Source organism: Lepidochelys kempii, chromosome 5 (assembly GCF_965140265.1).
Source record: "Lepidochelys kempii isolate rLepKem1 chromosome 5, rLepKem1.hap2, whole genome shotgun sequence".
Classification (NCBI taxonomy): Eukaryota; Metazoa; Chordata; order Testudines; family Cheloniidae; genus Lepidochelys; species Lepidochelys kempii.
The window spans coordinates 61,797,037-61,917,737 of record NC_133260.1 but is presented as its reverse complement, the minus strand read 5'-3'; the positions used below and the strand labels follow the sequence as shown (position 1 = coordinate 61,917,737).

At 41.1% G+C, this 120,701-nt stretch overlaps 4 protein-coding genes across 10 annotated transcripts; 2 read left to right on the top strand and 2 right to left on the bottom strand.

Moving 5' to 3' along the window:
- Nucleotides 1–516: 516 nt before the first annotated feature.
- RHOBTB3 (Rho related BTB domain containing 3) lies at nucleotides 517–74,377 on the bottom strand. 7 transcript variants are annotated; one of them, XR_012158973.1, is made up of 14 exons: nucleotides 74,296–74,377; nucleotides 73,421–73,573; nucleotides 66,700–66,925; nucleotides 58,379–58,571; nucleotides 52,067–52,218; nucleotides 31,897–32,008; nucleotides 29,979–30,344; nucleotides 22,821–22,933; nucleotides 19,981–20,101; nucleotides 12,316–12,489; nucleotides 10,635–10,801; nucleotides 9,703–9,799; nucleotides 2,176–8,388; nucleotides 517–1,471 (listed from the first exon to the last, which is right to left on the bottom strand). XR_012158973.1 is itself a non-coding variant. In XM_073344538.1 (14 exons), the coding sequence occupies exons 2-14, from the start codon at nucleotides 73,447–73,449 to the stop codon at nucleotides 1,411–1,413; spliced, it is 1,923 nt and encodes a 640-aa protein (XP_073200639.1). In that variant the 5' UTR covers nucleotides 73,450–73,573; nucleotides 74,296–74,377; the 3' UTR covers nucleotides 517–1,410. The 7 variants fall into 7 exon arrangements, 4 of the variants coding, with proteins under 4 accessions (XP_073200639.1, XP_073200640.1, XP_073200642.1 ...); XR_012158971.1 differs by having other exon boundaries at nucleotides 517–6,428; nucleotides 7,031–8,388; XR_012158972.1 differs by having other exon boundaries at nucleotides 517–6,428; nucleotides 7,187–8,388.
- Nucleotides 74,378–74,617: 240 nt separating this feature from the next.
- Nucleotides 74,618–86,872, top strand: LOC140911457 (carnitine O-palmitoyltransferase 2, mitochondrial-like). Its single transcript, XM_073344544.1, has 5 exons — nucleotides 74,618–74,822; nucleotides 79,529–79,609; nucleotides 81,246–81,352; nucleotides 83,055–84,356; nucleotides 86,544–86,872. The coding sequence occupies exons 1-5, from the start codon at nucleotides 74,638–74,640 to the stop codon at nucleotides 86,870–86,872; spliced, it is 2,004 nt and encodes a 667-aa protein (XP_073200645.1). The 5' UTR covers nucleotides 74,618–74,637.
- Nucleotides 86,873–97,875: 11,003 nt separating this feature from the next.
- On the top strand, nucleotides 97,876–109,813 carry SPATA9 (spermatogenesis associated 9). The gene is made up of 5 exons (XM_073346100.1): nucleotides 97,876–97,936; nucleotides 98,070–98,158; nucleotides 106,287–106,514; nucleotides 107,202–107,297; nucleotides 109,565–109,813. The coding sequence occupies exons 1-5, from the start codon at nucleotides 97,876–97,878 to the stop codon at nucleotides 109,811–109,813; spliced, it is 723 nt and encodes a 240-aa protein (XP_073202201.1).
- Nucleotides 109,814–111,722: 1,909 nt separating this feature from the next.
- RFESD (Rieske Fe-S domain containing) lies at nucleotides 111,723–119,645 on the bottom strand. Its single transcript, XM_073344543.1, has 4 exons — nucleotides 117,247–119,645; nucleotides 116,461–116,641; nucleotides 116,327–116,361; nucleotides 111,723–115,542 (listed from the first exon to the last, which is right to left on the bottom strand). Exons 2-4 carry the CDS (start codon nucleotides 116,636–116,638, stop codon nucleotides 115,273–115,275), a joined length of 483 nt encoding a protein of 160 aa, XP_073200644.1. The 5' UTR covers nucleotides 116,639–116,641; nucleotides 117,247–119,645; the 3' UTR covers nucleotides 111,723–115,272.
- Between the last annotated feature and the right edge of the window lie 1,056 nt (nucleotides 119,646–120,701).

The window sequence follows — 120,701 nt, the reverse complement described above, 5'->3', positions numbered from 1 at the left end:
TTGATAGAAGTGCTCTGATGGAGCTGGATACACTCCGATGCATCACTAAGAAAAAAACTGAACAGAAACACTTCATACGTCATTCTTTTTCCTCACCTCCCCATCTCCCAGGCTAGTTCAAACTCAGTAAAAAAAATTCTGAGAGTATTCGAGAAGGGATGAAAATAAAGATGGAAGTGTGGCTATGAAGAGACTATTGCATCTCTATGACTGAATTTTGGAAGCTTCATTAAAATGTATCCTCAGTATTTATATACAAACTATGTGAAGAATGTAATGCTATTCAACACAAATCCTATTACAAAATGTCTTCCTACGTACAACATGTAGTCCAGTGGGGTCCTAATTCTAATTTGGGCTCTGGAACACTACAAATGCAGAATAATGAAAGCAACATTGTTTACTCTCACTTTATCTACCAGTATATGAATTACACAGTTTTGCTGTTTAATTCTTTCCAGCACACTGTTCAAACTTTCTAAATAAAAATAGGTAAATAATCACATGAAATTGAGATGCAGTAAAAATATTTATTGTTTTGTTACAAAGTGTTACATACTAAATCTAGAAATTGTAAATTTTAGTCAAAGAGAAAATACCATTCCATAACTTATGAAAATATCAAAAGCTGAATTTCAGCACATGCCTTAGTAAAATAAGTTATTTTCTCCTAAACCTTTTTCTTACCTAGTTCACCAAGATCTAAAGACGAGAGCAGAGACTCTCTGTCCTGGGGAAATTAATGTTTCTTAGGACAGAAGACTTCCTATGTTAGCCTCAATATAAGTCTCATACTGGATTGACATAAGTGTACATGTGTCATAAACAAACATGGAAAAAAGGTGTGTAACAATATTGTTAACAAGATTCGCTAATAAGGTAGAGGTCTAGTCTCTCCTCAATATGTATTCAAAGCAGTTATAAAAGAATAGATCCTTGAATACTACTATACTATATATTAAACTGATAAGAGGTGATAATCCTACCTCAGGAGAAACGTGCAAGTTATTAGCAGAATAGCTTTCTTAAAATAGACTTGATTGTCTATACAAAGCCCAAAGAGAGTTACTTTCCTAAACTAAATTTACTGGTTTTCCTTTTCTAAGCTATTTTAATATTTCCACATCTTTTAGTTGTTTGAATCAAGTTTTCAGGAACTTCCTAATTTTTAATTTAAACCAATGCAAAAATATTATACATGTAAAGTTGTCACATATATCAAACTCAGTGGTGCTTTGACTAACTTCTAAATATCATCTGTGGATTTCTGAATTGTACCTAAGTAACAAGATATTGTTAGCGAAACCTATATCTAAGGCATAGATTTTAAATTTAAAAAGCACATTTCTAAAGAAAAACATCCATTTGTTATTCTGTTTGTGTGGAGAAATCACTCATTTTCTCAAATTATCACATCATTCTGGGCTTGACCCAGTGTCTCGACCTGATATAGGTAGCATAATAGGGGCACCTGCAAAGAATGGAAAGATATTTTGTGTTTGAGTAATTAGCAAGTTATAAATCTGTGTCTCTTCACATTGCTTGGCCTCACTATATAAAGTGTTTGTGGATGATTAACACAAAAGACTAAAATAAATATACAATACCTTAAAATATTCTCTGATCTACAGAAATGGTCCATATTTCCATTTTACCTTGTTTTTTTAAAAAAGCTATTAACGGGAAAAAGGATTTATGAAATCTCCTTCATGAAAATAAATACCACTACACTGAGTTATTGGCAAAAAATACTAATGTAGCAGATCAGATTTTCAAAATATTAAAAATCTAGGGCCACATGCAATATGGGCAAACATTCACACACAGAATTTGTATATGTAGTTACCATGACTGCACATGTGAATTTAATATTTGTGCATACAAACACCAGTTAAATGATTAAACTGGCCACCTGTATGTGCAGATACTGTGACAGAGCATGTTAAGTACTGGTAATTGTTCATGCAAATTAGACTTACAATTCTGTAGCCATTTTTGCTGATGGCCTTAAGCTTTCAAAACTTCAAAATTTGTCATTCATCCAGTTGATCTACATCTAGAATTTTTAATTTCTACAGTAACAGATATAAAAATTAGGAAATAAGGCGGTACTTAAATCTTTTTTACATTTTTTAAAAATTATAGGTATATATTGTTTCTACTTTCATGTCTGACCATTTTTATTCCATCTTTAACATCTCTTTTTCTCCATTGTAGCAGACTCATCTGTTTTATTCCTTGTAGGAGACAATGTGCTATTCCTAGTTCCATCACTGACTAGCAATGTGATCTTGAACAAATCTCAACCCCTCTCTGCTTCAGTCTTCCTCATCTGGGAAACAAAGATAATAATGCTGCTCACATTTATAAAGCTCTCTTAGATCCTCAGACACAAAGCCATATATAAATACTATTAATTAACATTCCTATACTGAGCTAACCTTCAATATTTGGAGCCAGAAGAGTACCATTATTTTTGTCCCAAAATAGGAAATGCTATCTGGGCCTCTAAAACTGCACCAGAAGAAAATCCCCTGTGATTCTAGTGTGTAATTCCCAAAAGAATAACTGTGTAGAGATTCAAAAAAACTCCTCTTTTTTAACAGATAAGCACTATAGGTACTAGTTAATATGGTGGGTCTCACCTTCACCTGGCTGCAATTTTTTCTGCAGGTGCCTTTAAAATGGCTTATCCTGCCTTGTTTTCAGGACTAAAACTTTTTCATTAATCTTCCTTTTTTACACTGTCCCTCTAGGACCAAACACTGACATACCACAAATACCACTCCCTACAATACAAGAATAGCTGGCTAAAGTTGAACCTAAATAAGATTGTGGTTTTGCTGGTAGGCAGAGGGAACCACTTAGAAGAACTTGCTTCCTGTATAAAACTCCTGTTATTGTAGAAATCTATCCTTCAATTGTTAAGATGGTCTGAGCCTGGGGCTCCTTTTGGACTCAGTGTTACTGAATGTCTATTCACCAATAGTTGAAAAAAGCCACTCACTGTGATCTATGCCTCACCAGAATATCCCACAAAATTATGGTGATCCTATTTAAGATCTCCAGGCTTGATTATTTTGGCTCATATCAAAAAATGAATCCACACTACCTGAACCAATCCAATTAGTACAACATGGAGCATACCAACTGCTTAGAAACACAGGTCACCATGAACACATTGGGCTAATGCACCACTCTGCAAAGGCTTCCCATTGAAGAAAGTTGAGTTCTAGGTTTGTCCTGTTAGTCAAAGCTCTCCATGGAACTGGCCATGCCTACCTCCTTCTTTATGAATATTATCCCCTTGGCAGCTGGGTTCAGCTGAAATGATTTAAACTGTCAACCAACGGGGGAAAGTTTGACTGTGGGAGACAGAACTTTCCCAGGAAAGTTGCCTACTCTATGGAATTTTCTCCTGCAACAGATAAGGATGACTGTTGACTTCATAGCTTTCACAAGAATACAAAATTTCTTCTTTGCCTTCACTTTCCCTGAATTTCGTCACACACAGATATATAATATTACCACACAATAACAGAAAATGCCCTAAAATTAAACCAGCTTTTTCTCCTACAGGTTGGGAAGAAAGATTGTTATTATTTCTATTTTTAAATGCAAAGGAGGCGCTCACACAGTACAATGATGGGGCCATATAAACACCTAGCTAGAGAGAAAATACCAGTTCATATGATTGTAAGGGCAACTTATACAGGGAATAGTTATAAACTTAACCCAATGTTTTGACAATACGCTTTACCGAGCAAGCCCATAAATATGTTACAAGGATTGTGTGATAATCCTAGGCTAAAATAAGCAGGTAGGGTGGGATATTCAAAAGCGCCTCAGAAAGCTGGGTACCCAACTTCATTGAAAATCTCACCCATAGGTTAAACAAAAGATTTACAAAAGTTAAAATGTTTTCAACATCTCATCTAGGAGTTGAAACCACCACTATTGCAGCAAAGAATCCTTAGGGAAAACAGGTTGAAGCTAAACAACAGAGACCATGTCTACACTGCAAACTTTGGTTGACGCAAGTTACATCAGCATAAAGCTACCACTGTTAGTACATCACTCGTGCATGCATACATGCCTCCTTGCACAAGTATTGCGCATCCTCATGAGTGCTTGTGTCAATACATGGTAGGTATCTCAGTGCAACCCACTACTGCCCAGTGCACTGTCTTTTGGGATGTTTTGGCAATGTATAGTGGGGCAGCAAGACGTCAAGCGCGGTGACTGGGGGTAAGGGGCCAACTTCCCAGTTTGCAATTGTTTTCATCCCATCCATGCCATGTCATCTCTATCCCATAATTTTCATGCCTTTTCCCCCATGAACCTACGCAGCCCTCCTCAATGTCCGTTTCTGACAGAAGCATGACGCTTGCAGTTCTGCACTATTGCTGTAAGAATTGTGAGCACAGGACACATGATCTTCGCAGAGCCGTAACACGAACCAAATAAGCAGGGAACACAACAATATCTTGGAGCACAGACTGCTCTGGGACATAGCAAGAACCAATTCAAAGTTGTCTGTTGCTGGTGTTCAAACTGCAGGTGGTAGAGCACCACTTCTGGAACCAAGAAATGAGCACTGACTGGTGGGATCACATCATAATGCAGGCTTGGGATGACGAGCAGTGGCTTCAGAACTTTTGAATGCACAAGGCCACATTCCTGAATCTGTGTGCCGAGCTTGCCTCAGCCCTCCAGTACAGGGACATCAAAATTAGAGCTGCACTGATGGCGGAGAAGAGAGTAGTGATTGCACTGTGGAAACTTGCAGTGTCAGATTGCTACTGGTAAGTGCAAAATCATTTTGGAGTTGGAAAATCCACTATCATGCAAGTGTGCAAGGCCACTAATCATCTCTTGCTATGCAGGACTGTGACTCTCAGCAATGCGCAGGACATACTGGATTGATTTGCAGTAATGGCATTCCTGAATTGAGGTGAAGCAAAGATAGTATACATATCCCTATTTTGGCACAAGCCCATCTTGCCACAGAGTACATCAACAGAAAGGGCTACTTTTCTACAGTTATGCAAGCACTGGAGGACCACTAGGATCTCCTCACTGACATTAACTTTGGCTGGTCAAGGGAAGTGTCTGATGCTTGCATCTTTAAAAATACAGGACTGTTCAGAAAGCTACAAGCAGGGACTTTCTTTTGTTGATGATGTTGAAATACCAATAGCAATCCCGGGGAACCCAGCCTACCCCTTCCTCTCCTGACTCATGAAGCACTCCAATAGCACCAAAAAAAGATTTTGCTATTCGCTTAGCAGGTGAAGAAAGACAGTTGAATGTGCTTTTGGAAGACTGAAGGGATGCTGGTGTTGTTTACTCACAAGACTGGATCTCAGTGAAAAAAAGACATCCCAATGGTTACAGCTGCCTGCTGTGTTCTGCATAATCTCAGGGAAGCAAAGGGGGAAAAGTTTCTGCCAGAGTGGACTGGCAGTCTGCTGAGTTAGAACAGCCAAACACAAGGGCTATCAGAAGAGCTCAACACTGAACCACACATCTCAGAGAGGCTTTGAAGAGCATTTTAACAGTGAGCCAGAGTCATGTGTGGTGTACTCTGCTCTACCTGGCCCTGCTGTTTTGGGGCCTGTTAGGAATTGTGTGGTGTACATCTATGAATATAGCACTGTCTATGCATCTCTTAATTTTGTGGTGTTTGTTGTACATTTATGATTATTACGCTGTTTGTCACTGATCCTATGAGTTGTGCCACACTGTAGAGTAACAATTAAGTAGGTGCTTTCAGAATTGCTGGGCACTCTGAAGCATGTATTGTGAACTAAAAGATTATTTTCCAAATAATATAATTTTATTCAGTAGCAAAACCAGTGCAAAGAAAAATCTGTGCAATTTAAAAGTAAATACATTAAAACTTAATAAATTAATGAAACAGAACAACCAGTGGAAAGAACATTCCTGTCCATTAATCTACATATACAACAACCATGGCTTTCACAGATCAGTTTATGGGATTGTGGTTGTTCTTAATGTCTGCTGGGATAGAGTGGTAGGGATAGGGATAAAGCCCCTGATACCACATGGAATGTAGGGTGGGAGGGCATAGGGAGGTGCTGTTATGGAGTTTCCCATGGACTGCAAAGGAGGGCAAAACTGGGATTGTTGTAACTAAATCCACAAGTCTGCAGTATCTCTGTTTGTTGTTGGAGAAGGTCCATTATGTCTTGGTGCATTTCCCTCTCCTTCTCGTCTCTGCTTTTTCCTTCCCCAGGCTGTCTGTAATGTTCACCCTCCAGACCCTTTCCTCAGTCTCACGCAGCACTGGCTTGCAGGATCTCATTGAACACATCATCCCAAGTCCTCTTCTTTCTCCTCCTTCTCTAGCTCAGGTGTTCCTCAAGTGCGGAGGCGAGAACCTCTCTGCGCCACAATAGCAGCAGCTGCAGATAAAACACACAGAGGTACCACTGTCAATATAGTTACAACAGGAAGTGAAAGTTAAAAATCAGAACCCCCTTCTCTTGCATCCCTAAAATTTAAAACAAGACGTGCGTATTGACACTTTTGCTTCAGAGTGCTTGTGCACGGTGCCACTCATGAGTCAGCCATGGTGAGTATGGCCCACCAAGGGTGAAGAAATGAGGGAATTTTGCTCAGTTGCATGAAACTGAGTATAGGACAATGGTATTAAATACTGGCACCACTGTCCACAGGAAGTGGTGATTTTAGCGGATCTCTCACTCCTGATATAACAAAGGCGCAGAAAGCACAGCTGCTGTTTACTATCTGCTGCTAGCCTGTGTACTACAAGGGTGCCTGCTGAAGTTATCCCTGGGTGGCATGGGAAAGTGTCATACCACAAAGGAAGCAGTAAGGCTGCCATCCCTAGAAACCTTCAGGAGAGGATTGCAGAGTACCTCCATGAAAGTTTCATCAAGATCTCTCATGAGAATTCAAGGGACATCCCTGTGTACATAAACTGCTCCACATGCCCCCACTGGCCTAATTCTACAAGAGAATGAAAAGCAGATAACAACAATACCTGTCTTTGTTGTACTCCTACTTCTTTTAGTACAAGTAAATTAATGAAAAGTCAGTAATTGTGCCATGTTAAATTGCGGGCACCAGCAGTACGTCATTGTAATGGGAAACTCATTTACACACTTTCCCGAAGTTTCTTCCCCTGCATCAAGCTCACCCATGCTCGACTGCTGGGACTGACTGGACTGTGGTGGAGTCTCAAAACAGGTCCTGGCGCCCCGCATAGGTGGAGCTCCCTGGGCGCACATCCCCCATCCTCCTCCTAGTTGTTCATGCCAGGGACCTGTGGCTCCACAAAGGTATCCATGGTTATGTGTGGGATATCAGTAGGGTCTCTGACAATTATGGCATGCAGCTCTTTGTAAAAGTGGCAGGTCTGCGGGTTAGCACCAGAATGACTGCTGGCCTCTCGATATGGCTGACCCATTCCTTCTCTTTCACACAGCACTGCAGCTGGCCTGTCGTACTCCTTCTCCTGCATACCCTGTGCAATCTGTTCATAGATAAACATGGCTGGTCCATAGCTGTGCTTACACAGCCTCTTCTCTCCACAGGCCCAGGAGATCCAATATCTCCTGTCTATTCCAAGCTGGAGTGTGTCTGGATCACGTGGCCGCCATGGTCAGCTGCATAGTTGCGTACAACAATGGGAGAGCTGGTAGGTATGCTCTCCAGCTGGACAAACAGGAAAAGGCATTTCAAAATTTGCAGGGTTTTAAAAGAGAGGGAGGGTCTTTCAGTCTCCATGACCCCTGGACAATGGCATTCACAATTGTGACCAAAGAGGTCAATGTCAGACACTGTTGAACAGCTGCTGGAGGGCTGTTAGAATCCATGTAAGTAACGCAGTGTTTACACTTGCGCTGCGTCGACCTCAGTACATCAACCATGGCTTAATGCTGCTCAGGGAGGGAGTGCTACTGCATTGCTGTAACGGGGCACTTACATCAGTAAGAGACAAATTTAGGTATAGACACATGCACATGCGGCTTACGTTGACCTAACTTTGTAGTGTAGACCAGGCCTGATTGACTCCTTATGCTGTCCTATGGTATATTTCTTAATCCCTTTAAAACATAACAGTAATTCATTATTAATGAAAAGAGTATTAGCAAGTGCATTAGAGAGTATAGTAGGACTCAAATGTTTATTTTCATCCCTGCTACAGTTTTAATAGCCTGCATGTAATTCCCGCCTGTGATTCTCCAGTCTATGAACACTTTGTGAATAATCAATCTTCTGGTTACATTACTATGCAGTGGCATTTCTGGGAGTTGATATAATTCCTGTAATCTGCAAGCTGTTTCAGGTACATACTGGAAGGCCATCTGTGCATCTCAACAAAATTGCGTTCTTCCGCTAAAAGTAAATAAATAGTATTAATGTTAAACGTGTATATACACACACACACATACACTACAAACTGAAAAACTTCTAAAAATTGCTTTAAACAACATTAAGGGCACACAAACCCATAACAGAAGGGAGCAATAAAGTTAAGGCTGAAACTCTGTCCATTGCGCCAATGGTTTTTTTGCAGCACAAACTGTAAAAATCAACTGCCTGAATACCCTTGTTGTTGTGCTAGGCATAAATAAGTTAATTAATTTTAAATGAACATAGTATTCAGAAAAGATATCAAAATGACAGTCCTGGAGACAAATCCTCTATCCACAAAAGAGAAACAACATAGGTAGCAACAATGCGGAACACTTTCTTATGCAATCACAACACACAAGGAATAGTTCGTTCTCCACTCCTGACTTCCTATACTGAGAGTGACAACAAAGGGGATATGGATACATCTCTAATAAGAATTGAATTTAAAACTACTACTCAATTTTACACAGATCACCAAAAGCCTTCTAATAGTGACAAAAGGGTAAAATAAGACCTATTGCTGAATTTCCTTTTTGTTGCGGGTTTAGCTTAATTTTTTTCTTTTTTGTTTTTGTTTTTTGATTTTGTTAGTGATCTTCCTAAAAAATAACTTTTTTTGAAACACAATTTTAGGTCATCATAATTAGGCAAGATACATCCTTCCTACTAACTCAGTGTCCCAGCATTTCCTGAATCAGATTGCATCAGAAGATGTCCACAGCCAATTTTCTTGGGTTAGGGACAGGCAGAATACAGATGTCAGCAGTGTACAATAGGGCCATATTGTGAGAGGTGCTAAGCTAATACAACTCCCATTAATCAGGCAGGTGGGTTTCTACATTTCTCTTAAAGCAAACTGGGTGGGTACACCTCACAAGGTTTGGCTTAAAAAAAAAATTATATATAATTTACCTCTTCCACTTCTATTTCCTAAACCAATTTGACTGACTACTTTGTCACTTGGATTTACTTACATGAATGAAGTGCCATTTAATCATTTGGTTTCATAATACGCTATATCACCTACTGAACAGCGCTATAGAGATCCTAAATTTTTTCTTTAAAAATTTTTTATGCTTCTTATGTGGTGTTTAAATACCATGTCCTTTGAATCAAGATTACAAGTTGTTTCCATGTATAAAATAAACACACTTAAGTACATCTCTCCGAAGTCTTATTTATCTCCTCATATGCTCAGAAGCAGCATTACTTAGCATTAATTCTTCAGTCCAAATACAGTGGAAAAGGTTGGGTATTTTTTTAGTTTTTAAAAGACTAGAACTGGTTAACTACCTGAAAGATCTTGAAATTCAGGCTTTTGACTGAAGATGAGGTAGTTAGTGGCAATAAAATGAAGGAGCCAAGTTGAAAGGCAGTCAGAGTTGTGAAACTGCAAGGAAAAAAGGGAAGTGAAACAGAATACAAATAGTGTTCATGACTAAAACAGATAAAAGATAGCAGAAGGAAAAAAGCAGAAGTCATAATTTAAGATTTCCAGTGTCAAAGTAGCAGCATAGCAAATGAAGAATGGTATCCATGGCAAAAATAAATGAGGGAAAATATAGCACAACAATCTGGCAACAACATACAAATTCTCAGAACGTCAGGTGGAAGTAAATGTACTACCATAGGGATAGGCAAACTGTTTCACGTTAACAACAGGGCATGGTGCCAATTGTTAAAAACTGCTGTTAAAGGCAACCTTCCTTAGCTGAGGTAAGTGTTGAAGCAGCTGCTTAGACCCCTCCCTCCAGTGATAAATCTCTGATGAAGAATTACAAACAAGCACAGGTGCTACTACTGCAGCTGATCTACTATTAAATTAAGGGAAAAATGAGTAAGAGATGTCATAGGAAGAAGCTGACTTTAATAGTTTTTTGAATCCCAAATCTGTGTGGGAATGATGAGGGGATACTCTCTCTGAACAGTTACTGAAAAACAGATGTAATACAGGAGAATTTTAAAAGAAAATTACAGTGTATTAAAAATTATATTCTAATTATTACTTCTATTTACAAAAAGAGTAAACTAAAACACAAAGTGTTTGAAATAGCAGCAAACAGGCAGCAAACAGGTAGCTGCCAGCCACCATGACAGTCTCACAAAGCAGACTAGGACTGAGAAAATTCAGGTCCACTTAAAAATCAAAGTTGATATCAACAAAAAAAATTTTAAAGAAATTCCATCACTCATACATTACATGTCCATGTATGAGCAATACATACCTTGGCTTTTCTGAGCAAGCTAACAACACTGAGACTTGTAGACGCTAATTCCCTACTAGGCATACTCTGCAGCTGTGTGATGATATAAAGCTCACAGATATGCTGGAGTCTGGATACCTGGTACATCTCAGCACAAATCAAGAGAGACATGGCTTGCAAAATACTGGCTGGTGAAAAAAACAAACACGACTTATGGTTAGCACAATCTCACTGGCAGGCTGATCAAAACCAGTTTTACAGTAACCACTTAAATTTGCTTGGAATAGACACAAAATCGAAGTGCTGCTGATGATCTTATGTTTCTGTATTGTAGTTCACAATTTTTGACAGGTGAACTCTATTTTAGCAGAAAAGTATTTAATTTTAAAAAGAGTGACCACTATTTCATCCTCCAAAAGAATGAGCTAATGCAATATGTTGTTATTAAACTTTCCTATGTTGTCAACTGTGCGTCAAATATTGCTGGCCTCACACAAGTGAGCAGTCTTCAGTGAATTTAGGATTTGACCTTTCAATTTATATCATTTTGCTGTGTGTAGAAAAAATTGTTTTTGTAAAATTATGCAAAGTTTCATGAAAAAAACCAGACATAATATAGCAAGGTCTTTCTCTTTTTTTCAAACAGTAAAGTACAAGGGTAACATTTAAGCAGGTAGTGTTGGACAGAGAGATGAAAAATAAAAAATAAATAAAGAGCATTATTTTTTAAAAAATAATTTTCATTCATGTCCTCTAGGTGGAGTCACTTGAAATATTTAAGTACTACAACGTAAAACTTTCAAAAATTCCTTATGACAGTTTATAAAACCAAGATTACTTTAACCAAAATCTGTTTTGGGGATTTATTCCAGCTCAGTGTAGTCATCCGGTTTTGTTATAACTACACTATGAGATTAGACAGATTTAAGCTTTAAAAAAAATGAAACTTGACAAAGAGAAACAACTTTGTACTAACCTGGAGCTCTGACTAGAAAGAAATACAGTTTAAATATTGTTTTGATCTAAAAAATGGCCTCCAGGCATTGGAATGGCCTTGAAATGACTTAAAATTTAATTTTCAGTGTGTTACTTAAGTAGAAGATGAATAAAACAATTTGTAAATTCTTTCTTTACTTCACCCTGATTCCATTATAAATACATTTCATTGTAATGATACACTAATGCATCATATTTTGATAACTTACAAAAAAAATAAAAAGTTTTCCTTTTTAAAGGGGAGAGAACTTCATTTTCATGTTGTACCTCAGAAAGTTACACCTAAGACAAAAAAAGTTTCTAAGAAATATCTTTAGCCGATAGAAATCCTTAACCAGAAAATACACTTTTACTAGTGAATTTAAAGTACCCGGTAATGCAAAACTCTTCCCAGTGTACTTTGTTTACAACGCTGTCGTTTTGACACAAAACGTGAAAGGATGAAGCTGTTAAGAATACGACTAGCAACTTTTCACTTAATTTTTCTATTTTGGCATTACACCTGAATACTAATTTACAGAGAAGTGTAAAACTTCAATCCTTCATTCAGTATGTTGCAGAGGCAGGGAAATGAAAAGTCACTGGTGTATCTCCTCCCCCTTACTTCCCCCCTTTACCCCTCTATGCCCAAAAAATCTGGGGGCAAAAATATGCCTGAAGTATGCAAGGAGTTAAAGGATATAAGGATATTTTTACATTTGCCTACCTGGACAACAGGAGTCAGTGTACAGATACTCTAGAAAGGAGAGGAAAGTATCTTTGGAAACCCCATAAACTGGAACCAGAAAACTATTTGCTTCTATATAACTTCCATTAAACATAGCTGCCATTACTTCACAGCGAGCCACTAGGACTGCTCTGTGGGCTGGTACAGTAGCACCTGTCAGATTTAAAACAAAAAATTATGACATTTATTACTGCAGCCTGCGTTCAACACCAGTTTTGCAAGTTAGAGAAGTACTTATCACTTCAGGCCAGATCCTCAGCTGGTATAAACTGACATCACTCCGCTGAAGTCAATGGAGATATGACAATTTACACCAGCTGGGGATTTGGGCCATTGTGTCTTCTGTATGCAAGTAAAAGGCATGTGTAAGGATTTGCACTATACCCAAGTAGTTCCCAAGTTGACTTCAGGAGCATCACAGCTTTGCGAGATCTAAAGCTTTGTGAGATCACATTCAAACACACTAAGGCAAATCATCCAAGGTGGAATGCCAAGAAGTCAATGGAGTTTCAGCAAATACGAATTTAGCCCAAATTAAATGAAATAGTTCACATTTCAGTAAATCTGTGATGTTTTATAATAATATCTACATATTATCTCATTATCTCATATGCGGCTTTATTATTTAATATTTATATTACCTACATGGCCTCATTAGGGCAGGACCCCATTGTACTAGGTGCTGTATAGTCCTTTCTTTGAAAAGCTTATAATCAAGGCCCTGATCCTGCAATTTTTTTGAGTCTAGGTGAATTGCTGCACCTGTGCAGCACTGTACTAAAGGGAATAGGCTCCACAGAAGTGCAGCAATTCACCCATATGCAAGAAGTTATAGGATCAGGGCCTAACAAGACAGATAATGTCTGAAGGGTGGGGAGGAGTTATATAGTCAATATATAGAATTTTCACAGAAGTACATATATTAGCATTTAACTAATCTGTTTAACAATCTTCATTTCCCTCTGAACCTAACCATCACTAATTGACTGATTTCTTATAGCCATCAGTAAATGGTGTTTGCTTTCTGTTCTGTTACGATTAATCTTTGCTTATATTTTCAGATTATCTAATTAGCACACATTAAATTCATTGGTACACCTATAGCATATATTTTATATCTATACATACACATATGTAAGAGGTGCACATTAAATAAAAGATATACTACATAAAATTATATAAAAATATTTGCATACATACACACATTCAGTATTTAGGAGATTAAATAACCTTCTGTATTTTTTCAGCTGGGAGCCACTGTATTTGTATAATGTTTCAACAACACTTACTGAAGTACCAATACTTTTGTGGTCTAGGTGCCCAAATCCTGCAAACTCAATGGAACTGCTCACATACTTAATGTTAAGCACATACGTTTGCAGGATCATGAGCAAAGCCCTGTCACAATATATAAAAATTTCTTAATTGCACAGTTTAACTTTTCTAACTGTCCTACTTAAAAAATCAAATCAATTACTACAACGGTGACTGGAAAATTAGAGTAAAACTTACTCTTTGTGAAAATAGTAAGTAGCCATTTTGGTAATGGATGGCATGCTCCTTTGTAAATGTCAATTTATACATCAGTGATATTTTCTTGGAAATATGTAGTGGGTGCTATTGTTTCATCAGCTTCCCACAAGGAATATCCTAAGAGCAGAACTTAGAACTAAACTGTTGTGTTGCCACGTTTTGCATTAGTGTTTTGTTTTCATTATCAAAGGTCCTTTTGTTTTTATTGCATACTGAAAACAACATCAGAAAAAAATCCCCTTTCTCTGTGCACCCATTTTTGAGGGATTAAATCTTCATATTTGACCCTGGGTGTTTCAAGTTGAAAACAAAATAATTCAACAATTGTCTAGTCTTTGGAGCGAGGTTTTTTTGCATATGGGGTAGGAGTGGACAAGTCAGGAAAATTGTTAGTGTTCAGATAAGTATTTTGTTTGATACTGATTTGCAAAGCACGCCCCAGATGTATCATTATTTTTTCCATGCAACTGTTCCTTTACTGGATAAGTGCATTTAGTTCTTGTGAAAGTTATCTAGAGTATGCCATTACTTTTGTGGTGCACACACATTCTTCAGAGGCAGTGAGAAAACAGATCCAGTGATTTGGTCCCTTTTTGGGCTTCTGCCAAGGAATACTTACAAATCTTCATAAACAATCAATCCTCCTCAGTTAACAGTTAATAGCCTTTCAAATTATCCATTCAATTTTCTTAAAAAGGTCTCCTGTATTGTATTAAATCATAGATGGGCAAACTCTCTGGGCAGCTCCAGTAGCATGAAGGGACTAAAAAAACTGGCTGCATTCCCCCAAGCCAGGTTTCTCTCAGCAGGCATAGAGGCTGCACAAAGCAGAAAGCTGGTGATAGAGGAGCTAGCCTGTACTCTTCACAGTCACTTCAATAACAATCAAGATATTCAACATTAAATATTTTAATTAAGTCTTCACTATTAAGAGTGCTAGAAAAATTATGCAAATTCTTTTAACAGGTTATTTTTAGCAATTTAAATCTGTTCATCTTCAAGATCTGTATGACATCCCAAAGGAAAAAAAGTGCGTAAAAAACAAGTTACACCTACAATAGATACAGCAACATAATACAAACAGCACACTCCTCACTATAAAGCAAAACCTTAATCCCAACATCACCATACATAACTGTTAGACACCAATCAAAGAAAGAAGTGTATGATGTATTATTTTCCATTAAAAAGTATGAGGGGTGTTATTTTCCAGGATAAGTTCAAGTTTTGTGTCCTAGTGCTTTTGTGGGGAATGTGGTGTATGTATAGTATTACTGTACCTCTTGGTGGCGTATGGGATTTTCATAGCGGGGCAAAGTCTATGAAAAGTACGAATGTAACGTGTCTGGAGTGGTGTACGTTAAAATGGATACCTGAACTGGGCATTACCTTATTTTAAAGTATTTGGATGGGCTGTTTTTTTTATAAGCTAATAACTGGCTTTTAGAAAAGTTTCTTTTTTCTGTGGAAATTTATTGGAAAGTTATACGGTGATCATGGATCCTATGCACACCTACCACAACACATGGTGTACCTTGTCTGTGCACTAATGCCCCAAAAGCAACTATGTGGGTGAAACCAGACAATCACTGTACTCTCAAACTAACTCACACAGAAAAATTATAAAAGACAAACACTGTTTCGCACCATATCACGTCTCACAAAAGCATCACTCCATATATGACCTCTCAGTCCTCGTCCTTAAAGGAAACCTGCACAACACCTTCAAAAGACAAGCTTTGGAGCTTAAATTCATAACTTGGCTACACTCTAAAAACCATGGCCTTAATAAAGACACTGGATGTATGGTTTATTATAACAATCTGTAATATGCTACTTCCTCTTTTTTGTTCTATGACTATATGGTTGTTAATGGGCCATTTCCCCTTGAATGGTCCCTGTGACAGGGTGCTGACCAGGAATTGCTGAGCCAGCCCTCTGTCACTCCAGCTCCAATTAAGGGAGGTGAATTGGAGCGGATTAGAGGAACCTGAGCCTGACTGGCAGAGGTGGAACAGCTGCCAGGCTGATTAGCCTGAGGCTATATACAAGCTCAGAGGGAGGAAGGGAGGGGAGTGGGAAGCCAGAGAGGTAGCTATTCCCTCCTGGCTGCAAGAAAGAAAAGCCCTTCAGGCTGGAACCCCCAGCGATATTTGGTGAGAGGCGGTGGGTTTACATTGTGTAAATAAACTGCACCAGTGACTGCTGAGTCAGAAAGTCTCCGAGTGATTTTTGGAGCAAAGCAGAGACAGGACCAAGGGGGACCCTGCTATAGTCCCTTATATTATGTGCTAACTGTTTATGCTAACCAATCTTTTCCACCTGTGATGTAGCACTGTTGCTCCCAGGATATTAGAGAGACAAGGTGGGTGAGATAATATATTTTACTGGACCAACTTCTGTTGGTGAGAGAGACAAGCTTTCAAGCTTACACAGAGCTCTTCAGGTCTGGGAAACTTACTCAGTGTCAGAGCTAAATACTAGATGAGATTGCTGTGCCACTGTAGCGTTTTAAATGTAGGCAAGCCCTGAGTACCTTTCCCAGAGCTGAAGAAGAGCTTGAAAGCTTGTCTATTTCACCAACAGGAGCTGGCTCAATAAAAGATAATTACCTCACCCACCTTTGTCTCACTAATATCCTGGAACCAACATGGCTATACCATCACCACAAACTAAAATCAAGAAGGAATTTTCCTTTCATAATCTCTTTCTGGAAAGAGCTTCAGAAGATATTACTCGGCCTCTAAAATATTTAAGGTTCATTAAGATAGCAGGGAATTTCTTAATTGGTTGTGGGGCTATCCGCGCAGGTGAGAGTCATTAACATGAGCTTTCCTTGTCAAGAGTATGTCGGTACAAGTGTTCTGAAATATGAAACAACAAAAGATACTAAAGAAATCAATATTTAGTATTTAATACAAACCCTTCTAATCAGCCACAGAGAAATCAATTGTGGGGGAAAGGAAATTCTCCACTTGAGGGGTTTTTCCCTCCTGTGAGAACCACCAGGGAGTTAGGGAGCAATATCCATTTTCAGTATTCTTCTGGACATGACATTCTTCAGTCTGCCAGGGTTAGAGCAGGTCAACACTACAGCTTTGGACCTCTGGCTTTGCCATTGAATATCTGGGTGACCTTAGCCAATCCAACTAACCTCTGCAAGGCTGTTGTGAAGCTTAACATATATTTGTACAGTATTTTAAGATCCCTGGAGGCAGGCAACTCTATAAGTCTGTAATGTTTTTAAGTAAACTGAATACCTTAGTGTTATTAAGAGCAAAACCCAGCATCTGCTCCTGAAGTGCCAGACAAATACACTTGGCTGATTAAATAAGGACTCCCCAGGCAAAGAAATCTGAAATGGGAGCCGCAGCAGTGACTCACTAGAGGGATAGGAAGGGGTTTCAACAGTATGTCTATACTGCACACAAGACTCTGGGATGACGTTTGAGCCCAACCCCTCCTTCTGTCCACTCACAAATCAGTCTCACTCAGATCAACAAGCACTCAGGACTTGAGTCCTAGGACCTTGCTAGGGTTGTCCTAGCTAAACCTGCCGTACCACTGAAGGAAGATTTATCCCTTCAAGGACGAGGGCAGGAATAAGCTCTGCTTTCTCTAGTTCACTGTCCTCTCTGGGGTATGAGTGAGGGGAGCAGGATAAATAACATAGGATCAAAATAATTTTAACTATAATCCCCCTTAAAAGGTCTTAAAAACTTCAAAAATGAAGGAAATTCATTGGAAATATCAAAATCCCCTGAGGAAAAATCACAGTGGATAGTTTCCTGAAGATTAATTTTATGTCAGGATAGATGTCCCACTCTGATCGCATCCAAGTTGCAGTATTTATAACCAGTCTTGATGAGTGAATGGGGCACTGGCTTTGAACACAGGAGACCTAGAGTCAATCCCTGTCTCTGCCGCTGGTTTTCTGGATGACCTTAGGCAAGTCACTTCTTCAACCCCCCAAACCTCAGTTTCCCCATCTGTAAAATGGGATGACGATATTGGCCTCCATTTTAAAGTGCTTCGAGATCTATGGATAAAAAGTGCTAGATAAAAGCTAAGTACTTTTACTGGTGGTGTTATGATACAAATGGAGGGAGGGAGCACAGGCAATATGCTCCTACTCAACCCATACACCACCCCCGGCCAAACACACACATTTGTTTGGCTGGCTATTAGCCTGCCTGGAGCCCTGAACTGAACAAACTGCATTTTTTGAATGAGAAAAACAATCTACAAAAATGAGGTTTTGAAAGGTGACTGCCCATTTCTCAGAAGACTTATCTAAATAGGAGATAAGAGGGGAGACCTATGTCTGTTGTCAGGGAAGCAGTTGGTGTCTGAATGGAAGCATCTGCCTGTGTCGTAAATGTAAAGGGAAGGGTAACCACCTATCTGTATACAGTGCTATAAAATCCCTCCTGGCCAGAGGCAAAATCCTTTCACCTGTAAAGGGTTAAGAAACTACAGTGACCTCGCTGGCACCTGATCCAAAATGGCCAATGAGGGGACAAGATTCTTTCAAATCTGGAGGGGGGGACAAAGGATTTTGTCTGTCTGTGTGATACCTTTGCTGGGAACAGATCAAGGATGCAAGCCTTCCAGCTCTTCTAAAGTTAGTAAGTAATGCATTAGATTTTCTTTTGTTTTTTGGATTGTGAAATTCGCTGTGCTGGAGGGAATGTGTATTCCTGTTTTTGTGTCTTTTTGTAACTTCAGGTTTTGCTTACAGGGATTCTCTATGTTTTGAATCTGGTTACCCTGTAAAATATTTACCATCCTGATTTTACAGAGGTGATTTTTACCTTTTCTTTAACTAAAACTCTTCTTTTAAGAACTGGATTGATTTTTCATTGTTCTTAAGATCCAAGGGTTTGGGTCTGTGTTCACCTGTACAAATTGGTGAGGATTTTTATCAAGCCTTCTCCAGGAAAGGGGGTGTAGGGCTTGGGGGGATATTTTTGGGGAAGATGTCTCCAAGCGGTCTCTTTCCCTGTTCTTTGTTTAAATCACTTTGTGGTGGCAGTGTACCAGGTTTTTAACCTAAGCTGGTTCCCAAGGCAAGAAAGAAATCTGTGCCTTGGGGAATTTTTAACCTAAGCTGGTAAGAATAAGCTTAGGGGGTCTTTCATGCAGGTCCCCACATCTGTACCCTAGAGTTCAGAGTGGGGAAGGAACCTTGACAACCTGCCACAAGCATCTTCCCCCCATCCCAGGGAGTTGAGGGGGAAGAAGATCACCAGAGTTTCTTTTCTTCTTTCCTTTTCCACGTGATGGCTGCGAGCACTGATGCATTCCTCGCTGAGTGCAGGTGCTGTCAGCAGCATCCCAGAAGCGGCACTTTGCCAAAATGGGAATCAGATCTCAAAGCCTTCCAGCTCTGTTCTAAATTTAGAGCTACGATGCTTGTGCACATTCTAAATTTAGCAAAAGGTGTTCTTTCATCTCCAGCTATCTTGGCTGCTTCTACTGCAACTGCTCGTGCTGTTTTCTCTAAGTAGCTTCGTCACAAACTTTTCAGCTCATGAGGCAGCAAGTTACACTTTTTCCAGCTTCCTACTTTATGTCTTCCCATTTACTGTATAGCTTTGCCTGCAGTAAAAAGAGCTAACGCTTGGGAGCCCATATGGGCTGGGAAGCATGATCTGATTAAGCATATTTCTGGGCAGACATATAAGCTGTTGGTAGCTCATAATATTTTTATTACAAAGCTTTTATTCTGAGTTACCCAGGAAAGAATTTTCTGTAGTATCTGGCTGGTGAATCTTGCCCATATGCTCAGGGTTTAGCTGATCACCATATTTGGGGTCGGGAAGGAATTTTCCTCCAGGGCAGATTGGAAGGGGCCCTGGAGGTTTTTTGCCCTCCTCTGTAGCATGGGGTACAGGTCACTTGCTGGAGGATTCTCTGCTCCTTGAAGTCTTTAAACCACAATTTGAGGACTTCAATAGCTCAGACATAGGTGAGGTTTTTCAGGAGTGGATGGGTGAGATTCTGTGGCCTGCATTGTGCAGGGGGTCAGACTAGATGATCATAATGGTCCCTTCTGACCTTAGTATCTATGAATCTATGAAAAAACAAGGAAAAACTGAGACACTGTACCTTGTATTTGGAAGATGACATCAGCTAAGACATGTGTATTAAAAAAAAGCTTGAGAGAAGTATCAGATAACTGCAAGGGTCTTGCTGTCTGATGAGATCTGCAATTCTTGGCACTATTCACCTGCAAGACAAAGATACTGACATGTATAATTGCCTCCTAGTTGTACATGGGTGTTGCATATTGTTTCTACCATGAAATGCAATGATTCTCATCTTTCCTCCTAATTCCTTTTTCCATCACTGTTGACAACTCCACTATCCTCCCCATCTCTCAAATTTATAATCTTGAAGATCCCTAGCACCTTTTTTGTTCTCCGCCCACATGCAAAAATCTTGACAAAACCTACTGCTTCTGCTGTAACATTTCTAAAATCTGCCTCTCTCTCTCTCTACAACCCCCATTATCACAACCTGTTTCATACCACTGTTCTTTCTCTCATTTAGACCATTGTAAACTCTTCCACTCCAGTCATTTCATCTCTCACCTTTTCAACATAAAAAGCTATAAAAATCTTTTTGCCATTTCAGTCATGTCTTTACCCTTCTCAAGACCCTTCACTGGTTCCTTGTCTCTTCCTTTGAAAAGCTGTAATTGCTCATCCTCATTGTTAAAGCTCCCATTTCTACATCTCATGTCAGCTTGTGGTTAGACCATTCCTCATGTCATTATTCCCGTTGTCTCCTGCTCCCACTTATACCTTTGTGTTTTTTTCCCAGTACACTACAGTCTACATCTGCAACGATACCCCTCTCCTGCAAACCAAAGGCTTTTCTACACTTACAGCATTGCAGTGGCACAACTGCAGCAGCGCTGCTGTAACATTTAGTGAAGACACTACCTACGCTGACAGGAGAGCGTCTCCCATCGGCATAGGTACTTCACCTCCCTGAGAGGCAGCAGCTATGTCGATGGGAGAAACTCTCCCATCAATATAGCACTGTCTACACTGGGAGTTAGGTCAGATAACTGTATCGCTCAGGGGTGTGGATTTTCCACACCTGAGTGACATAGTTATACTGACCTAAGTTGGTAGTGTAAAAGTTTTATATAAGTAATTAAGAAGGGAAACCAAATTAAAAATAATAGTAATTAAAATCGTACTGCTAATTTTCCTGAATGAAGTTTAAACAGGGCTCAACTGATATTTAAAATCTGATCTAATTTATGTATTTATGTTTATTTTTACAAGAAAACCTGACTATATATCCAGAGCAGCTAGAGGGGCCAGAGGGAGTACCAATTTAAAAGATTCTCTTTTCAATCGGAGTCTTCTCTCTCTTTCCATGCCCCTTCCATCTGCCAGTCAGGGAATCAAGAGAAATAAAAGGTCCATTTAAGACAGGGGTAGGCAAAATGCGGCCAGCCAGCCATTTTACTCCAGCCCTCAAGCTCCCGCTGGGGCGCGGGATCTGGAGCTTGCCCCGCTCCAGCCGGGGAGCAGGGTCGGGGGCCACTCCACGCGGCTCCCAGAAGCAGCGGCATAGCCTCGCTCCAGCTCCTACGCATAAGGGCAGCCAGGGGGCTCCAATCTTCATGCTGTCCCTGCAGCTCCCATTGGCCAGGAACTGTGGCCAACGGCACCTGTGGACGGGTCAGCATGCAGAGATGCCTAGGCATGGAGCTTTACAAAGAAGGACTCCCTTTCAAGCACCCTCCACCTGTCAGTTGCACTGTTGTCAACTCTTGCAATTTTATTGTGAGTCTCAGTATATTTAGTGCTTTTCTTAAAGCCCCATATATGAAATCAAGAGCTTGTGAGAGCTTCAACTTTCATTTTTAAAAAAGTATGTGTCTAGCTCTCATGACTGGGAAGTAAAGCTTGACAGTGCTAAGCAAGTGCACACTTAAGGTTCAAAAACCAAAAGGCAAATAAAAATCATGAGATTTTTTTTTGTCCCCGTCAAAAAATACATACTGGATTATTTTTAAACCAATTTCATGAATATTTGGGTTTGGCTCATAACCTTTGAATGCTTGGGGTTGGCAATTTTGCCATTCAGAGAGCAGCAACTTCTATTCACAAAAGTTAACTGACTTGTTGATTCACATTTTGTCTTGGGGCGGGGGGAGGTTTAACACACACAATTTAGGGTACAACCCACTTCCCATTTAAGTCAATAAAAAAAACCTTTGTATAAGGTTTGCAGTAGCAGGGAGGAGGTAAATTTATTTAAGAGCTGTTTAAAATTAGACCACTATGTATTTTTGACTAATACACTTATTTTCATGTGAACTACATTTCCCTGAGAAGTAACTCTGGTTCAAATATAAATTATTAGTAGACAGATATTTACTTCACAACACCCACTTAAAGAAACCACCTCCTGATTTCTGTTAGAGAGGCAGAACTTCTGGCAGATACACATAATGGCAGAGCTTTCCTGGGGCAGCCTCTATTACATCTGAATTACTGTTAATACTGGTGGGCAGACTGTGATGGAGAAAGTATTATTTATCATTTTAAGCAACCTACTGTTATGTAGACTTCACTGATCAAACTTACAGTAATACTGTACTTTGGAAGTGCACCTATGTTGTTATACAATGGGGGGAGAGGTAACATCTTTTTATTGGACCAACTTCTGAGCGTCTCTCTCACCAACAGAAGTTGGTCCAACAAAAGATGTTACCTCACCCACCTCGTTTCTCTAATATCCTGGGATCAACATGGCTACAAAATACATTTAAGTTGTTATATTTATTTTTTAAAAACAGCTGACAGACAAGATTCTGCAAACCACAATACTTGTACAACAAAGATCATTACGAAAAGTTATTTTTCATGAGTCCAGCTATTCTACGCTAAAAGTGATTACAAAAGAAAATAGTGGCAATTGACCTTTCCTGGAGTTTTCAGGATACATTTAACTTTCTCAAGTATGAGCTCAACTTCTCCTGGGTCTTTCAACTTCTTTTTTATATCTTCTTCCAACAATTCCCATTGGAAAGCACCTATGACAAAACCAAGTTACTTCCTTAAGGCATGGAATAGCTTTTTGGTCCATATTATTACGTATAAATTAATGTGCATGGGACTTCATGGACAGATAAAAGAATGCCTATGCCCAACAATTCAGTTTTATAGAAAAAAGTATTTCACAGCACTTTTGTTACTTACATTTTTCAGCAAGTTTGTGCCCTAGAAAGCACAAATTATAACTCTGCAATGGTCAACCCTATGCACTGATGTAATGTTGACTTTATCAGGATTTTGCAAGATAAGGCCAGCATATCTTGATTTAGAGTCTCAAAGAAGTCTAGGCAATTTAGATATGTGCATATCATAGAAAAAAGTCTAAATCCCCTCGACTGCTTCAAAAATATCAAGACGAACTTAACTCAAGGTCCTGTATAAACTTTGTATGGACAATTTCAGAAAAGATTCTGTTTAAGCACAGAATCAGGCATTTAACTATGTTAATTTCTCCTAATATAACAGTTATTTGCCATTTTGAATGATGCCTACATTGCTGAAGCTTAAAGGATCAGCTACTTAAAGCAATTTACACACGAGGCAGAACAGGGAAGGGGGAGGACATTTCTACCAAAATCAGTTTATTTAGATTTTCGTTTTCTGTGTTTTCCCTGTTATGTTTTCTAGTCCCAAGGTTCTCAAACTACTGTCCTTGGGCCATTAGCGGCCTGCAAAGAGCTGGCTGATAACATAGTGTTGGCTCCTTCCTATTACATTAAAAGGACTAGAAACTACATTATTTTTCTAATATTACTTTTCCATGTAAGCAATTGCTGTAGTTTCCACAGAAATGCTGCTAAATTTGAGAGGAGGTAAGCTTCACAAATGTGAATGGGACACAACTTTTCTATTAAAAACTGTTCTAAAATTTTGAAAACTCTATATAGGGTTTTATACTATGCTCACCTCCCTAGTATTTATGCTCTCAACAGTATAAAATAAGTTTGTTCTTTGGCATATGGCGCTCTCTTCCTTAAAATCCTAGGATACTGTGAAGAAATTAGCTTTTATTTTTATAACACTTTCTAAAATAAAAGCTATCTATTGTGGAAGATACTTGTGTTTCAAGATCTTCCTTTACAAACCAACTTCTTCTCCTTCGGATTCTGGATTGAATTTATATTTGATATCTCTAATTGCCAAGGAAACTACAGCAACATCTAATGTTAAAATCAAAAGTTTCCTGCAAGATCAAGTAGAAAAAGCTAGACTGAGAGGAAGAAAGCCATTACTGAAACACACATAAGTATCAAAAAATTCAAATTAAAAAAACAAGTGAAATCTTCCCTAGTGAAAGCCTAGTATCTACAGATCAAGAACTGTACGCTAAAGTATCCATAAATATCCTACCCGATCAAAATTTGGAAACTATTCTGAAAGAGAAAAGATCACATATCCACAAATTTCTCGGGTCTTGATAATTCTTACATAGGTTCCAGTTGTTCAGTAGCTGCTCTCCTAGAAATTTATAGTACTTGCTTATATGAGAGGAAAATCCCACCTCTCCAAAAACTGCCAAAATGCAAGATTAAGCATTCCACAGATCAGTGGTCCCCAACCTTTCTGTGGGAATAGCATATTCGTATTTCCAACAGACTGTGGCGGGCAGCGGAAAGAAGCCTCGCCAGTGGCATTTCGGTGGGGGGTTCTCAGGTGGCCGCGCTCGGCGGCAGCATTTTGGCGGCATGGTGTCCTGCGGGCGCACACAACTGCCCCGGCGGGTGCCACTGCGCCCGCAGGCACAGCATTGGGGACCCCTGCCGTAGATATTCTGTTTTCAGAAGAGAACTCTATGACTCCATCCAGCCCAATCACCATAAAGGGCAACTGGTCCCTCAGAAAGGATACTGAAAAACTTGCTGAATATGAGAGTCCACTAGCATCCGACTGTGAGAGCTGTTGCTTTATAACATACATGCTCCCAGCTGTCATCTGAAGAAAAAAAGTTTAACATGTAGTTAGAGTCCAAAAAGTGACTATGTAAAAATGGCACCTTCTAACATCTTCAAAAAAATCTGCTTCCTGTGGGTATTGTGGGTCAAAGTGATATGTTAGGCTCTCCACAGATAGCAGTTCTACTCTGGAGAAAGAAAGTAAAAGATCATGGACTTCAAAGATATGGAGCTAGAAAGAACATTATTACTTTGTCTGTTCTGCTTCTTTCATGGGTCTGGAAGAAATAAGCCTATTTATGAATAAAATGAAGAATGAAAAATGCATAAATGAATATACAGGAGAAAATAAACTTAAAACTAATTGAAACCTTTACTGCTACTAAGAAAAGTAGGTGTAAACAGAAAACACTAACTTCCAAAAAGATAGGTGTTCCCAGTGTTGCTCATCCCTGCTACAGGAAAGAAACTTTCAAGATTCTAAAGGAGCAAAGAAAACCTTTCTGGGTTATCTGCTTTATGATTGACAATTTTAGCTGTCTCCAAAGAGATAAACCATCCTATAGTGGAATACTGGCTGACAGGATACCAAAAAGGGATTGCTGTTGCTAAGGGCCTTAGATGCTGTGGTTTTCTGGTGTATAGGCATTACTGCCACAAGCAAAGAAACCAGACTTATTTTACTAAAAATCTGAACCCAAATACACACAAAGGTACACTAAACAAAAAGTATTTACTAAGCAATTGTACTTAAGGTATTTGGTAAACAGATGAACAGAACAGCATTACCTGACAATTTGATGTTTGGTTTCTATACTGATTATAAAGAGCCACAAGCATCTCTGACTATGAAGAATTTTAAAGTGGCAAATTCTGTGAATATTCATGCGTTCTTCACTGTTTGTACATTTTATCATTAAGAGAGGAAGGATGGCTCAATGGTTGAAGTGCTGGCCTGGGACATGGGAGATCTGAGTTCAATTCCATCTCCACTATGTAATTCCTGTGTGACCTTGGGCAAGTCACTTGGTCTCTGTGCCTCAGTTTCCCATTTGTCAAGTGATCGAGGAGATGGTGCTGCCAGGATAAAAAGTGCCTATGGAAACATGATACCCCTATGACCAAGTCAGTCAGAGGATGGACACACACACACAATTATACACCTTTGAAAATTTCAGAAGCTCATTTTTAAGTCACTGTATCCCCAGAAAGTGCATCTGAATTACATGTACGTGATTTTTAAAGACAATTATCCAACTGAGGGATTATCTATATTTTCAAAAGACTAAACTGCAATTGCTAAAATTTTTGGTAGTAAATGTGAAAAACAAACATTTTTAAAGTAATCTGTAGAACTTCCATCTGAACATTACCAAATGATTATAAGGTTAGCAAAGAGACAGTCTCTTTCAGCAATAGGTAGCATAGTCCATCATTTAAAAAACTCTCTCCTCTTTCGGAGACCCTTATTCTATTCACAACTGCCCTTAATGGGGGTAGGATCCAGCCCAAACTGCACAGTAAATATCTTTATTTAGCAATAATGTATACTTAACTGGTATCATATGGTATCATTTGAAGAAACAAGGTAAAAAACATGGTTTAATATTTTGTCTGAATAAACTTCAAACATCAGTGCTTTGTTTCAATGACCATTCGGGTTGGGGGACTCAACTATAGATGAGAGGCACATAGTCTGAAGGGGTAAGGGAGATGAAAAGGTGGCATACAGCTCATATTCATGTCCTTTTGTGATGCTAGGCCCCACATTGTGCAGGCCAGTCACCATGCATAAGTTAGAGCAAACCTCAGTGTGCTCTCGCATTCACCCACTGTAGTCAAACCCAAGGGGCTGAAACAGCAGCTAGGCATTGATGCAGTATGGAATACCCTGATCTCACCCCCATCTGCTAGTCGTACCACTATACCAGCAGTGGCGGGAGAGAGGGAAAATCTATTTCAACCTTATGAATAGAATCCATTGATAGTGGGGCACAAAACATCTACACTGTATCTCAAAAACTAGACTTCTATTCTTCCTGACTCCATATTTTCCTTAAAAATCCTCTAAATGGGAAGACCCAAGTCTGATAGGCACCATATTCTGCACTGACTTACACCATTTGTGATCTCAATGAGATCGCAAGCTATAACTTAGGGAAGAATTTGATCTATGCAAATATAAATTGCTTGTGTGTTTTGGCTAATATACATGAAGTTAAAATTAAGACAGAGCACCAGCATAGGCCAACAAACTGTATTTACAAGCCAAAGCACAAAGGATTACTGCACTAGTCTTTCTTCTCTGAAGATCTAAATTTAAACCCTGATTTATAACAGAAATTAAATTAATCGGTCACTATTGGTGCACATCAGAAAAACTCCACAGTATGAAAGGATTGGCAGACTGATCAAGAAAAGCCTAGGGCTAGAATAAAAGGGATATTATTATTAGTCACAAATGAGGTATTGTTGACAGAGGCTCTCACAGTGCATGCCCATATGGTATTTAAACCAACATTATAAATTCTTCACTTTGGTAAGTACTAAAGGGGAGTTAGCTGTTCAATTCCTTTGTGTCTTTGAAAATCCCCCCGCATCGCCAAGTCAGTCACCATTTAAAGAGGCTGAATTTACAGCATTATCAAGGGCTCGAGTAACAAACTGTGAGGAATCTTCTTCTCCAAGATAGTGTTTTGTCCTCTGCATCTAATGCAGAACAACATTACGGAATGAGGAAGCAATAGCACACAACAAGGTGTGCATTCAGCCAATATGCACACATCTTCAGTGTTTGTATACTGGGTAAAGCACACACCCTTGAGCATATTACTAAGCTTATAAAATGGTTTATAAGAAGTTTAACAATTTAAATATAATACTTATACTATTAAATTTTATTTGTTTTAATAAGTATTATATTTAAAGTAAGGAAAATTATTTATTCTATGTAGACTGATTTAAAAAAAAAACAAAAAACAAAAAAAAACAACAGAAAAAGGTTCCAAAACAGTGTATTAAAAACATTTGGCATAGATTTCAAATACATTTCTTTTTGCGATTTTGTAAACTACCTACCTATACTCACTTTTCTCCTTACCCTCCTTCTCTTTTCCTTTCCTTCTTCTTGCCCTATTTCTCCCTACCTTTACAACCACCCCCCTTCCTTCATCTTTATTTCCTCAATCCTCTGCCTACTTCAAAAAAAATAACCCCCTCATCAGTCCAGAGATGCTGAAGAGATGAGCATTTTCAGCGAAGCTGCCACCACTAGTTGAACAGAAAGGAAGGAGCAAAGATCCACAGAGAAGCAGTTCACTCAAGTGCTGCTTCTCCTAGTAAGGACTGCTCCAGCCACTCAGCTAAAATACATGGGACCAGCAGAGGTTTTCCTTCTGAAGCCCTACTTAAGCTGCTACCATTACTCAGTGGATTAATGCCAGTATCATCCTCCTCTGAAGTTCTGAAGCAGTAGAAGCGGAAAGGAAATGAAGTGAAACAAAAGAAAAAGATAAGGAGAAAGAAATGAGAATTAAGAATTTCAGAAAATCATTAAAAGGATATTTTAAACATTTCCTATATGAATATTATTTGATAAGTCTGCATGTAGCATAGTGATCTAGTTGGTGAAGTTGCTTTATAGACCTCATGTGTGTTCAGTGGGAGATAATTAGTACAGAAAATCACATAGGATGCTCATCTCCTAATTTCCACTTTAAATTTTGTTTCAAATTATTGACCAGCATATAAATAGTGGGAATATACACATGTATATAAGGCAGTACTGAACTGCCAAGTAGCAGCACTAAGTCCTGCCAGGGAAATCTATGATTCTAAATCCAACCCCACTGCAGCGATAGATAAGACATGAGAATCAGGAAGCATGCAGAGCTCCTCAGAGGTTAAATGCCATTACTGGGGAGCTCAGCTCTCTACTTCCTCCAATGCAAGCCTCATATAAGATCACTCCTCCGAAGGCTGGCATGAGACTTTGGCCAAAAAACAAAAAATCAGCTTACACCCAATATGGTACACAAACTGAAGGCTCTTTCAGCCAACCAGATAATTTACATCCAGATTATTTTTACAAAAAAGTTTGCTAATGCTCCATGCTGTTTTACTGAAGGCATAAGATTGGAATCAGTCTTGGAGGAATTATAGTAAAATATTCCTGGCCCTTTCCAAAGGCTATGGACTGCCATTCTAAGGGAACAGTCCTTTAAATGCTTTCAACAACCATCATTCTGGAGATAAACTCAGCTTCCTTACATATAACATCTTTAACAATATATAGGTACACATTTCTAATTACTGTGAATGTAATGATGCATTATTTAGAGAACAACTACTTCCTCCCAAAAATATCTTATAGTTTTCATTAGTGGGGATGTCATATGTAATGCAACTAGAAGTCGTATCAGTACAAAGTAATAGGCTATTCAAACAAAAAAGAGTTGCTAGATGATTCAGTGTTCTTTAATACTTTACACTTTTTGTGTCTTTCAACTGAATCTCACAAAGTGCTTTATAGAGCAGAAAAATATAATTAGCACCATTTTAACAGATAGGGAAATGGAGGTTAAGTGACTTGCCCAAGGTTACAAAATGAAAATGGCAGAAATGAAAACAGAACACTGATCACATCACTCCCAGTCCTCTGCTTCAACAAACCAGATAATGTTGCTCCCCATTCTCTTTAACATACTAGTGTACACAATGTTTTTAACCATTTTTAACAGTTTTATTTTGTTCTGAAATTAATCTCACTGAAAAGCTGTTTTTAGCAGGGTGATGTTTGGCATTACATTCATTTTTACCTGTTACTTATGGAAAATTTATCATCATTTTTAGAATTTTGGAGGAAATTTTTTTCCACTTTAGAAGCTTCTGGTTTACTAGATTCAGTGACTTTGGAACTGAATGTATAGTGCTAAAAGCAATAATTTTAAGGTAAAGCTCCATTTCCATGTAGAAGTTCTTCAAAATAATGGGTTATAGAGATGGACTTTTTAATCAAATTGATTTAATCCTAATAGAGGAATATATTTTGGTAGGGTAATATACACACTTCATAGCAATATGTTTGCTCTCTAAAAAGATAGTAAACACTGGAACCATTCTGACAGGATACCTGAATAAATGAAGTGCAGAATGTCTGACAAACAAAAACAGAAGAAAGAGTCTTTAACAATGACTCTAACCGGTGGGCCGCATGGTGAACCTTGGTTAGAAACTGGAAACACAGCCTCACTGTTCACTGCAAACAGAGTCTGTGCAGTCCTTATGATAGAGGAATCCTGAATATCAGCTGGACTCTTCACATTGAAAAGTAACATGAAGACATGGCTTACAGAGCACAAAACAATCTTGTGTGCTTCTACTACTTCCTTTAAATCTTCTGAGTAAAATATCACGTCCACACACTGGCAGCAGATCAGCAAGTTATGTAAATCGGAATTATAATGCGAGGCTTCACCTTTTAAGATTGGCATTTTTTCTATAAAAGTGAGATATTAAAAATAATAATGAATGAACTGTTTTGTAACTCTAAACTCCTATTAGTTGCTATGCAAACAAAAGCATCTTTATTCTCAGAAACTGGATCAAATGAGGAGATAAAAGGGTATTTTCTTAATTACCCTCAATAAAAATTTGCTCTTTAAAAACTACACATCACCTTCACCATTAGAACAAATCCAGTCTTTCATTCACCTTGAGTGAGGTTAGTAGAATAATTAACATTAGAACTGTTTAGTAAAAATGTTTCCACCATTTTATAAATCTTCCAAAAATTTTTAAAAAAATTTATAATTATAGACATGTCTAATCTTTCATGTCATCTCACATGGTTTTTACATAAAAAGGGACTTAATAAAAAACTATAAATAAGTGTATACTTTACCAATATTATGGTTTAGTAAAACAATCTTTCTGAACTCAGAACTTCAACAACTCAATTTTTTGCATACCCACAAGATAAATGCAGTCTCAACACCTTACACTCTGCAGAAATCAGAGAGGTTAGAGACAGAGCCTGAAAGACTCACAGCAAGAGTTAACTGTCCGTAAAAAATGTTTCAGTGCAAAATTATTTATAGAACAACTCCATTAAACGTACTAGGCCAAATCCTTCCTTCCCTTACACCCACGCAACCCCTCTGACTTCATAGACGGAGCTCAGATCGATTACAAGTACTACTCTGATTTCAATCTCAGAACTGAGTGTAAAATGATTTAGGAGATTGTATAATTATGAGAAGTTTTATAAGAGTATATATTTTGCAAAGGTAATTTCTAATATGTTTATTATCTTAACTTAAGGTAACTTCATTTTTGAAAGGTAAGAGGTGTGGTCTGGTCCTCTTCTCATTTAAATCCATGGGAATGTTGCCATTGACTTGAACTAGGGAGAGGACTGGGCTCCAGATCCTAGGCTAAGGTCCAATATTTGGCATTTTTTAGAAAAAGTTATATTATACAATGTTAACACGAAACACCTTCAAGTTGTTATACCATTGGTCTGACCCAGGGTGGCCATTCTTACGCACTGAAATTTGATCAAAAGAACTATAAAAACTAATATGATGTTAAACTGCTGAAACATAAAATAAAAAAGACAAACTACCTTTTAGCCTTTCACACCTTCTTCCTAACATCTCCCTTTACTTTCTTGTGTTACTACTATCCTCTCTTATCTCCTCTTCACGTGCAACTTGTATAAACTCAGGCTTCATCCATAATTTCACTAAATGGTCCACATTCTGAGTTCACTTCTATGAGCACAACCCCAGATTTTTTTTATAAAACATACTACGAATTTTAAGTTTGAGTAGTTTTTTAAGTGACCACCCATCACATATCTTACATATACATATAGTTTTATAAAATCCTCAACATTCACAAAGTCTTCCCTAAATGATTAAGTAATCCATTCTGAGATAAAAATCACAGATCACAGTAGTTGCTATTAATGGGTAATTCATTAAACATGTTTTTAAATAATCTGATCAGTATTACACTGAAAAAAACTAAATTAACACTATAATCACCTGGCTGTTCAAGCTGAGGCGGTTTAACTCCATGGCACTTGTGGCTTTTTTTTCTTTTCTTCATTTTTTCAGAGGACTTCTGATTCAAGCTTTGGATCATAAAATACTCCAACTAAAACATGAGATGCATTTTTTAAAACTACAAATAAAGTTAAAGTTAAACATCAACATCCTCACTTTTCCCAGTTTGTATGCAGAACTGACACTGATTCCAATGTGAGTAGCTGTGCAATGTTGACTGAGTACTAAAATTTTACATAAGTAATCAAGTAAAGTGAATTGTGATAAAGAACTGTAGTTTGGATTAACTTAATTAAAAAGACTATCAATTCAAAAGTTAGTCGTTTGTTCTCTGGGGCAATGAAAGCAGAAACCACAGCTGTGCTACCAGAAAAGAATTCAATACATCAACCGTAACAGGTACTGCTATAGGATTTGGTGGGAGGAAGAGCGGGGATTGATAGGTAAAAATGGGTAATCAGATGCAAGTCCCAGAAATATGGTAAACAGTATAAGGGCTTTGTTACTAAGACCTATCCAGCAACACTTTATAACATCAAACTTATTAGCTGCTTTATTATACAAATAAAGTCAAAATATAAAGAATATATTTAAGAGCTTAGTTTTCTAAAAGCAGAAGATAAAAATGTAATCACTGTAACAGGAATGGTACATATAGTAAAATTATCCATTTTTGCAAAAGTCTTAAGATAATGTAAAGATGATAAAGTGTAAATATAGAACTAAGGGATCATAGAACAGAAGGAAAAGTGGCAGTAGTGAAAGGTAATTACTTACAAATGAGTAGGGTAAGGCAGTTATACACGATTACTGAATCTTATATGGTTTGTTGCCCCACAGGTAGTAGGGAGATATCATTTCAAGACTGGACAAATTTTGGTCAGGGGCTTGGAATAAGAAAAAAGTTTCCTCCCATGTTGGAACCAATGACACAGACAAAGGTAGACTAGAGGTCATGCAAATGAGATGCAAATTATGAGAAAGTAAGTGAAACCAGACCCTCATTAAGTCTCAGAAATACTAACTTCATCCTAATTGTGGTACAGTTTAGAAATCTGAATAATGTAGTTGGCAATCAAATGACAGAACTATGCCAGAGTCAAGTTTGGGGTGTAAGTTCTCTCAACCAGTAGATGTACCACACACAGCCTTAAAGGGAAAGGGAGCAATTCCATCACTTCTGAACTACCCCTATAATACAATACATAGGAAAACACAGGGAGGAAAAATAAACATCCTTCTTTGGGTCTTAACTATCAGAAAGAAATGGAGATTTTTTCTAGATGTTTTAAGCACTTGAAAGAAGTACTCCAAATTGAAGAACTAGAAAAACATGAACATAGATGGAAACACAACATTGGCTACATTTTGAAGTAAACCCTAATAGTGTGAAAGACACTGATGCCAAAAACTTTGACACCATTGGATAAACAATGCAATAATGGCATTGGCATAAATACTGAAGTATTTCAAAGTAAATCAAGAGCACTGAAAACAGGAACGTAGGTATTGGCATCATTAACCATAGAATCATAGAATATCAGGGTTGGAAGGGACCCCAGAAGGTCATCTAGTCCAACCCCCTGCTCAAAGCAGGACCAATTCCCAGTTAAATCATCCCAGCCAGGGCTTTGTCAAGCCTGACCTTAAAAACCTCTAAGGAAGGAGATTCTACCACCTCCCTAGGTACCCAGCACACTAACAGCTCTGAAAGCTCAAAGCTGGCTCTAGATCAGTGTTTGTCAGCAATTAAATGTGGTGCATGTGTCACTGACAAAGCTAAAGCTATGTAATGAAACGTGTTCTACAGGCTATACAAGCTTAACTGTAGCTCAGAGCCAGAGGTCTGTCCCAACACCACCAATGCTGTTGAAACTGAAGTAACCAGAAAGAGATCTCTGCAAAGAAATAAATTAAAGACAGATAAGGTATTATCAGTGGAGATATAAGGTCTCTCCCAGAGGTAGACTTCCATCTAAGGAGGTGGTACTTCAAACTTAAATTTGGAATTGAGTATAACCAATGCTGTAAGCGTACCAAAGCTTTGGTGTGCTCACTGACTAACCTGGAAGGAGCAGCTGGCCACTTGTAAAAATGTCAGAGGAGCTACCCTGAAGCCTATTTTGGTACCAAAACAAAGACTCATCTGGGTTACAAGTACTGAAGTACTTAAGGACTTATGCTTTGAGGCCTTCTCAGCTACTTAGCAGAAGCTTTATGAGATCAAGAGAAGCTTGTGATGCTCACTGAGACCTAGCAGCTTGAGTGGAATCTGAGCATAGATTTCTAAACCAACAAGTTATGGCTCACAGAGACATCTCAAGCAATAGTCAGGTCCATCTGTAATGGACATCTTATGACTACATAAGCTATGTAGTCATAAGATGTTTTAAGCTACTGGACTACTCCTCTGACCTTTTCTAAAAGCAGAACAGTACAAAGCAACAACAACAAATACAGTATAAACCCAGTGTCTATAAGAAAACTCAAATGAGGCTATAAAAGTAAATTTAAGGTCCATGAGATGCTGAGGTTGGATCTCTTCATAATGTTCAGAATTACATTAGTTAGTGTTATATTATTAGTTGTTATTATTATTATTACTATTAGTGTGATAGAGGGAGAGGTAAATTCATGTAAAAAATAATATGAAAGACTAAAGTCAGCTACTGCTACAATAGCAACAGCTGTCAAGAGGAATTTCCCCAACAACAGCAATGGAAAAAAAAATTACAGGCAACAGAGGGTGTTGTAAGTCTTCAGTCATAACTGATGTGCACTGCCTGCTGAGGTTTAATTTACAGCTTAGAGAATTCCCACCTGTTCTGCACTAGGACCACCTACCCAGCAATATACTATTACTACATTTTTGGTAAAATCCACAACTCTTATCAAGTATAGTGATATGGTTATCTGGAGGAAACTACTCAACATGATTAAAACATTCAGGAGCATTTTGCTTTTGCATTTAAAAGTAGTTTCAGATTTCCAGTTTTTGTATATTGCCTCCCTAATCATTGCACCAATCATATATCCACTTGGGGTGGGGGGAGGGGGTGTTTCCACCTTAGAGCACTATACATGTTTTGAATTCTTAAATTTGCTTTTGAATTTGAACACCTCTATATTGGGAAAAAATGGCCATAGTTGTGATTTCAGTATGTTTTTAATACTTCAGCTTTTCATTTACTTCCCCTTTCCCATTGACATAAGTTATTATACTTTTGAAACTTCATGAATTTTCGAAACAAAAGAGCAATATGATATTCTCACAGGTTCTGCATCCTGAAAAAAGTCCTGTTTAGTTTTATTTCAGGGCATTTAATCTGTATCACATGCTCAGGCATGCAGTGAGTGAAACAGGCCAGTTTCTGACTAAAGGAGAAACACTGTTGTAAAATGCTTATAAAGTTAACTCTCTTAGTGTTAACAGTATAATTTCATTTTCAAACATTACATAGATTAAAAATTATTTTTTGTCTAGCACAAGAAGAGAATAGGTTAATCAGAAAAATGAGGTGAAGTTAAATAGTTTCCTTCTTAAAAATAACCACAACCATGCATGATAAAAGTTGCTTCTACAAAATACGGTTACTGATGAGATTACATATTTAACAAATTTTCACTAAGGTACTACGCTCCCTATATGCATGAGTCTTTCACCTTAAAAGATGGAGAAAGAACTTTCAGTTCACTATAAAAAGTGGAGACACGAAAGATGACTTGCAATGGGAGAAATAACTGACTTGTATAATTTTTTGGTTTTTTATGTTAGTCTAAAAGATGTTTGTCAAAAACGGTTTCACTTTTTTTACATTCGACATTCTGGTCCTCTCTACTTTGGAATCAAGGTGGATAAAAATCAATGATTTTTTTTAAAATAAAATTTAAAAAATCAGATTTTTTTTATTTAAATAGTTTTCTTTTGATAAAATGCTTTTTGAGGAAAAACCTATCTAAAGATAGTTTTAATTAAGATACATTATAGTTCAAAAATATTGCATCATGGAATAGGGATTATAAATTCTAATTCTATAGTATGAGACAATATATTCATGTAATCTTTAAGAAAAGTTTTGTGAATGAGTTCCAATAGTTCATGGATTAGGGACCCAATCTTATGGGGTTCCAGGGGCTTCTGTATAGATTAATCTTTCTATCTACTCAGTGCTCAGTCTAGAAGACACCATCAGAGATGCTTAGTTTTGCAGTTTTCAAATTGTGGATTTGTCTCTTCAGAGATAACATGCTTGTTAACAGCAAAAATGTTTTTATATATTTATATAGAGGTGAGAAACAACAGACCTCAACCCTATTGTCCCTCTGCAAATTTGTGTACACAGAGTCAATCCCTCACCTCTCTCTAGAACAGCAAAAGTTTCAAAAAGTTCAATGAATAGAAGATTATTGAGGGCGGAATAGATCTGGACAAGGAGAAGAAGTCTGGAGACAAATGTGAGAAGCGAGGGACAGGCAGTAGAAACGGAAGTGGAACTGTTTGAGCAGCATATTCCAGAAGTCTTGAGGTCTTTCTGAGTGTAGCCTTCATTGATTTGAAATCTACCATACCATTCTCTAACTCGAAGGAAAAACCTATAATGGCAGCAGGCCATAAGAGAGACCCAGTTTGGGAATATTTTAATGAAGTTCTTCTACCTGTGGGTAAGACAGACACACGTGCAAAATGCAAACAGTGCAACAAAGAAATGCAAGGCCTGGTTTCCCGAATGAAACATCATGAAAAGTGTTCCTTCTCAGGAGGAAGCTACATTGAAGATGATGAAAGGAACCTGTCTGAACACGCAGGATCTTCAGGTTTGTAAACTTTTTTATTTCATAATTCTTTCTTAAGGACTGCCTGTTTTTCTTCTGGGACTATTCTTGAATTCTCATGTTTGAGCAAAAAATATAGTTGTTACTCTATGGTACTATCATTTTAGATGCAGTTGTGATAAAAAATAAATAGCTGAAATAGGTAGATCTTCCTTCTATAATTTCACCTTTAAAGTAGTACTGAATGTCAGTGAACGCAATGAGTAATATTAAATGAGCAGTATGGTAATAAATTAAATAACTGCATGGACTTATTTTGTTTAGGAAAATCCATCCTGAACATACAGGATTCTGAAGATCATCCACCTTCAAGATCACCATCATTTTCTATAGTTTCAGAGTTATCTGCCAAGGATAGTATTCCAGTCGCATCACATATATCACATAGCCACAGTATATTACCTGTAGCAAAAAGAAAAAATCTCCATCATCCAGAAACAACCATAGATAAGTTTGTGATAAGAACCAGCAGATAACAAAAAGAGGTAATTGATGAAAAAATTGCCTGGTCTGTTTATGCAACAAACTCTCCTTTCCGTATGATTGAGAACCCACACTTCATTAACACGATTCAGTCATTAAGACCAGGACACAGTCCACCCAACAGAGCAGATGTCAAAGGCAAATTGCTGCATAAAGTATATGAAAGAAAAATTGACCAGTGTGCTTAAGGTGTAGAGGGTGAATTGTTACCCTGAGTCTTGATGGGTGGAGCAATGTCCACAGTTATCCTGTTGTATTTGCTTGTGTGACAACAGAAGAAGAGAATGTCTTCCTTACAGAAACAATTGATACATCAGGAAATGCACACACAGCAGAATATTTGCAAGAAGTAGCAGTAAAAGCTGTAACAAACTGTGAAAAAAAAATTCAAATGTCTATTACGCAGCTTGGTCACAAACAAAGCTGCAAATGTATCCAAGATTAGAAGATATTTAGAAGAGTGATTCCCAAGCTAATAACATACAGTTGCAGTGCTCATCTGATGCATCTCCTAGCCAAAGTGTTCCAGAAATAAAGGCTAACATTGTTGAAATTGCAAAATACTTCCATATCAACCATTTTACAGCAGCAGCAGCTCTGAAAAAAGTGGGAGGAACCAAGCTAACTCTCCCACAAGACATGCGATGGAACTCAGGAGTGGACTGTTTTGAGCACTATATCAAGAACTGGCCTAATCTGATGATAGTTTGTGAACAAAATAGTGAGAAAATAGATGGTACGGTCAAGCCAACGTTGAGAACTTTGGCTGTAAGAGAAATGTTGAACACATGCTGAGTACCCTGAAGCCTATTTCTGTAGCCTTGAACAAAATGCAGGGAAATAGCTGATTTTTTGCTGACGCTGTTGAAATTTGGAAGGAACTGAGTGAGATCTTAAAAAGAGAAATATGCAATGACAGAGTTAAATTACAAGCATTAATGAATGGGACAAGCACTATCTCCAGCTCATTTTCTTGCAAATATTCTCAATACTAGGTACCAGGGTCAAATCTTAACTGCTGAAAAAGAGGAGTTGCCTATGACAGGGACATCCAGCAATCATTCCTCCATAATGCCAACTATAATAAACTTCAGACCGAAGGGTGAACCATTCAAGAAATATGTTTGCTGATGAGGTTTTAATGATGAACTGGTGGAAGTCACTTAAGCACTTGGATTCAGAGACTGCTGAAATGATAATCTCACTTTTAACAGCAGTAGCTTCTTCTGCTGGTGTAGAAAGAATATATTTTTCCGCTGGATAATTCATTCCAAACTGAGAAATTGTTTGGGACCTGAAGAAGCAGGAAAGCTTGTTTTTCTTTTCCAGATTATGAACAAACAGGAAAACGAAAGTGAAAATGACAGAGGTAGCTGCAGAAGCCAATATTTTAAGTTTCGCATGTTGACCTGGCTGACATAGTTAATTTAATTTTTGTTTTTTTTTTAAAAATATACTTCATTTAACTATTTTAATAACAATTTTAACAAAAACAAACCTGATTTTTAAAAACTTGAATGTTTAACTAAATTCAAAAATTCATATGCTTGTTTTGTTAAAATATGTTTGCTGTTGAAGAAAAAAAATCCAGAATACATAATGTTGTTGTTTTAGTTAAATAAAACAATTTAAATGTCTGTCTGGTGATGTTCTCCTCCTAATACAGCATGGCAAGAGAATCCTCCAAATATTAATAATTAACCTATTGAATTGGAGATATTTATGAAGTCATTGGGAGGTGAGCTCTCTGCTTCAGTTACCTTTGGTAAGTGAAATAACCAAACAATCATTCATTTTCTGATATAGCTATAAAACAAATCTGAAATCAGTTTTCAAAATAAATCATTTTTAAAAATGTGTACTGTGTACCTTCTAAAAATGAAACCTACATCTATTTCTGAGTTGTGAAGAATATAACAACCAACAAGAATGCACTTTTATGTAGAAATCTATGATTGAGTCTTTCTTACTAGCGATTTAAATCAATTTAAATCAAATCCGCTATTTGGAAGGCTATATGATGAGTGGAAAAAATTAATTAAGACTGAAAACTAGCAAATGAGAGTGAAAGGGATTTTTTGTCAACACATTTAAAACTCTGTTTAACTTCTATTTAAGTACAATGTCTAATCAACACTTGGTTGAAAGACTGTCTAAAAAAATCCTTTTCACTAAGTTGTGAGAACTCAAAATAAACATCTGAGATCCCAAGACGTTATAATTGATAGGGAAGATCACATTTAACATTTCTGATACTCTTAAAATACTAATAAAAAACCGCAGAAAATAAACTTATTGGAGAAACAAAAACAAACTTTCGGATCTTCTTCATACACCAGAAAGCAGCAAAAAAGGTGCAACCCGGCATTTTTTAAATTCTTTACAAGTTACCAGTATGGAATACATTTAAAAAAACATGCACTTTAGCAATCTCACAAGCAAGTCTCCACTGTTTAATTTGTGTTACGCATGTCATTGCTCATTTCGTATTTGTAAAAAACGTGTTTTTGAAATTTTAGTCCTAACTATCTAACATTAAGGGCTCAATCCTACTTCCACCAAGATCAGTGGAAACGTCATTGATTTTAATGGGAGTAGGAGCGGGCACTAAATAAAAAAAAACAAAAAAAAACCCCACCTTATTAAGTTACATCTCGAAGTGGGAGAGAAAAAAGCTAGTATGATTATCCACTTAAACTAGGTTGTCAAGTGGTAGGAAGAGTCATCTTGATTATTATCAGAGGCCTGCTGTACACACAGTTTTTCTATTAGTTTTTCTATTGCTCCACTGTAGGTGCTGCAGTGCCCCATGTCTGGGATCGGAGATCTTCACTGGCAGTGCCCATTGGACCACACATGCGCACCTCCCAGTCTCACGCCATGAGCAGCACGTATATATAAGTGCTGTGCGGTCCAAACATCACCCAGTTCCTTCTCTACTGCAGAGCTCATCTTTCAGCTCCAAAGCAGAAAGGCAGGTAGTGGAGCACCCATAGGGACACGCAACTCGAAAACTTCAGTTACTGCACCCGATGAGTAACCTTCTCTTCTTCTTTGAGCGATGTCCCTATGGGTGCTGCTTTGTAGGTAACTATAGAGCAATGCCCCTAGTTGGAAGGCTGGGGTTTCGGAGCAGCATTTAATGCGGACGATAGAACAGCGTGTCCTAGTAGAGCATCTAATGTTGCATCATGAGTAATAGCATAGTGACAGCTAAACATGTCCACAGATGTCCATGTGGTTGCTTTTCAAATGTCAGCAATCAGGACATTGTTGAGCAAGGCAAAGAGGTGGAGAGAGAGCAGGTGGAATGTGCTTGAGTGCCAGAAGGAGGTGGTTGATTATGCAGTTGGTAGGACAGGTTTATAAACTGTGACATTCACTTGGAAAGGCGTTGCTTAGAAATGGCTGTGCCTTTGGATCTTTCAGCCACTGACAGGAATAAACATGGCGAGCATCTGAAAGGTTTAGTTCTGTCCAGGTAGAAGGCTAATGCTCATCTGACATCCAGGGTATGTAATGCCACCTAGTGCTGGTTGCTGTGTGGCTTTGGAAAGAAGCAGAGAAGATGGATAGATTGGTTTAGATGGAAAGAGGATGGCACCTTATGTAAAAATTTAGGTTGCGGACGTAACGTAACCTTCTCTTTATGAGAAGCGGGAGGGGCGAGGGGGATGAATGCCATGAGCGCTCCAATTTCACCAACCCAACAGGCAGAGGTGATTGCAACAAGAAATGCTGTTTTCATGGAGAAGTGAACATAAGAGCACGTTGCCACTGGTTCGAATGGTGGTCTAGTAAGATAATGTAAGACAACGTAAAGGGCCCAAGCTGGGGTGGGATCCTATATGTGAGGATAAAGATTTTGGAAGCCTTTCAGGAAACTTTTCATGAGCGGTTGGTTGGTGGGTGAACGTAAGAGTGGCCGTCTATCTAGGGGTGAAAGACCATGATGGCTGCCAAGTGCACATGAATGGAGCTGGTGGATAACCCCCATCTTTTAAGGTGTAAAATATAGTCCAGGATGAGTGGAATTGGAGTGCTCATTGCCTTGACATGATTGGAAGTGCATCAAGATTGGAATCTAGTCCATTTGTGGAAGTAAGTGCATCTAGTTGTATCACATCTGCTATTCAAGAGTACTTGTTTAACAGCCTCTGAACAGGTCATCTCTGAATCCTGGCACCATGGCTTCAGGTGGAGTAGCTGTGAATTGAGATGGAGGACTTGATCCGCATCCTGTGAAAGGAGACATGGAGTCAGTTGCAGAGTATTCGGAGGGAATACCATTATGCGAATAAGGATGACTCGGGCTCGGACCCCTTGGATCTTGTGAAGTACTCTGAACAGAAGGGGAAAGGGAGGAAAGACATAGAACAGTGGCACATCGCATGTGAGGAGGAATGCGTTGTGATGCTACACCCCATATTCTTCATAGAGATATGCTGATGATATTAATATGGCATAACTAAGATATGTTTTATACAAGATGGGTCATGTGAGGTATCATTTGAAAGGTTCTGATTTACTGAATGTGATTATCCAATTTTGTATGCAAGTGTGATTTCTGTATCTGAAGTTTCTTTAGTGTATTGAACTTAGTTTGCAGGTTTGTTTTATTTGCTCAGTAATCTGCTTTGTTCTGTTTGCTAACCCTTATAATCACTTAATCTACCTTTTGTAGTTAATGAACTTGTTTGTTTATTCTATAACCAGTTTGCGTAATTCATGGGGAGGGGGGCACAAAGCTGTGCATATCTTCCTCCACATTGAGGGAGAGAGCGAATTTCATGAGCTTACACTATAGGCCAGGGGTTAGCAACCTTTCAGAAGTGGTGCGCCGAGTCTTCATTTATTCACTCTAATTTAAGGTTTTGTGGGTCAGTAATACATTTTAAAGTTTTTAGAAGGTCTCTTTCTGTAAGTCTATAAAATACAACTAAACTATTGTTGTATGTAAAGTAAATAAGGTTTTTAAAATGTTTAAGAAACTTCATTTAAAATTAAATTAAAATTAAAGCCTACGGACCAGTGGCCAGGACCCGGGCAGTGTGAGTGCCACTGAAAATCAGCTCTCGTGCCGCCTTTGATTCAAGAAGAGGTCCATTGTCATTCGTACAGCATAAAGGGCATAGTGTTCAGATGGGGCCTTGAGGAGACAGTCATCTAAATATGGAAATATGACAATGCCCTCTTTGCATAGGTAGGCAGCCACTACTGTGAGGACTTTGGAGAACACTCAAGGGGGACTGTAGAAAGTATGACGGGCAATACTTTCTATTGATAGCGATTGGTTCCCATGATAATCAGAGGAACTGTCTGTAGGCAGGGTTTATTGTGATATGAAAATACGTGCCTTGGAGGTCAAGGGCTGAGAACCAGTCCCTCTGTTCCAGTGCTGACATAATGATGGATAGGGTAACCATCTTGAAGTGGTGCAGTTTGACAAACTTGTTGAAGGTCTAGGATCGGTTTCCACCTGCTGGATTTCTTTTGGATCAGAAAATCATGGGAGTAAAAACCTTTCCCTCTGTGAAGGGATGGGACCGGTTCTATCATTCTCAGTTGTGGAAGGTGGTTTATTTCTTCCCGTAGAATGTGTTCTAAAGAGACTGGGAGGGAGGGTGGGTGGGCGGGTAGGAAGGATAGATAGGAATGGGATCTAGTACCCTTCCTTGATGACCTCTAGAACAGTGGCTCTCAACCTTTCCAGGCTACTGTACCCTTTTTAGGAGTCTGATTTGTCTTGCATATGCCAAGTTTCACCTCACTTAAAAGCTACCTGCTTACAAAATCAGACACAGAAATACAAAAAAGTGTCACAGTACACTTTTACACAATACACTATTACCAGAAATTTCCTGACTTTCTCATTTTTACTATATAATTAGAAAATAAATCAATTGGAAGTTGCAGCCGAATGTTCTGATCTTTTCTGTCCCTGGCAGTCAGGCTGTGGCAGTGTATAGTATTTAGAGCAGTATAAACCAGTCATTGTATAAAATTTTAGTTTTTACTCACTTCGCTAATGCTTTTTATATAGCCTGTTGTAAAACCAAGCACATATCTATATTAGATTAGTTGATCAACCCCCCCCCCCCCCCCGGAAGACCTCTGCATACCCCCAAGGGTATACCCCTCTCTCTGGTTGAGAACCACTCCTCTAGAACCCATTTACACAAAGTAATTAGCTGCCATGATGGAAAGGGGCTAAATGGTCGTCAAACTGGTGGGATGCTGGAGATGGCTGCTGAGACCTGAACAGGGGGAAGGCTTCTTGGGGCCTCAACCACACCTTTAAAATTGTTGTTTGGCCGAAGGTGTGAGAGACATAGCCCTTGAGAAGTTGTATGTCTGCACTTGGTAGGGGGCTTCTGTTAACAGTGTTGTACCATAAATGAGGAGAGAACAGTGCTCAGGATTGCAGGGGTATTGCTATTTCCGCAGTCATCTCTTCAGCACTAGCATATAGATGCAGAGAGAGCATAGAGTACTTGAGCGTTCAGGGAGTGCAGGGACTCATCCATATATGAGTATATATATCCATATATGACTCATCCCTATGCAAATAATTTGGGAACCTCAAAAGGACAGGTCCTCAGCTATGGTTTGTACCTCATTGGGGAACCCAGAAAGGTGCAGCTATGAGACCCAACTCATGACTACAGCAGTCACAATGGAACAGGCAGCAGTAACTGCAGAATCCAAGGAGGATTGTAAAGCTATATGGGCCAAGGTATCCTTTAGATATAAGTGCCTGGAGCTGCTCCTTCATGGCATCAGGAAGGTCATGACAGAGTTCCCGGATTTTGTAATAATTGACGTAATTTTATTTGGCCTCACAGTTGGAGACGTGGAATTGGAGCGTAGCAGATCAATAAATCTTGCAGCCAAATAGATACAATCACTTCCAATCCCAGTCATAAGGGGTGGATCTAGGTTGGTATTGGCATCCCTTTTCATGCACTGCCTTGACAACTAAGGAATTTGGAGTGGGGCGATGTAATATTTTTTGTTGGCCCACTTGCAGATGGATGCTGGGGTCTGCCAGAGCACGTTGGCCAAGTCGAGAAGGGACTTATTGACAGGGAGGGCTATTTTGGAGGATGAGGATGTGTGCAGAATGTTGTGCAGTTTATGCTGTTCTTTCACTTCCTCCAAAGGAATCTGGAGGGAGTCTGCTATCCTGTGAAGCAGCTCCTGGAAGTGTTTAAAGTCGCTGGCTGACATAGGGGGTAAAAGTATGATAGCCTCATCGGGGAAAGAAGAGGAGAAACAGAGTGGCAGTGTAACCTCCTCCTCTGGTTCTTCTTCTTCACCCATTATCAGTCTCCGGTGATCAAGAGATGGATAGGGATGGCGAATTTGTAGGCCTCTGGCTTTGTTCTATGGGAGACTTCCCAAACTGCCATCTGTATTTGACCCACGGATTCCAGTATGGCTAATGTGGAGGTGTCAAGGCTGAATCCCCACTCTAACTCAGAGTGCAGAAGAGAGGCGCCTGCAAGGGTCTAAAAATCAATACATGCCACTCCAGGCTTGTATTAAACTCCCAAGGCAATAGCTTTTCTCTGACCTTGGCTTGGTAAACATTGCCACCATCCAAATGCAAAAAAACAAAAAAAAACCCTTTGAACTCAGGAAGGAGCCACTTGGATCCTGTGGGATACCATCAAGCCCTTACACACTCACCCCTCCCCGGGGAGAGCTGAGAAAGAAAACAATGGAAATTAGCTGTGACTATCAGCTAATCAAACAACATGCACAAACCTCTTAGGACACCAAAAATCCAATTCTGTTCTTAAAGAAGGTAAATTTTATTAAAAACAAGAAGGGAAAATATACACCTGCAACTTAGGCTTTCCTAGATCTTAAGAGAAACAATTACAAAAATTAAGCACCCAAAATAGCTTTCTTGGGGGTTCAGCTTAAAGGTTACAAGCAAACAAAAGCATCTGGGGTTAGCACAGAGGCGATTCACAAGCCAAAATAAAAAATAAACCTGATTGTGTCTAAACATTCCGTATCCAAATAATTTCTTCTAGGTATGGAAGATGAATTTTTATACCTGGTTCAAGATTTACATAGCATTGCTGCTCCACCCCTGCAGCCCAGAGAGCAACAGACAAAGGAAAAGTTTTTTCTCCCCAATTTTAAGAAGTTCTACCTTCAAATTGGCTCTTTTGGCAGGTACCCATTTCTTCTCTTGTACCTGTGGCCTTGTTAATCCTTTACGGGTAAAGCAAGCGGAGAACAGACTCAGAGGGATTTTACAGCTAACTGGCTGGCTGTCCATCAAAGGGAGCTACTCCTCCCCCTTCATGTCTCACACGCCCCCCAAATCACAGACAGTGCTGCCCAGCCTGGTTCAGGTCAGGTCCACACTGACTGGGATTTCTTCCTGGAGGTTTAGGAAACAGAATTAATAAGACACATGCACCTCTAACTTTACTAATAATTAAATGAAAAACTAAACAGTGATTTTTACATTTCAAGGACTACAATGACTTAAAATGCAGAGACATTTTTACCCGGTTGATTCTGGGAAACCTTTCTGGGAGAGTGCATCAGCCACTTTGTTAGAGGCTCCTGAAATGTGCTGTATTTCAAAATCAAAAAGTTTTAAAGAGCTAAACTCCACCAAAGAAGTTTTGTTTGTTTCTTTGACTGTGTGAAGCCACTTCAGTGCAGCACGGTCAGTCTGCAGGTGAAACTGCCGTCCCCAAATGCATGTGCGTAGCTTCTCCAGAGCATACACAAAGGTGTAACATTCTTTTTCTGAGACTGACCAGTGGCTTTCCCCCTCAAAGTTTTTGCTGAGAAACACGACAGTATGGAATTGTTGATCTAGTCCTTCCTGCATTAAAACTGCTCCTACACCACACTCGGAGGCATCTGTGGTTACGACGAACAGGTGGTCGAAGCTTGGGACCCTCAATATAGGATCAGACGTAAGGGCCACCTTAAGCTGGTTAAAGGCTGTCTGACACTTCTCAGTCCACTGAACAGCATTTGGCTGTTTTTTCCTGGTCAGGTCTGTCAGTGGGGTGGCAATTTGGCTGTAATGTGGTACAAATAGTCAGTAATACCTGGCCAAGCCCAAGACGGATTGGACCTGCTTCTTTGACGTAGGAACAGGCCAATTTTGGAAAGTATTTACCTTAGCCTGTAGGGAGTTGATAGTACCTTGACCCACCTGGTGTCCAAGGTACATTACCCTGTTTAGGCCTATTTGACACTTTTTGGCCTTAATGATTAATCTGCCTCCCTTATGTGCTGGAAGACAGCTTGGTGTTCTGCCCACGAATCTGAGAATATTGCCACATCGTCGAGGTAGGCAACTACAAATTCCCCAAATCCATTCAGGTGGTTATTTACTAATCCCTGGAAGGTGATGGGTGCATTTCGCAGTCCAAAAGGGAGTACATTAAAATTCACACAACCCTACATGGGTGATGAAGGCTGACCTTTCCTTGGCAGGATCATCTAGCGGCACTTCCCCGTACCCCTTAGTTAAGTCTAAGGCGGACATGAACTGGGCATGTCCCAGTTCCTCCAACAGCTCATCTGTGCGTGGCATTGGATAGTTTTCTAGCCTAGTTACGGCATTTAGCTTACAGTAGTCCATACAAAAGCTGATTTCTCCATCTGGTTTGGGAAACTCTCAGAGGGGAGGATTACACCCATCTGTAACATGTCCTTGATCTCCCTTTCAACTGCGGTTTTGGCTTGAGGAGCCATCCAGTAGGGTTGGACTCTAATTGGGCCAGCATCACGTGCGTCAATGGAGTGGTCTGCCCATTCTGTCTATCCTGGGGTGGCTTAAAACATTGGCATGAAGCTGATGCCCAGCTCCTGAATTTGCTGTCGCTGCTTGAGCCCAAGGGTCATGGATAGGCTCACCTTTTCCACACCACCGTTGTTTTTTCCGTCATAGTAGACTCCTTCAGGCCACTCAGTGCATCTCTCTCCTGGGCTGTAAACTGGAGAAGCTTGATTTCTCAGAAATAAAAGGGCTTTAGAGAATTAACATGGTATACTTTAGGTTTTAGGGTAGGGTCTGGGTAATTAACAGCTCGCAGACGCTCTTGGACCATAAATGGCCCCTCCCACAATGCTTCCATCTTACTGGCCTGGAGCGCTTTCAGGACCATAACTTGGTCACCTACTCTGAAGGAATGCTCTCTGCATGTTTATCATACCAAGCCTTTTGCTGAGCATCCTGTAGGTTCTCTTGAGCAAGGGCTTGAGAGTCCTTGAGGGTGTTTTGCAGGTTGGTTACAAAGTCCAAAATGTTAGTTCCTGGAGAAGATATAACTCCCTCCCACTGCTGCTTCACCAACTGTAATGACCCCTTAACTTCGCGGCCATAAACTAGTTCAAAGGGTGAAAATCCCAAACTGGATGTGGTACAGCCCTGTTGGCAAAGAGCAACCGCTGCAACACTAGGTCCCAATCACTGGAGTGCTCATTCATGAATTTACTTATGGCCCCCAAAGTCCAATTAAACTTTTCTACCAGGCCACTCGTTTGATGGTGGTAATGGGTGGTAATCAAGTGGTTCACCCCATGAGCTTCCCAAAGACGTTTCATGGTCCCTGCCAGGAAGTTAGTTCCCAAATCTGTAAGGATGTTGGAGGGCCAACCTACCCTGGCAAAAATGTCTGCCAATTCCTGGCTGACGCTTTTAGCCATGTTGTTGCTTGGAGCTACTGCTTCTAGTCATTGGGTGGCAAAATCCATGAAAGTCAGTATCTACAGCTTTCCTCTGGGTTTCTTCTTAGGGAAAGGACCCAGAATATCCACAGCTACATGCTGAAATGGAACCTCAATGATGGGGAGTAGCTGGAGAGGGGCCTTGACCTGGTCTTGGGGCTTTCCTACCCTCTGGTACACCTCACAAGACTGGACAGAGGTAGAAACATCCTTGCCCATTCCCTCCCAGTGGAATGACTTCCCCACGGTCCTTGGTCCTGTTCACCCCAGCATGGTCACTAGGGTGATCGTGGGCTAAGCTCAAGAGCTTTTCCTTATACTTAGCTGGAACTACCAACTGTCTCTGAGGATGCCAGTTCTCTTTGTGCCCACCAGAAAGAGTCTCCTTGTATAAGAGTCCTCCTTCTATAATAAACCTGGACCTGTTAGAAAAGCTGAGAGGTGGTGGGTCGCTCTGTGCCGTCGTCCACAACTCCTGTGAGTTTCTCATCTGCTTCCTGCTCTACCTGGAACTGTTTCCTTGATGCGGGAGACATTAGTTCCTCGCTGGGTTGTGGACTTGGGCTTAGTCCCATTGGAAGCAATGCAAGTGATGGGGTTGTTTCCGTTGATTGTGAACCGCTCTCCGCTAGGTGGTATTTCAGTCTCCAGTTGAGCCTCTTGCGCTGGTCTAGCTGCTGCTGCAGTGTAGGTTCTGTGGCGTCCTTTGGTACTGGCTCCCCTGACTCCGGTGGGGTTGCAAGCACGGGCTCTGGTACTGACTGCTCCGCCAGTTCGATATTTGGGCTGGTTCTGGCTGGGTTCCTGGAACTGGATTTACAACTGCTGCCACAGATTCTGGTCTGGAGTCTCATTCCACCACCTCTGGCTGGGTTTCTATAGGAGGCTCAGAAATGGCACATGGTGTTGTCCTGGGGTGATTAGGTGTCATGGATAGTGAGGATGTGTAGATGATGTGCTTTGTGCCTGTCCCAAATGTAAGGGGGGGTAGGAGGGGAAGGTGTAGTCTTCCTCTTCTTTCTCATGGGGGAAGGATGGTGCCATCCTCGGAGGGGAAAGGGAGCAGTGCTGTGACTCCAGAAAGAGAACAGAGGTGGAGGGAGCTCATGTCCGAGTACTTGTGACTCAGGCAGGTCAGATACAAGTAGGTCCTTGGGGTATCTGACCTCCTGGAGAGGAGAAAGCCCCATCAGCAGATGCAATCGAAGCTGAGGGAAAGGTGCATTCTCTTGAGCAGCCAGCAGATGGAGACGAGGATTTGCTCGGTGCCAAGGGTTTGCCCAGTGCTGGAGGCTGAACCAGTGACACGAGCATGGCCAGTGCCGCATGTTTTGTTGGTGCCGAAAGCGATGTCAGTACTGACAGAGCTGCCAGTGCCAGTGGTTTCGTTGGTGCCATGACACACAAAGTTGATCTGGTCGGGACAGTCAGCACTATTTTTTAAGGTCTTGCATTGCGGTCTCTGGTGCTGAGATGATGCTGATGCCTGCAGGTCTGCTCGTTTAGCGCCTTTAGACATATGTTTAGCTGCGATACTGTAGGTACTCGGACAGTCTCTGGAGCTATATCTCATATCCGAAACTGATCTTGCAGGGAATGATGTTCTGGCAGGCAGTGAGCAATGAGGGGGCTTGTTTCTTCCTGTCAGCACGGGGAAAAGATGTGCTCTTAGAATGACTTGGCGAATGAGGATCAGTGGATGAGCTAGCAGAGTGTGAGAACCGTGCAGCGGAAGCATCTGGTACAAGGTACAATGCTGTACTCAGTGAGAAGTCACAGCCAAAATGTCTTGATCTTTTCTGGCCCTGGCAGTCAGGTTGAAGCAATGTGTACACTTCTGCGGGACATGTCCTTCTCCCTGGCAGTGGATGCACTGTGGGCGACTGTCGCTTACCAGGAAGGCCTCCTGGCAGGAAACACACCACTTAAACTCAGGAGATCTGAGCATAAGGACGAGGGAGAAAGTTTCCCAATCAGGAAGGACGGGAAACAGGAAAACAAAATGTTAAGCTATGAACTAACAGGGAGGGTAAGAGGAAGGAAACTTTTTTTTTTTAAATAAAGGTAGAGGATAATAAAGGAAAGTATTAACTACTAAACTACACTAAAAACTAACAGGTAAGGCACTATCTAACAATTCAAAGGATAGGTGGGCTCTGCTGCGGATTCCATCCCAGACCAAAGGCAGTTTAAAAGGAACTGGGAGACAGCTGGACTGCACAGTGCTGTATGTACACATGCCACTCACGGTGCGAGATGGGGAGGTGCGCGATGGGGAGGTGCGCACGTGTGGTCCAACCAGCATTGCTAATGAAGATCTCTAATCCCAGACAGGGGACACTGACACACCTACAGTGGAGCACCCAAAAGGGACATCATTCGAAGAAGAACTTTTTTTTTTTTAAACCTAAATAGTTATACTGGTACAACCCCAACTGTGAAAACAGTTTTAAGGCACCTTTAATACCAGTGTAACTCATCCACAGTCAGGGAGGGAGGCTGTACCACTTTACCTATACGGATATAAAAAACACAAAGAAAGTATTTTTCCACATTACAAATGCTTTGCCAGTACAGCTATAACAGCACAGCCTCCTAGCACAGATGCAGCATGACAACAGTAGGAGGAGTTCTGCCAGCATAGTAACACCACCTTCTTGAAGGACATTAGCAGTGCTGTATGTAGTGCTGTTGCAGCCGTGTTGGTCCCTGCTGAATATTAAAGAGACAAGGTGAGTGAGGTCAGATCTTTTATTGGACCAACTTCTGTTGGAGAAAGAGACATTTCAAGCTTACACTGAGGTCTGGGAAATGTATAGAGCGTCACACCTAAATACAAGGTAGACCAGATTGTAACTACTTTTGCTAAACACACATTTCAAGGGTCCTTCAAAATGAAGTGCCCAGTTAACTCTCCAGTCATAAGGAGGAGGAGAGGGGAGGCGGGGAAACTGGGTGGAGGGTTTAAATGGGTTACAGATTGTTGTAACAAGCCATAAATTCATTGTCTCTATCTAGTCCATGATCTTTTGTATGCAAAGTTATGCATACAAAAGTTATGAATTTAAGCTCCCAGGCCTGTCTTTTGAAGGTGTTAACGCCAACCTTTTCCCCCACACCCACCCATTTTTTCCCCTATGACTGGAGAGGTGTTAACAGTCCACTTCACCTTGAATGGTCCCTTCAAAATGTGTGTTGACTATTTATTCTAATCAATCTTTTCCACTTTGTATTTAGCTGTGACACTTTGTACATTTCCTAGACCTGAAGAAGAGCTCTGTGTAAGCTTGAAAGCTTGTCTCTCTCACGAGCAGTCCAATAAAAGACATTACCTAACCCATCTTGTCTCTCTACTTAGCTACGTTCACAGAAGCACTCTTCTGTGGTACAGCTACATCTACACTTGGGTTTATGACCACATACCTATGTGTTTTTTTCACAACCCTGACAGACACAGCGATGCTGACAAAACTTTGTAGTGCAGACCTGGCCAAAGTCCTTGCCTCAACAAATGTACGTTTAACTTGTAATAAAAATGTTCATGGTTTATTTTTTTCATCACTCTCCTTCCCCTTGTTTTGCATTTTCAGGCAAAAGAAATGAGCTCAACTTTATTTTAACTGACTGGACAGACTGCTGGAGACTCTAAACTGTTTAAAGACTGAAAACAAAAAAATTTCAGGCATACATTAAAATTCAAACACAATAACATGCTCATTTACAAGTAGAACACAACTGTAAGCAATGGAGCAATTAACACCAAACATCCCACCTAAGCATCTTGAGTAATTTGGAGCATATTATTAAAATGACAGGACAGTAGATTATATGACTAGGAAAAAGATCTGTTCCTTGAGTTTGCCAAAAAACTTCCTGAAGTTGATTGCAACAGAGGGAGTTCTAGTACTCCCAATATTGCTAAAACTGGGGAAAATGCACCACCAGTGGAAAATTTTAGATAAAAAAGTTGTGTAGATAAGGCCCCAGAGTCACTGTCCCAGTTATCCAATTCTCATTTACACAGTACACACTGTTTTAAATTAAAGCCAAAATTTGGCTTTAGAGAGATAGCAGAGCAAAGATAAAATCTTCATGCTTAGTACAGTTTCTCACTTACCACTCCTCCAAAATATTTTCCTATATAGAAATCACTGAGACTGTGCAATTCAAGGTAAGTAGCTCCTAGTTCTTTAGCGAGTTGAATCCCTTCAGAAGCAGTAACACAGCTCCCTCTGTCTGAACTGCACAGTGGACAAGTACAAGGTACTTCTGAGAAAACAAAAGATTTATAGAAGACATTTTAATTAAATAGTCCACTACACATTGGCTTGTAAATACTAGTGAAGATATACATTATATCATAGAATCACAGAATGTAGGGCTGGAAAGGACCTCAAGAGATCAATTCTAGTCCATCCCCCTTGCTGAGACAGGAGTGAGTATACCTATACCATACCCGAGAGGTGTTTGTCTAACCTGTTCTTAAAAACCTCCAATGACAGGGATTCCACAACCTCTCTATGTAACCTGTTCCAGTGCTTAACTATTCTTGTAGTTAGAAACTTTTCCTAACATGAAACCTAAATCCCCCTTACTGCAAACTAAGCTGATTACTGCTTCTCCTATTCTTGGTGGGCATGGAAAACAATCCATCACCATCCTCTATATAACAATTGTACACATGTGAAGACGGTTTATCATGACCCCCCATCAACCTTCTCTTCTCCAAACTAAACATGCCCAGCCAGTTCTTTCAACCTTTCCTCATAGCCCCCATTTTCTAAATTTTTTATAATTGTTGTTGCCCCCCTTGACTATCTCCAATTTATTAACATTTTTCTTAAAGAACATATATAGTAAGCAACAAATCAAAGAGTTAACTAATTAATACTGGTACATGCAGTGTTGTTGTAGCTGTGTCAGTCCCAGGATATTAGAGAAACAAGGTGGGTAGGGCAATATCTTTTATTAGACCAACCTTTGCTGGAGAGATAGAAAAGCTTTTGAAAGCTTCTCTCTCTTACCAACAGAAGTTGCTCCAATAAAAGATGTTCTTTATCCCACCTTGTGTCTCCAATACTGGTACATTACGAAATCAAACATTTTCTTGCAAGTCAGAATATTAACTATCTGACACAGACTGAATTTAACATAAAAAAACCCAACAACAAAAAAACCCCACCACACTAAAAGAATGTGAAGGTTGTGAAATCAAGCACTGAAAAGATAGGAATCATCAACATTAAAGATGCTTGTGCAAATCTAAATTAGCCCCCATGTGCTATGGAAGTAATTACATGATTCCAGTTATATGTGGGAGAGAAGCAGCAGCCTCATAGAGACTGTTCTGTCCCCTGCAGTGTGCCTGGGGATGCAGGAAACATGTGCAAAGAGGTAAGGGGGAGCATTACCTTTATGGTCCCTTTACTTCCCTGTGCAAGTTTATATAGTGAGTCATGATTGTGTCCTGTGTGACAGTCTGTTCAGAACAGAGGTGGGCAAACTTCAGCCTGTAGGCCACATTCGGTCCGCAGGACCCTCGTGCCCGGCACCTGAGCCCCGGCCCCTCAGCCCCGGCCCCTCCTCCACTACTCCCCCTCCCCTGCAGCCTCAGCTCACAGCGCCAGCCGGCTGGCACAATGCTCTAGGCGACAGCAGGGCTGGCAAGTTGTATGGGCCCATGGTGCCCAAGCTTCAGCAATATTCAGGGCCTGGGCTCCACCAATGTTTGGGGCCAGGTCTGTCCCCTGGCCCTGCCTGCCACCCTCTCACCTCCTGCAAGTGTCCCCTGGCCCCCAGACCATCCCTGCCTCTCCCCTGCAGCTCCACACTGACTCTGCTCTGCAGGCTCCCGGCATCAACTGCCGCCGCAGGGCCCTAGTGTCCCCCATCCCTAGTGGCAGGGCAGGCTGACCCTGACCCTGCCCTTCTGCCTCGGACCCTTCCCTTTTCCGGTGGGATGCTCCACCAGCACAGGGGACCCCCCTGCCCGCAGTCACCACTCCTGCCCCATCCTGGGCAAGGGGCAGCCCCATCCCTCACCCCCAGTGAAGCTACAGTGAGGAGCAGCAGCAGTGGAGGAGGCGCACATGTGATGGCAGCCCCCCCTCCCCCCCACAGGGGAAGTGAGGGGGCTTCCTAGACCTGAGAGGGGCCCTAGGACAACGTGCAGTGACAGTGGTGAGTGTGCTGCTGGGGCAGAGAAGAGGAGCCCTTCCCCCCAGAGCTCATTGCTGCCGGTGGGGAGAGGACTGGGGGGAGTCCTCCTCTCTGGCCCCAGCCCCGGGGCAGCCTGCCTGCACCCCAAAGGCCTCAGCCCCACCCCACCCCAGATCCTGCACCCCCAGCCAGAGCCCTCACCCCCACTTACCCCTAGCCTCTGCCCTAGCCCTGAGCCCCTCCCACACCCCAAACCCCTCATCCCCAGCCCTCATCCCCCCACGCCCTAACCCTCTGCCCCAAGCCCCCTCCTGCATCATGAACCCCTCATCCCCAGCCCCACCCCACAGCTCTCACCCCACCCCTTTGCCCTAGCCCTGAGCCCCCTCCCACACCCCAAACCCCTCATCCCAAACCCCTGCCACACCCCACACAGCCCTTACCCCTGCATCCCCTCCCTCCCAGAGCCTGCACCCCTCACCCCCTGCCCCAGCCCAGAGCCTGCACCCAAACTCCATCCTAGAACCTGCACCTCCACCCCCTTCCCACACACCCTCTCCTTCCCCCAAACTCCCTCCCAGAGCCCTCACCCCCTCCCGCACCCCCACCCCTTGCCCCAGCCCAGAGCCTACATCCAAACTCCATCCCAGAGCCTGCACTGCTCACCCCCTCCAGCACCACCACCCCCTGCCCCAGCCCAGAGCCTGAACCCAGCACCCCAACTCCATCTCAGAGCCTGCACCCCAGACCCCCTCCCCCACACAAACTCCCTCCCAGAGCCCAACCTCTCACCCCTTCTGCACCCAAACTCCTTCTCAGAGCCTGCACCCCAGACCTCCTCTGCCCCACCCAAACTCCCTCCCAGAGCCTTAGGCAGGTAGAGGCAGAGTTTGGGCACCATCAAGATTTCTACAAACCTGCCACCCTGGGGCAGCGGGGCTAGGATCTCCTGGGGCAGCGCAACTGCAGAGCCCAGCCTGACCCGGTGCTCTTTGCTGTGCGGTGGCACGGCAGGCTCCAGCCAGGCAGTGCGGCTTAGCGCCGCCAGCCACCGGTGCTCCAGGCAGCACAGTAAGGGGACAGGGAGCGGGGGCTGAATAGAGAGGGGAGTTTGGGGGTGGTCAGAGGGCAGGGAGTGGGGGGTTGAATGGGGGCAGGGGTCCCAGGGGCCAGTCAGGAAGGAGGGGGGGTTGGATGGGGTGGCTGGGGACAGGGAGTCGGGGGGGGGGGGGAAATGAGGCAGAGGCCGGGCCATGCCTGGCTGTTTAGGGAGGCACAGCCTCCCCTAACCACTCCCTCCATACAATTTCCAAAACCTGATGTGACCCTCAGGACAAAAAAAGTTTGCCCTCCTGGTTCAGAACCTTGTACTTTATTTCCCTGGAACCACTGGTTAATTGAGGAAGGAACAATTATTTTTGCATTAGTCACGGTGGCTTCGCTTTAACAGACAATAGAAAAAACTTCTGTCCATCTATAAACATGTTCTTTCATAATGTATACATCTCACAACCCAAACACTGTCCAACCACCTCAGCAAGAAGCAAATTATGCCAACCATTTTTTTTGCTCCATACCTATTTGAGTCCCAGTTCTGTATTGTGATCTGTTTGAGCAGATAGCTGTGCCTACACAGAGCCCCTCTGAAGTTAGTAGGGCTCTATAAGTAGGGCCTATTAACATCAGAGAGGCTCTGTGTGGCACAGCAGTCTGCTCAAACAGATCACAATACAGGATCCAAGCCTAAACTTAGCAAAATATTGCCTACTCTCCCAATAAAATTATTTCCAAAGCTTATTTTCACTATCAAGAAGAAGAAAAAAAAAAGATACAAAGGTTCAGGGTCATTTGAAGTGATGCATATGTTATTAAACAAATTTATAGGAAAAAGTAAAAAGTAAAAGAATTGGCTTAGCCAAACATATAGTTAGTTAAATTAACCCTCACTTCATTATATCGGACAACAACAACTGGAAGAAGAAAAGGAGTACTTGTGGCACCTTAGAGACTAACCAATTTATTTGAGCATAAGCTTTCGTGAGCTACAGCTCACTTCATCAGATGCATCCAATGAAGTGAGCTGTAGCTCACGAAAGCTTATGCTCAAATAAATTGGTTAGTCTCTAAGGTGCCACAAGTACTCCTTTTCTTTTTGCGAATACAGACTAAAACGACTGTTACTCTGGAACAACTGGAAGATTTATCATCCACCTACATTACTCAAGCTCTCATGTTTTACCAGGTCAATGAACTACAAAACTGTTCATAAGGTTTTAAATACAGAATAGCAGCTCTTTTTGGTTCACTGAAGAGAGATACATTCAATTTTGCCAAGGCCTACTTGGGTAATATCTCCACAGAAGTTATATTATAAAATAAAGTTCTTTTGGTTTGATTGTTTAAACAGTATCGACATTGGACAGAAATCTGCTTATACGATCTGCCTCCGAGAATACCCAGTTCATATATCCCTTTTTTTAATTAATACCATGTCAAATTTAAAATGCTGCCCTAAGTAAAACAGATGCAGATTTCTTTAATAAGTCCTGGTCTGACTTTTAAAGTGTAAAAAAAAAAAAAAAAAAAAAAAATCAGCAATACCACAATGCTTGGAAGAAGTATAGAATAAAGAATGAAAAACATCAAACTATCATCATCAAACAAATTTTAAAAAGCCAAAAGAAAAGAAATTTTCTTAGTGTAGGCAGAACCAACACAGTACCACACATAACAAATGCAGTAACGTGTGATCACTGGAGGTCTCCCAGTCCATTACAGGCCACATTTAATTCTGCTTAGTTTGAGAATTTTGAGAAGTTTACACACCATGACTGCAATTTTTAATCACAGTGAAATATTCTGTATTATGTTAAAACTATTTTACTAAAATTATTCTGGTACCCGATGTGCCTTTTTTCCCTTTTTAAACACTATACTAGTTTTTATTTTTTTTATATTGGTACATGGGAACTCTGAAACAGTGATTCTCAACCTGCGGCCCAACCAGCACACAGCTGCGGCCCATGTGACATCCTCAGGGCCATAACTAGGGCAGGGCAGGAGGGTGCAAAAATGGGGCAGCACACCATCTGGCCCTGAGGCATCAGCTCCCCTTGCAGGATTGGGCCCAGAGGCATTAGCAAGAGACCAGGGTGCTTGGCACCCACCTTATCCCACACACTCGCAGGTCCAGTGACCCTGGCTGGAGCAGGCTCCCCGGTACTAGGACCACGGCAGCAGACAGACAGCATGGGCTGCACAGCTGACCCACCTGAAGAGGCAGGAGACCAGTGGGTGGGGGAAGTGGGAGACGGGGGGGGCGGGACGACTTGAGGGGGTGCAGGGAGAGGTGTGTGGCCAGTGCACGGGGGAGAGACTCTAGGTTGGGGGACTGGTGGCAGTCCCTGGATGGGGGCTAGATATTGGGGCACAGTCCCTGGATGGGGGAGGGTCTGGAGGGCAATCCCTAGGTGAAGGGCTGGGTTTATCTGGGGCAGTGGGGGACTGAATGCTGGAGGGGGGCCATCGCTGGGGAGGGGAAGGCATTCTGCCCTGGACAGGGCATCCTGTCTCTGCATTATATGGCTGCCATAACACATACTAAAAACTTTAAAAAAAAAAAAAAAAGAAAAGAAAGAAGATGTACAGGTATTTTTATATATATGAATGTGGATGCGGCCCACATAACACAGAGAGCTGCATATGCAGTCCACAATGGTAAATAGGTTGAGAACCACTGCTCTGGAATATAGAGCACACTACAGTTATGTGTTTAAATCAAAACTGATGTCTAGAGGCTCCACAAGATCTTGAGTACAGTCTTGATCTCTCCCCACTTTGTAGTCAGAGGGGTTAGCCCTCCTGTCCCAGTGTCACGCACCGTAACACACTGTAGTTCTTAGTCCCTCCAAGCTAACAGACTTTTAGCTCCAAAAGCAGATCCAGAGCTCCTGGTTTAATTCCTGAAGATTATGAGCCATACAGGAGTGTTATTTGAGAGAGATCAAAGCATATCATTAATTTTCATTGTCTTTATTCAAGAACAATTTAAAAACGCATAATATTGATATTAAAATTAATCAGTGTCAATCTACAACACCTTAACACATCAACACATCACATCTTTTTGTCAATGGGACAAACTCTGAAGAAAACAAAAACTTTTTACCATGACTGGACTGAAGATGTAATCAGATTTCATTGTGATTTACCCAACATCTAACTTCAAGGTAATATTTCAGCTGTTTGTAATAGGAGATTTAATACATACCGCTTTTTCTTGCGCCAACAGCGGAAATTATGACTGGAATTGAACAATGATTTAATGCTCTTTTTATCATTGGAACATAACTGTCCTTTACTTCTTGAAATGAAGATTTGTCATTTACAGAGTATTTAATCACAATGATATCAGCTCCTCCAATAAGATTTTGAGAGGTGTACCAGTCACTGTCAAAAATGTCCTACAGAGGGGAAAAAAAAAATGCATCAAGAGTCTTTTATTATTATTATTATAGGCAAGAGAGTGTCTATACAAATATTCTTGCACACAAAAAAATAGATAAATTACGTTTTTGAACTGACGAGATGCAACAAATAGAAGAGTGGGTTTGTGTTTTGTAATTTCTCTGTATAATTTTCTTGTCTGGGAAACAATTTTTGCACTAATAGTAAGCTTATGAATGCCTCAAATCCTAAGAAAGAACAGCAGTTCAAACTCACAGTATTTTTAATAAGCACTGCATGCAGAAATATACGTTGCTCTTTCAATCATTTAACTTCAAAATTGTATTACTAAGGAAATAAAGCAGTGCCATCAGCTTCAATTGTAAAAGTATGCAGTAATTTCTATGATATTGTTAAAGTACTGTAGGATCTTTTTGGGTGGATACACAAACACTTTGCTGCGTACTTATAGAACTTTCAAGGCAAATTTTAAAAATTTACACTGTATATTTCTATTAAAAAGCCTGCACAAAAGATTCTGGTGTATTGACCAACAAGCTACCTATTAAGAGTTTGCAGTTTATAGACTATATAATAACTGTACATACGATCTCTAGTTCTGGTTACAAGAAGTAACTATGGTTACTGATTTATCACTGACACTTATCATAACAAGGTATACACACTAGAGTTGTTTCATGATTCTAATTAATTACAGCTAAAGAAAACCTCTTCTCTGAAGGCCTATCTACACAGGGACATTCAGGAAAATTAAGGAGAATTAACTAAAGCTGCAAAGTAAACATGCATAAATTAAAACATTAAATCCTGCGTGGATGCTCTCATTTCAGAGGTAAAGTGGCCTTTATTTACCATGCTATAGAGAACTAAGGCCATTTTACTTCTGAATGAGAACGTCTACCTTGAAGGGTTAGATGTGCTTTAACTTGTACATATTAACTTCATTGTTTTAGTTAATTCACCTTACTTTTCCTGAGTCCTGGTCTATTCTACAAGCTTAAGTCAATACAACATCACTCAGAGGTGTAGATTTTCCACGCCCCTAAGCAATGTAGTTATATTGACCTAACCCCTAGTGTAGACAGCACAATGTCAACAGGAGAGCTTCTCCTGTCGACATAGCTACCACCTGTTGGGGAGGTGAATTACCTAAGTTGATGGGAGACGCGCTCTCATCGGCAGAGGTAGTGTCTTCACTAAGCTCTATAGCAGCACAGCTGCAACAGTGCAGCTGCGCCACTACAGTGCCGTAACTGTAGACAAACCCTAAGTATCCCTTTGCTTTAACCTTCCTGAGTGTCCCCATGTAGACAAGCACTGAGACCAGAGAAGCGGAGAGCAGTTGGGCCATAGTAGTCTCGAACACCGTTTGCAACACTTTCCTCTTAAGACAGAGGAGCTAATCAGAATTCCTGTTCAGATGGCTGTTCAAGATTCCTGTTCTCCTGTCTGCAGTGTCCTATACTGCCAATACCTGTTTTGCAGTGTTGCTTTTGATTGGCAATCTATTCTTTTATTTCCATTTTTAGTAGTAAGTTAAAGGATTCTAGATTGCCAGTCTGAAGAGGGAAGTCTGTTTTATCTCCACTCCCTTCCCTTCCCCCTCCCACCCCCCAAAAAACCAAACAGGGTAGGCAGCAGCATAATGAGCTTCTGCACCAATGTTCCTCATTGGTGACCTATAAGGGTCATCTCTAGGTGAATAAGCGGGCAGTTGTCTATATGACATTTTATCTATCCATGCCCTCTCTTCAGAGATTGTCATCCTGGATACTAATCTACTGAGAACAGGGGAATAGTTCTCATATCTTATTTCCTATCTTATGTACCAACCAGTTTAATCTCACAGTTAGCCTAAGGATCACTAAGCTGGAGAACTTCAAAAGTGGTCCCAGGAATATGAGAGCAGCAAAGAAGATCTCCCAACACTCTAAACAGTATCAGGCAGGAGAGGAAACCAGAGAACCACAGGAAGGTGGAACCAAACAAAGCCAGGGATGAAATAAGCCACAAAGCAAAGGAGCAAGGAAAGCAAGGAGCAGAAAATAAGGCAAGGATAGGCAACTTTAACTCTTTGGCAGGCCACACTTTTTTTTTTTTTTAAATTAAAAGAATCTACATATCTTATAAATCCGAAATGTTTGGTATAGTATACGTGTAAACATACAATTGATTGTGTATTGACAGTGTAAAACCAAAGCGTTCTTAAAATATAAAAACCCTTCAGAGCACAACCTTCAAATTAAAAAAAAAAAAACAAAAAAAACCCAAAACCCAACAGTTTACACATAAATCTTTCACTAACCTTTTTTCAATGTGCTGAAGAGCAGGGGATTAATAAATGAAAACAACAAAGTAAAACATTCTTAATGTTTTTTCTCCACTGCCTGGCCATTTTCTTTCACGCCATTCTCTTTCATGTCAAAAGGGAAGGAGATTTGCCACTGTGCCACCCAGCTCTGGTTATTGTCTCCTCACTGGCAGAAATGCTCCCCGCCCCTCAGCAAAGCAGACAATGGGGCTGGGCACAATCATATTGTGGGAGCTGGCAGCCAATTATGTTCTTATCAGACGAAGAGCTTGCCAAGCCAAATGTGTGGCAGTCTCATCAGCAAAGTTCAGAGCCCTCAGACGACCATCAAATATGATCAGAGGATGGCTGTCAGCATTGAGACACATTGTCTTTGGCCACAGCTTCACATGGGATCCCTTCTTTGGCCCCAGGTGTGAAAGCTGGCTGCACGTTACCCTGGCTGATTCAAAACCTGTTCAGAAGGGCCCATGAGCAGCATGGCAAATCAAAGCCAGATATACACATGGTCAGGTCCGTTACAAGAGGGTAGCCACTGGGAAAGCAGTAACCAGAGCCAAGGGGTGTGGGGCAGAGCCCTGCTCCACCATGAGTGACCGATACATGGTTGGACCAATGACAGGCTGTCATAAACATACAGGTAAGGGTACCATAAAATCCCTCCTTTACCTGTAAGGGGTTAAGAAGCTCAAATAACCTGGTTGGCACCTGACCAAAAGGACCAATAAGGGAAGAAGATCCTTTCAAATCTGTTTTGTTTTTGTGCCTTTTGTTGTTCTCTCTGGGACAGAGAGGACCAAGGCAGAAAAAAAAAAAAACCCACACACCTCTCCTAAAACCCTACCAGAAATAAGAATCTGCTTTACTTACAATTTTTGTAATGTAAGGAAATACATTATTTTCCCTATGCTAAGAGAGAGGTTTATTCCTGTTTTTTGTAACTTTGAAGTTTTGCCTAGAGGGGAATCCTCTTTGTTTTAAATCTTATTACCCTGTAAAATTACCTTCCATCCTGATTTTATAGAGGTGCTTCTTTTACTTTTATTCTTTAAAGTTCTGCTTTTAAGAACCTTATGGGTTTTTAATGTCCTAAAAACCTAAGGGTCTGGTCTGTGCTCACCCTGTTTACCTATTTGGTTGGTATAAGATTCTCAAGCCTCCCCAGGAAAGGGTGTGAAGGGGCTTGGGGGATATTTTGGGGAACAGGAACCCCAAGTGGTCCTTTTCCTGAATCTTTGTCTAGCTCACTTGCTGGTGGCAGCAGTACCATCCAAGGACAAGGAAGGAGTTGTGCCTTGGGGCAGTTTTTAACCTAAGCTGGTAGAAATAAGCTTAGGGAATCTTTCATGCGGGTCCTCACATCTGTACCCCAGAGTTCAGAGTGAACCCTGACACAGGCATTGCAACCCAGAGCATGGGCTCCTGCTCCCAATCCTGGGCTTCACTCCAATTCCCAGAGTCGCAGACTATGGCTCCATCCCATGCCACCTAGCTCTAGTTACTTCCTCTCTGTTGATAGAGGTGAACCCTACCCTCATCCACCCACTGCTTTGTGGGGGGGAGAGGGGCCTGGCCAGAACCTGTGTTTCTTACCTCCCACTCAGCCAGCCACTGAGGAGGCAGTAACTGGAGCTGGGTGGTGTGGTCTGAATCAGTGCCTGTGCTGATGGGGAAGCAAAGTGGTCTGAGGCAGCAGCAACTTTACTAAAAGACATGCCCCTCAGCAACCCAGCTCAATTGAAAAAAAAAAAAAATTCTCAGGCTGTGACCCCACCTATGGGCAGGACAAATAAAATGATCTGGCAGGCCAGGAATGTTCCCCAAGCCACTAGTTCAGGGGTGGGCAAACATTTTGGCCTGAGGGCCACATCAGCATTGCAAAACTGTATGGAGGGCCAGGTAGGGAAGGCTGTGCCTCCCCAAACAGCCTGGCCCGCCACATCCTGACTGCCCCCCTCAGAACCTCCCACCCATCAACCCTCCCTGCTCCTTGCCCTCTGACCACCTCCTCCCGGGACCCCAACCCCTAACTACCCCCAGGATCCCACCCCCCTGCTCCCTGTCCCCTGACTGCCCCGACCCCTATCCACACCCCCGCCCCCAAAAGGCCCCCTGGGACTCCCACCCCTATCCAACCCCCATTTCCCGTCCGCTGACTGCCCCTGCATGAACCTCTGCCCCATTCAACCGCCCCCGGGATCCCCTGCCCCTTATCCAACCTCCCCGCTCCCTGCCCCCTTACCATGCTGCTCAGAGCTGCAGGAGCTTGCAGCTGCCCGGCCGGAGCCAGCCACGCCACCAGTGCTACCCAGTAAGAGCAGTGGGCCAGAGCGCTGGGGGTGCAGTGTGCTGAAGCTGCGGGGCAGGGGGACAGCCGGGGAGGGGGCAGGCAGCTCAAGGGCGGGGCAGGACGGTCCCGGCCTGTGGGCCATAGTTTGCCCACCTCTGCACTAGTTGCTCATCCCTGAGGTGGAGGGAGGGAAGAAAGATAGAAAAAGGCAGAACAGAGGGCTCAGAAGGAATGGAAAGGAAAAAGAAGCAGTATGATCTGTGAAGGGAGGTTGTGGGAATGACAGAATTGAAAATGGAGAGAAGAGTAATAAAAGGGAAGGAAGGAGAGAAAAGGCAACAAGAGAAAACAGAAGTTAAGAAGTAGGAACAGATGAAAGAGAAAAATCACTACAACATACAGTTGTGACTGCTTTAATTCTAACTGGAATGTATTTTGATAACCTCAAATATATATTTGGTTTTAAAATTGTTAAATTAGTTTGTGAATTAACTGCTATGTTCAAGTAAGTGAAACTATTAGCACTGACTTGACCTAAATATAGCATTGGCAGATATTTGTATAAACTCCTATATAGTTCCTCACATGCACCTCTCGCCCACCTTAGGTAGCAACACTGTTGACATTCCAGTTCTTGGCCATCCCAACTAGAGACCGGCAATCATGCAGAGTTCTGCAATAATCTTGTGCAAGGAAAACTTCCTATAAGTTGGCACCAGAATCCCATATTTATTTTTGTTCAACAATTTACCCGCACAGCTGTGGATCATTTAGGATAAATGCAGCTCAATATGGAGACAAGGTGTCTCACACCTGAGATCAGTCACAAAACACACAGCCAACCCCTTTTCTCTAAATTATGCTGGACTGCATATTCAGATGCCACAAACAGAGCTAATACAGACACAGCTGTAACATTAAAGGTTTCAGAGTAGCAGCTGTGTTAGTCTGTACCCGTAAAAAGAAAAGGAGGACTTGTGGCACCTTAGAGACTAACACATTTATTTGAGCATAAGCTTTCATGAGCTACAGCTCACTTCATTGGATGCAACCCGATGGAGTGAGCTGTAGCTCATGAAAGCTTATGCTCAAATAAATGTGTTAGTCTCTAAGGTGCCACAAGTCCTCCTTTTCTTTTTTGCTGTAACATTAAAGTAGATATTCACTAATATAGATAAGATCAGGTGCATTTTCCAAAAAGAAACTACAGATGGCTGCAGTCTTATTAGTGACAACCAAACATTAAACATCAGCCAATAGTTAGCACAACCATTTACAATCTCTCCAGGCCACTGAGAAAAGACATGTGGCAGACAAGACCAGCTGAACAAATCACAAATGTCAACCATCTGTCTTATGCCTGACAATGGCCCTTTTATGTCTAGTCTTAGTCATAAAGGCATGTGAGCAGATTCTTTAGAACTGTTCACTCACTAAATCTGCCAAATCTCCAACCGCCAGCAGGAGTAACTGCAAACTCTCAACCACCATAGACATGTGGCATTGAAGTGGCAGTGTCACCAAATATACCTAGAACCTTCAGCCTGCAGAAGACAGAAGTCCCTAAGGGATCCACCCTTGAAAAAACCACAAATAACCAGAGACAGCCTCAAGCGTAAGCAAAAAATGCTCATCCTACTGTTCTCCACAGTTCACAAAGGGCTTGTCTATACTAGCACTTTACAGCACTGCAACTTTCTCACTCAGGGTGTGAAAAAAAAAAAACACACCTCTGAGCGCTGCAAGTTTCAGCACTGTAAAGTGGCAGTATAGACTGTGCTCCCAGCGCTGGTAGCTACTCCCCTCGTGGAAGTGGGTTTTTTTAGAGCGCTGGAAGAGCTCTCTCCCAGCTATGGTGCCGTGACTACACGGCCGCATTAAAGCGCTGCTGCTTTAACGTTGCTAGTGAAGACATGCCCTAAGAAACCTCTCACCTGCCCCAGCTGGGAAAGACTAGAGTAGAAGTTACACTGGTAGCATTCCCAGAAGCATGAAGTGGTTGACAACAATATAAGCTGCCACTGCTGTTCAGTCACTGCGATCCTAAGGTCTTCTGAATTCAAGTTTTGGTTGTATTAAGACATCCAAAAAATTCATATGATTGTAAAACTAAAACAAATTCCTGAATGTGTGACCACTCTCCGCAAGCCAGGCAATAGGATGTTCTTCTTATACCATTCTCCATCTACCCACCAACCCGCCTCCCAATTTATCCTACTACTCTCCTATAGCCTCTTAATTAAAGGTTCAATTCTGCAACATTTATTTATGTTGAGCAGCACTTACTCACAGGTCTGGTCTCACTGAAGTCAATAGGACTACACATATAAGGGTGAAAAGAAAAGGAGGACTTGTGGCACCTTAGAGACTAACCAATTTATTAGAGCATAAGCTTTCGTGAGCTACAGCTCACTTCCTCAGATGCATCAGAGGAAGTGAGCTGTAGCTCACGAAAGCTTATGCTCTAATAAATTGGTTAGTCTCTAAGGTGCCACAAGTCCTCCTTTTCTTTTTGCGAATACAGACTAACACGGCTGTTACTCTGAAACCTGTCATATAAGGGTGAGAGACTTTCAGACTTGGATCCTCTTTCATCTGAATTTTTTGATTAAAGCAAAATGATTGATCAAAAACACAGGCTACCACTAGAGAACAGAATGCTGACTAACCCAGGTCTTAAGCTACCAATGCTTCATCATGCATTTCTTACACTCAAAACTCCTGTAGACTCCAACAGAAGTTTTGGGTGTGCAAGGAACGCAGTATCAGGCCCCATATAATATTTTTAAATTGAAACTAATGAAGTCACCAGATGGAACAAACATTTAAACAATTAAAAAAAATAAATAGTGCTCTGAAATAATCACAAAAATAGAGGAGGGTGCGGATTCTCTCACAATCTCACAAAAACAGAGAAATCAGTCCATTATTGCACATAATGGGGAAAAAAAACTGCTAACAAAAGCTAAATTTATAAAACTATCAATTTTTTTAATGCTTTTGATTTAGGAGCTTATTTTCTACACTTGCTCATTCAGTATATTAAACAGGAACCACTAGAAATGAAAATGAGTCCATATACTGTACCTTAGAATGGACCAATCATAAAATTTAAATCAATAATTTTCAAAGAACTGTTGTATCAAAACATTCTGATCAAGAGTGATTTTCAAGCTTCACAAAACATTTTTGTTTTCTTTTGGATTATTTTCATGCAGTTTTCACTGAACAGAGTTGAAAAATACTACCTCCATATAGGTGCAATAGATTAGGACCCTGCTCATGAGGGTCTTTTACTCCTGTTCCTCCAAGAGACTGTCAGTATTTGTTTTGGTGGTTGTATTTTAACATTAGAAGTAAACTTCCAATCTTTTTAAATTAATATTTTGACTGGTTAAAATACCACTAAAGAGCTAAGACCATCAAAATCATTTGAAAAAAAAAATACCCCCACTGTATTTGGACTGAATTAGGAGTGGCTACAATGTTGATTGCAGAACATAGTTTCAGACTAGTCGCTTACCCAAAGGGGACAGTCATGTACCACCAGTCTGACATTTCCAAACACACAAGCTTGATATTCAGTAAACACAGGATTTCCAACATGGTTTGCAGAGTTCAGCAGCAAACTGCTTTCAGTCGCTGAAATGAGAGCACTTCTCCCAAGATAGGTCCAGATCAGACTTGATTGCTGATTGTCTTCAGGAAATCCATCTCTCTCATTTCCAAAGGCTACAACATGAACAGACCTAAAACAACAAGAAGTGCCGTTAGCGAAGACTGGTGAAGAGGGGAGATGGGGGGGCTAAGAATATACTTTCATATCAAAACAAGAATATTAATCCTTCTCTAGCCTCTTCTTTCACTAGACTAACACCCCAGGAGTCAACAGTGAGTTACATATATGATCTCAAATCCAATAGCAGAAGTGGAAAGGAGTGCTTTATAAATCACCAGCTTGTTTGGCTTTTTATTTGTCCATTTCCACATGTAGCTTCACAGATGTAACCTCAACGATTCCTGTCACATATTCAGTGGCTTTGGTGTGTTTTCAATGCTCTAACCTCCTGTTCAGTCCTTCAGCCCCTGCAAGTCAATGAATGTAACTGCATGTGACAGTAGCAGGACAAGCCCTTGCCATGAATCTGTTTCTGTTGTAGGTGAATTCAGCAAATATCCTCAGCAGCAGGCAGCCCCAGGCTCAGCCGTCTCCTTACATCAACCCTACCCAAGGGCATAATTCATACAATGGAGAGACTTGACATTTCTGCAGAACCAACATAATGTGGCCAGGTCAGCAAAGAAAGACACAGGCTCTTCAGCAACAGCACATTCGACTGCATGGAAGGGAGCTGATTACATGGCCTTCCTCTGTGGCAGCGTGGGGGGGTGGGGGGGAAGAGAGAGAACAAATAAATAAATGAGCTCACTGCCATCCAATCTGTATGAAGACAGCCTTCTGAACTATGAAGATCCTACCCAAGTAAGAGAAGATAAATGAGAGTAGCCCCCGCTAAGGAAAGGCTGCAAAAAGAAAAATGAAGTATGAAAGGCTGAATCTTTCTACTTAAGCAATTCAAACCTTTTACTTGTATAAAAGTATTTTTAACAGTTGGCTGATAGCTATAGAAAATCTAAAAGCATGTTTCAGTGCTAACGTGCTGTTAAACCCCATTTTCAAAGGGCCAATTTTTAGGTCTAATAAAAAGATGCAATATTTTACCTGTGTGAAGAGGCATATTTTTGCCAATTCATTTCATTTTAGACTGAATCTGTTTCTACCAAATAGCACTGCACATATTATGGTCTAAACACATGGGGGAGTGAGGGGGGGAGTTGGTGTGAGAGTGTAAATAATAAGGTAAATATAAAACTGGCTATAGGAGGAAATTCTCCGCTCAGTTTGGCTAATGTAATCCAAAGAAAAAACATCAAATTACGTGGAATCACTCAAACATGATCATTCACAAAATAACCAATGGAATCATCAACAAAAACGCTCCCACTGCAGAATCTGGATTATTTAAAAAACACTAATACAAAATTAGTAAAAAACAGAAAACTGTATATGAGATACTAAATATAAATATCACTACACGTTTCATACCAGTCAATTGTGAATATCCATACTGATTGGCTGGACCATTTTTATAAACTTCAGTGTCTGACCCTCTGCACTGAAGTCAATGGGAGCATTGCCAATGACTTCCAGAGGCACAAGATCAAGCCCTAACATATATGAAATACACATATATGACAACACCAAAAAATATTTAATACCTATTATAGCAATGAAATAAATTCTAAAAATCTTTCCTCCTATTTTAATAGCTTTTATAAACTATAAATATTAGACTTTTACAGCAAGAGAGACCAAATGGTAGTTTTCTCAAAAATTTCCTCTCTTTTGTCCCACTTCCCAGTTTCCCCCACTGCAATTAACTTTGGCTTAGGAAGCTGAAAGACCACTGATGTAGTTTCCTCTTTGAAGTCTCGTTGCCCTTTCTTGGCAGTTCTTCTCAAGGGAGAGAATTTAAAAATGCACCACATTTCTCACTTGGCCCTCAAAGTGGTTGGCAATGTCACCTAATACACCCTTCATTAGTAGTGAGTGATGCTGGATAAAAAGTCAAGTGAGTTAGTGCCAAAACAATGCTTCGACTGTGTCCATTAATCCACTTACATAAAAGTAGCCTTTGGAGACTGAAGGTCTGAACAGAAGAGCTGGGGTTTGCAACATACTAGACTACAGTAGGACCAAGGTTGGGGAGGATGTTTGAGTGGAATGTTTCCTGTAACCATACATTTAGAAGCATGAACTGTGAATAACCAAGAACTCTGAAAATGGGTGACTATGAGAATAACCCTGAGGAAAGATAACTGTAATATGAATGAACCAGAACCAAAGAAGATGACTGGGTTTGAGACTATGACAGGTTGTGTGAATAAAGTACACCCCCAAAAGGGTGAATTTAATTGACCTGAAGTCTTGTTTGGCATGTGGGCTGTGAAGATTTTCTACATTCTGCTTAAACAGTGCAGCTCAGTCATTTTTGAGCACTGGGTCCTGGGTATAAAAGGGAGGGAGAAGGAACTGGATGGTCTAGAACAGGATGACCAGAGGGAACTCTCATTGTCCACTCCCCTCCCCCAGAAAGAGTAGAGATTACAAGCAAAATATATTACGTTTTGTCTGTATTATCTTTTCCATGGAGGTCATTATGCATTGGGCTGCCTCCTTCAAGGTGACTTCCTTGTGCAAGCACAGCTGAGGAATTCCCTGGCAGTACAACTTCAAAACAACACTGCCAGGGTCTGGGGGAGAACTGTCATAAAAGAGAGTTGCTATAGAGCAGAGGTGGGCAAACCATGGCCAGCAGGATATCCTGCCCGGCCCTTGAGCTCCCGGCCCGGGAGGCTAGCTCACAGCCTCTCCCCCACAGCGCCACGAGCACTCTGGGCCGCCACTCTTGCTGGGCAGCACAGGCAGCATGGCTGGCTCCAGCCAGGCTACGAGCTCCTGCTGCTCTGAGCAGCATAGTGGGGGGGGGACGGGACGAGGGGGACTGGGTAAGGGGCAGGGGGTCCTGGGGAGCAGTCAGGGGACAGGGAGTGGTTGGATGGGGCTGAGGGGGTCCCAGAAGGGGGCGGTCAGAGGACAAGGAGCTGGGGGGGGGGCGGGTTCGATGGGTATGGGGTTCTGAGGGGGGGGCAGTAGCCAGGCTGTTTGGGGAGGCACAGCCTTCCCTACCTGGCTCTCCATACAGTTTCACGACGCCGATGTGGCCCTTGGGCCAAAAAGTTTGCCCACCCCTGCTATAGAGACTCAGAGCTTTGGACACCGCCCTAATCTCTTACAGACACTTGGAGATTCATTGATTTCGGTAATCCCTGCTGGGGGAACAAGTTCCAGCACCCAATGAAACAATATAGTAGAAAATGTTTAAGGGAATCTTTCCTGAGTTTTCCTCTGCGATCCCATTACATGGGTTTTTCTACAGGTGTGGGCTACCCAATGATCTGTCACAAAAGCTTCATTAAAATTTTAATATTGTAAATAATATTCACACATCCTGGTTGTTTAGGTTTCATCAAACACGTACTTATGATCTAACATATGAAATCAATGAAACAGTGGTTTTGAATAAATACAACTTATTTACATGCACGCATTTTAATAGTCTCATTTAAGGGAAAAATTCACTTCTTTCCGGACAAAGCCTGGGTAATTAAACTTTGTGTAAGGAAGTTGGCTGGGGTTGACTAACAGAATCTCTCCTTCCCCACCACGTGCGAAGGTCTAACAGATTCTGCCCCGTGGGCCGGAATAATGGTACACACCCTCTCCATGTCCCTACACAGAGGTTTGGGCCTTTAGATCTTCACCTGGCAAGCCATAACATTTCCTTCCACTCCCACCTATTAAACAGAGGAAAGAACTTTAACTATGGAGAAGTCTATCTCCAGTATTCCACTAAGCTAAACAGGTACTTTTCCTGCACAGCAAGTCATCTGTTCCCCAAGTCAGAAATCTCAGACTGCCTGTCACTAAATTCTGCTGAAGAAGACTGACCCCTACTCATCTTACACATACCTTCCTCCTCCTTATAAGACAGGGGTAGGCAACCTATGGCATGTGTGCTAAAGGCAGCACACGAGCGGATTTTCAGTGGCACTCACACTGTACGGGTCCTGGCCACCGGGTCTGGGGGCTCTGCATTTTAAATGAAGCTTCTCAAACATTTTAAAAACTATTTACTTTACATACAACAATAATTTAGTTATATATTATAGACTTATAGAAAGAGACTTCCTAAAAACGTTAAAATGTATTACTGGCACGCGAAACCTTAAATTAGAGTGAATAAATGAAGACTCGGCACACCACTTCTGAAAGGTTGCCAACCTGTTATAGGATGACAAATTAGCTCCTCTTTCTGTAATGTAACTGACCATTTCCTATTAACATGGGCATGCAAGACTAGGCAGAACATTGCTCAAGGCTTCCATTTAAAGCAAAACAAAACAAAAAACCCACACACAAATATATACATAGTAGAAATCTGAACTTTGCAAACCACAGATGCTGAATTTAATCCTTGTGGGTCATATACTAGATCTGAACTTTGTCTACCAATTATCAAATACTTTTTAACTGGCTCTTCTCTCTTGTGTTTTTATTTTTCATTTCAGGCCATAGAGATATTGCACTACCCTACAGTGTGATGGGAGCCACATAATACAGTAGTGTCTCTTGGACCCAAAGATTTTAGCAGGACGTAGAAGAGTCCACACAGAAAAGGTTCAAGAAAAAAAAGATTTAGATTTATACATATTGCTCATGTGCAGTAAGCTAAACAAGCTCATTGCTATTACCGGATTGAACTGCCACAAAAGGTCCAGAAGTCCTTTGTAAAGATTCTGTATTATGATTAAATATGTATTTATCATTATCAGGTCCAGTTAAATGTTAGAACTGTCATCTGCCATGTAAAGTTACCAGGAGGACACGAATTTCAAACCAGGAATCTTGAATACTGATGCACTATGCACAGGATAAATCCATTTTACACAACTACATGCTCTGCTATGGTAAATTAGCAGCTATCATAACAAATGAGGTACACTACATTAATATCCTAAACGAGAGATGCAAAATCTTACTAGCTCTAGTACATACCCCTCAAAGTGCAGGATTGTTCTCACTGTTTAGAGAATAATCTGGTTTTCTGTATAATATCATTGTTCTCCAAGTTCTCATGGAAGGGATGCAATATATTACACATTAAATGAATCTTCTGAAAGTATATTGATAAATGCAATCAGCATACAGAAGATTTGGATTATTTTACAGTGTTTTAAGGAAAAATGCATAAATCAAAACTACTATTTATTGCATCCTTTTTAAAGGAAGCCTCCAACCACACATTTTCATACTAGCAATCTGAAAGTTCAAAAAGCATTTAAGTCCATGTACTATGAATGTATTTGAAAATAATGTTTATAATCACAGGTGGTGTTTCTAACCCTATTGGGGACAATATCATCATACTAAAAAGTAATGAAATGTTACCTATGTGTGATTTAAATCTGTTTCATATTGGTTATGCCACAGCATTCAGAGACCCTTTGCACTAGACATTGTTCTATTTTAATGCCGGTTTGACAATAAGAAGAAAAATTTTGTTTAGTTTTGAAAAGTTATTTATGTAGGATGGAAACTGTCTACCTTGTTAAATCCAAAACCCAATTTCTTCAGCGGTAGTGAGATTGTGTGCTATATAAAACTCAAACTGAGAAAATACCTGCTTCATACTAATGAATGTCTTACACTGTAGGCAGTAGCCCACGAAAGCTTATGCTCAAATAAATGTGTTAGTCTCTAAGGTGCCACAAATACTCCTGTTCTTTTTGCAGACAGACGAACACGGCTGCTACTCTGAAACCTTACACTGAAAAACACACTTGGCATCTCTGTCACACAGTCATGTCAAGCTATTCAGTATGGCAACAGTAGCAAACAATAAATCAGAGTATTTAGCTGAAAAAAGAATTATAAAGGGGATCACTCTGTTTGGTATTTTGCAGCTATAGGAATTGAGTATGCCACGAACAATGAACATTGCAACCAGGAGACACTTGTTACAGCTGCCAGATGAAAGAAATTGTAAAACACTGCGCCAGTCTTTGGCAGAAGTCAGAAAACAATGACATATCTGATATCAGTGACATTTAAACAACAGATCATCAAATTGTCTCAAATTATTTCTGCTGATGTATCCACTGGAAATCTGTCAGACAAAAAGATGAACAGGGACAGATGTTCTTGGTTGCTGATGAGGAGAAAATACTTGGTTTTGATGACGAAAAGGAAAGTACAGCTGAGTCATGGATGAAGACTTCATTTTCCTAGAGGTGCTGGTGTTACCTGTGTCTTTCAGCTATGACTTTTAGCCTCCTTTACTGCAGAGAAGACGGAGCTTGGTGCACTCGGTTAGTGTGTGATTCAACAGGAATTCAGAAGAGCTGATAGTTCTCCTGGTTATCTGATCCGGCATTCTTTATGCACACAGAGCTTCCACTGATGTCAATGGGAGCTTTGGGTGTGCAAGGAATGCAGACAGGTAAAGATTCTCCAAAACATTTAAAAGAGAAGCAGTGAGAAAGCATTTCAGATTACACATTTATTAAATCATCATTAAACATGGCTCTCTTTTTCTTAATGAAACAAAATAAAAGCTTACATCAGGCTTGGTTTTACGGAGCCTGCCATCAGGAATGTTCTTCAGCTATAAGATGTGTCATAAACCAAGCGGCAGCCTTTCCTCGCTTCAGACAAGTATTGACATAACTGTCCCCAACTGCATGTCAATATTTTGAACACTAGAGCTGGTGAACTGAAATAGCATCATTAGTTAAAGCTCTGTAAACCAGGAGTAACTCCATGCACATCAATGGAATCACACCACTGAAAAGCCCAGCAGAGTGGAGTCAGGTCTGGTGCACCTCCCACCTTTGTTAAACACATACACAAAAAAACCCAGATTGTTTTAGTACGCTGAGCAAAACAGCCCTACCTCAACCCCCCCCCCCCCCCCAAAAAAAAAGAAAACAAACCCCACACCAGAGCAACAGCAATGCCAGAGCCAGAAACTCTTCACAAGTCTGGCCCAGATTATAGGGGCCAGGGGCGCTGTCAGCTCAGGAGAAGGGCGAGGTCCTGAGCCAGCAGCCTGGGTATGGTAAAAGCAGGAGGTGGGCTCCTAGGCTACAGCCCTTCCCCACACAGCTTCACTCCCCCCCCAGCCCCCATCCAGCGCCTCTAGGGCCCTGGCCATCCAGCGCACTCGACGGGCCAGCCTGAAGCCTCTGCCCGAAGCCTCTGCCCGAAGCCTCAGGGGCCAGCGGCGCGGCGAGGCTGCCACAGGGGCTTCGGCAAAGCCTGGGCCAAGGCGACGCGGCCCGCGTCAAACCCGAGCTGCCAGGCAGCCGAACTTTCCCCGCCTGCGCCTTAAATCCTTCAGTCCGCGTCCCTTCTGCGGGAGGCGCCCGAGCACCGGCGACTCAGCGAGCTGAGCCCAGGCACTTCGCCCCGGCTCTCCCGCGTCCCCTATTTTACCTGCGTGGTCCCAACACGCTGCTGCGTGGCAGGGTCCTCGGGGCAGCGAAAAGCCGCTCGGCCGCAGAACCCGAAACCGCCGCGCGCTGCGGGCGGGGAATCGCGGTCCGTTCTAGAGCATTCTCTGCCCCTCGTCGCGCTCTTTCCCTCTCTTTGTTCTGGCCGTTCAGGTTACTGGGCGCCTGCGCGCAGGCGCACAGGTGGCCTAATTCGCGCAGCCGCACCGCTTATTCCTTCAACCGCCGCTCTCCCTCGCGCTGGCGTCGCGGAGGTGTTGGTGTTAACGGCTGCTGGGTTCCCGCCGCTGGGGTGCTGAGCCGGCCCCCGGGTTTGTAGCGAAACATGCTCCGTGCCCGGCCCGCGTGCGGCGGCGGCGTCCTGCTGAGGCGGCCGGGGCCTGTTGGGCGCCGCGGGTACTGGCGGACCGTGGGGCTGACCGAGAGCATCATCTCGGAGCTGGACACGGACCATCACTTCGTGCACAGGAGCACGATCCCCACCATGCACTTCCAGGACAGCCTGCCCAGGTGCTGCCCCGGGGCACGGCGGGGAGCCCGGACCCTGGACGCCCGAAATGGGGGAAGAGTCAGCAGCGAACTCTCGGGCAGACTCTGGACAGCCTCCCTGCTCTGATGAGGCTGAGGCTCCCCCACTTCTTCACCCGCCCGCCACCCCCCCCCCCACTCTACAGCAGGGTTCTCAGCCAGGGGTCCAGGCCCCCTAGGGGGCCGTGAGCAGGGGAGATCCACCAAGCAGGGCTAGCACTACACTCTCTGGGGCCCAGGGATCTGAGTCCTGCAGTCTGGTGCTGAAGCCACAGCCTGAACAATGTAACGTCAATGGGACCCTGTGGCACAGGGCCCCAGGCAATTGCCCTGGCTGCTACCCCATCACACTTGGGCTGGCTTTTATATGCAGAAAACCCATTATTGTGGCACAGGTGGGCTGTGAAGTTTTTATAGCATGTTGGTGGCACTTCAGAAAGAAAAAGGTTGGGAACCCCTGCTCTAGAGAGCCAGTGCATGGGCTGGAGCTGGCGTCAGCACAGGCCATCCTAAGGTCCGCTTGCAAACACTTGGCAAGAGCACCTATGCTCTGAGACTGCCCTGGAGTGCAAGCTTGTACTTGCCCTAGAGCTGCAGAAGTGTTCACGCTGCACCCTAGACATGAGCCCTTCCCTACTCACTGCCTACCTGGTCATTCAGAATTTGCTTCTTCCCTGCAAGGGTTGTTGTTTGCCTACTTTACTGTCAGCCTTTGTTTAGAGCAACTCCCCACTGAATAATGACAGGTTTCAGAGTAGCAGCCGTGTTAGTCTGTATTCGCAAAAAGAAAAGGAGTACTAGTGGCACCTTAGAGACTAACCAATTTATTTGAGCATAAGCTTTCGTGAGCTACAGCTCACTTCATCGGATGCATTCAGTGGAAAATACAGTGAGGAGATTTATATACACACAGAACATGAAAAAATGGGTGTTATCACACACGCTGTAAGGAGAGTGATCACTTAAGATGAGCTATTACCAGCAGGAGAGCGGGGGGGGGGGGGGACACCTACAGGCCAGTCCTTGCCTACAGACAGCCCCCAACCTGAAGCAAACACTCACCAGCAACCACACACCACACAACAGAGCCACTAACCCAGGAACCTATCCTTGCAACAAAGCCTGTTGCCAACTGTGTCCACATATCTATTCAGGGGACACCATCATAGGGCCTAATCACATCAGCCCCACCATTAGAGGCTCGTTCACCTGCACATCTACCAATGTGATATATGCCATCATGTGCCAGCAATGCCCCTCTGCCATATACATTGGTCAAACTGGACAGTCTCTACGTAAAAGAATAAATGGACACAAATCAGATGTCAAGAATTATAACATTCATAAACCAGTCGGAGAACACTTCAATCTCTCTGGTCACTCGATTTCAGACCTAAAGGTCGCAATATTAGAACAAAAAGACTTCAAAAACAGACTCCAATGAGAGACTGCTGAATTGGAATTAATTTGCAAACTGGATACAATTAACTTAGGCTTGAACAGAGACTGGGAGTGGATGTGTCATTACACAAAGTAAAACTATTTCCCCCACCCCTCACTGCTCCTCGGATGTTCCTGTTAACTGCTGGAAATGGCCCACCTTGATTATCACTACAAAAGGTTCTCATCACCCCACCCCCGCCCCAGCTCTCCTGCTAGTAATAGCTCATCTTACGTGATCACTCTCCTTACAGTGTATATGATAACACCCATTTTTTCATGTTCTGTGTGTATATAAATCTCCTCACTGTATTTTCCACTGAATGCATCTGATTAAGTGAGCTGTAGCTCACAAAAGCTTATGCTCAAATAAATTGGCTAGTCTCTAAGGTGCCACTAGTACTCCTTTTCTTTTTCCCCACTGAATGCATTTGCTCCCTACAAAGGTGATGAGAGTCCCAGAGCAGAGACGGAAAACTGAGTGGGATGGCTGTGTAAAAGGAGATAACGTCTCCCTCCCTCCCACAACCTGTCTCAGAAGGGTTGAGTAAGGGCAGAACTAAAGGCCTTAGCACATGCACATCTTCCCCATTGGAAAACACAGAAACTTCCATGCTGGATCAGACCAATGGATTGGCTATCTAGTCTAATATTCTGTTTGACTGTGGCTAGTACAAAATATTTCAAAAAATGACTTCCCTCCATAGATAGTTAAGAAATAATCTTCCCATTAGGAATAGCCCCCTTCCGAGTTCGATTTAGTGGTTGCCAATGCCTTGGTGCTTGAGAGTTTACATCCATTATTTTTAAAAAACAAAACACCTATTTATTTGTTTTACTCATCCATATAAATGCAGTAGTTTTTCAGTCCTTACTGAGGTGTTGGCTTCTATGGGTTTGTCTACACTACAGTTAAAAAACCCACAGCTGACTTGTCAGCTGACCCGGGCTAAGGGGCTGTTTAATTGCGGTGTAGACGCTCACACTGGAGCCCATGCCCAAGCATCTATACTGCAATTAAACAGCCCCTTAGCCCAAGCCCCACAGGCCTGAGTCGGCTGACATGGGCCAGTCATGGATGTTTAATTGCAGTATAGATACACCCTGGGATATATTGTGTAAAATAGTATTTCCTTTTCACTGACCTGATTCTCTTTCAATGGAAAAATATAACCTTTTCTTAAAAAATGAATTTGCTGACTAGTGTGGAATGTAATTACCACAATTACCAAGAGACTAACATTATGGGACCAGTACTTACTTGTTCCCCTTTATCCCCGCCCCCCCCCCAATAATGCCGTAGTCAGGTTAGAATGTATAGGTCTCCTTGCTCTGTGATGCTACACAGGGGGCAGAGTTTTATTAGGCATTGCTGAAAGCTTAGATGCCTACTCTGCATGTTTAAGAGTGATTATTTTCAATTTTTAAATGTTATCAAAGTTGGCGAAGGAACAGTTCCTTAAGTAGGACAAGCCCCGTGCCCACTTTGTAGGTAGTTGTGTTCACCATGTTTTAATGATTAGTAACCAAAAAGAGTAAATAAACCAGGAACGCTACTACAACCATACTGGCCACTCCTGTAGCCTGCAAGCAAGTAGGGCCAGCTTAAGTTTAAGGCATATGCACGGTACACCCATGCCTAGATATTTGGCTCTTTGATATATGTGATGGTATCAGAATATCAGCTTTAATAAAACAAAAAATCGTTTTCAGCCCTCATAATTGTAAAGAAAATCTTGAAAACACAAACTATGTAACTACTTGAGAGATGCCTATTTGATGCATTCTCTCTTGCTTTTAAGAGAGCCTAATTGTGAGATGGAAGAACTGCCCCATTCACCTAAATAGGGAGCTAACTGTGAAACATGCTACTTTGGGCAGGGAGGTCCTGCTAACACTATCCCAACAAAAGAATCAGTGTGTGGAGGCCTTTACTGATACCACCTCATTGTGACTCTGCTAGGATGCCATCAGAAGGGGACTTTGGACAGAGGACTGGGTATAGGCACAGTCAGAGTGCTCCAGGACAAACCCCAGCCTCCCAGAATGGATAATGTTGTGATCCAGGGAAGTGGGAGTCCCAGCCTGCCCAATTGGAATGGTGGGCCACCCACCAGTCTCATGTATAGGTGGTCCCGTCCACTCCCCCCTACCTCATTGTGGGGGGTAAATGGGAGTGGCAAGGGCCACCTATACTATATTTTTACTTCATTTCATGACTGGTGCTTGTGTATGGGTAATTACATTTTGCAATAATGAGACCTTGAAACTTTGTACACTATTGAGCAAGTCCTGTTGTGGTTTGTGGGGAGACCAAAGAGAGGGTTTCTGCAAATACCATATGCAATGGAGCTCTGTGGCATTTCACTCTGCAGATGTTGTACGTTAGGTCAGTGGGCCCAAAAACGTAACCAGAGGATCATAACAGGTCAAGGATGCTCCTATTGCCTGCAGGACCAAATTAAAATAGTCCAGGACTCTAGCCATATCCCTGCATGGGACTCCCCTTGACCCAGCCCCAGCACGGTGGCAAGGTCTCATTATTACAAAATGTAATTATCTATACACAAATACCAGTTATGCAATGAAGTAAAAATATAGTATAGATATTGGAGATTGTACCCAGATAAGTAAACTATGTAGTGGTTAACAAAATGAAATTAGTATTGGTTAACAGTTCATAAAATGGGATGTTCTCTCCAGGAACAATTATAAAGGCTTTTGGTTTAAAATGTAATTCTTGCTTTTTTATAAAAATGCATTTGTTCAGGGCTACAGTTATAATTTTATTATTGTGTGTATTATTGTAGAATCTAGGAGCCCAAGTCATGCAGTATAAACAGAAGAAAAACTTACTATCTGAATAATTGGCGATTTCAGCACAAATCTCAAATACGTTTTATAGTCACAGAATTATTTGGGATTACAGCCTCATCATTTAAAAAAATTATGTATACAATACATAAATCCATCTCTTGGATGGGGGAATCTATGCCTTAACTTCTGTCTCCATTCTTTTACTTCTCTTTTCCAGATTCCTACTACTTCCCCGATTCCCCCAGGTTTGCTGTCAGTACAGCATTCACCTCCCATTCAAGAGACTTTGATTAGTCACATAACGTAATTCATGGGTGCACCGCAACACATTTTTTTCATGGATTTTAATGTTCTTGTTGCTCTCCCCATATTAGTAATAAATATATTTTGAACTTATTTAATAGTTTTGTGTTAAAATTCTGCACTTCTAGATTACCTCTTCCAAAATTGGAGGATAGTGTGAAGAGATATTTGGCTGCTCAGAAACCTCTACTCGATGATGATCAGTACAGGTATGAAAAATGACATGGAGTAGGAGGCATTTAAATGAAGCCTGGATTGTAAATAGGCTATTAGAATTCACACTCATTTTAAAACTTGGCATACAAATTCCAAGCACAGCATTACTGTTATTTTCACAATATTTCATTAAAATATTTTTCTTTGAAGTTTGCTTCTATATTCAAAAGTCACTTTGTTTAAAAAAAAAGTGTGTGTGTGGGGGGGGGGGCATTTTGTGGTTCCATATTTATTGGCTCTCAATGACTCCAGATTAGATTTGCTCACTTTTCAAGTAAAAAGCTATTTTTAAATGCCAGCCCTACAGATTCTTACTAAATCTTAAAGTGAGCTGTTTTGTTTTTTTCTGGGTCATGACCATTAATAAGGTTCCATCTATGTATTTTGCCATCAGTCCTTTGAATTGTCACAAGTGCAACTGAGGATAAAGTTTGGCTTGACAATTGGAACTTGTGTTCTTAAATGTCTGTAGGATTAGAGCCTTAGTTTGGAACCCTACATATCTTGAAGAAAGAGTTCTTAATCTATTTTTAACCTTCTACAGGAAGGTCAAGGTCAGCAAGGGTTTTCCCATGTCCCCTTGCTTTATAGAAATTATTCTACAAGTAGGTGCAAGGACCACATCTCTTGTGCTGTGACTTGTGAATCAAGTAGGTAGGGACATCTCTTTATTACTCATGAAATTTGTGCTCTTGGGATAATTAGACCCATCCTACTGTATATCCTATCTACTCTTCTGCTTTTGAACAAAGGTAGGCCCCCATCCTGCAAGTTGTGCAGTGCAGGTAGAGGTTGAAGTCAAGAACAGTTTGCAGGATTAGCGTTTTCTGATGACATTCTTGAATCAATTAATTCTGCAAACAAAGCTGAGAACACAAAATATGCCAGAATCCTGAATAGAAAATTAGGTAACTCTTCCTATCACTTGATTTAGTTCAGGAAGAAGCAAGAGTTTACTTATGTTTTTAGGCAGCAAGTTTTAATTTTTATATCCTAATTCAACTATAAAGTATGTTAATAGAAGCTCCTTTCCAAAATACAACTTAATCAAAAGTCAAAATACTCAGAATTTCTCCAGCAAGTACTAGGTACTTTGTCAAGTCATTAGTGGACAGAGGAACAGTTCTCATTTTTCTTTGTGAATCGTTGCACACACATGCAGCTCAATGACTTGAGTAGAGTTCTGTGGGAACACAGTGATCTGCTTATATGGAATTAGTTGCAGAACTGGGAGTATAGTTACTTAATTGAATCAACCAATTGAAGATGTGGTTCATGGACCGGTGGAATTAGGTGCCCTAATCTGTACTTTAAAAAGGGACAGTGTTAGTCCCCAGTGTAATTTCTGTGTTGGCATTGAAATAGAGCAATAATTACTTGTATTGTGGCAGCACTTCAGGGCCCCAAACAAGAATCTGGGCCACATTACTAGGTACAGTACAAACCCATACAAAAAGATAGTTCCTGTCCTAAAGCCTTTACAATCTCATTACATAATGAGCTACACAATAAAGTTTTACTAAATTTTGTTATTATACAAAAAGGAATAGTATTTTTATGAAATACTATAATTAAAAGTTACTCTTAAAGAACCTATATTATAATAATAAACTGTTTTCAATACTACAGAAATACTGAAAGAATTGCTAGGGAGTTTGGAAAAGGAGTGGGCAGGAAGTTACACCGAGAACTTGTTGAATTCGATAAAAAGAATAAGCATACAAGTTATATATCAGGTTTGTTTTCTATTTTATTATTATTTTTAAAGTTCTGACATTCAGTTGTCTATTGGAATCATTAACCTCTTTTGAAACTTACTATTAAAGTACTTGGGTTACTTTTTCTGATGGATCTGCATGGCAACTGCTGTGCATTTCCATTGAAATCAACTAACATGAAGTGTTAGTCTTACAGACTATTCCTTCTGATTTGGTTTTGATTTGGCTTTAGAAGCAAAACCTCAACTTGTCTTGTTAATTTAAAGCATTTTAGTTTGAATTTGGTATTTCCTAGCTCTTGCCTTCATCTCCTGATAGTAGGCATTTGCTCTCCCAGGTCCTGGGAAAAGGAACAACAAGTCCCCCCAGAATCACTCTCTCAGTCCTTTTAATCAGACAACTGGTTTCTAACCCTTTTCCCTAAATTAGTTACTCACACGGAACGCAAAGGGAGACTTAGATAAGGCTCCAAGTCATTACAATGCTCTGACATATGAACATTTAGGAGTAAAATATTGAATATTACATAGAGGTAAACTGTAAAGCATAAATATACTATTTTGTTTTTATTCTTCACTGTCTCTTTATAATGTGTAAAGACTGCTTCAGACTTTTTCCCAAATAATAGGTTTGTTTGGGGTATTTTTGCTTGTTGTTTACTTTTGAAATGTCAGGGATATTATGTCTTCACTCCCTTCTCTTTGTCAGAGAGTCCTAAACTTTATCATCCATCTTGACTTCTCAAACGTTGGTAGGGAGAAATGCAATTTGGGTTAAAGTCTTGTGTGACATCACTATTCGGGTCCTCTGAAGTTGTAGCCAGGAACTTCCAACAAAGAGTGGGAAGTAAGGATATGAAATTTTAAATATAAAAAGGAAGCAGAATGAAATGGTTATTTTGAGGAGTGGACAGGGAGGGAATTGAAACAATTTTCATGCATTATAAAGAAGCAGTGAAAAACAAAACCAAATGTTTATATTTCTTTTTTTTTTACAATGTTTTGTGCTTATATAGTTGCTTTCACATAAGGCTCTACAAGTATTTTATAAATATTAATACATTACGCTTCAAAACACTCTTATGAAATAGATAACTGTTATGTTCATTTTACTGATAGGTAAACCCGAAGCACTAACAAATTTACTAACATGCCCTATGTCAAAAAAACAAATCAGTGGTATTGCTGGGAAGGGAACAGAATATTTGGGTCCTTACTCCTAGTCTACATTCAAAACTGCTATTCAGTATAGTTTGTGTGGGAAATGAGATGTACAGCTTGTGTTTACCTATCATAGATATTTCTTAGACACCAGTTACTTTGGTATTGAAGAACCAACCGATTGGGAGTTTTATGCCTCAGGCCAAATTAATTCTGGGTTTAATGCTGTTTACTTCAGTGGAGCTATCCAGTGGATGAATTTACCCCTTAATCCCTATGCACTGCAATGAAAGCGTGTCCTTTTCAGATCTGAAGTGGAAATTGAAAATAGAAAAGATAAATTGGTTATCTTTTCAAAAACTCAGTACGTATCTATAGTTTGAGTGCTTTATACTCTTTTTAGATTACATTCATAAATGTCTGTGTACTCATTTGAAACAAATAATTTAGTAAAATAATGAGATGCTGTATACAAATTATGTGTCTATAAAAATACGTTTGTACATCAAAATAATAAAATTGATTTTATTAACTTAATTTTTTATTTTATTTTTTTGTAGATCCCTGGTTTGATATGTATCTCTGTGCCAGAGACCCTGTTGTTTTAAACTTCAACCCTTTTATTTCTTTAAATCCTGATCCAAAAGAAGCATACAACAGTCAGGTAGTGAGGGCAACAAATCTGGTAGTATCATCAATAAAATTTCTTAACTCTCTAAAGAATGAGTTTTTACGGCCAGATATCTATTATGTCAATCCAAAATGGAGCCAAAGTAGGCTCTTCAAAAACTTTATCCGCCTTCTTCCAACCTCTGTGTCTTGGTATGGAGCTTATATGGTAAACGCATATCCCTTAGATATGTCACAATATAAGCGTCTCTTCAACAGTTCCAGAATTCCTAAATTAAACAAAGATGAACTGTTTACTGATGAACGGGGAAGACATTTGTTGGTGATGAGAAATGGACATTTTTATGTTTTTGATGTTTTGGATCCTATTGGTAATATTCTGCATCCGTCTGAAATCCAGGCTCAGTTAATTTATATTTTACAAGATGCAGATTGCTTGCCTGAGTTTCCCCTTTGTTACCTCACCACTGAAGACAGGAATACTTGGGCAGCAGTAAGACAACAGCTTCTCGAAGCCGGCAATGAAGACAACTTACAAAAAATTGATAGTGCAGTCTTTTGCCTATGCTTAGACAATATTTCCCCAAAGAATGATACTGAGCTGTCACATTGTATGCTTCATGGACATGGTTTTAATCGTTGGTTTGACAAATCCTTTAGTCTGATTATCACTAGTGATGGCACTGCAGGGGTAAATTTTGAGCATTCTTGGGGAGATGGAGTTGCAGTCCTTCGTTTTGTTAATGAAGTATATAGAAACAGTACAAGACACCCAGCTATTGTACCACATTCTAGTCCTCCTGCATTAAGTGCTACCAGGTGTGAGAGACTGGAGTTTAAATTGAATGATTCAATCCAATCTGCTATAAATGCTGCACGTATGAAATTTAAAGAAACAAATGAGAAACTATCTGTGAGAATGTTTGAATTCAGAAAGTTTGGAAAAGAATTTTTAGTGAAACAAAAGCTGAGTCCAGATGCTGTTTTTCAACTTGCATGTCAGATTACTGCTTATCGACAGTTTGGAAAAATTATTTCTTCTTACGAAGCATGTAGCACTGCTGCTTTTAAACATGGCCGCACGGAAACTATTCGACCCACATCTATACTAACAAAACAGTGTTCACATGCATTTGTTGAAGAACGAAGCAAACACAGTGTAGCAGAACTGAGAAATATGATTGATGAATGTTCAAAATATCACAGACGGTTGCAACTGGAAGCTGCATTAGGTTAGTTCCATGTCATTGTGATCTTTCAAATGTTAGTAATATTTTTTCTAGATGTTCTGATACCTGAAGTCCTCTTTAGAGAGGTATGTTAAGATCCCAAATCCTGTTGTTATATACTCATTTTAAACCTGAAAGGGTTTTTTTTTAAATTGACCTTCTGCCCTTTTCACTTCCTTATGATTTATAAAGGTTGTCTGAAACCATGGCATCATTTATACATGGGTTTTGCTTGTTTTTTTAGCTTAGAAATATCAGTGTCAACTCTGATTTGTCGGAGGGTCTTGGATGACATATATTTTTAGATCTTGCATCTTAATTGAAGCAACTAGGGTTGTTGAATCATTAACAAAAGCACTTTCTTTTGTCAAAACTACTTATTAGGCATTGAATTTAAATGTTAACAAAAACAAAAAGTTTTAAAGATTGACTAAATGTCTTTTCAGTTACCCATAGTTCAGTCCCTTTTCTCTTATGACAATTTAGTTGCCATCAAATATTCCAGGGTAGATAATACCTAATACCTGAATTTGTAAAGTAAAAAAAAAAAACAGTCTGACACCCCAAACGCACACACCCCTGCTCATGCTTTTTTTGGATCTCACCCCCCGCACTCCTCCCGGCGTCTTTTCAGGCCTTCTGTATACTTCATAGTGAAGTCAAGAACTGGTACCACCCCAGTTTTTTCCCCAAATCTGCCTTGCAGATCACCTTTAAGAATTCCTGTCTTGTGTTTCATCCAGGCAAAGATCAGAATTAAAGTCAGTTCTATTATGCTCACATATAACACAATGAAGTGGAGTAACACGGGAAAGGCAAAAATAAGAGAAGGGGAGGGCTAGGGTAAGTACATAATAGAAGGGAAGGAGGAACAAAGCTGGAAAAAGGAATGGTCAACATAAAAAAGATAAGGGGAAACAAAATGTTGGGTGTAATAAAAGCTGAGGTGCATTGAGCTGATTCATCTCTATTTGGATATGAAAAGTATATTAACTAAATCATTACATGTTCATTCTTTTTTAAGTTGCAAGCTCATTGGGACATCAACTTTTCACATGTATTGTTTGTAAAGCATCATAGCTCTGTATAATTAGTAATACAGCTGGATGTATGTTGCCCATCATTTTGTTCGCTTTAAGTATGAAGTAAATACAGCCTTTGAGCATGTAATATGTCCCAGTAACCAAGAGAAGGCAATATGGGAAACTTCTGAATATTTACTTAGGTTTCAAGTAAAAGAATAGAATTATGTGTTTTATATCTAATGCCTTTCACACTCCAGTGTATCTTAAATCTTTAAATAGTAATTAATTGAATACTAGTGGTGATGTGACAAAATAGGCAACTGGAAGAGCGATTAATCCTTAGAATTCTTTATTTTGATTTTAGGATTTTAAGTGGAATAAGTTTACCTGATGTCCTTTCCCTGATCATTCTCAGTAGGAGCCTCACCTCTCTATTCTATTCTTCCTCCCCTTTTCTTAGGACTTGTCTGTGCTGGGAAATTGACTGGAATAGCTGTTGCATAATAAAATTATTTAAAATTATTTTATTCCAGAATAATTACCTTAGTGTGCTTCCAAAATTGAGTAACTGATCCAGTATAAAGTAACTTTTATTCTGAAATAGGGTGCACACAGGGAGCTATTCCGGTATACCCTTATTCTCCCTGTACCCTCTCCTGACTCCCACTGTGAGTGCCAGAAGAATACCAAATTAAATGCATAAAAGGCTGGCCTGGAAATTTCACAGTTTGTTTTAATCTGTTGGTTTTGGGAAAGAGTCAGATTAACGAAGCAATTTCATTTTGGGGGATAGAAGGGAAGGTGAGGTAATAAGGGAATTGATTAATTATTAAGAGAAATTTATGCTTACATTATGAGTCCTATGAAGTGCCAACATTTTCAAAAATGGGTGGCTAAAGTTAGGCTCTTAATTTCCTACTTAGATGCCTAAATAATTGGCTTACATACAAGCAGAAAATATAAGATTGTCAATCTTTAATGTAAGATAATGCCTCTTGTATTATTATAGCTACAGGATGAACAGTAAATATCTAATCGATTAAAATGTTGGAGCTTACCAACATTTATTCTTAGCTACAGGAAAGTTTTATAATGTTGACTTTAATAAATAACCTACATTTTTTCCGTATTCTTAACATACTTTGCACCTTTTTGTTTTATTTAGGTAGAGGATTTGATCGCCATTTATTTGCATTAAAACATCTTTCAGTGTCCAGAGGTGATCCTATGCCTGAACTTTTTCTTGACTCAGCCTACCAAAAACTAAACCATATTATCCTTTCAACTAGTACGTTACACAGTCCTGCAGTTCATCTTGGTGGATTTGGGCCAGTGGTGCCAGATGGTTTTGGAATTGGATATAATGTATTTGATACATGGGTAGGATGTAACACAACTGGCTATTTAAATAGAGAACTACAAGAATTTCTTAGATGCCTTGAGTATAGTTTAAATGATATTTTAGATGTTTTAGAAGGAAGACCTCTTGTGTAATCATAAGTGATCAGCAATATTAGGAATTATTTTAAAACTAATTTCTGACCCATAAAAATAATGGTGCAAAATCAACAGCAAAAATCTAATAATGAGAATAAGCTATTGGGAAATAACTACAAAAGAAAGGGAAACTCTGAAACCTTTATTAGTGGACTGACAAGATAATGTTAAAATGTTATTCTGTTTCTGGCCTTTTTTTTTTTAATTACTAGTTTTCAACATCCATTAAGGCCTTCAAGAATTTTTTTCCATATATTTTCCAAACTCTTCCTTTAATTCATTAATTTTATACTTGTTTATTCTTTTTTATACTCTGCTTATTATTTATTTTTAGAGGGGGGTTGTTTGGTTGAGTTTTGTTTTGTTTGCTTTGTATTGTTATACTGTATTATGTCTTCATGGCTGTGCTTGTTCAAACATGATTATTAAAATAAAAGTTTAACATCTTAACTACAGGAGAAAAATTTTCATAACTGTACTGCAATTATAGTTGAAGCCAAACTTTTTCTTAGCTTTAATGTACATTAATGTGGAATTGATGTTTCTGTTATAAATCCTTATTTGCTTTGTGGTGTAGTTGAATATTTCTTTTCACTAGTAACTAGATGTACCAATCAAACTGGGTAATCAAATTACAAACAAAAGTGGAACACACCTGGCATCTGCCCAACTATGAAAACTACTGCTTGCTCAGTCAAATAGTCATGCACACTGCCCTCCAGAATCTGGAATGGAACCCAAGATTTTTGACTCTCACCATTCCTCTGCTGCCAGGAAATGTCTCTGAAACATACTGGCAGAGTACATGTCTCATCCTTTGCTTGGGCTGGTCCACATAGAGCAGGGGTCTCAAACTCCCAGCTCACGGGCCATCTGTGGCCCGTGACCTCCCCAATGTGGCCCGCAGGGCTCCAGCAGTTTTGGAGCTGGGTCTCTCCCTTGGCCCCACCTGCCGCCACTGGGTGCTCCCCCGCCAGGGGCTCCCACAGCCGAGCTGAACGGTGTCTGCCTGCTCGCTCCAGTGGCTACTGGCCCTTCCCTGCGGCCCTGGGGTGGGGCTGTGCCTCTGCGCGCTGCTCCCACCCCAAGCACCCCTGCAGCCAATGGGAAGCTGCGGGGGTGGTGCCTGAGGGCAACAGCGCGTGGAGGCTCTCAAGGTTCCCTCCCCACTCTGAACTCTAGGGTACAGATGTGGGGACCCGCATGAAAGACGCCCTAAGCTTATTTCTACCATCTTAGATTAAAACTTCCCCAAGGCACAAATTCTTTGCCTTTGGAGGGTACCCTGCCACCACCTAGTGATTTAACAAAGTATCAGGGAAAGGACCACTTGGAGTTCCTATTCCCCCAAAATATCCCCCCAAGCCCTTACATTCCCTTTCCTGGGGAGGCTTGAGAATACTATCCTAACGAATTGGTTAAGAAGTGACCACAGACCCAAACCCCTGGGTCTTAGGACAATAGAGAAATCAGTCAGGTTCTTAAAAGAAAGATTTTATTTAAAAAAAAAAAGGTAAAAATCACCTCAGTAAAATCAGGATGGAAAATAACTTTACAGGGTAACAAAAGATTCAAAAACACAGGAGAACTTCCTCTAGGCTTAGTTTCAAAGTTACAAAAAACAGGAATAAACCTCCCTCCAGCAAAGGAAAAATTCACAAGCAGAACAAAAGATAATCTAACATGCCTTGCCTGGCTTTTACTTACATTTTTTGTAATATGAGAGACTTTTAGGTTTATAGGAGAAAGAGTTCTGACCTAATGCTTCTCTGCTTCCCAAGAGAATACACACAACAAAGCCTTCCCCCCCTCCAAGATTTGAAAGTATCTTCTTTGCCCACTGTCCTTTTGGTCAGGTGCCAACCAGGTTATTTGAGCTTCTTAACCCCTTACAGGTAAGGAGGAATTCTAGGCTACCCTTAGCTGTATGGTTATGACGGAGGCCCAGGTAAGCACCGCACTCCCAACCTCCTCCCAGAGCCTGCACCCCCTCCCACCCTCAAACTCCCTCTCAGAGCATGCACCCCATCCCCACACACCCACTGCCCCCAAACTCCCTCCCAGAGCCTGCACCCTCTGCCCCAGCCCAGAGCCTGCACCCAGCACCCAAACTCCCTCCCAGACCCTGCACCCCAATCCCCTGCCCCCGACCTCCTCCCCCACCCAAACTGCCTCCCAGAGCCTTAGGTAGGTGGGGGGCGGAGTTTTTGGGGGTGGGTTCTGGGTGGCATGAGTGATATTATTGGCCCTCTGGTAGGGTTTGAGTACTGGCACTGGTCCTAAAGTAAATTGAGTTTGAGATCCCTGACATAGGGGATGACAAATTACTGCTTGTGTCAGTTAATTACAGGTTTCAGAGTAGCAGCCGTGTTAGCCTGTATTCGCAAAAAGGAAAGGAGGACTTGTGGCACCTTAAAGACTAACCAATTTATTTGAGCATAAGCTTTCGTGAGCTACAGCTCACTTCATCGAGTGGCAGAGGTACATGAAGTGGATCTAAAGGCTTCAGCCCTGCTGATGAACCATATGGGGTGTCACTATGCCACATGGTAGAATTACTTTTTTTTTTATTGCTTTAAAGAAAAAAAACCTAGGAAATCACACAAAAAACTAGGTCAAAAGAATGACTTCAACCTTCACCAGCACTCAGAAGTTAGGAAATGCCAGTATTAAAGTTGTGTGTGCTATCTTCAGTCCTCTTGTACTAGGGTGACCATAAGTCCCATTTTGGCCAGGATGGTCCCTTTTTAAAGCCCTGTCCTGGTTGTCCTGATTTTTTTGGCAAAAGCGGGCATTTGTCCTATTTGTTCTTGCCAACTTCATCAGTTGGCAAGCGCAAATGGGACAAATATCCCATTTTGTCAAAAATGTGGGGTGTGGAAGAACATGGGGGGGCAGGCAGGGCTTGGGTGAGCAGCGACACCAGTCCCGTGCAGGTGGGGGTGGGGGAACGGGCTCAGGCAAGCAACTTGGCCAGCCCCCTGGGGGAGGGGGCAGGGAGGGAGGACTTGGGCTAATCCCCACACGGTGTCCCATTTCCCTTTAGGAAATATCGTCACTCTACCTTGTGCATATGCATTATGGTAGTCTTTAATTACATTATCACATACTGTTTTTTTCACAGGAACCCAGCCTCATTCAGTGTACAGACTGTACCATGCTCTGGGGTGAATCAGAGTTGTGTAGTGAACGAGACTGTTGTCTGTAGGACCCCTGCCTCCTTTGTTGCACAAGTCAGAAGTTGTGTAGTGAATGAGGCGGGGATTTCTGGAAAAGAAATGTTTAGTCCTATGATAAAGGCAACTGAATGCTTCCCGGGTGAATTGGATTCTATCCCTGCCTCAGCCACAGACTTCCTGTGTAAAGCTTGGCAAATCACTTACATTTTTCACAGGCGGTCATGAATTGTGTGCTGCTCATTTTGTGAGTGCCCAGCTTGAAACCCTGGGCTCTAATTTGCAGAAGTGCTGAGCACTCACAGCTGCAATTAAAGTCAGTGGGCCCAGTGCTCTGAACATATAAAATGCTATATAATGCTCAGTACTCTGAAAAAATCAGGCCCTCAGCATCTTTATTTGGGAACCCAAAATTAGTGCCTCAATTCTCTTTCGGTATAAGGGGGATAATACCACCCCTTCACCTCACAGGTATGTTGTGTAGCACTCATATGCTATAGTGACACAGTTTGAAGAGTGTGCAGTAAATATTATGGGGCCACACATCTTGTTCACTGAATGAGTCAGAGGACCTGCTCAAAACATTAGCATAAGTGCATACACACTCTTCCCACCATTTGGGATAGGGATGTTCTTTGAAAAAGGCATAACTGGGGTATCACTGTTATTGGCAGCTGCCAAAATGGTCCATTAGGGACATACAACTTTAAGCAGTTATGGGAGTGCTCTTTCACTGGGATCTCAGAAGTTGCAAACTGGCATACAATTATCTTTGTCCTGTCCCACGCCCTTCACTTTAGTCCTGTGAGCACAGTACAGGCAGGTCAAAGAATCTGTGTCAATATATTTAACGCAGGCCCTTTTAGAATGAAGAAACCCCGAATACTTCATGAACTACTGTGTACAATAATTATTTCACCACTGAAATTCTGTTGCATGCACCAGAGTCCAACAGATAACAGTTTAGAACAGGAAAGACCTGATCTGGTAACTATTTAAAACTGCAGAAAAAGTAAAAAGAATCACCAGAACTGGAATTTAGCCAGGATCTCAGTGTTAACTGGCCTACTGTAAAAAATGTCATAGAATCTTTAATTCTTTGTGTATGTGTCAGTGTGGATCCCACGGTAGGTATGCATGTGCCCCAAGCACATAATACCAGATTTTTTTGAATAGCAGTGTCTGTTGGGGTGTATGTGCCCTGTGCTGCCTCATGCTCCAGTATGAGGGCAGGCAGCTGCAACCCTCCCTCACTTTCCTCTTACCACCCATGGAAGCAAGATGGAAGCTAGCTGGTGTCTGACCCACTAGACTTTAGCCCTGGCTAAATTTCTCAAAAACTTATGAGATTCTTCAGAACCACCTTCATTCTTTTATTTTTATTACCCTAGGCTGCTTTAGCACTTGCTGAACCAAAAAGTGCTTGCAGACTGCCCCTCTACCTATACAACCCTCTCCCATAACACACACACCCTGCACAGGACTCAAAAAAAAAAAAAAAAGGTGGACTCAAAACCCACTTCAAGCCTTGTCTGTCCTGTAACAGATTAATTCCACAAAAAGACAGGCATAGAAGATGGCTGTTCTGCTTGGGAGAGTCTTGCTTCCCAAGCAGGTGCCTCTCCTTTTCTGCAAGGAACCCACAAGTGGAGGGATGTGAAGCTGAAGTTCTGTCTTCTGGAGAAATCTATGAGAAATCCAGAAAAACCAAGTTCAAAGACCCCTCTAATAGTCAGACTCATATCTTCCAGTGTTCCATCTAATATGCAGACAACCATGAAGACCTCTGCAGAGAAAGCAGCACCAAATCCAGGCCCAGCTCCAGCATTGGTATCATCAGCACCAGTGCTGATGCCATTAACAGTGCCAGCTTCAAATTTGACACCTCAAATGTCAATACAACATGCCAAAAGGAGCCCCCCAAAATACAAGTGCAGAAACTTGACATGGAGCTCTAGGTCCTCCCATAAAGAGGGACACGGAAGATGCCAAGAGACAAGCTAGCCAAGTCACAATGGCTTCAAAGACAGGTGGAAAGGAGCAGACTGCAGTGCAGCATACTCCACTGGTACCAGGCCCATCACCAGCAATGCCCCATAGATGTCAACTCTGATACCAATTGCAGAGACACACAGTGCATTGGAGCTGCACTCGGCACTGAGGTATTCACTGGCACCAACACAGTCTGTTGCCGATACTGTTTTACCAGTTAGCGCTGTGTATGAAAGAGGTACACTTCTCCTCACCATCCCCAGGACACACTTTTTTTTTTGCCAGCATCCAGCAGCGACTCTGCCGCTGAGATCTATGAGTAGTGCTGCTGAGAGTAGGGAGGATCTCTACAGACCTCAATCACCAGCATGGTGGCACTGGTCTTGCAAGCAGCTCACCAGCCCTCCATGCACATACAGTGCACCACTGTGGCCCTACTGGAGCTACTGGGGTCCACTTTATCAGTCCTTTAGAAGCCAGTCCCTGTCTTTATGGAAGAGGAGGTCCCCTCTCCTGTGACTTTGCGAGTGCGACCTCAGTCACTGGAATGAAGACATCCTAGATCTGAGCCTTGTAACAAATATCAGTCACTATAATACCAGTGGTGAAACATGTTGAAAAATGGTGTCAGATATCCTCCTTGAGATCCGAGTATTCTTACACCCACCCCAACACTCTTGGATGTCAAGATTCACCAAGAATATGCCCAAAGTCAAAGAGCCCAAATGCTTAAATCTGTTTGTAAGAAAGGAATTCTCATCAGCCTTGCTCCAGATGAGGGTGGGCAACTGCCAAACATTGCTGGCCAAATATGATTTTTTAACATGAGAACGGGTGACACCCTTCCTGGCCAAGCCCCCTCACAAAAGCAGATACAATCTGAAAGACATAATAAAAGGCCAGCTTGTGGCCAACACAGCTTTACAGCCAGCAGTGGATGCTTCTGACACCACAGCCAGGTCTATGGTCACCATAGTGACTAAGCAGACAGCGCTGGGGCTCCAAGCCTCAGGTATCCCTCACAAGATTTAAGACACGACTGAAGACTTGCTCTTTGAGGGCTTGGAGCTGTTCAGCGAACAGACTGATAGCACCCTATGTTCGCTGAAAGTTTTCATAACAACCCTGTCCCCTCTGGGAACCTACACACCTCAACCCTATTGGAAGGTGTACCTCCCTCAACCATTGCACCAGCAGAGGCTGCATACCCCATCTTACCACAGATAGATGGAGTACATGCTGGGAATGCCCGAGATACAACAAGGGAGGGGCATCAAGCCTCTTTGACCTCTGTCCCACACTCTACCATGATGACTCATGAGCAAATTTGATGAGAGAGTTGGGAGGCACATAGGAACCAGTCTACAGAGCACAACCTCTGGAAGCCACCTTGCTCCATTCCACAAGGCATGGTTCTGTTAACATCAGACAGATGGGTACTGGAGATTATAGCCCATGGCTACCCCATATAGTTTGATTCCACACCCATCCCCCTTCCCTATCGCTCTTCAGAGACTTGACTCACAAGAGCTTATTGCAAACAGAAGTGGTTTCTTTGCTTTAGCTTAGAGCTCCAGAGAAGGTTCCTCAAGAGTACAGGAGAAGTACTGTTAATATTTTCTTATTCCAAAGAAAAAAGACATCTTTGTCCTATGCTAGACCTGAGGGACTCAGCAAATATATATACTGTCTCATGTTCAGGATCATAACACTTGCCTCCATCATTCCCATCACTCCAACCTCAAAATTAGTTCACATCTTTTGACTTCCAGGTTGCATACTTCCACATGGCCATCCCTCTGGCTCGCAGGAAGTACCTAAAATGCACAGTGGGGCCAGCCATTACCAATACAGGGCTCTGCCTTTCTCACTCTCTCCAGCACTGAAAGTGTTCACTAAGTGTCTGGCCATAGTAGGACTCATATAAGGAAATGGAGAATTCATGTCTACTCATATGTAAGTCACCAGCAGGTCCCAAATGGAGGCTGAAACAGCTCTGGATCACTTCCTTTCCCTGTTCTCCCACTTAGGACTCCTAATGAATGGGGGAGAGAGATCTCAATACTGTTGCAAAAAATAATATTAATAAATATAACTTTTAAAAAAGTAATTACAAACTTGTGTGCACCTTTACTAAATATTAAGAAATAGCTACAAGAATATTATAGTCAAGATGCTTGGAAATATAACAATACACATGCTTAGCTAACTACTGTATGTTACAAAATGTTAAAGCTAGTCAAAGAAATTCCAGAAGGTTTCTGCTTCTAGCTCCCAAGGACAAGCAAACATCAATCTGTATGAACACTTTTAGGAAGAAAACTGAGTGTGAGAGGAATGTAGGTTTGTGTTATCAGAGCAATACATCTAGAGGTAAAGTGGGCCTATGCTAACCCCCTTTCCCCCTTCTTTTTTTCCAAAGAAAAATCTGAGTTTAAACCCACTCAAAGAATTCTAGAAATAGCCTTAGTGATATTCATTTCTTTTGTAAACACACTACAGTTTTCATTCTTTAAACCTGGAGAACACTTATGATGGGCAATTTTTACAGAAGCTACTGGCTACTTCCAACTCATTTCCACTTAGAGGTGATAACCTTTGTTGTTTCTCAAATGCTTAGAAGGTATAAGCTTCTACTAATATGTATATTTATAAATATTTTGTATTTAAATGAAAACTTTCATATAATAACTGTCTGATATTATATAAATCATAAAATGTTTTATGTACAAACATAGAGCAAGGTCATTTAATGCTAGATTAATTATTAATGTAAGAAGCCATTTAGGTATAGAATACAGTAATGGTTAATTAACAGCTTAGGCTAAAGATTTTCTTAGAGTTATTTAAATTTAAAATACTGTTTTGAGAACTAATAACTTTTAAATAAAGAAAATAAACTAATAGACTTTTTAAAAACAATTTCATTTCCTGTCAAACTCTAATAAAAGTAAAATCTCACAAAATGAACTGAATAAAAAAGCTAAAATTAACTTTAAAAGTTATTTGAATCTTCACATATTTATATACACCCACAGAGAGTTATTAAAGAAATGTTGCATATTAGAAAGACCGCATATTTAGGAGATGAAAGTATCATATAAGCCAACCCCAAAGGCATAGAGCCAATAAAAGAATAACAGTAACCAACTTAAATCTGAACAAGCATTAAAGAGGTGTGTTTTCATATAGTTTCATCAAAATAATGATAAGGGTATACAAAATTCTCAAGTGAGCACCTCACACCCCTGGCTACTCTGTTTAGAAAGCAAGCACTCCTCAGTTTAGCCTTTCCACCACTAAAAGGAAGCTGCCACAGACAGATATGAAAAACAGAGAAGAATCAAGTTTCAGAGTAGCAGCCATGTTAGTCTCTAAGGTGCCACAAGCACTCCTTTTCTTTTAGAGAAGAATCAAGAAGAAACCAACCCAAGGAAACCTCCCCAAGACTTCAACATGGATGGATTGGTAAGAAAAAGTTAACTAAAACACTGCCAGGGATTAGATATAAAAGTCTCATAATGATTTTGTTGGAATACTGAAATAAATTAAGACTAACAGTTTCTCCTGTTAATCACCAACTGGTTAAAATGTATTTTTGGAAAGGAGAGGAGGACTAAACACTGGTAAACAAAAAGGTAGGATTTAATTAAATTTAAAATGTTTAATATTGGTTAATTGGCTTGTCTCAATACAACTCCTTAAATGGCTTCTTCTAAGTAAATGATTTAAATGTTTTCTTCTGTTTCATAGAATGTAGTTAAGATTGTTGACTTTGCCAACTATAAACTGCCAGGTTCATCTGCCCTAAAATCTCCAGAGTACTATCTCTGTTAAAAGCTCTACACAAAGAGACATATAGAAAAAAATTGTAATGGAAGTAACCAGTTTATCATTTGTGTTCAGTCATTTGTGTTTAATGTTTTCCTATTCTTTTCTTTAATTATAAAATAGCATTGGTTAATAATTGTGATTATTTTTCTTGGTCTTAATCATGGTGTCCCATAAAGTATTTAAAAGAACACCTGTGACTCAGTGGTGGTAACCACACCCCCCGAGTTTGTAGTAAGACAAACAATTAGTCCGAGCTGGCCTGCCATTTTTTGTTTCTCTGAACTAAATATTTTTAGTAATTTTTAAAACCAAAGTAGTAGATGTTCAATAATTAAAAACTACCCCCTTCCATCTCACATGAACTATGAGAATTTGTCTGTCATACCAATGCAGATGATAGAGTGCATAGGAACTATGCTCAATTCTAGTTTGGCAAAAGCTTTCCTGCCAGAAGATAGGTTTGTGTACCTTCAGTCAAGTCAATGACATAGGACCTGCAGACAAGATTGATAGTTGCAGTGCGTACATGTCTGGGTCTCTTTGGCCACATATCTACATGGATGTATGTGATACTACTTGCCAGATTTTGCTAGTGACCTATGCATCGCTGCCGAAGGACAGTCTGACTTTCATCTGGCCACCTTATAACCAAATGAGTCTCAGTCCCACTCTGCATCCTGAAGAACTGGAATAGTGGATAGACCTGCTGAACGTAAGAAAATTGATACTCTTCTTGGTCCCCTTCCCAATGACACTGGGCACAGACACATCAGGGACAGGCTGGTGTGCCCCACTTGAATCACTTGCAAATGCAAGGTTCTTGGTCTCAGGACAATCTAAAACATCATATGAACATCTTGGAACTAAAAGCCATAGCATGGTGTTCCTTCCTTCCTCCAAGCCACCCAAACTGCAGACTTTGATGCACAACACCTCAGTGATACCCTATAGTGCAAATCTGAATTAATAAATAATATATATTCTGCAATACTTCAAGGAAAATGGGTGAAATTCTCAACCCCCCATTTTCTCAGTAAATGGGGCTTTATATGGGCCAGTAGGAACACTATTCTCACTAACAGTGGCAAGGCACCAGCCATCCTGGCATCTGGTCCAAAGGCATCACTATTGTTGTGGTCTTGCTGAACATTACCTCTCAGTATTAAACACAGGGGTTTATAAACTATACTAATTAAAGACAGCTGACAAATACCCCTAGTTCAGAAATGTGGCAATGTTTTGTTTCTGGTCTCTCTTACGTTGGCAACCAATGCAGCCATATTAAGAATCACGTGAATTAAACATATATTTTTGGCACGTTTGAGGGCTCCATTGGTAGTGGCCAACATTAGTATCTTGACACTTGGGTATTTCCTTGTCTTAGAGAGAAGAGCAGAAGGAACTAGAAGCAGCTGGAGCCTATTAGTTTCCCAGGAGCCAACCTGGTGCATATAATAAGAAAAGGAATAATAAATCACTGGCTGACTGATGGAAAGGCTCATAGCTATAATAAGAGAAACAGTCTAATGCAAAGGACAAAAACTATGAGTTCTCTTGCTTGCTTAAAACTTAAGGAAAGGACTAAGGGACTTTTGTTTGTTTACCTTGAACCTGAAGACAAAGGAAATCAGAGACGTCTTTTGTTTAGCCCCAAGCCCATGGATTTAGGATACCAGAAGAGCAAGATGTAAAAACAGTGTATCCTTGTGCACAACTTAGAAGAAATGTGATCATTTACATGGCAACTTGTGAAAAGTACGGATGATTTTTTTCCTGATAGGATCATACCTTGGGCACCACACATCCGCAGAGCGTCAGAAGCTAAGTGGGTACCTAAGAGATCCACTGTGCTGTCATAAAGACTCCCTGCCTGGATATGGTGATGTTCATGTGTGGGGGGGCCATGGTGTGCTCATTTGTGATCTGAGAGTTCATCTGAGTTAGTCTTGTGAGATAACTGGAGCTTAGGACTCAGGGGAACTCACCCTAGGACACAAGATGCCCATCAAACCAATCGGGTGGATATGTGGGCAGGTGTTAAAGAGATTTTCTGGACAAGGTACATAATCCTGGTTGTGATCCATTTAAACCCATAAACCTTCCTTGTCCTACCTATTTGTACATGGTACCACCACTTTGTTTAATTAATTAGGTTTTTAATTTAATCTTTAATTGCTTCTTTTTTACCTCAGTTTACCTAATTCAGAGAGCAGTTGTGGAAATTATAGATGAGATTAAGGATGAATTTCCAACCATAATTGGATTGCAACAGTCAAACCAGGTAAAGGTACTGAATTATTGTATTTCATTGCCATTGAAGTTCTGATAAAGGATTTTCCCCTTCTTGTTTAAAAATATTATGAATGTGTTTTATCTACCATTATTTAATAAGACATGCTCTGCTGAGGTTGATATTTCGTCATTAAATAGTTATTGGAGCAGGGACTGGAACCTGGGTCTGCCAGGTGGGTGCTCTAATCTCTGGACTGTAGAGTTATGTCTCACTCTTTCTCTGGTGGGGCTTCTCCACTTCCATTTTGTGCTGGGCCCAATCTGGAAAGTGGTCTCTGAATTGGACATTGTAGGTGAGACAGGCAGGGGAATGGCCTGAGCTGCTCTATGGCATCAGGATTTAGATGGCTCCATACATACCCGCTGGCAAAAATGTAGGGGAATTTATCAGCAGAAATGTAGATGCCTAGGTAATTTGTGGGTTAGGTGGCAGCTGAGTGGAGGTTTTGAGAATCCTAACTTGAGAATCTTAAAACTGCCTCAAGTGGCAGTTAGATGCCCAAAAATGTTTGTGGATGCAGCCTGCTGTCCTCTATTCCTCATCTATGGAATGGAGATTAAAATTCCCCTATTTCACAGAGATGTTCTGAAGGTAAAATCCATTAAGGCTTGTGAGGTGCTCAGACTCTCTATTGTGATAGACCCTCAACTCCTTCTACACTTCCAATTCCACTGACACTGGCAAATCAGACTGTGAAGCAGGACATCAATTCCAATCCCTCTCATGTAGAAATAAAATTGGGAGAAGAAGGCCTGTAATAAATTATTGCCTGAAATACCCCAACATCTACTTCCTGTGTTCCTGGTCTCTGGCTGCGGAGCATCTTTGGCAGAAATTCCGTGACTAGGCTGACTTCTAACACTACAAATTCATTTTCTTCTTCAGTTCTGACATCTTCCTAGCTAAACAACTCCACTTAACCAATTTAATTGAATCTCATGTCCACAATCCCAACCACCTCTGACCACTCCTCAAACCCTCTCCTCCTCCAACCTCCACTTCTCCCTGCACAAGTTTTTGCCAATTTCTTCCATGAGAAAATTTGACAAAATGCAATATGAACTTCCACCTCTTTTTCTACAACTCTCTCCTCCTCCTCCCTGTCACAGACACAGGAGTTTCTCATCTGTTCTCCTCCTCTAAGCCTTCCTCTTGCCCCACTGACCCCATCCCATCTGATTTCCCTCAGATTTCCCTCATACCCACTCTCATTCCTTCCCTTACTCTTCTTGACCTCTTGTGTGCCTCTGGCTCCGTTGACTGGAATGAGGGCAGTCTAGCTTAGTGGTCAGAGCAGGCATCAGGAACCAAGGACTAGGGGCAGAGCCAGAGTCAGCAGTGGGAAGCCAGGGCCAAAGATCAAACCAAGGTCAGGAACTGAAGCAAGCAGGGTAACAGGCAAGGAGGGGTTGAAGGCAGAGGCAGGACAGGAATAAGGTAACAGGAGCAATCACAGTGGTGGGCATGAACGTTGAGCAGCCAGCAAGCTGCTGCTGCTACCCCCTCCAGCCAATCAGGTGGTGTAGCCAATCAGACAGCTGTTGTAGGCCAAAGGTACTGAGGAGGCTGCCTGGAGACTAGCTCTGCAGCAGGTCGTGATTCCTGACACTTTTTCCCCTCACGATACAAGCATGCTTTAGTCTCTCCCATCTTAAAAAAAATCCATCCTTGATCCAACATGCCTTTCCAGTTAGTGCCGCATCCTCCCTTTCACCTCTAAGCTCATTGAACATGCTGTTTACATTTGCTGTCTAGAGTCCTCTCTTCCAGTTCCATCCTAGACCCTCTCCAACTAGCTTCTATCCTTTGCGCTTAACTGAAACTTACTAATCCTCTTGAAATCTTGTCCTTCTGTGACTGTCCTTTCCTGATTCTCCTCCTACCTCTCTAATTGTTCTTTAGTGTGTCCTTTGGAAGATCCTCCTCATTTCCTCTCCAACTTTCTGTAGGGGCTCCACAGGGATCTGTTTTTCATCCCTTTCTTTTCTCCCTCCACACTTATCTCTGAAATCTCATCCATAAATACAAATTAAACTACCATTTCGATGCTGATGACTTACAGATCTACCTCTCTACTCCAGGCCTGTCCCATTCTGTCTAAACTAAAACCATGGCCTGCCTCTCTGATTGGCTAAAATCCACAATGCAATATCAGTGCAAGTTCAGCATGGCTGAAACAGAGTTCTTAATCTTTTCCACTATGTTATCTTAAACTCAGACCTGTTTTTTCATCTTCCCATCCAGGCTATATCTAAATCTTGCTGTTTCTTTCCATACAACTACTCTTGAGATTTCCTGTCCATTTACACAGCTACCACTCTTGTCCAAGGTTTCATCTCACATCTCAATTGCTGCAACATCCTTCTCACTAGCCTCGATGAAGTAAATCTCTCCCTGCTCGTATCTATGTAGAATGCTGATGCAAAGATCAATTTCCTTGCTCATTGCTTTGACCACATCACCTCGCTCTCTTTGAATCGCACCACTAGCTCCATCTTCTCTATTGCATCAAATATAAACAACTTATTTTCACTTTCAAGGCCCTTTACAACGTATCACCACCCATCCTACCTATCATCCATTCACGATCAAAATGTCAGCTCCGACTTCTGAACAGGTCATGAGGCCAGCCTCCATCACCCACTCATTAATAACATGAACACCTTTGTACTTTCTCCCATGCTGCCCCTCACACCTGGGAGATGCTCCCCATAAATATCCACAAAACTAACTCATTATCCTCCTTAAAATTCTCCTTTTCCATTATACCTATTAAAAAAACTTTACAACGGTTAGGCTGCTGGCATGCAGAGACCACTGACAATCATGCTGACAAGTATCATCTAATTGTTTCCTTGCACTTCCCCATCTAACTCTCTGTGTCCATCTGTTGTCTCTTGTCTTATACTTGGATTGTAAGCTCTTTGGAACAGGGTCTGTCTTTTTGGTCTGTGTTTGTGCAGCACCTAGCACAATGGGATTCTGGTCCATGACTGGGGCTCCTAAGTTCTACAATAATACAAAATCATAATAGGAATAACACAGCAATGTCTATTGAATGTTATAATTTGTATTGCAGTAGTACCCAAAGGCCTCAATTAGGATTGGGATCCTGCTGTGCTAAGTGGTGACCCAAAGAGCTTAAAATATGATAGGCAACAAATGCCTTTTTCTTTTGCCATTTAGGACTTGATCCTGCTCCTGCTGATGTCAGTGGGTGTTTTGCTATTTTAATAGGCTTGGGATCAGCCTTAAATGAACAAGAAAATATTTATTATTTCACCTCTTATTGACATTGGCATCAATAATCCCCACTTTCTATTAGGGGACTAATATGACCGAAAGAGTGGCTACAAATGCCCCCTCCCACCTAATTATACTACTGCATAGCTCCCATTTGGGGAGTTTTGCTTGAGTAAAGATTGCCACTGACTCAGGTGGGAACAGCACTACTAAATCTGTTTGTGGACACTGATAAAATGTAATTTACACTTCTTCCTTGACAACATGAGCTAAAGTGTGTACCATATACCATACATAATGGATATGGTGACATTTAGTCATTAGGTGCTAAGGGCATTGTGATACATATAAGAACAGCCATATTGGGTCAGACTAATGGTCCAACTAGCCTAGTGTCCTGTCTTCTGACAGTGGCCAGAGACAGATGCTTCAGAGGGAATGAACATCACAGGGCAATTTATCAAGTGATCCATCCCATGTGGTCCAGTCCCAGTTTCTGGCAGTTGGGGGTTTAAGGACACCCAGAGCATGGGGTTGAGACCCTTACCATCCGGGTGAACAGCTATTGATAGACCTGCCTTCCATGAACATATCTATTTCTTTTTTGAACCCTGTTATACTTTTGGACTTCACAACATCCCATGGAAATGAGTTCCACAGGTTGATTATGTACTGTGCGAAGAAGGATTTCCTTTTGTTTGTTTTAAACTTGCTGCCTATTAATTTAATTGGGGACCCCTAGTTTTTGTGTTACATGAAGAGCTAAATAACACTTCCCTATTCTATTTCTCCATGCCATTCATGATTTTATAGACCTATCATCTCTTTTCATCGTCTCTTTTCTAAAATGAACAGTCCAAGTCTTTTTAACCTCGCCTCAGATGGAAGTTGTTCCATACCCCCAATTGTTTTTGTTGCCCTTCTCTGTACTTTTTCCAATTCTAATATCTCTTTTTGCGATGGGCAACCAAAACTGCACAAAGTGGGCATACCATAGATTTATATAGTGGCATGATATTATTTTTTTGTCTTTTTTTTCATCTATTCCTCTCCGAATATTCTGTTAGCTTTTTTGACTTTTGCTGTAAAGTGAGTGGATGTTTTCAGAGAACCATCCACAATGATCTCTTTCTTGAATGGTAACAGCTAATTTAGACCCCATCATTTTGTACATATAGTTGGGATTATGTTTTCCAATGTGCATTACCTTGCACTTATCAACACTGAATTTCATCTGCCATTTTCTCACCCAGTCACCCAGATTAGTGAGATCCTTTTGTAATGCTTTCCAGTCAGCTTTGAACTAACTATCTTGAGTAATTTTGCATCACCTGCCACCTTACTGTTCATCCTTTTTTCCAGATCACTTATGAATATGTTGAACAGCACAGATACCAGTACAGATTGGGGGACCCCACTATTTACCTCCCTCCATTGTGAAAACTCGCCATTTATTCCTACCATTTGTTTCCTATCTTTCAACCAGTTACTGATCTATGAGAGGACCTTCCCTCTTATCCTATGACTGCTTAGTTTGCTCAAAAACCTTTGGTGAGGGACCTTGTCAAAGGCTTGCTGAAAGTCCAAGTACACTATATCGAGTGGATCATGCTTGTCGACGCTATCAGATCATTCTAATATACGGGTGAGGCATGATTTCCCTTTAAAAATGCTGTGTTGACTCTTCCTTAACATATCATGTTTATCTATGTTGTCTGATAATTTTGTTCTTTACTACAGTTTCAATCAATTTGCCTGGTACTGAAGTTAGGCTTACTGGCCTGTAAGTGCCAGGATTGTACTTGGAGCCTTTAAAAAAAAATATAAGTTACATTAGCTACCCTCCAGTTATCTTATACAGAAGGTGATTTAAGTGACAGATTACATACCTTAGTTAGTTTTGCCATTTCATATTTGAGTTCCTTCAGAACTCTTGGGTGACAACCACCTGGTCTTAGTGACTAATTTATCAATTTGTTCCAAAACCTCCTCTACTGACACTTCAATCTGGGACAGTTCGTCAGATTTGTCACATAAGAAGATCAGCACAGGTGTCGGGATCTCCCCCATAGCCTCTGCAGTGAAGACTGATACAAAGAATTCATTTAGCTTCTCTGCAGCAGCCCCATCTTCCTTAAGTGCTCCTTTAGCATCTCGGCCATCCTGGGGCCGCATGGACTGTTTGACAGGCTTCCAGCTTCTGATATACTTTAAAAAAATTGCAGTTAGTTTTTTTTTTACCTTAGCTAGTTCTTCTATTTTTTTTTTTTTTTGCCCTGCCTTTTACACTTGACAGAGTTTAAGCTTCTTTCTATTTTCCTCACTAGGATTTTACTTCCAATTTTAAAGGAATTTTTTTGGGGGGGGAGGGGACTCTAACAGCCTCTCTTACTCTGCTGTTTAGTCACAGTAGCACGGTCCTCTTACAGTTTTTAAAATGATTATTTAGGGCATACATTTCATTTGAGCCTCTGTTATGATGTTTTTAAAAAGTCTCCATGCAGTTTGCAGGCATTTCACTCTTGTGACTGTTCCTTTTAATTTCCATTTAACTAGCCTCCTCACTTTTGTGTAGTTCCCTTTTTTAAAATTAAATGCGACTGCGGTGGGTTTATTTGCATTCTCTCCCCCCTCCATTATGTTAAATTTAATTACATTATGGTTGCAATTATATTCACCTCTTGAATTAGATCCTGTGTTCCATTTCAATGCACATTCCTTCCTAAATGTTTTGAGAACCTTACGTAGTTTTATTTTTTTTATTTATCACATATAATAATAGTAATAGCCAATGGTACAAAACATTTAAGACAGATCCTCATCTGGTGTAAATTGTCATAGCTCCATTTATTTCAACAACTATGGCACTTTACATCTGAGAATCTACCCTGCATTTTTTCTCAAGCAACGTTGTACAGAGTTTAGTTACAGGACTCCCATTGATGATTTTTTTTTAATGGAAGTTGCACTTCTGACCAATATCAGATAAAATACAGGTCACTGCAGAGCACACAGAAACACGTCTTAGTTCCCTACATGTATAAGATACAATTTCTCCCATTTAGTTCAGTCACTGAAATTCATCACCCTCACTGAGCAAAATCCGAGTGGTGAGAATTGTGGAGGGAAGACTGCTATGGAATGCTCATACTTAGATCTTTCTCACACCGTCATCCTGTGGCCAGGCTATTATGCCAGTGTATGGACAGGAAGAATGACTGCTGCTACATTGTACCTAGCTACTTGGATCATTGTATCCCTCTAATTACAGATCATGTGGTCCATTATAGAGCCGACACAGAGCTCCCCTATAGAGTGTGAAGGAGAGGGTTCAGAGAACCCTCCACAATCTCTCTAACCACAGTACAATCACCACGGGGCAGAAATAGTGCTAAGGGCTTTGTGCTGCTTCCCCCACCATCACCACCACACTAGGGTAAATTTCACACTAATCAATTGATTAGGTTTTCTTTAACATTTGGTTGAATCCCATTGGGCTGTAGGATATAAGGTCAGGTTTCTAAAAGAAGCAAGGATGAAAGATTTTTGTAAGGCTTTGTTACTTGTAATATGCTAATGCCCAAAGGCTCCAATCAGTACTGGGCCCCCTTGATCTTTAAATCAATATTTGAGGACGTCAGTAACTCAGCCAGAGGTTATGGGCCTATTACAGAAGTGGGAGGGTGAGCTTCTGTGGCCTGAAAAGCACAGGAAGTCCAACTAAAAAATCAGGATGATGCCTTCTGGTCTTAAAGTCTGAGACTCTATGATAATTTGTACTATTACTAAAAACTGGCAAGCTAAGTGTCCTGGAAGAAGTGGGTGAAGAGGAGGAAAGGAGGGATTTGAAGGGGAGAGTAGAGGCTTTATTTTTCAGCTCAGGAATGACATTCCATGCATAAGTGGCATCATGGAAGAAAGATGTTTGTGGGAGAAGTGGACTCAGGCAAGGCTGGCATTGTCAGAGCAGGGGGCAAGGGAAAATGCATTCAGAGATGAGCAGATGAGTAGAACATATTTTAAAATGTTTACAAATATTGAAGTAGAATATGCCTCTATCTTAAGCATTTCGAATATGCCCATCATTGTATTACCAGGTGGCAATGTTGTAACTGAAATCAATAGGTAAATCACCAACAATAAACCATTAAACTCTTTTGGTCCATATCAAGTGTAATCTCAGTTTAATCGGATACATCCTCTATTAGGCTCTTTATGTTCTGAGCTGATAGACTCTCTCAGCGAGAACACCTGCATCTCCAAATTTATATATTTAGGTTTGCTTTTGATGCTGAGTCTGATGGAAAATAGGGTGAGCTCTGCAAGATGACAGAGCCTCCTGGGAGGTGCTGACACCATCAACATCCACAGAAGTAAAGTACTTCTCAAATTCAGATGATAGCAGCACTTTCCTGTTTGCTAAGCCACTGTAGGAGTGGGAATACTGCAAAGGCCATACACCTATTACAGGAGAAGGGTAGTCTTGTGTCCACTGGCCAAACAGGAGCTACAAAAGATTTTTCTTCTAGATGCTAACTGTGCTATATAAATGCATGTTGTTTCCCAAGACATTAAAAGTGTAAAACATTCTGGTACTTTATATATGAACACGGGGCAGGATTATATCTTCCTATGTGTTTATAAAGTATCTTGGATGTTGCCACAAATCAAGTAATTATACATGTTCATTAGTTGTAGAGTTAAATGAAGAATGATAACTGAGCTTTTAATAAAATTGCTTGTATCTCTGCATAGCCGCAGTATCAAAGGATTATCTTTGGAATAGCCTTCCACTCTCCATAAAGTCATGATATTCTAAGAAATTCATTTTAGAATCATATGCCATATTATTTCTCAAACACTTCCCTTTCAGGAAATTGTTCCCATTCTACAAGCATCCAGATCAGTTGTGGCAAGTGCATTCTCTTCATCTCCTGGAGTAAGAGTTATTAATGGGCTAAACAGAATATCAACATCTTCAAAATCTGTTGCCAAAGTCTTGCAGCCACAACTTGTTCAACATTTTGCAGAGTTAAATACTATGTCTCATCGTCTTCTGAAAAATGTAAACACACCAAAGCAGCCTCTCTATAAAAATCAGGTATGGGAGCATTAGTTCAAATGCTTATTATTTAGGACCTATTCTGACATTCTTTACCTGCAATGTATATCAGGTTTTCCAACTACTTTCAATTAAAAGTTCTGTTCCACAGCTCATTCAAGTTACTGTGTGCAAAACTGGAATCTTTACCATCTTTATCTCATTTTCCCCTATGAATACTTTCACCTCTATTACACAGTAATTCATACGGGCACAAATCCTGAAACCATTGGTTTGTCCTCATTCAGTTAACATGCTGGGCCAAAACAGTAGGCATTTTGCCTGAATAAGGACTGTATACAAACAGATCCCGATTGCACCCAATATCTGCAAGTGGAGAGGCCCCTGCATAGGTGGTTCTCCTCCTTCCACATGGAAAGAGACTTTAGCCAGCTCTGCAGCAGCATTAACTCTCCTCCTCCATCACTACTTTCTCCTATAAGCTACAGAAGGCCTGCTGAGTCAGAAGAATAAGCAGGCTGGTAGATGGGCTGTAGTGGATGCCACCCCTTTATGCTTGTGATTCCTGTATGTTCCAGTGACCCACACAGATGACAAAATGAATGTAAATATAGACATTACAGAAGTGGATATAGATATAGAAAACTGCTGTTAAAACATTGTCCTATTGAGCAGCATTGATATTTTGGCAGCAAAAACTGTTTTAAAAAATTATTTTTCCTTCAGGGTAGAACATTTTCCCTGTTCGATGTGATCTCCTATCCAGCAAAGACTGCTCTCACCAGCATAATGTGTGCTTCCTATGCAGCACTAATTTATGTGGTAAGTATACGCTTCTTAGTTTTGCACCTGATTCTGCCACCCTTACCCACAGTGAGTACTGCCTTACTCCATATGTGAAACCAATAGGACTATGTGCAGCATAAGGTACTATTTAGTGGGTAAAGGGGACAGAATCAGGCATTTTTTAATCAATTCAGTTCCTTAATATTCATGCTATAGTAATGTAGCCATCAGAATAAGATTTAAATGCTGTCATCAACAATAAGAAAAGGAGTACTTGTGGCACCTTAGAGACTAACAAATTTATTTGAGCATAAGCTTTCGTGAGCTACAGTTTATGCTCAAATAAATTTGTTAGTCTCTAAAGGTGCCACAAGTACTCCTTTTCTTTTTGTGAACTAACACCGGTTGCTATTCTGAAACCTGTCATCAACAATAAGCATTTCAGTTTTCTCTCTGCTCTTTTCATACAGGTAGCTGCATGACAGGTGCAATGAAATGGTTATTTTTACTCAAGTTGCATTTGAGTATGCTTTGTACATGTTTAGGCAGCCTTGCAAACTTGGTCCCAAACCAAGGCATAAAAATCTACTCCCCTGTCTTCCGCTATATTGATTGATAATGGAAACTAATGATATTTACTCACTTATTTAAAAAAATTAAAAGAACCCAAAAACCCAACTACTTACCCTAGATAAGTGGAACGCTATTATTTTTCAGTGCTGCATTAAATTGTCTCATGAATTTGTGGCTAATGATTTGCTGATTCTTTACTCAAGATTATTTGCCCCTCTGACCCATCCCCTCTAACCTGTCTCATAAACTTTAAGGCCAGAAAGACCCATCATGATAATCTAGTCTGACCTCCTGCACATGACAGGCCACAGAACCTCCTCATTCACCCACTCCTGTCACAACCTCTGAGTTACTAAGCTACTCAAATGTTCATTTAAAGACTTAATTACACAGAACCCATCATTTACTCTAGTTCAAATCAGCAAATGATCCATGTTCCATGCTGCAGAGGAAGGTGAAAAAACCCCCGGATCTCGGTCACATTTCCCAACTCAAACATGGCAATCAGTTAGATGCATGTAGTGAAAAATACTGTAGGCAGGTATAAATATACAGCACATAAAAAGATGGGAGTTGCCTTACCAAGGGGGTGACGGGGTCAGTGCTAATGAGGCCAATTCAATCAGGCTGGCTATGGCCCATTCCCAACAGTGGACAAGGCGTGAGTGTCAACAGAAGGAAAATTACTTTTTGTAGTGACCCAGCCACTCCCAGTCTTTATTCAGGCTTCATTTGGTGTCAAATTTGCAAATTAATTCCAGCTCTGCAGTTTCTCATTGAAGTCTATTTTTGAAGGGTTTTTTTTGTAGAAGAATGGCTGCTTTTAAGTCTGTTATTGAGGGTCCAGGAAGATTGAAATGTTCTCATACTGGTTTTTGAAGGTTACAATTCTTGATGTCTGATTTGTGACCATTTATTCTTTTGTGTAGAGACTGTCCGGTTTGGCCAATGTACATGGCAGAGGGGCATTGCTGGCACGTGATGGCACGTTTCCCATTGGTAGATGTGCAGGTGAACAATCCCCTGATGGTGTGGCTGATGTGGTTAGGTCCTATGATGGTGTCCCTTGAATAGATATGCAGACGGACTTGGCAACAGGGTTTGTTCCAGGGATTGGTTCCTAGGTTAGTGTTTCTGTTGTGTGGTGGGTAGCTGTTGGTGAGTATTTGCTTCAGGTTGGGGGGCTGACTGTAAGCAAGGACTGGCCTGTCTCCCAAAGTCTGTGAGAGTGAGGGATCGTCCTCCAGGATAGGTTGTAGATCCTTGATGATGTGCTGGAGGGGTTTTAGTTGTAAGTATTTACAGTAATACATTCTATAGGAGAAATTTGTAATAGTAATAACTGTTTGTTTAAATATTTGATAGACATAATGGCATTGACCCTGTGAGCAAATTCACTTAGCTACAACTGTACAAAGTGTGTGGCTGCTGTGGTGATGTATAAAAGCTTGATCCTATGAAGTGCTAAACATAGTAGCCTTGATCCAACAGCACTTAAGCCTCTGCATAATTTTAAGCACATATATAGTCTTACTGAATTTGCTGGGACTATTCATATGCTTAACTGTATTAGATTGTGGCCAAAGTGGTCAGCACCTTGAAGCATTGAGTCCTTTATTACTAAGATATTGGTATGTATTAAAAAAACTTCAAAATAAAGGGTACTTCTTGTTGTTCATTTCAAATGTCATACAGACAGTAACTAAACTATATACCTTTATTGTATGTAGGCAGTCTCTATTAACACAGTATTAGGGAAAATAAAAAACATTGTTGAAGAAGAAAAGGCCTCAAGAGAAAACACTAAGAATAAGGAAGAAAAAGATGTATTCACCAAATATGAAGATTTAGCAAGTTACACTGTGCCCTCTCCAGAGAAGCAAGTCTTTTCTGAATTTCCTGTTGATTCAACTAAGAGCAGCATTCACATCCTACATTCTGCACTGGATCAAGATACAGTACTTAGTAGTGGTAACTGAAGCTCAAACAGGTTTGTGAGCTTTTTGTTAGTGCATTAAATGTGAAAAGAAAGACACTTATATACACAGAATTTACATTCTCTATTTGTTAATAAAATAATTCATACAAAAACTTAATATCTTCAGAGTACCTTGACTAGTGAAAGGAAAAAAAAGTCTATCTAGGTATGGCTGAGGGCCTTACTATGAATGTTTTTAGTGCCATGTTCTATAGGATGTAAATTTCTCACTGACACAAACTGTTTAAATTTCATTGATTATGCAAGTTAAAAAAATCCGATGCTTTTAAGTGTAGAGTCTAGTGGGTTCCTTTTATACCAAATTCCACAAATCTGGCCCATGTCTAAGTGCATTTTTCTAGCAGATGGTCACTGACTATATTGGATTAACGTATACTTTGTTTCCTTTACTGTGGTTCAGCCTGCCAAGGATGTTTCTCTCTGATTTTTCCCTTTACCCAGACTTTTCTCATCTCCTGTCGTGATTCACTGGACTAGGGTGTTTGACTTCACAAAATGTTATGAAGTTTAAAAATAACCATATCCAATCGTGTCAGAACTATGAAAAGAGATTATCTTTGCATTTTACCCAAAGCATTAACAGAATACTCTCCTCTGTGTCCCATTGTTGTTGAGAGGCCACACACTCTTATGTTTCATGTTTAAATCTCTTTACAACTTCAGAAGCCAGATTTTAATGAAGTGAGGCCCAAGGTCCACAAGCACCACCTTAATCTAGCATTTAAACACACCCCATTACAGCTTAGTCCATGCAAATACATGATGTACACGTACAGCTCTAATTTTGTATAAACAGATCTACCCATCTGATGGGTTACCCCCCACTGACATACTGAGGTACCCACCTGTTTCCCCTTACACTGTCCTGATGAGCCAGGCCCTCAAGCCTCCTCCAGCATACACCCAGGCAGGGACACACCCAGCTTCAGAAAGACGGGAGACACTGAAATCAGCTCTGCATGGGAAGGCTTCACTAAAGAAATGCCCAGCACTCAAGTGCACATCCCCCCTGGAGTGTAAACCCAAAATTATACTGTCTTGCACTGTACAGAGAACTGTACAGTAGCATAAGCTCATGGAATTCACTCCCTTCCTCAATATGGAGGAAGATGTGCACAGTTTTCCCCCCCCGATCCCCCAGTTATAAGTTCCACAAACTGGTTCCAGAGAAAACAAAAAGTTTATTAACTACAAAAGATATCATTTAAAACCTAAGGGATCGCAAACAGATCAAAGCAGATTACCCAGCAAATAAAACAAAAAACACAATATAAGCTTAAGATACCAAAAAAAGAAACTGGTTACAAGTAGTAGTTTCTCACCCTAAATATTATTTTGGGCAGATTGCAGAGGCTCTTGAAGGCAAGCTGCTCTTGTTTGCAGCTTGAAACTCCAGGCATTACTCTCACAGGCCAGACATCTTTCCAGCCTGGGCTCAGTCCTTCTCCCCACCCCCCTTTGTCTTTTCCTGCACTCATTGTGGGTGGGGAATTCAATGAAGAATGAATGCTGATTAATCCTCCCTAGCCTTAAATAGCTTTTACATATGGCAGGAATCCTTTGTTTTCCAGTGTGGTTCCCACCACCACCACCCTCCGTGGAAAAATACTGGTATTCTACCATGGAGTCTAGTACCAGGTGACAATCACATGACCCTGCAGTATCAAAGCAGCCATGAGTCAGAGGTTGTTTGTAGCATCCCAGGAAAGCTTCTGAGGAAGGTGGGAGATTAGTATCTTCAAAGACCTATTGTTCTCCCTAATGGTCCATTGACTGGTCCCCAGCTAGCCAGCCAAACTGGTTGCATTCTGTCTGGTGGGCATTCCCCAGGTGCAAACGCTTTTGTAGTACAGATGTATTCAATGGAGTCAAGATTCCTAACTTTAGATACAAAAATGATACATGCATACAAATAGGATAATCAAATTCAGTAAATTGTAACTTTTCCAACAATATTTCACATGCCTTATCTTGCAAGAATGCTATAATATTATAACAATAGTTTATGAAAAATATGGGGTGTAGCGTAACACCACCCTTCAACAGATTCAACTATACCACTTAAAACAAAGATGGCCCAGTACTCTGATTAGATCAGCACCTGGATGAAGAATAGTTGGTTGAAGCAGACACTGAGCAAGAAAAAGAATATGTTGGTGGGCAAAGAAAAGCACTATGAAGAATTTACAGGAACGAGGCAAATACCTTCCTCTGACTAAAGGTATATGTTCCTAATTGATGAAGTCACTCTGTAGTTTATGAATGTTCCTGGATTCCTCAATGATGCTAAGCTTTTGCATAACACAAAACATGAGTTATGCTTTCTACCAGCTCCAGTTGCCTATGAGATTCCATATCATCCTGGCAGACAGACAATGACCTGCCCTCAGTTATTCACACCTTTGCCAGCTCCTATCTGGACCACCATAATGCAATATACCTGGGCCTGAAGCCTTCAATGCTTAGGAAACTCCACTAGTACCAAATGTTGCAGCACATCTCAACAACATTGGCTACCATAAGCACATCAGCCTTGTGCTCCACTCTCTACACTGACTTCACCCAGAATACTGAATCAAGTTCAAGGTCTTGGTACTTATCTTGAATGGCCTGACCCCATAGTATCTGAAAGATCTCCTAAAGTTCTGGGATAAGTACTGTGCTTGACAACTCTGATCCTCAGGCACAATGGGGCTTTCTACCATATGAGCAAAGCTCATCTGTCCAAGAGGCACAGCTTTCTCGGGGACTAGTCAGACTGTGGAATGAACTGCCCCAGTGCCTCTATCACAAACTTTGCTACTTTCTGCGCCAAGTTCTAGGTACACGCTTCTTTGAACTGCCTTATCCAAGATACCTTCTGTCAAGGTTCCTTCCCCACTCTGAACTCTAGGGTACAGATATGGGGACCTGCATGAAAGACCCCCTAAGCTTATTCTTATCAGCTTAAGTTAAAAACTTCCAAGGTACAAACTTTGCCTTGTCCTTGAACAGTATGCTGCCACCACCAAGCGTTTTAAACAAAGAACAGGGAAAGAGACCACTTGGAGATGTCTTTCCACAAAATATCCCCGCAAGCCCTACACCCCCTTTCCTGGGGAAGGCTTGATAATAATCCTCACCAATTGGCACAGGTGAACACAGACCCAAACCCTTGGATCTTAAGAACAATGAAAAATCCATCAGGTTCTTAAAAGAAGAATTTTAATTAAAGAAAATGTAAAAGAATCACCTTTGTAAAATCAGGATAGTAAATACCTTACAGGGTAATCGGATTCAAAATACAGAGAATCCCTCTAGGCAAAACCTTAAGTTACAAAAAGACACGAAGGCAGGAACGTACATTCCCTCCAGCACAGCTTATTTTACCAGCCATTAAACAAAAGAAAATTTAACACATTTTCTAGCTAGATTACTTACTAATTTAACAGGAGTTGGAAGGCTTGCATTTCTGATCTGTTCCTGGCAAAAGCATCACACAGACAGAACCCTTTGTTCCACCCTCTCAAGATTTGAAAGTATCTTGTCCCCCCATTGGTCATTTTGGGTCAGGTGCCAGCGAGTTTACCTTAGCTTCTTAACCCTTTACAGGTGAAAGGGTTTTGCCTCTGGCCAGGAGGGATTTTATAGCACTTGTCAAAGTTCTTCCCCCACTCTGAACTCTAGGGTACAGATGTGGGGACCTGCATGAAAAACCTCCTAAGCTTATCTTTACCAGCTTAGGTCAAAACTTCCCCAAGGTACAAAATATTCCACCCTTTGTCCTTGGATTGGCCGCTGCTACCACCACCAAACTAATACTGGTTACTGGGGAAGAGCTGTTTGGACGCATCTTTCCTCCCCAAAATACTTCCCAAAACCTTGCACCCCACTTCCTGGACAAGGTTTGGTAAAAAGCCTCACCAATTTGCCTAGATGACTACAGACCCAGACCCTTGGATCTTAAGAACAATGAACAATCCTCCCAACACTTGCACACACACCCCTTTCCTGGGAAATGTTGGATAAAAAGCCTCACCAATTTGCATAGGTGACCACAGACCCAAACCCTTGGATCTGAGAACAATGAAAAAGGATTCAGTTTTCTTACAAGACGACTTTTAATAAAAATAGAAGTAAATAGAAATAAAGAAATCCCCCCTGTAAAATCAGGATGGTAGATACCTTACAGGGTAATTAGATTCAAAACACAGAGAACCCCTCTAGGCAAAACCTTAAGTTACAAAAAAGATACACAGACAGAAATAGGTATTCTATTCAGCACAGTTCTTTTCTCAGCCATTTAAAGAAATCATAATCTAACACGTACCTAGCTAGATTACTTACTAAAAGTTCTAAGACTCCATTCCTGGTCTATCCCCGGCAAAACAGCATAAGACAGACGCACAGACCCTTTGTTTCTCTCCCTCCTCCCAGCTTTTGAAAGTATCTTGTCTCCTCATTGGTCATTTTGGTCAGGTGCCAGCGAGGTTACCTTTAGCTTCTTAACCCTTTACAGGTGAGAGGAGCTTTCCCCTGACCAGGAGGGATTTCAAAGGGGTTTACCCTTCCCTTTATATTTATGACAGCACTGTATACAGAAAGCTGGTTACCCTTCCCTTTATATTTATGACACCCTCTGATAAGTGTTTACATTTTTAAAATAGTCCAAAACCAAAATTCTACATGACACATCCAATTTTCCTCCAGAGGAAAGGGTGACAGAGAACTCACATGTCATGTTGGTTAACTGATTATTGGAATGTGCTCAGGCACTACCATGATGAAGGAGACATAAGTACTTATTTAGAACAGAACTGGGGTAATTGCACACACAAAAGTAACCATGCAAAAGCACATTACAACACACAAATGCTTTGTACATCACTTTATGAAACTCTGGTCCTATGTGTTAAGAAGATAAAATAATAGGTTTTTCTCCTGACCTGCAAATATAATATTTTTTTAAAAATATCTCCCAATTACATTGAAATTATTATAGTTCTAAACTATTTAATGTATACAAAAAATTCTATCCTTCAACGGATATTTACCATAACATTTCAAGATGTTTTTATAAACTAATTAAATGCAATAGTATAATAATCCTCCTCCTAAAAGTTAAAAGATTTATACTATAGGAATGGAAGATTTAATACTTCAAATATTACAAACTAGTCTAATGTACATACATTAAACTTGTATTTTATTAAAGACAAATATAAAACTGCACTGGCACAATGCTAACTCATTCTAAAGAGGGTCTTGAACTTTTGTTTATGATCTTACTCATTTCTACATTACTTAATGCTCTAATAGCAATAAGATTAACACTGGTATTTCATTATATTAACATCTAGAAAAAATCTGCATATCATCCTGATATACTGATGATGCCTTATATACACACACACTGATATTTTTCATTATGGCCACTGATTTTGAAGTTCAGGATGTGCATTATTTTTTCATATCAGAACTTCCAGTCTTTTTGTACTTATCAGCATAGTAATCAGAGTCACAGCTGATAGATAAGTCAGAAGGAGTCACATAAACACTTCCATTGTCTACAGTAACCTTGTGAGTTCTTTGCTTTATTCCTTTTGATCGCCATTTTGGTGTTGCTGATGGTTCTGTAGGGTTTACGGCTTGATCTAATCCTTCTCCTGTTGCCAAAGTAATTTTATACTTATGCCAAGGGCAAATAATGCAGGGCTGTCCATTGACATCCTGGGGAAAAAATTAGGACAACCCACAAATCTTACTCTTCTCTAATGAAATATCTCTAGACCAACACACAGCTTTGTGGACTAGTTTTAATGCCCTGTACTGCCATGGCAGGAACACCAGGTTCTGTTTTTAAAATTAACAACTGGAATACCAAATCAGATTACTGATCCAGCTAGCATAGCCTGTTTGCAACAGTGACCAATGTCAGAAGATTCAGAGGAAAACCCATAATGCCCCTAACTGGCAATAATCTATCATAATGGGATGTGTGTGCATAGATGACAGGGATTCTTTCAGACTCCAGATAATAAAGATAATAGCCATTTTTTATTTTCAACAGTGTGACTGGAGATGCTTTTACTTACTCACATTTTGACATACACCACATCTCTCTATGATGTGCAAACACAAAGCATGCTGTCAGTGTTTTATAAAGTAAGTGTCTCTAGTAAGTGCCTAATAATAAATGATTATTAAACTATTTGTCTCAAAAGTACCTGAACTTGGCCTCCTGTCCCTCAAGCCAGCAGGGAGTTGAGAGCATTGTGGACATTGAAAAATTAAGGACTGTTAAAGATAGTGGTCCATTATAGAGAGAGAGGGCCAAATTTTGCTTTCAGCTATACCAGTGTAAATCCAAAGTAACCCCACTGATTCCAGTAGAATTACTGCAGTGTTACCAAGAACATTATTTAGCCCAAAGTGAGAGAATAATATAAAATTGGTATTAAAATGTAAAAAGATTCTGAATAATTGTGTGTGTTATTTTTAGAATGTTACATACCTCTATCTCTCCAAGATGTAAAGGACCTCCTGCATCTGAAACATAGTGGAATATGGAATTAGAGTCAACACTCACACTAGCTTACTTTAAAATTGTTACATAAACACCAAGATGAAGAGTGCAAACAATCTTACGGTAACAGTAACGGTCCATGGCATAAAATTTCCCTTCATGGTAGAAAACGACAACTTCTCTGTCATGGACACTAGCTGTTATTCTTTGGGACTGTTTTATGTCTTCTTCCTTACCAGCATATACAGGAGCATCAGCCTTCACTTTATCAGGTGTTTCAACTGAGCTGTGCAAATCCATGTCCTTTAGTTAAAATAGTAAAAAGCCACTTTATAAAACAATTAAAGTTTAGGGTTTCTAAACAAGGACACTTTGGTTACCAAGTCATTCATAAAGATATTTAACCAAAATATCATAAGCAAAAGTTTTGATGAAAATATATCTGTATTATATTAATAAAACATCCCTGCTTCATAACAATGTATATCCAGTCTGTTAGATAAAAGAACAAATGTCATGGTACCTCTTAATTAAAAGTTCATTACTAGACTGAGGGCTTGGGTAACAGCAACACTGCAGTTGGGGCAAAATGAGACTTAGATTCTAAACCTCTTTTAATTCATTTATGCCAATCCCCAAAAAAAACTCCATATAAACAAAAACAAATGTGCTAAAACTATTTTTTAGATCATGTCCAGGTTGGGGATATACAAGGATTTAAAAAAAATAAAAGGGTTAAAGTTTACATGCAAAAGAAAAACAAAGTTAAAAAAAAAGTCTTTGTTATGTACAGAGAAGAATGGGCACAAGGGAGGGTAGAGGGGAGTAACCAAAGTGGGACAGAATCAAGCTCTAAATGGGATAAAAGCAATGTAGCTCCTCAGCAACACATCAAGTCACATCAGTACCTTAGATCCATACTAGAGCATGACGGAGATGAAGAATGGATGAAGAAATGAAGTTGCAAAGTAATGAGAGCAGCACCAATTCCCTCTATAGCTCCATCACATCCAGGCCTCCTCTATGTATCAGCTCTGATAAGTGCTTCTTTACTGAAAAAGGCTTTCTAAAAGACAGTGGAACTGGTCTGAACAGCAAAAAAAGGCAGTCTTTGTGTGGGACACAACATGGCTGAAGTGAACTTTGCAAGAACTGAATAGAGGAAGGCTTTGGCTGGGCTGATAACAGAAGATAAGAGTTGTTTGCTTCTTTACTCCTTATAATGATCTCATAGCTGCCTTCTCCAGAAGGCATTGTGGAGTCACACTCATTTAAAACAGCATTTAGAAGTTTTTTATAACATTCCTATGTTAATTCACGCATGGCAAACAAATAATTCTAAATCAAATATGCATGTCACAGCCCCTGCAGGCTGGTGTAAACACCATGGTACTTTCCAGGCTACTTACAAGCTGATTATGCATAAATCTAATAGCAGTACGGCTCCTTCAGGCAGCCCTATCCATTTGTGTTTCAGCTCATACCATGTTTCTATTTCTAGCTAAGATTTTATCGTAATTATTAGTCACAGGAATACATTATCCTGAGAATTACTCACTTCTTTCACAGCTTGCTTTGTAAATAAACATAGTACAAAATATTCTGAAGACTGTGAACTGTAAACTCCTGATCTCTAATATCACTGATTCAGTATGTAACCTTCAGCAAGTCACAGAGGCCAAAATTTTCAAATACAGTGCCTACAATTAGGCATTCTCATCCTCACGAAGGTGCCTGATTCTGCATGATGATCAGCACCCAAAACTCCCACCAAGATTGATGGGAGTTTTAGCTGTTGAACACCTCTGACAATCAGGCCACATGTATTTGGTTGCCTAAATGTAGGCATGCACCCAAGTTTGATTCAGACTTAAAAAGGCTTCAGCTCAGCCTCTGATTTTGCTGGCATGTTTTGGCACCCACATTTAATAGCTGGGGCAAGTGCGAACATTTAAACATTAAACGTCACTTTGAGGCACAATCAGGCGGATATGTAAATACTAGCATATGTGCTTACAATTAACTGCAGGACCAAAACTGTCCCAACAAACGGCAGGTCCTCCAGAGAAAGCCCTTGAGACTGACCATTTGAATCTGAGTATAAGTCTGTTAAGAAGCACTGTGGCCGAGGAAGGGTTTCTAGCACTGAGGGAGAGAGCCAAGGGATTCTTGCCAAGGGCAAACTATAATTAGACCCTTTTTTCAGCCCACTAATGGCAACTCTCAGCTGGGAGCTGGTGGTGAGCATGTGAAGAACTAGCTGGAAGTGGATATTCTGGCTCTGACAGATGGGAGGAAGCAGGCTCCTTGCCCACTGGGAGCAGCAGAGAGGGGGGATTCCACATCGCATGACAGAAACCTAATGAAAACTCCACTCCAGCCTTCCTCTGGTATCCTTCCTCCTCATCCTCTCTGTGCCTGGCTGGAGCGCTTCCTAGCCCCCGCCAGGAGCAGCAGCTCTCTCCTCAAAACACTCAGCTACCAGTTAACCCCCAGCCACTGAAGTGCTACGGAAAGAGGAGTGGCCGAGCCAGCTTCCCCCTCCACCAGCCGCTGTGGGCGCTCTAGTTTTCTGGCCGCTCCTCGGGGCAGGCCCGCGCCCTCAAATTTCCATCCAGCATCTCCTGCCCCGCAGCCCTGCCAGGCCGAGGGGAGCGTGGCCCCAGCCCCACCCCGACTCCCACCGCCTGAGCAGAAAACAGGGAGCGCCATCGCCCGGGCCCCCATGCTCAAGGCTCAAGGGCTAGGCGCGGGCGGGAGCTCTCTGGGTCTGGCCGGCGGAGGGGACACAACGGTGCCGGCACAATTGGGGCCTCGCGCGAAGCGGGAGCACCCGGGCAGAGCCCGCTCCGTCAGTTCCCCGGCCGGGCTCGGCCCACGGTTCGCAGCCGCGACGGGGCTCACGAGCCCCACATTTAACAGCCGTTGGCGTTCGCGCCTGGCGCGAGCCCCGCAGCTGACAGAGCGGACAGAGCTCTGGACCGGGCGGAGGAGCGGGGAGTCACGCGCACAACCTAGGGCGCTGACTGATCATGACGGCAGCGCTGCCTCAGCGCGCTCTGGAGCCCAGCCGTCACTACCCTGCAGACAGCCCCTCTTCCAACGTGCGTCACGCACAGCCGGGCCGCGAGGCATCGCTGCGCCGCCGCAGCCAGCCTCAGGGCCCACCGCCTCGGGAGACTACAACTTCCGGCAACCGCCGCGCTCGAGCACAGACTATAACTCCCGGCAAGCACTGCGACCGCTCAGACTCTGATAGGTCGCATAACAGAACACGCGCCACGCGTTCTCCGCCACTAGAACCGGCTTCTACGCACCCAGGTAAGGGTCCGGCAGCGGCGAGACACTCTTCCACCACAGAAGGGCTGCGAAGTAACACGTGACCAGAGACCTACCAGGCTATTGGAGCCCTGAGCGCCACGTGACACGTGACGAGCACATATCCTGCGTGACTCGCGGGAATCCCGGCGATGGAGCTAGTCTCCATTGCCCCCTAGCGGGGAGACTGAGTACTGCGCGCTGAACGCTGTGGACTGGCACGGCAGGGAGATGTGAGGGTCGCATCTGGCCAGTGGGGCGAGGAAGCAGAGTATGCGCGGCCCTTGCTGGCGCTGCTCGCTCGCAAGACGTTTGGGATGAAAGAGCAGAAATTCAGAGGGGGAGACTTCTGCCATCCAGAAGCCCGTGGGGAAGCGCCATTATCCATGTCTGTTCAGCCGGTAGCGGACATGTGAGCCCCTCCCCTTACTTTCAGCAGTGACAGACCTGTCCTAAGGGGCTGGGTTGGTTCCGCCCCACCCCCGCGGCCCCCGCTGTCTTGTAAATATCACATCATTTCATTGGGATTCACTGTTGCGGACCGTAGAGGTGGGGCATCTCTTGGGTTCTGTAGGTACATTGGTCTCTCACCAGATAGGGCGACTGAAGTCAGGGGTGACAAGTTTCAGTCCTTGGGACTACTCACCTGTATAAAGCACGTCGCGTGCATCACTATTTGCAGCATCAAGGCCCTTGGAACATGTTACTTTAAGAAAGAGGGACAAAGCCACTTAGTGCTAACAGCCTAGAAATTCAGCTTTAGACTTGAAACTTTCATAGCTGATGATGTTGACTGGATTCAGGTGCAGCTACAATAATACAGTGAAAAACTCTCCCAAACCCATTTGTTACCAATGTGGATAAAAATCGAGGACTTTTTAAATAAAAAATGATTTTTTTAAAATTTAAATTGAATACAGGGTTTTTTTTCCAAAATAAGCCTATTTAAAATTAATTATATAATTGGCAACCTATGTTAACGCATAAACTTATTATAATCTATTGACATAATCTAAATTAAATAAAAACATAATATGAAGTAGGA

What these genes read in the sequence shown, in the direction of transcription:
- RHOBTB3 (XM_073344538.1), bottom strand. Translation starts at nt 73,449, where the DNA reads ATGGCAGGCTCCGTAAAACCAAGCCTGAT. An exon ending in TACATGACTGTCCCCTTTGG is followed by an intron (nt 58,572 to 66,699) that starts GTAAGCGACTAG and finishes TCCCCTCTGTAG; the next exon opens with GACATTTTTGACAGTGACTG. An exon ending in TCCTGAAAACTCCAGGAAAG is followed by an intron (nt 20,102 to 22,820) that starts GTCAATTGCCAC and finishes TTTGTCTTGCAG; the next exon opens with GTGAATAGTGCCAAGAATTG.
- RFESD (XM_073344543.1), bottom strand. Translation starts at nt 116,638, where the DNA reads ATGGATTTGCACAGCTCAGTTGAAACACCTGATAAAGTGAAGGCTGAT. An exon ending in CATGGACCGTTACTGTTACC is followed by an intron (nt 116,362 to 116,460) that starts GTAAGATTGTTT and finishes ACTATGTTTCAG; the next exon opens with ATGCAGGAGGTCCTTTACAT. An exon ending in TACATCTTGGAGAGATAGAG is followed by an intron (nt 115,543 to 116,326) that starts GTATGTAACATT and finishes TTTTTTCCCCAG; the next exon opens with GATGTCAATGGACAGCCCTG.
- SPATA9 (XM_073346100.1), top strand. Translation starts at nt 97,876, where the DNA reads ATGCCCATCAAACCAATCGGGTGGATATGTGGGCAGGTGTTAAAGAGA. An exon ending in AAAGAGATTTTCTGGACAAG is followed by an intron (nt 97,937 to 98,069) that starts GTACATAATCCT and finishes TTTTTACCTCAG; the next exon opens with TTTACCTAATTCAGAGAGCA. An exon ending in ATGCAGCACTAATTTATGTG is followed by an intron (nt 107,298 to 109,564) that starts GTAAGTATACGC and finishes TATTGTATGTAG; the next exon opens with GCAGTCTCTATTAACACAGT.
- LOC140911457 (XM_073344544.1), top strand. Translation starts at nt 74,638, where the DNA reads ATGCTCCGTGCCCGGCCCGCGTGCGGCGGCGGCGTCCTGCTGAGGCGG. An exon ending in GCATACAAGTTATATATCAG is followed by an intron (nt 81,353 to 83,054) that starts GTTTGTTTTCTA and finishes ATTTTTTTGTAG; the next exon opens with ATCCCTGGTTTGATATGTAT. An exon ending in GCAACTGGAAGCTGCATTAG is followed by an intron (nt 84,357 to 86,543) that starts GTTAGTTCCATG and finishes TGTTTTATTTAG; the next exon opens with GTAGAGGATTTGATCGCCAT.